Below are 144,179 nucleotides of genomic sequence, written 5' to 3'. Positions count from 1 at the left end.
ATACCTTTGGATATAGTAAAACTCAAACAGAACAATAAAATAGAAACAATAAAAACAAAAAAATGATTGCAACATTAAACTTCAAAACAAGACATAGTAAATTCAAAATGGCTACCATAATATGTCTTGCTATCTTTGAAATAACTACTCACACCATTGGATATAGGAAAATCAAGCAAAATAAAAGATAATAAAACTCAAGCCAACAAAACAATGAAAAAGATACAGGACTTCAAAACAAGACCTTAGGGAATCAACAATGGCTACCACCCTTAGAAGGAGATCCCCCCTCCTTGCCACACCACATACCACTTCCTCTGAACAGATGATCAAACCACTGGTTCTAGACCTGCAAAGTCAGTGAAACACCAAAACACAACAAGAATCAAATTGCATTTACCTAAATAGCTATCATCGCAGCCTATGTTTCTCCAAATCAGCTATTCACCTACGAAGTGGTGGGAATGTGCCAGTCCTGGTATAGGAAAGGGCTGGGGTCTGACTGTTCCCACTGTGGCAGCGGCCTGTGCATGGCAGGGGGCGGGGGCTTGCTTCTCCACTCCCTACCATAGTCAAAAGTACTCTTTCTTGATTGTACATTCCTTCTCAACAGGGAGAACCAGAAAAGAGAGATGACTTAGGCAGGGAAGAAAAAGCTAAGAATAGCAGCAGATAATAGATTTATTTGTAAGATACTAGGTCCTTAGATATGTTTGGCTTTCTTGCCTTTTTCTTTTCTGACAAAAGAAATTCTAAATTCTCTTGATTCTTCTTAGGTTAAATATAAAAGTCTTATTAAACCAGTACAGTTAGACACACATAAATAAATAAATAAATGGCATCTAAATTGGAAAGAAAATAGTAGAACCATCTTGGAAGATGACAAAATCTTATATTTAGCAAATCCTCTAGAATCCATTAAAAACATGACTAGAACTAAAAATAATGTTCAGTAAAGTATCAGGATATGAGATCAATATTAGAAAATTAATCGCATTTCAAAATATTAGCAATAAACAATCTAAAAATAGAACTAGGAAAATAAGACATACACACAGAAAATTTTAAAATAATGTTGACAGAAACTGAACAAAACTTGAATCAATTTAAAAGTATCTCATTTTTTGAACCTAAAGATACAGTATTATTAAGATGGCAGTATTAACCTGATCTATAAATTTAATGTAATTCTTATCAAAATCCCAACTAGCCTCTTCAGGAGAAAATAACAAGCTGACCATAACATCCATATGGAAATAGAAGGACTCTAAATAATCAACCTTTAAAAATAAAGTTGGAAGAGTCATCATTCCCAGAGTTAAAACTTATTGCATTACAAAGTTTCAAAAGGAAGTATTGGGCTGGAGATTTATCTCGGTGTTTCAAGTGCTTGCCTGGATAGTGCAAGGTCATGAGTTTGGTCCCTAGTACCAAAAAAAGAGAAAGAAACTGTGGTACTGACATAAGGGTAGACATATGGTTCAATGGAATAGATGTAGAAGTCCCTTTATGGTCAGTATTTTTATAATGGCATCAGACAATGCAAGGAGAAGAGAATAATCTTTTAACACATGACACTGGGACAGCTATATGTTCACAAACAAGAATAAAATTGTGTCTTTACATCATACTGTATGGAAAAAAACTCAAAGTGGATCACAGACATAAATGGAACTGCTTAAATTATAAAACCCAGACAAAATAAGGAAGAAAATCGTTGTGATCTTAGATTAAGCAATGATGTCTCAGATATGACACCAAAAGTACAAGCAACAAAAGAAAAAAAAGTGGTAAAATGCGACTGTATCAAAATTAAAAGCAGTGCTTTCTTCATCAAAAAAGTAAACCCATGGAATCAATGAGAATATCAGATAGATATTCATATATAAAAAGTTGTATAAGCAACAGTAGAACTCAATTTAAAATGATCAAATAACTCATTCAGACATATCGTCAAATAAGATATTCAAATGGTCAGTAATCACTGAAGACTGCTTTATATCATTAGCCATTTCCAAAACACAAGTTAAAACCAAACAAGGAAGAAGAAAACAATGAACAGTCATTGTCTAATGGGCGTGGTGCTTCTGTATGGGACAGGGAAATTCTGAGAGTAAATAAAGGTGAACATTGTACAATATTGTGAATGGACTTGGTGCTCCATGTTGCACAATGAAATGGTTAAAGATAAATTTTGCCATATGTCTACTGTATTATGATGTCTTAATTTGGGTTCCTGTAATAGGCATACCATCACCTGTGTGATTCGAACACCCAACATTCACCGTCACAGTGTGGAGGCTGGGAGGTCTGAGATCAACATACTGTAAGATCAGGTTCTGGTGGAGTTTTCATACCTAATTTCCTCACATGGCAGGAGCTGAGTAGACACCAATATGTATCCCATAGCAGAAGACAAAAATTTAAAACAATGAGATGTTACTTAACACTCACTAGATGTCTGTATTCAAAATAAAGCAATAAATGTCAGTGGGTTTGTGCAGAAATTAGAACCTTCATATATTGTCATTAGGAAACAAAATGGTGCAAAAACTTTATTAAATAGCCTTGCAGTTTCTCAAACAACTAAAGAGAGCTGACACATAACTCAACAATATCTACCACAAGAGTTGAAAACACAAAACTTTGTACATAGATGTACATTGTAGCACCATTCATAACATTCAAAAAGTGGAAACAACTCAGATATCTATTAACTGATGCCCATAAAATGGAATAGCATTTGGCAATAAAAATGAATGGAGTACTGTACTGGTACATGCTCAACATGAGAGAGCCTTGAAAACATTGTGCTGTGTGAAAGAACCTACTTACAGAGGACCACATTTTGTGGCATTTCATTTAGATGAAATGGCCAGAATAGATAAGCCATGGAGATAAAAAGTGGTTAGTGGTTTCTGGGGTCTGGAAGAGGAGAGGGATTGAAAATGAAAGCTGATGGGCACAGAGCTTCTTACTGGGGCACTAAAATGTTTTGAAATTAGGTGGTAGTGCTGGTAGCAGAACCTTGTGAATATGTAAATTATATCTCAATAAAGCTGTTATTTTATTTTAAAGAATCATCAAGTGCAGTGCTGAGTATGCATGATACTTCCAAAAGTTGAACCTGCTGTAATTATAACCCTGCTAAATGCAGGGAAAGCAAATAATTTAGGTTTTAAAAAAACCCCACAATTTGACATATACGTTTCTTTACCTGAGGCCATCGTTCGTCATTTCCAAGTGATTCATACCCCGCTGCTGTGATCTCTTATGTAAGAAGAACCAATTAAAAGAAGGGAAACATGTGAGCGTCTGTGAGCTGTCTTGTAAAATGTGGAGAAAACAGCGATGATCACACCTGTGACTCATTGCTTCACTCATCCATGGGTTTGGCCAGTGTGGTGAGCCTCTCAGTTAAAGAACTAAGCCAGGTATGATGCAGATATAGGAAATCACACTTTGAATGGAGAAAAGCAGGGAACACTCAGACTTGCAGGGGAGTATGGCTTCTCAGCAGCCCCAGAACCAACTACAAAGAACTCCAGATAAAGGATCCCTTCTGAGGAAACCCAGCTCTACAGCGATTCCAGCTGCAAGCAATGGGGTGCTCTACAAAAGCCCTACCAAAGTCCAAATGTGGGGGCATAAGACAATAGAATTTAGCTTATTATAAATGGAAGTAATGAGTTAAGCCTCTTTCATAGAAACTATGATGTCTAAGCATTAAACCATCATCTGAGGCACTTTTTTTATTATTAATGTCTTAAAATAAATAGGTCCTAAAATAGTTTTAGATGGCAGGAGAAAGTAATAAAATATACTGATTAGATTCAAAGGTCCAAAACACTCTAGAACCTTTTTTTCCTATTAATTTGTAAAAATTATGTGAGCCTTCTAGGCCTCAGTTTCTCCACTTGCAATGTGTGTCTAGTAGTGTTGGTCTCAATGTGTAACTGAGGGCATTAAAGGACAGTTTGTGTAAAACGTTTGGCTGGCCATGGTGTCTGCCTTTCTCTCACTAGAATAGAGACTATGCAGGTTAAAGGAGGTACCACCCCTCAGGGTCCTTTGTTTAAAAAACTACAACAGTACAAATTTAAAAATTAGGAAAAATTACATAATTTCAAAAGCTGATAAACAGCAGCAGCACAGACTTTGCAACAGCTCATATTAGCAATATTGTTGTGTTATTATTGCTAGTGAGCTAACTGCTCGAACCACATTTATACTGTGCCTTCCACATTTTTAACCTCCCACTGTTTGTAGTATCATTTGTTATGGAGAGATTGGGGTGACAGCTCAGTCTTTATCTTGTCATGGGTAAGGAAAAAAACATGTTGGGGGATTGAACCCAGCGTCTTCGTACTGACTACTTTCCCAGCCCACTTTTTTTCATTTCATTTCAAGATAGAGCCTAAATCAGTAAGTGGCCCAGCGTAGGCCTTGAGATGCTTTTGCCTCAGCCTCCCAGAGTGCTGGACTTAGAGGCTTGCACCACCATGTCTGAATGGGTTTTCTAAAAACTTGTTTCATTTGTGATTGTTTTAGAAATTTCTTTTGACTACTTTGTTATGGGTTGCACCTCCATTTAGACAGTGCTTCTGGCCAAGGAAGTCCTAGGAGGACTGGACTGGGTGTGGAAACAGGAACCTGTGTTACAGTGAATCAAAGCAAGGACAGAGCAGCCTGAAGTTCAGATCTTCTGAGGGTCAAAGATAGGGTCAGCTGCCTATGGAGGCTGCCAGGGGCAGGTTGTCATTAAACTCTTAGAAGATGGGGAAATGTGTCAGCAGCCTGCCTGCCTGGCCCACAGCTTCAAGACTACTTCGTCAAGGTGTGATTATGCTCCCAGGCTTGGGCTCCTCATGAGCGTGCTGGGTCCTCCATGAGTCCTGGGGAACAGGCCCAGGCTTGGAAGGGGCACCTGAAAATGAGAGGCCCTGAAACACAAGCTTTGTGGTATCAACTGAAGATTTTGCTCTGTGCAAAGCAATTGTGTTCCAAATAAAAAGGAATGTTTAGGGAATGGTAAATTGTCCTGCAGTGCTGGGTGAAGATGAGCAGTTTGAACTTGATTCTGCAGGCCATGGGAAGCATCTAGAAGAGGTCAGCACGTGGTTGGGATTAAAAGTTGTAAAGTCTGTTCTGGAAAGATCATGATCAGGCCAGATTTGGTGGAGAAAGACAAAGAAATGGAGGAAGGGGAGGAAATTAAGGTTCATCAAGATGAATCAGCAAATATTTCCCCATTCTCTTGATTCTTATAAAAAATAATTTCTATTGTTCTATAGGTGCTTCACAGGTGAACATATTCTCAATGGACTATAAACTATCTAAGCACAGCATACGTTAGATTTTATTTAACGGTGTGTTTTATACTCAGTCCACAATTACAGGCATCTACTGTGAGCCAAACTCTGGGATAAAATCAGGAAATCAGAATAGAAAGATGAAGACCAGCTGCCTCCTCTGACCTTAGAGATTTACATCCTGGTAAGATTGATGAAGTTCATGTAATGTCATACCACAGCCATCCTGTTAGAAGTGCTATGACCAGGAAGCACAAGTGTGAAAACTCAGCTAGACCCAACTGAGAAAATCGTGAAAGAATGCAAAAGTAGTGATGCTTGAGCTAGGGATTATCATATCTGTAGTTCATTACATGGATAAATTATAGAATGACTTTGCAGCTGGAAGAAACTACATAAGCAGGGGACAGAAATGTTGGGTGTCTGGAATAAAAGACAAGAGTAGAACTGAATGATATCAGAGACAAGATAAGATTTAGGAAGAGCAGCCACCCTGTGGGGTATGGGAGGAGATAGGTAACTCATTCATTAACTTTAGCCATCACCTTGTAGTACTTAACTCATCTGGCTGGGAATAACTGCTCATGGGATGATTCAACACTTAGGTGGTATGGAAGCAACACATGGCTGCCTATGGTAGTTTAAGATTCCTTTTATGAACATCTTTCCCATAGTGACACAACTGTTCTTCCATCTTGAGGTGGAGTCTATTCGTCACTTTTGAGTCTGGGTTTGGTCATGTAACTGGCATTGTTAGCCAATGGGTCATTAACAAATGTGATGCAAGCAGAAACTTGAAAACTGATTGCAAATTGGGATTTCTCATTTCTTGCTGCTTGCTGGGAAACTTTTCTAGTAGCTTCTAAGGATAAAACACTCCCCAGCAGAGGCTCCATTCTTGCCTAAATCATCCAGACAAATTAGTGGTACTTACTTAAATTACTGGTCTCAAATAAGCTGGCCTATATTTTTTTTGGAATGCTCATAAAACTTACAGAATAGTGAAAAATGATGTTCATTTTCTTACATCACAAAATTTTAGGGTGGTTTGCTATACAGTGGAAGTTCACAGCTACATTGATCTTATTTATCCTCTTCAGATCATGAACATCAAATAGCAATTATTTCCTTGGATTCTTTCCTAAGAACTTTAGGAGGGTATATCAATGAGTGCCCATAGTTAGAAGAAAATAATCTTCCAAAGCTGGATGCCAAACTTCTTACCCTGTTAAACTTATTAATTTGGGGGTTTCAATCCCTTCATAATTTGTAAGTAGATGTTAACACTTCGTTGGACCAATTATCAGCTGACTCTAACCATACCTTCTTATGGAAAGAACAGTATTCAGGCTCAGTTATATAATAGCACAGAGGCCTCATGTTCTAACAATGGGGAGGAGCCAATTTGTTTTTTTCTCTCATCTTTATTCAGAAACTCTGGGGGAACCAGAACAGACTGATATTTCCAATTTAAGGGGAAACACTCTAGGTTGTTGCAAGTTTGTAAATCTTTATAGCACCAGATGTTCTACAAAGGATTTGGACCGTCTCTTAACTATGATCCCAACCAAGAACAGATTAAATTTGTTACTGTTTATTTTTTCTATATTGCTAAATCCATCTGCTATTTTCATTATTAGCTAATCTGAAAAATTTGGAAGGGTGTTGAAAGGGATTTCACAACATATAATTGTTCTAGAGGTAAAAGTCAGGAATGCTGGTAGATATAAAATAAATGTGACATGCCCTTTTCTATCTGTTCCACTCCCTGCCTTGCCACTTTAGAGGAGTGAACACAGACCAAAATGAAAGAGGATAATTTTTGAGCCTTAAAACTTCTATAATAAAGCTACAAGTTTAAAAACAAAAGTGTATATCTTAAATTTGTTCACTTAAATGCTGAGGGTAAATACAGTGAAAGGTACAGGAGGTACCTAATCTGTATACCTATCTCAGGGTTCTGAGACTTCAAGGAAAACCACCAAGAATCTGGTCTGCATGACACAAAATGACAGCATGGGCCTGAAGCCTTAAAGTCCAGGCCTAGACATGACTATTAAGCCCCTGCCCCAGAGAGAGGAAATAGAGGTGAAAGCCCCAGTATTTACTCTCTTAGAACACTGTTCTCAAACTTACACAATAAGAAGCCCATTCATATCTCAAAATTTAACTCAACCCTCACTTTTTATAAAAGACTTCCTGACCACTACACTCTATAAATGAATTTGTGATTAATTTAGAGTTAATTTGTGCTACTGTTTTTGCACATATCAACCTGCACTATCATGTATTTTCTCACCTGTCTGCTTCACCCAGTAAATTGAGAGTGGCTTTCAGATGGGAAGGAATGGATAGGAGAGAGGCTGTGTCTTATTTACCTATGTCTGCTTCACCCAGTAAATTAAGAATGGCTTTCAGATTGCAAGGAATGGATAGGAGAGAGGCTATGTCTTATTTATCTATCAAATGGACTGCTACACAACAATTTATTAGAGATATTTAAAATTAATATATTAATAAATGACAGATCAGTTAATAGAAAGTGGTATTTTTTGAATAAGAAAGAACAAAGCTACCCAAATGTCCTTGTTATAGACATTAAGTAACTTGTTCCTAGTTTCTCAGCAGATGGAATAAACAGAAGGCACCCAGTAATCTAAGTTCTTGTTCTTCAAAGTGTGGTCCATAAGCCAGCAGCTTCTGCACGAACTTGGAGCTCATTGCAAAAGCAGAATTCAAGATGATATTCAAGACCTACAGAATCAGAATCTTGATTTTAACATGATTCCCAGATGATTCATGTGTACATTAAAGGTTGGCAATCACTGATCTAAGACAGTGAATTTTGTGATTGGCTGTATATTTACATCACCAAAAATGTTTTACAAACTATTTATGTCTGGGTCTCACCTTTGGAAATACTAAGTAGAATGAACCAAGACTTCTTTCTCATCAAGACAGAGTAACAAACATTTAATTTAGCCTCCTGTCTTAAAATCAGGAACAAAAACAGATAATACATAAAAACAAAGATTTTCAGATTGTTTTCTTATCCTTCATTGAGGGATAAGTAACTCTGAAAACTTAGTGGTTTAAGAGGACAGCACATTTATTAGTTTGCAATTTTTGTGGTTTAGAGATCTAACATGGTCTAACTGAGTCCACTGGGTCCTAGGACTGAATCAACATGTTCCCAATGCTGCGACCTCATCTGAATGTTCAGTTAAAGAAAAGACTCACTTCTCAGCTCCCTCACAGGATACAATTGCTGGAGGGCCACTGGCAGGCCTTGGTTACTCACTAGCTGTCACCACAGACTACTTTCAGTTCCTTCCATATAGAGTTCTAGAGCATGGTAGCTTGTTTTACTATGGCCAGAGCTAGAGAGAATCTGCTAGCAAGTTAGAAGTCATAGTTTTCTATAATGTAATATCTATCACACCTGTTCTGTCCTATAAAGTGTGGATTCCAGAAGGCAGGTGTTGAGGTTTGCATATTGTTCATCCCCTGAAGGTTCATGTGTTAAGAGGTGGGTCCTCTATTATAATGGAGGCAGGCTAACAGTCAAAATATGATGCCTAGAGGGAGGCGTTCAGGTCACTGACAGGATGACCTCAGAAGGAACTGGTACAAAAATACTCAGTCCAAAAGGGGTGGTAGATGTACCCTCCAAAGGACAGTGACCTCCAACTTATGCCAAAAGAGCAAGAAAAGAAATGAAAGACTGACAATTTGGAAAGGAAAAGTAAAAACTACAATATGGAGTTGAAAGAAATAAAGTCATATATATTAGGAAGAAGTAAAACAGTCAATGTGGAGAATTCTAAAGAATCTAAAGAAAATCTACTTCTAAAAATAAGTGACTATAACAGGTTTAAAGAATGCAAATCCAGTATATTAAAACCAATTATACTCAAATACAGTAGCACAGTGCTATAATCCCAGCTACTCTGGAGGCTTGGACAGAAGGATCACAAGTTTGAGGCCAACAAGACATTGTCTTGAAATAAAAAAATTAAAGTAAAATAAAAAGGATGGGGGTAGCAAGGCCCTGGGTTTAATCCCTAGCACTTCAATTTATTAATTACCAGCTAATTAATTTTTAAAATAAAATGAAGTATAATTTTTTGTGATCTCATGTACTGTTAGGAATAACTGAAAATTAAACAGAAGCACCAATATGGCAGAATAGTATGCAACAGAGAAAACTTCTCTGAGAGTTTCTGTCTAGATGCTGGAATATAACAACATGAAGCAGGGGAGAAGAAGGGAAATGGGGCCTGTGGACCCAGGAAAGACCTGAAACACAAATTGAAGCCCACAGAGGGAGTGAAGAGAGAAACTTCAAAGAACAAGAAGGAGATAGGTGGTGGCATCTTCTCCTTGAGATGGGACTCACTACATGAAAGGTGCATTTCAAACCTGGGGACACATGGTAACTGCTGGCAACCCCAGAGGCCTCCATGGAGAGGAGAGACACAGCAGTGGGGGTAAGCAGTGGGCATGAAGGACTGTACTTCCTGATTGTGAGTGCAGAGAGCTCAGTAGTGCTGAGCAAGAGAGAGATTGGCTGGGAGCCATTTTGGAGAGGAGCTAACTGAGCTCAGAACTCAGAGTGGCTGCCCGCTCCATCCTGAGCTCAGGCCTGTGGAAGGTGCACTAACAGCTGTAGAGTGAATGAATCTGGTCTTGGCCAGAAGGCGCAGGCTCACTGAGATTATCCACTACACACCCAAAGCTACTGCTGGCCTACTGGGATAGATCAGCACAGATTGAGACTCTGTCTCCACATGTCGTCTACCAGTGACAGCAGACACAAAGTTGGAAGCAAACCACTCTCTCTCTCTCTCATTTGCTTTTTGTGGTTGTGGTTGTCGGATGGTTTTTTGTTTATTTTGTTTGTTTTCTCCTTCATTGTTTGGTCTTGTTTTTATATGAATATGAATGGGGTTTCTAGCCTCTCTGTGGTTTTGCTCTGTTCTGTTCTTTTTACCTCTTCTTTCTCTCTTTCCCTCCAGTCTTCTGTATCAGTTTTCCAAAGTTAGCATGATTCCTCTTTGTCCTCCAGCTTTACTTCTAATCTCTTCCTCTTCTTATGCCTCTCTATTTTTCCCCAACCCCTTTTAAATTGCAACCCTTGAAGATAAGATTAACATATTAAGGAGTTATATACTGCGTATAATTTTCTTGTCTTAGATTTTGTTATATAACCACAAACCTAATTCATATAGTTAAAGGTGGCAAATTAATGATTACATCAGTTTGTCATTTTTTAGGCTGTGATTGATGCTACTATTATTAATGATGATACTACTTTAGCCAAAACTGGCATAATTATTCTAAACAGCTATTCTTCCTGGTATTCCAAGACTGAGATTTGCTAAGGGTCACAGCAAATACTGTAGAACAGTCCAAAGAACCATGAGCTTAGCCAAACAGCCAGCAAATTCTCATCCCCGACAAATTGAAGAGATAGGATCCTTACAACAGACTCAAAACTCAAAAAATAGTTATACCTGGAAGGTACCACAGAGACATAGTCATTACCTAAGGGTTCTAAATACTAGCAATAAATCAGCCCATGATAGGCAATTTAGAAGCATCACCCTAAGAATTAAACTAAAAAAAAGAAAAACAAATGAGGACACTTAAACAAGTTAACATTCACAAAAAGGCCAACCCAGGGAGCAATGACATGAGACAATCTGAATTTGCTGTCACTCACCTGGCCTTTCTGAAGTGGTGACAGCAAAACAATTCAATGAGGCTCTAGAAAAAATATCAAATCAGAAATAATTTCTCAGATAACTACAGAGATTGCAACCATCACGAAAACCATGTTTAGTGACTCTAGAGAAGATATAGGCAAAAAATAGAGAGGTTTAGGAAAATTATGGAAGCCATGGATGCTCAGCATAGGAAAGAAATAGAATCCATAAGGCAGATTCAGGCAGATATCCAGAAGAATGACAATTCCATGGAAAGCATTCACAGCAGATTAAGCCAATATGAGGACAGGATCTCAGGTAGAGAAGATAGCAATCATGAAAAGAAAGATTTCTTAAAATAGCAAGGAACAATGGGAAATCAATCCAACAGCTTCTAGATGAGCCAAAGAAAAATAATTTAAGATTGACTGGAGTCAATGAAAAAGCAGGAGGTGATATTATAAATGATATAATGATATTATAAAACTGTTCACAGATTTCATGGCAGAAAACTTCCCTGCCAGAGAAAAGGAATTTAACATACAAATAAGTGAGGCATATAGAACTGCAGTTAAACAAGTTTTTTAAAAAAATCTATAGCCATGCATATAATAATCAATATTCCAGAAATTCAACACATAAATAGAACCTTGAAAGCCATTAGAGAAAAAAAAATCACCTATAAAAGAAAACTCATCAGAATCACAGCTGATTTCTCACCAAAAACCTTCAAGTCAAGGAGAGCTTGAAGTGAAGTAGTTCAAATTCTTAAGGAAAACAAACTTCAACCCAGATTTATGTACTCTGAAAAACTATCTTTTAAAATTAATGGAGAAATAAGATACTTTCATGAAAAAGAACATCTGAGAAAATTTATGACCACCAAACCAGCACTCCAAAATGTGTTGAAGGACATTCTACAAAGAGATTATACGGACTAAAACTTCATGAACTCCAACAGAAGGAATTCACCAGGCAAGGCATGCTATGTAACAGAGGGTGGGGGAAAAAAGGAGAGGAGCAAACAACAGGAAAATAACAGGAGGAGGATAAGTTGACACTTATCAGTTATAACCAAAAGTGTTAATGGTCTCAATTTACCAATCAAAAGACACAGACTGGAAGAATGGATCAAAAAGCAAGATCCAACAATATGCTGCATACAGGAAACACATTTAATTCAAAAATAAATTCATAGACTGAAAGTCAAAGGATGGAAAGCAATGCTCCATGGGACAAGAAATCAGAAAAAGCAGGGGTAGCTATTCTATTTTCAGGCAAAGTGAATTTCAAGCCAAGACTGATTAAGAGCGATAAAGAAAGTCACTACATCCTCATAAAGGGAACAGTCCAAGAGGAAGTGATAAAAATGATAAATATATATGCAACAAATACCAGTGTACTCAACTATAGAAAGCAACTACTAATAGACATGAAAAATTAAATAAACCCTAATTTTCATATTAACATGATACTCTACATAGAAAATCCCAAAAACCCTACCAAAAGACTATTAGATTTAATAAGTAAATTCAGTAGTATAGCTAGATACACTGTCAACACTTAGAAATCAATAGCCTTCCTGTACATGAATAACAAACTCACTAAGAGAGAAATCAGGGAAACAACATCTTTCACAATAGCATGCAGAAAATTAAATACTTAGGAATCAATCTAACAAAGGATGTGAAAGAACTCTGCAATGAAAACTACAGTAGCCTGAAAAAGATTGAAGGGGATATCAGAAAATGGAAAGATATTGCTTGCTCTTGACTAGGAAGAACCGATGTAGTGAAAATGGCCATACTTCCAAAACTGTTATACATATTTAATGCAATTCTGATAAAAATTACAATAGCATATCTCACAGCATTGGAGAACACAATCCTAAAATTCATTTGCAACCAGGAGAGACCTAGAATAGCAAAGGCAATCCCGGGAGAAAAGGCAAGGCAGGAGGCACCAAAATTCCCGACTCAAAATTATACTATACATGCCAAAGATTAAAATTGGGCCCATATCTTTCACCATGCACTAAACTGAATTTAAAATGATCAAAAATCTAAATATTAAAAGACTAACATTAAATCTGCTGGAAGAGAGAAGGGTAAAACCCTTGAAGATATTGGCGTAGGCAAAGACTATGAATAAAATCTTGATTGCACAGGAGTTATCACAAAGAATTGACAACTGTGATTTTGTATTGTTAAAAATCTTTTGTACAGTAAGAGAAACCACCAATAAAATGAAAAGACAGTGCACAACATGGGAAAAAATGTCTGCCAGCTGTTCCTCAAACAAAGAATTACTATCAAGAACATATAAAGAACTTAAAAAAATAAGACCTCCTGAATTTAAAGACCCAATCTAAAAAAGGACACCTGATATGAATATACACTTCGTAGATGAAGAGATACAAGTGGCAAATAATATATGAAAAAATGTTCAAGATCACTGGTCATTCAAAAGATGCAAATTAAAACAACATTTGAGACCCCACCCCAGAAAGAATGACTATTATCAAGAAATAAAGAAGGATTAACTGGAGACTTTTATAGGTAAATGAATGTAACTTGAGACTATACTCCTAAGTGAAATAAACCAGATGCACGTGTGTAAACATCATGTTGTCTCCCTCATGTGAGAAGCTGAAATGGTAAACAAGAACCAAAATGTACAATAGATATTGCACAATGGGAAGAAACTATTCAAAAGGAAAGAGAAACTGGGGTGGGGGAAAGCAGAAAAGGAAGGAGAGAAAAGCCAAAATGAAAAATACATATATATATATACATATACACACATATACAAGACAGTTAAGATAGCTATACTACTAATTTCTCTTAGTTCATTGAAAAGAAAAAGAATGATTTGTGCTAACATTGTTTGGACAATTAAATGCCTGTGTCTTGTACTCTGAGTAACTAATTTAAAGATAACAATATGTAATGTACTGTTATGGTTTGATAACTAGTGGTCAACTTAACGCCAGCTGGATTACATCAGCATGCATTGAGAGAAGATGCTCCACCTGAGGAGGGTTGCCAGGATAAATAGGTGGAGAAGAAGAGAGGTTTGGGGAGGGATTGAGGCGTTATGGAGGCATTGTTGGTTCTCCTACAAGTTGCTGTCTGAGATGTTGGTTCTCCTGGAGAAGCTTTGGTCTTCACATCGAGCATTGCTTCCTGGCTCCGGAGGGGAAGACATGTGCTGCCTGGTCTCCAGGGTGAACTCCTCACGCTGCTTCCTGGCACGTTCCCAACTGTGCTTGTCGTCGGAGGAGCTCGGGGCCTCCGTGTCGCTGAGGACAGCTGTGGTGCCTTTCAGGACAGCCCCACTCTTTGTTGTGAGTGTGACTTCTCGGCTCCAGTGTAGAACCCTCATCCCACTAGCACAGCTCCTTCATCCTGCTGGCATGGACTTTCTGGCTTCCACCGCTGACCCTTGGGTCTTCCCGGCACGAATCCGTAAAAGAGACTGGCGTGAGTCCTTGTGGGCCCTGGACTTCCAGTTGGACTCGTGGAGGCATTGTCCTGAGCTCTGGGTTTTTATCTGGACTCATGTGGGACATTGCCATGGGGTGTAGACTCTTGACTAAATAATCTATGTCGTTGGTATTGTGGATGGATTTCCTGCATCTTCCTGTGTTAACTTTCAGTGACCATTATAAAAATATTATAAACTTCATGTCCTGATCTGAATTGTTCTCTGTGTAATAACCCCGGACTACAACAGAAATTGGTACCGGGAGTGGGGCCATTGCTGTTATGTTGCCTGGTCATGTGACTTGAGAGCCTTAGAAATTAATTTAAAAATATTTGAGAGACTGGCCAAAGAGACAGCCCCTGTGTGCTGTATTATTTTGGAGACTCTGGTCAGAACCTGGAAGATCGGAGTACTGATGGAAATGCTGCCAATTAAGATGAAGCTTGGGAGGCTTCTTTTGAGAAAGACTGCAATGTCTGCTGAAGTCCAGGTAGTATATTCTGCTTTAGATGAAAGTTGGTCTTCTTGTTTGTATTTAGAGATATTACCTGGGTGGCAGAAGAATTTCAGTTCAGTCTACTTTTGGGATGGTAGCATGGTTATTTTAGAGAACTTTCGACCAGATGTATTTTGAAATTTAGAGCAAAGGGCCAGTAGAGTAATTTAAAACACTTGGCCAAGAAGAAGGCTCCATTGGAACTGTGGGTTGTAAAGATAAAACGGAGAACATGGTTGTTTAGAAGAATAGGATAATGGAAAAATCAAGAGTACATTTGAATTGCAGGAGATTCTTATATTTGAGTCTTGTCATGCCATGTTAAAGTTAATGGGAAGCAAGGACTGTGATTGTAATTGTTCTTTTAGTGTGATTTTAATGTTTTATATGTTTGTAACCCAGTTGATTTGTCAAAGTACTGTGTTTTAATGTTGAACGTTGGTCACCCCTTTAAATGTTTTGTTTTTGATGCAGGAATTAAGTGTAAAAAATTGTGAATATATGTAATTGTTTTATTAATGTAACAAATCTGCCACTAAGGACTATAGTTAAGGTAATGCGTGTGGTTATTAAGTTGACCAGGGGTGGATTGTTATGGTTTGATAACTAGTGGTCAACTTAACGCCAGCTGGATTACATCAGCATGCAATGAGAGAAGATGCTCCACCTGAGGAGGGTTGCCAGGATAAATAGGTGGAGAAGAAGAGAGGTGTGGAGAGGGATTGGGGCGTTATGGAGGCATTGTTAGTTCTACAAGTTGCTGTCTGAGCTGTTGGTTCTCCTGGAGAAGCTTTGGTCTTCACATCGAGCATTGCTTCCTGGCTCCGGAGGGGAAGACATGTGCTGCCTGGTCTCCAGGGTGAACTCCTCACGCTGCTTCCTGGCACGTTCCCAACTGTGCTTGTCGTCGGAGGAGCTCGGGGCCTCCGTGTCGCTGAGGACAGCTGTGGTGCCTTTCAGGACAGCCCCACTCTTTGTTGTGAGTGTGACTTCTCGGCTCCAGTGTAGAGCCCTCATCCCACTAGCACAGCTCCTTCATCCTGCTGGCATAGACTTTCTGGCTTCCACCGCTGACCCTTGGGTCTTCCCGGCACGAATCCGTAAAAGAGACTGGCGTGAGTCCTTGTGGGCCCTGGACTTCCAGTTGGACTCGTGGAGGCATTGTCCTGAGCTCTGGGTTTTTATCTGGACTCATGTGGGACATTGCCATGGGGTGTAGACTCTGACTAAATAATCTATGTCGTTGGTGTTGTGGATGGATTTCCTGCATCTTCCTGTGTTAACTTTCAGTGACCATTATAAAAATATTATAAACTCCATGTCCTGATCTGAATTGTTCTCTGTGTAATAACCCCGGACTACAACATGTACTAACCATTGTTACTCTTCTATAATCTTGTTATGAAATTTGTTTTATTTTTTTCCCTATCAAGTAAAAATGAAAAAAACTAAAAGAAAAATTAAATTTTAAAAAGCTCATGCAATTTACAGTAGCACTAAAATAAAATATATAGATATAAACTTGACAAATATGTATTTTATTTGTACACTAAAAACTATAAAATATTTCACAAAGAAATTCTAGAATATGTAAAATGGAGAGATATACCATGTTCATGTACTATAATATTCAATTTTCTTCCGCAATTGTTTATAGATTCAATGCAATTTCAGCAGTATGTTTATAAAACACTCAGGAACATTTTCTAAAATTTATAAAGAAGTGTAAGTGATCCAAAAAAGATAAAACATTTTGTAATAGATTGAAGTTAGCTGAGTTTAAGACATATTATAAAGTCATGATAATCAAACATATTTATGTAAGAATAAACATTTAAATCAATGAACCAGAACAGAATCTATAAACACACTTGCTCGTATATGGTTAACTGATTTTCAATAAAAGTACCAAGGTAACTCAGTGGTGAAATAAGCACCTGAAGCAATTGAATATTCATTATCAAATAAATGAACCTTTACCCTCACCGCACATCACTCATAAAAATGAGCTCACAGTGGATCATAGCCCTACCTTCATGCAAGAGCTAAAACAATAGAATTTCACAAAGAAAACAGGATAAATTACTTATAAACTCAGATTAGCAAAACATTTTTTCAAACACAGAAGACACAAAACTTGAAAGAAAAAAACATGGTAGGTTGAACATTAAAATTTAAATGTGTTCTTTGAAATGTGTTACTAAGCAAATGAAAAGGCAGTCAAAAATTTGGAGAGCATAGTTGCAATACATCCATTTGCTAAATGCCTCATATCTTTATTACCAAGAACTCTTATAACTTCATATCAGGAAGACAAATACTCAAAATGTTTAAAAAGTGAAGCAACTTTAGTTTCTATTCAGATTGTAAAAATCTTTTGCCTTAAAGAATGGGTAAAATACTCAAATATGAATTCCACCAAAAAAGGTACAAGCACTATAAGACAAAGGACATGAAAAGATGCTCAATATCATCAGCCATTAAAGAAATGCAGATTAAAACCACAGTGAGATACCACTGCATACTCCTAAGAATGACTGACATGAAAGTCAGTCATAACATAACAAGGGTATGGGTCAACTGGAGCTCACAACACATGGATAGTCAGAACACAAAGTACTAAAATCATTTTGGAAACAAGCTTATGATTGTGAGTAAAGTTAAACAGACACTTGCCACAAGATGCCACAATTACCCTTAGGTATTTGTTCAAAAGAAAGGAAAATGTATATTCACATAAAGACTTGTACTCATAGCAACTTCATAGCAGAACAAACTAGCAATACCTGTTATAACATGGATGAATCTCAAAAGCACTCTGCTGAATAAGAAACAAACACAAAAGACCATATACCATATACTATAGGGTTCTATTTAGATTAAATTTTAGCAAATGCAAAGCTGTAGTGACTAAAAGTAGAGTAATGCTTTATCAGGGGCTAGAACAAGAAAGCAGGATGATTACAAAAGAACCTAAAATAACTTTTTGAGTTATTGAAACTATCCTATAATATGATTGCAGTGTTAAACAACTGTATATTTTTGTTATTATATATGTTATACTTCATTCACTGATAAAATGAATTTAAATATCCTGCAGGATAACATGGTCATCAGGAAATTTAGGATTTCCAGTAGGCAGCGGTGATAAAACCCCAGGGAGCCCCATCTCTGATTATTCTAGCTCTTGTATAATCCTGTCTTTGATTGCGGGCTGGACTTAGCGACTTGCTCCTAACAAAGAGAAACCAGAAAAAAAATTGGGTGGCACTTGTGTATTTACATGATTACATGTGTAGAACACCACATCTGGCATCAAACTCCTGCTCTTACCCTGTTGCTTGTCAGCTCATGAAGCAACTTGCCAGGTGGTAAAAATCCTAATTAGAGAGGTTATGTACCAAGGAACTATGGGGACTGCCACCCTAAAGATCAGGAGGAACTGAGACCTCAGGTCAACAACCCACAAGGAATTAAGTCCTGACAGCAATCACAGGAGAAGGCATCCTTCCCAAAGAGCTGATAAGACTGTGTCGAGAGATCCCAAGATAAAGGATCCAGGCAACCTGCAGTTAGATTCTTGATCCCAAAACCTGGGAGATAACAAATGGTGTTTAAAGCTACCAAATTTCAGGGAAATTCACTTCACGACAATTAATAACTAATAGCAGGCAATAACTGCTAGCAGGCAATAACAGGTGAATAACTGCCGAAACAAGAATAATTTATGAGAAGAGACTTTCATCCTATTCTATCATAACTGGGAGAATGAGTGTTGAAAAATGATAACAGCTGTCCAAGTGTTGAAGCTGCATAGACTTCATTGGAAGACAGGACACAACAGGGCCCTCAGCCTGAGCAACTCAGCAACTAGGTGAGGGTTGGGATGAAGGACATTGCTATTGTTATCTGTCACTTGATTTTTCTAGGACAATAGATTTCTTACAATTAAAGAAATAATTGTTATTTTTATCATATAGCCATAGGAGCTACATGATTTTCTGTGTGTAAAAACTCACCTTAACTAAACCCAAGTAAACTCCAAATGAAATGAACCATTGTTCCATTCACTCATTAAATCTAAGATGCATTTTACTTAACTCTGAACTAAATCAATTTGCATGTCCTGAGATTCACATATTTTTAAAAATTAATTACTAAAAACAAAACCTGTAACATCCCCATGTTCATCCAACCCAGTGAGATGTAGATGTCATGTTTTGCTGCCTTTCAGGTTGGAGACTTAGCAGAAAGTGGCTGGGCATCTAAGTAACACAGATGTGCTTTGCTGACCTCTGATAGGAAGCTCACCCTGCTCAGGACTCATGAGAGTAACTGATTCACAGTTTGTATATGAACATTTAAAGAAGGGCCTGGGGGAACCAGCGCTATGTTCCGCCTGTTGCAGGAGTGGGGACAGCGGATCCAAGCCTCTCTCTATGAGTCACACCATTCCCAGACTGGGGAGGGAGAGAACAAGGCCTCACCAGGAAGCAATCCCAGCCTGGAAGCCGTATTTTTTTTTTGTTGGGTTGGGTTTTATTCGCTTTTGTTTTGTTGATTATGTTAAATATGATGGCCTGAACAGCTATTTAAAAGATACCAAGACATATTATGGTAGCCATTTTGAATTTACTATTTTCTTGTTTTGAAGTTCTTTATTGCATTCATTGTTTTGCTTTTATTGTTTCTATTCTAGTCTGTTCTGTTTGATATTTACTGTGTCCAAAGTTATCTGCAGCTATTTTGGAGATATGAGGCATTATGGTTACTATGGTCAATTTCATAATGTTTTGAAGTTCTGGATTACACTCATTTGTTTTGATTGGTTTTATTCTGTTTTACTTTCCTTAGTTTTATCCTCTTTAAAATAAAATAAAATAAAGGAAGGGCCTAGAAGAAATAAGGCCTGGAGCACTGTTATGGACAAATTAGAGGGATTGGAATTAGGATCCATGAGGGAATCTTTAAAAGGGTTGGAGGTAATTTTCCATGTAAAAGAATAAGATAAAGAGTGACTAGCTGTCTTCAGATAAATTAGAATAATTACCGATAGATAATTAACAGTATTTCTCATTCCCTAAACACAAGGTAGAAACAAGAAGAAAGGAGTTTAAATTGCCACAGTGTCATTTGGTGACACTGAAATGGAATTTATTGACTGGGAGAGTGATTAAGCACAGAGAAAACTCCAGGTCCCCAAAACATTTCAAGTGAAGCTCTGTCTTGCTGACAATAAAACATTTGGTGAGAGGGAACATTTCATCCAGCTGACTGTTCAGAGTTATGTGGATAAAACATCTGTATGATAAGTGGATTTTTAAATGGATTAATTGAACTGAGTAAATGTTTTGTGGCTTTGGGGAAATTTCACCTCAGTAACAAAAAGCAAAGGAGTTATATTCTGTCTTGCATTGTTTTGGAGTGATTTATATAATATAATTAGAATAACAATCTCCATCTGACAGTGGACCCCTTGCTCTGGGCTCATAGAGCAGTCAGAGCCCCATCTAATTAGTTGTCTTTACAGTGAGATTATGGCAAGATTTACATAAAATTACTCAATGTATTGACTCCTCAGTGAATCACTGCTTTCAAGGACCTGTTCACCAAGCTGTGAAAGAGTTTATAGAAACCTGAAACAACCTGTTTTTTTTAGAACTGAAAATTAAGGTATTGAGGGTCTTCCTATTTCAAACTTGTTGACTTCTTGGATTCAAGCAAAAAAGGCTTTACCCACTGATGTGATGTTAAAACTAAGATAAAATGAACTTGGAGGACTTTCATACATCTGAAAGCTATTTTCCCAGAAAGCTAGTTACCAGATGATCGCAGCGATGGTTCTCCAAGTGTGTTTCTCAGGCCTGTATCAGCATCCCCCTGGGAACTTGCTTGAAAGGCAAATTCTTGGCTTCCATCCAAGACCCAAAACTAAATCAGAAACTCTGGAGGTGGGGCCAACAATCTGTGTTTTGGCAAGTCCTCCAGGTGATTCCGATGCACACAAAGACTGGACAGCCCCTGGATTAGAGGATAGACATAATTATTCCCAGCTGAGTTTCAGTATCTGCTTGTTTTGTAACTGGAGGTTCTTATGATTCTCTAGCTCCATGAACTGAGACGCACAGGACAGTTAGTCAAGTTGTCAAGATGAAGGAAAGAGGCTTGGCAGATGGGGGTGTGGCACTATGGTGTGTATTCAATATCCACTGATTGAAAAATGAGAATTATAGGCTGTAAAAGTATTTGTTGATATTTAATTTAATCTTCTCTTTCTACCTGATGAACGGGTTTTGATCCTCAAAGAAGGGAGTCAAGCCAGAAGCAAAAAGTTTCTGGGTTCACTAAAACAAAATGAAATGCAATGCAACAAAACCCTGTAATGAGACTTGGAACACAAGCAGCAGCTTTAGGACCTAGTAAGCAAAATGGAGCTTACTGCTGGGGTGGAGCTGTTCTTTCCCAGGCTTATTAAAGGCCACATGGAAGCCTGGGCCCTCCCAGGGGAAGTGGCAGTGAAAATAACAGTAAGAACTCTAGAGACTGACAGACCTGCTGTGATTTTAAATATGACCTTATCCCCTTCGCTACAGGGCAAGGCTTGGGACAATCAGGTTACAAATACAAAATAAACCGCTGATAAGCTAACGGCAGAAATGAAAAAGCCTGTTACCCAACCTCTGTTCCAAATGTTGTGGAGAGAATAATTTAGCTTTAGCAAGCCTGCTTTAGGTACTTTCATATTCAAAGCACTCTAGTGATTGTCATGCCTAATACTGAGCTGTCTATTAATGTTGATGGTTTGGGAATTATGCACTCCTAGAAAATCAATTCCTATAAAGTTTTTCACACAGAGAAAACTTCAGTATCTTCTGTCATTAGAATTAGAGACGGGCCAAGCACTCTAGAGTTGCTCTGCTCAAGGCAGTAGGCAGTAGCCACATGGAGCCATTTCAGTCTTATCACAGCACATTTCAAGTGGCCAGTGGCTGCCTCATGGGACAGCACAGGCGTAAGACATAAGAATAAAGGTGTTAGGTTTAGATCTAAACTACCCCCCCCATTGCCATGTGTATGGAAGATAACAGTCATGGGTGTACCATTCTCTGCAAGGATTCATCCATTAATGAGTTCAGTAGCCAAATGTGCCATTAAGAAGTAGAGTCTGAATTACTGGAGGCAAAGGTATGTCTCCTTCTCCTCTCTCTGCCTCTTGGCTGCTGTGGGCTGAGCATCTTTTCCTTTGCCAGGCCCCTCTGCCATCCTGTTTCTGCTTCAATGTCTGCCCACCATGTACTAAGACCCTGAGCCAAAATACACTTCACCTCCTTCAAAGTGCAGGTGTTTTGAATATTTTTCCAGATGATGAGAAAGTAACTAAAGTAGAAAGTTTCACCTAAATCTTAGAGTGAGTCTTTTTCTTTCCTGAACCAGTCTCCCCTAGAGCAAGAAACCATTCCTCTTAGTGATGTCACATGTGCCCCGGACCAAAGCATTACCAAGAGTATCTATGTGAATCTTTTGGAGATTTCAGAAAAATCTTGAGACCAGTGCAGGCCTTCTTGGGCAGACTGGACTATGGATAATATGCACTTTCCAGGGAGGACATTTTTTTTTTCTCCAGATGCATTTTTATGGCATAAACACAGGGTATGGTACAAAACTTCCAAGCTTTCCCTTTTAATTCTTGAACACTCTCTTTGGGGATTTTAAAAAGAAAAATGAAGAGAAATGGCAATTTCTTATTTGTCTGTTCTTCCTATTTTTCTGTTTAAGGCAATGTGAATTCCTCTGCCTGAGAGAGAGAAAATCATTTACAAGGACGAGAAGAAAACAAAAGCACAAAGACTGATACTTCAAAATATTATCTTGCTACATCAAAATAGTAGAAAACATGATTCCTGCCTCCAAGCTGCCTATAGAACTGGGAAAACATGTAAAACAGGAAAATTCATGAAAAGTTAATAACTGTAGAGAGTGAAGCAACAACATCAAACAGAAATGGAACATGCCATCTAGTCCTATGTGATGAAATCGTGGCTGTTCATGGAAAAGTGAGGTGGAATTTCAGGTGGGAAAACCTGACAAGTACACTTAGGGATGTGCTTAAAGTATAAAGAATTAGACTGTCACAAAGGATGAGAGGAACTTAGGAGGAGTTTGCTAACCAGTAGAAGGATGGAGGTTATCCTTGAATTATCTGAATAAGGAAGTGTTTTAGTCAGTTTTGTGTTACTGTAATGAAATATCTGGGATAATTAATTTACGAAGAAAATGGTAGTAGAGGTTTCCAATCCAAGATCGGGTGGACCTATTGCCTTGGACCTGTGATACAGATGTTGAATACAACAGTGGAGAATGAGAGGTGGAGCAAACTGCCTACTTCACAGCAAAAAAGCACAAAAGAGAAAGAGGAAGAGGTGGAGGTCCCATGATCCCTTCAAAGGAATAGTCCCAGTGCCTTAAGGATGGCTATAATACCCCTACCTCCTAAAATGCAATAATGCCTCCATGAGAACTGTCTTTAATACATCAGGAGACATTCAACAATCAAACTATAGCAGGAAATGCCATAGCTAAAGCCATTTCATTTGACAAGGAATCTAGCGTTGAATTCTAGCAACAATATTTGAATATCTCAATATATTGAAACCAAGGCAAGTTGATAATAGGATAATATGATTAAGGGGTCATTGGACACGGGCATAGGATAGGTATCTATGGAGATTAAAAGAAAGATCTGAGTAGCATGTGGAAGGGACAGTCAATGGGACTTTGACGCTGTGGAGCTCAGGGAGAAAAAGAACTCAAGCTATTAACTTTGGCAAATTACTTAGCATTTATAAAATGCTGATAATAGCTATGTTTTACAGATTTGTAATGCAAATTAATAAAAAGACCTTTGTAAAATGCAAAAAGTTTCTGAATAAAAAAGTAATTTAAATCCGTTGTTTGGAACCACGATGCCCTAAAGTTGCTCTCATCTTTCCGGTGGTTGGGGGCCCAGGGACATACGTTTTACTGGAAGGGCAAGAGAAATACACCCTCAGCCCTTACGATCTAGGAAATTCTGCACTTCGTCTCACCTCCAGTGTGAGCTTAGGCAAGAACCCACTGAATAGTGTAGAACTTGCCAAAACATCCTGGGGGCTTCTGTTGTATTTTTCTAGCACATTAAGGTTTTGTTCTCTCTCAAAGATACCTGAGGCTCCTCCTCTAACAAATAAAGAACTGTACCTTAAGAGTCTGGTACACTTGTGTCTTTTATTGCATTTATAGAATGAGACCTCGTCTCATTCAAAAGATTGCCTCACCACCTGATTTCACTAGTTCCTGTCATTCCTAACAAAATAGTGCTTACAGTCTCAAAAGTTTCACAAATTGTTATTTAATCCATCATGTATACTGCCATGTATGCCTTAGATTTATAAAGAATAGAAAAGCATCCTACCACAATGTCAGCTGTATTGTGTTTTAGAAAAATAAAAAATAAAACAAGAAAAAATGTGTAGAAAATTATTTTTTTACTATTTATTTTTTAATACTTGGGCTTCAGGAAAAACTGGGTAAATTAGCAGAGGAAAAGGGCAGATGGAAATTTTGGTAAAACTTGTGAAAGAAATTCAAACACTTTCAAATTCTCTAGAAACTGAGGATCCTGAAATTTTAATGTGCTTCCTTTAAATTGAAATCCCTGCCTCTCCATTTTACTCAAAGCAGGTATATATAAGCATGCAGCAAGGGTAGAGACATAGATGCGTATATGTACATATACACTCACACAAATGAATTTGTATTCTTGCTAAAGAAACACAGACAGTGAAAGAGGATAATAGGACAAAAGAAAGATATTTATTATGAAATAACTGGAAAATAAAGTGGAAAAGGAGAAAGCTATCTCTAAAAATGTATGTATAGAAAAGGGAACAAACTGGTCTGTGAATAACCAAAACAAAAGGAAAGGAGAATAAAGACATAAATCTGCTTCCAGGAGCTGTTTCCAACCCTGCAGAGCTTAGTGATTGTCTAATAAATGAGACCAAAATACTGGGGCAATGTGACTGCCCGACGCCAAGAGGAAAACTGTGTCCAACATTTGTATCTGGTGCATGTTCATAGTTGAAGGTGATAAATGGAGTACCTCTATTCTGGAACCTAAAAAGGAGTCAGCACAAAGAATGAGTTGGATTATAAATGATTGGTGCCTTTCTACTCTCTCTTACTACCCTGGCTTACTATCCAGGGTCTCCTACTATCCAGGGTCTCTTACTATCCTGGCTGAGCAAAAGGTACCATGGAGGTACCTACAGAGCATCACCACCAGACACTTACTGCCCTGAGCCATCCTAGTCATCCTGTCTGCCCGAGCACCACTCTAACTGATGGTTTGGTGTATGTATCCATGGTGAATGAAATATTAATAAGTTGATATGTAATAGCACTTACACTTAAAGATGGTTTTCTAGAAATACTCATGGAAGCTCCAAGTCTGGGGCAAGCTAACTGGTCAACAGGAAGGACAAGTCTGACTAAAAGAATTCTTTATGAATAGCCTCTTGGATCCCATGTAGAATTTTGATTCAGCCAGAATAGGGGGGACAAGGAGAAAAACTCCCCTTTAGCCTCATTGAATATTGCCATGGGGTATGGTCAGATGGCTGAGAGAGGTCCAGGCAGCTGGGGCTATTTTAATTCTCAGAGGATCCAGTCAAGACAGCTGGCAGCTCCTGGATTGTGCAACTAGTTGTCCTAATTGGCCCACAACTGAGGATCTCCTGAGACATGAACATTTCAGTATTGAAAGTAGAAAAGTCACAGGCAAATTTAGATCGTTGTTCATCACATCTTTGCCACGAGGTCAAAATATTCAACACCTCCAATTTAAAGGAGGAGAGATACATTTTGGTTCATGATTTAGAAGTTTCAGACTTTGCATGGTCAGCAGCATAGCAGAAGGACCGAGGCAGAGAACAACTGCTCACCTTATGGCAGACAGGAAGCAGAGAGAGAAAGAGGAGCCAAGGAGGGAGATAAATCCTGCCAGGTCACGCCTACAGCCACGCCTCTTCCCACTATAACCCACCTCACAATACCAAATGTTACGGTTTATATTTAGATGGCCCACCAAAACCTCATGTGCTCATAGATGGGGGATTTGGGGAAGTGATTGGACCACAGAAGTGTGATATTCATGAGTGGACTAGTCCAGTGGTAAGTTTAATAGATAAATATGATGTTAGGAGGTGATTTCTGGTCCAAGGACATAGGTCACCAGGGATATGACCTGGAAGGATACACCTGTATCTCTTGGCCTCTCTTTGTTTCCTGTCTACAGTGCCATGAGCAATTCTGCCATGCCACCTATGGACTGAAACCTCTATAAACTGTGAAGACAAATAAACCTTTTCTTTAGTAACTTTTCTTTAGTAACTAGTATCAAGTATTGTGTCTTAAATTGAAAGTAAGTCACCAGCTCAAGTATAGCATCCCATAATCCAATCACCTTCCACAAACTGCAGGTAGGAATTCATGAAACTCTCAGGGGGCCATAAAAAAACCTACAAAATCTGCCATCTGTACTTTGCTATTCTATTACCAAGAAAGAAACAGAATTTAATATATAGCAATTCCTCCACATCCAACTTTGGGTCAAAAAAAATTGCATCTGCATACTGAACATGTGCAGACATTTTTCTTGTCATTCTTCTTCAAACAATATAGTATTATAACATAGTATAGTATAGGTATTTACACAATGTTTACACTGTATTATTACCAGTAATCTAGAGAGGATTTCAAGTACACAGGTGGATTATGTAGGTTACATGCCATTTTATATAAATGACTGAGCATCAGCAGATTTTAATGTCTGTAGGGATTAGGGGAGATCCTATAGCAACATCAAAGACCACTTCTATTATTTGGTAATATCAGCCCAAGTTAAACAGGCCAGGTAAAAACTATTGCAAGCTACAAAATTATCCTGTACATTTTATAGTGCAGGATCTATGGTTCCTACAAGTTGTAAGTCTCTGGTTAGTTGTAGTATTAATAGTCTAGTCTGGACTGAAAAGTACAAAAGTGGCCCTAGGCAAAATCACGACGTTCCCATTTTAAGTGTCTTAAGCCATCACTTTAATTCTCTCAAACGGAACCGCAGTGCTTCCCACATTCTCTTTCTCTTAGTAAGATCTGTTCCCAGGGAAATAACTAAAACCAGCAATTCACTCATTAGTGTGAATGAAGTAGTATCTCCCCCAGGCTGATTTAAATTGTTGAGTCTTATTTTAATTATATTCTTTCATTCCTTTTACTAATAAATATTCACTGAGAGCTGCCAATGGCTAAGTTGGGAATAGAGTAAATGAAAGAACCACATAGGCTGCCCCCAAAGAAATTACAAAATTGGGCCTCCATAAATTGCAGGAGTCCACTAGCTAACAAGAAAGGAGTGTTTGGACAGGGATGGTATTCCTAACTGCTTCTGAAACAGGAGCACTCAGGCCGGCAACTTTAGAGGTAGTTGTGTGAGGGAGACACAGACATGAACTCCTTGGAGAACTGATAAAATCTCAGGATATTGTTTTAAGTGCAAGATGATGTTAAGAGTAAAGGAGGAGTGAATTAGAGAAGTGGTCCAAAGAAGTCTGGACCAGAAATAAAACTAAAAATGGAAAAAATTTTAAACAGAAAAATGAAAATCTCAATTTTGGCCACAAGAAAATCATTTTATTTCAAAGACTATATCAAAATCCCCCAAGAGAAACATTTCATATGTATGGTGACGAAACAACTTCAGTCTCCGAGGCAGGAATTTGTTGAGTAAACATAGTGTATTTTATTGGGGAATTTAATGCAGTTATGTTAAAGTGCAATTATAAAATATAATGTAGTAGTTTTGGAAAATACTAACCTACTGGTCTAGGTTATGATGAAGACTATAAAATTTATACAAGCTTATGAGCAAGGACTAGAAGGGAACATGGTCAGTTAATATTGCTGATACTGAAACAGTAAAAAGTTTGGGTTTACTTGTTATTTATATTTGTGCAACAAACATTAGAGTAAATCAAAAGGACAGGTAAGATGGGGGATAAATGCTTGTTGACAAAGACCATGGTGATTTGACTAACTGTGAGCTCATGATAAGCCAAGTGACAGTTACATGACTACTTCTAAACAGAACTTGTGAAATCAGACTTCATCAGTGGACATATATTGCAGATCCAATAAAAACAGAAGTCCTAAATATAGACAAAAGCCCCACCATATCTGGAGTACCCTGTGTAGCTCTTGTAAAAGATATGGATAAACTACAAGACAGTAATACAGTACAAGGAAAACTAGAATCCTGGAAAAGATCTGAAAAGAACAGCAAGTTCTTTTGAAAAGTTTGAAATTTTAACTTAGAGAAGAAAAGACTCAGGTTGTGTGCATTTGTATAACTGTCAATAAAAAGTGAGTTTGGTCTTTGTAAATTGTGGGGGCAGAATATGAACAAAAGGACAGGAACTTTAGGAAAGGTTTTCTGACTAAATATAAGGAAGGACTTTCCAATAAGAATGGACAATATTGCAACAAACTCTTTTGAAAGACAGTGAACTTTCCAGTGAACTTTCTTAAGAGTGTTAACATTTGTTGGGAAGACACATTGAACCCTTAATGTGTGTTTCTTTCAAATTTGGGAATATGAGAAATTCTATTTGGTTCCTACAATTCTTCAGGCATTGGCATGGCACAGGTCAGGTCTTCTTTTACATATCTGCATTTTGCTTAGAGACAGAAAATACAACTAGACTAAAGCCAGATGATAAGAAATAGATTTTGTCATTTCCCATTAGATGGTGTAGGTATAGTGTCTGAGGTTAGCTTAAAATTCCATTGCTCAGCATCAGTTTGATTACTCTCAACCTAATTACTTTTGGCTACTCTGTGATTGCTTCCTTGACCTTTTGTCTAATCACTAAAGAAAGAGGCAAAAGAATTAACTTTTGTGAAGCATTGACTATGGACTAGGCACCATACTAGGCATGATATATGCATAATATTATTTAACTCTATAGCCTTATGATGGAAGAATCACTATTCCCATTTAATTGTTAGACAGAGCTTTGAATATGATTGAGCAAACATACTCAAGGTCTGGCAAGTACCAAAGCTGGGCTTCAGACATGAGGCTGGTTTCCCTGGAAGCTCCTCTTGACCATCCCACTGCCTCCACTCTCTCTAAATCAAATTATTATTATGCTGACATTCAATCAGAAGTAACTATAATCCTGTATCTATGCAAGGCCCTTCCTATGTATTTATTAATTTTGCTTTTAGAAACTGGGTTCATTCCCATTAGATGACCTAAGTCTGCTTGTTCTTTGAATGAGCATTTTCTAACCAATAACTTGTTTCTGGGATCACTGACTTCATAACTGTCATAGAAGAATAATGTCTCCCAGAGGTGTCCATGTGGTTGTGGTGAAAGAGAGTTTTTTGATGTGACTGAGTTCAGAAGTTTGAGATGGGGATATTATTCTGGCTTATCCAGATGGATCTTATGTGATAACAATGACTCATAGAAGTAGGAAGGAGTATCAACCAGAGATGTGATGATAGAAGAGAGGTTGAGAGTGAAAGAGGTTTGAAGATGCTGTACTACTGACTTTGAACGAGAATGAAGAAATATCCAGCCAAGGAATACAGGTGACTTCTAGAACCTGCAAAGGGAAGGAGTTTCCTCAGATGAACTCAGCCCTTTAGATACCTGTACTGTGTACTGTCCTTTTAAGTCTTCCAATTTGCAGAAATAAGATAGTGGGGGTTTTTTTGGTACATGCTTGTAATTTATGCAGTTCACAATCATCTTGGGCAGTGGTTGCATATACATTTTACAGCTTGTTTTTTCTTTTATCCCCCTTTGCCTCTCCATCTCCCTTCCCCTCCTCCACGTTCTAGTTCCTCAATCCCCTTTTTCTTATCTGTGGATACCCTTTGTCTTAGCACATGTCATGGCTTATAATGTTTACACTGATCGGGGTTACTAGGTTCCTGTATGTAGCATATCTTTATTCCTTTCATTTCCAATTCCTCTCCCACAATAGTGTCTTAAGCCATCCAATTTGTGGTGATTTGTTGCAGTAGCAACAGGAAACTAACACAAAAGCTATGAATATTCTCTCCACTTGAACAAATTACCTATTGAAATATTTTAAGATCTGCTAATGGAGCGGCCAGGGACTTCCTTCAACCCTGCCTGCTGATGACAGAAATAAGCAATGACTGTGAGTATTTCTAGCAAAGCTAGGGCTCAATTGGAAAGAAAGAAAAAATAGAGGAAGGAATGATGAAGGAAAACAGAAAAGAAGGGAAGTAGAATCAAAGGAAAAAGGCAGATAAAAAAGTAAACCTGGAGAAGACACAGACTATTTAGAAGACAATGAGCAGTACCTTACTACTAACTGCTATCACACTAAGAATAACTTATTTGTAGAAAGTCTGTTCTTCATCCAACTCACAGGGTCAATAATACTTCAAGGCAGCACCCATACAGAGTATTAACTTGATTCAAATTGTTGGAAGGGGGAATTTAATTTGTTTCTAAACCAGTTGGATTCACTCGAGCCTTTTTTCTGATCACATGCACAGCCCAAGAGCGAAGTCAGAAAGCCATGCTAATGGCAGGGATGACCTTGAGGTCCCAAGAGAGAAAAGCATCACTATTCAAGCAGACATCTGCAAAGTGCATGGCCTTTCTCCCCGCTCTTTATCAATAGTGGCACTCAAGCTGTAAGCCTGCAAGCACCTGATTCTATCCTGATCAGGTTCTTCAAAGAGCATCTCAGAGCCAGGCCCTGAAGATCACGCCTGCGTGGGGATTATTCATGCTATCTCTGGCCATAGGCAGCTCTAAGCATGTGCTGAAACAAATTGATTTCTACTTGGGTGCTCTGTAAGATTAGAAACTATTGTCTTTCCGTAGGGTTTGCTTACTTATCTAAGCCAAGGTATAACTTGCTTTGAACTGATACCACTACCAGCTGTGCAAAATGCTGCACCACATTCTACATGATCAATGCATATGTCAAACTGGCTAAAACAATTTTTGCATTCTGAGACATCACAGAAGCATGCTGCGTGTAAAATCCCAATAGACTTATTTTTTAAAAACATTTTAAAGATTATTTATTAAACTACATTGACTGGAAGTCAGCTCAGATATTGTATTGTCTAGTTGTATAGCTTTAAGTAAATTACTTCACCTTTCTGCACCTTGCCAGGAGCATCCCTTAGCAATTGCCTGGGCTGAGGATCTTTAAGCCTAAGGAAATACAGTTGCCTTTTCTCCATTAGAATTTCACTTGTGCCCTCCTCTATCCTCTAGATTAGGTGATATGGTTTTCTGAGTTATTTGATGTGAAAGCTTTCTTCAATGTCAACAGACATGTCTTCTCCGACTTTGAAATACAGTTGATTTTTTTCTGTACACCCTTTCATTTAATCTCTATTTATAATGGGCTCATAGTTGCTGTAAAGCTAGAAGTCATCAACTGTGATCTCCCCCCTCCCCCGCTTGATCACTCTGATAAAGCAAGGAGGAGAGGAGAGGAAAGAAGGGGAGAGGAAGAAGGGGAGAGAATAGGAGGGGAGGGGATGGGAGGGGAGAGGACAGATGTAGGGGATTAACTATTGGTCAGTTTGTAACAACCAGCCAAACTGAATCAGTGTGATGCTGAGTGTAGAAGGCCTGAGGATTGTGGCCAACAGCATAAAAGGAGAACTGGAGGGTTAGATGGTGTACTATTGATTCTCCTCGAGAAGCTTGTGACACTGCTTTTCCTGATATGAACTCAGCTGTTTTCATGAAAAGAGCTCAGGTCCCTGCTGTCTCTGAGGATGGCTGTGGCTCTTGTCCTTGCCTGGAGAGTAACTTCCTGCCTTCCTGGCAGATCCCTCAGCCTGCTGGTGCAGATCCTTCCCCCTGCTGGCACAGACTTTCCACCACTGGCCTTTGGGCCTTCTCAGTGCAAATCCTTAATACAGACTTGTATAAAACATTATTATGGTTCTAAAACTCCAGCTGGACTCATGCAGGCTGTTGCTACGGGCTCTAGGTCTTCAGCTGAACTTGTGCGGGACATTGCCATGGGATCCAGGCCTTCAGATGCATTCTTTGGGTCTATAGTGCACGGGCAGATCACCTGTGCTCTTCTACATTTCACTTTTTGGGTGAATTTTATAAAATAATCCTATAAATTGTGTCGTGCATTAAATCTATTCCCTTACAAGCCCTGACTACAACTGGAGGGGAAGAGGGGAATAAAAAAAAAGTCAAGGCAAGGAAGGGGTTAGAGCAGGATAGCTGGAGGACCAGCTCCCAACAATCACTAACAACAAAAGGATCCACCTGTGATTTCTGATTCCTCCTTTAAGCATTAGTACTTTCCTTCAGTGCATGTGTACTGAAAGTCTCCCATGTGCCAGGCCTTATTCTAGGCATAAACACACAGCAATGAACAAAACAGAGAATGTTCCTGCTTTATGGATGTCACATTCTAGTGGGGCAATAATACAAGTGCCAAGTGAAGGGGTAGTGTCCAAGATAGGAGGAGGAGGATGTGTGGCTAGCATGCAGGCAGGTCCAGAAGTTGTAAGATCCCATCCCTGTGTTTTAAATAATTTGGAAGAAGGGATTGACTACAAGTCAATGGTTATAGGACCAAACGAAATAATTTATATTGGTTAAATGCAAAAGGAATTTGGGGATGCACTGAGGAGTTAAAGAAACCTGGGTGTGGGGGAAAATAGAATGGTAGTCCTACCAGGAGGTGCATAGAGACAAGGTACACTGAAATAGAGAGACTGCTTCCATGACAGTTTCCTGGGCTCAGGATATTTCTGTGCATCCAAGATGAATTCTAAGAGGAAGCTCCATTTCAGCTTCTTCTTCCCTAATATGCCTGACCTCATGTATCTCAAAGGCCATGGAAGGACTGATGAGAAAATGTCTGTACCAGGGGATAGTGTTCCACAGAACACTCTTGTAAAATACAAAGTATAACCAGGGGAAGACACATGGAATGGAAATCCTGGCGATACAATGTTGTGGGGCAACTACTCAGATTGCTTCAAAGCTCAGGGTGTCCAAGGACACCTGAGGATGTGGCCTTGCTTGTCTAGTGCAGGTGCACAGTGGGATACAGTTATGTGACCATGACTTAGTACAGGTAAACACACATTCATTGGTTATGGCACTATATAATAGTGTGAATACAAGAGAACAACCTGTATAGGAATTATACAATAAAGACACAGGTGGCTCTTGCACTTGCACTCTTATGGTTCTGTGCACTTGTGCCCTGCTCTGCTCCATGCCTGCTGTTGTCGCTCATGTGGTACACACATGTATTCTTTAACCTTGGGACCTCATTCATGAAAATCTCCCTTTGGCCCCCAATCAGGCTGATAACTGGCATAGTCAATGGGACATTGAAGTGAGTGGTCCCATGACAGCCATGGAAACAGCACCCAAAGGCAAGGGAGAACCTCAGGGAATGGCTGACAAGCAATCCTTCAGCCTCACCATGGCTGTAGCCACCTTCTTGGAAGTGTGGAAGGCCCCGGAAGATGTGAAACAGTCTGTTTGGAGCCCAGGAATGTCTTTCAAGCCTTAGAAGTATACAATTCCTTGCCTTCGTTGTGAAATTGGGGGGCAGCTGTCTTAGCTATTCTTAACTCTCTTCTGCTGCATAAATCAAGAAGTGGACAGTCTTTTCCAACAAGTAGACCAGCTGCAGCAGATAGAGGAGGACCTTGAGCAATCGCTGACTGCTGTAGAGCTCAGGTTGTAAGGTGTGGGAAGCACTGCCTCCTCCAGAAATGTCTCCAGAAATATAAATCCTCATGTCTGAGAAAATCCCTGGGAAAACTCTTTGGTTTTGCATGCTAGGCTGACTATTTGTCAAAAAGTAAAGATAGAAGAATCCCCTAGTCCAGGAAGAAAGACTGGGAAGGCCACCTACCCCTAACTAGCACACAGAGTATACGACCTATACAGCCATGGAAGTGTGATAACTGGCAAAGCAATTAAAGCAGAAGGTGGGTGAAAGTGCCTGTGTGACTGCTATGGCTATGGGACACTAGGGCTGATAACAGTTAAGCCTGCAGGAGCTGTCCCAAATAGCCAACATAGCCAGCATCCCCTCTGTGAGATGGTTCTTCATAATGTGCCCAGGACAACCACAGAAGCAGGTAATAAGACTGTGATAAATTGGTTGATGACAGCAGCTTACCTAGTTTGGGAGAATCCAGGTGACCTGCTGGAACAAGTCACCAAATGGACAACCTATCTAGACTTGATAACTGTGCTAGAGAATGGGCATGCAACAAATGATGTTCACACTGCAGTATGGTAGCCCAGATGAAGAACTGTTGACAGCACACATGAAGGATATGATCCTTGCAAGTGAACCAACTGGCACATTCCAGTCAGTGGCAGCCCTTCTAGCTCCCTTTACAGATTGTGCAATCCATTTTGCTGTGGATGCATTAGCCAGGCTGGGAGCTATGGAAGTGGAGCACCAAATTAAGGGGAGATCTGTAAAATCTGTACCAGAAAAGGAGAAAAAGAAGGGGGGCTCCTAGAGATCAGGACAAGGACAAGCTGTGAGGTCCCTGAAGGTTGGTCAGCACCAGATCTAGGCAGACCTGCTGGCTGCTGGCCAGTGGGGAGAGTCATGGAAAATATGACTGCTTGATGCAGACAACCTACATTATGGTGGGCCACCTTTAGGGAGCTGATGCTCTTGTTGCTGGCTTGGGAAACTCAGTGTGACAACTCCCTTGATAGTTGCTGACCTATGATGAGACATGTAGAAGTATGGCCATATTGGCTGTCATGGTTCAGTGCATAAGCTCCTCCTCTCTCTGGAAAATGGTCAAGAGATACCTTGACTATGACCTAGTCAAGGTCAAGAGATACCTTGACTAGGCGTTGCAATGATTCATCACTAGGAATAGCATTTGAGCAAAAATATTGACATGTGTATGGGGTGTTGCTAGGAATAGCATCTGAGCAGGGAAAAGGAAAGGACCATAAACTTAACCCTGCAGGTTGAAACTGTTGCTCAAATATGACCCAGGCCTTGAATATTATACATCAGTCTTTGATGTGGCTTATGGATGAGATGTTTCAAATGAAAAAAGTGGTTTTGCAAAACCACATGGTTCTTGATTTATCAACTACAGTACAAGAGGGTGTTTGTGCTCAGTTACAAACAGAATGTTACATTTATACATTTCTGATCTTTGAAGGGGTGCAATGTGGGGAACCACTCACTGCTTCAAAGCTCAAGGCTTTAAGAACACCTGAGAATGTGATCCTGCTTGTCTAGTGCAGTGCACAGTGGGATACAGTTATGTAACCATGACTGAGCACAGGTAAACACACATGTGCTGGTTTTAGCACTATGTAAAAATGTAAATATGAGATAACAAGCTGCATGCAAATTACACAATAGAGATGCAGGTGGCTCTTGCTCTGGCGCTCTTGTACTCTTGTGCTCATTTGTACATCTCTGCTCCGTGCTGTCTGCTGTTGTTACTGGTGTGTTACACACATGTGTTCTTTAACCTTGGAACCTCACTTTGAAAATTTCCCTTTAAATCCCCTCCCAGCAGGATGACAAACTTTCCAAATGTAACCCAAAATCCATTATCTTCCCCAGATCAGGTAACTCTATATACAAATGATGTGGTTCTCTTGTCTTTCCTTACCAACTGTGACACCCTAACCTTTGGTCATGGTTTGTGGCTTTTGAAAAGTAGCATGGAAAAAGTACAACTGACTTTTTGTGAACCATGGAGTGGTGCTCTAAAGTAAGTCAAGACATACATATATCAGGCAAACTCATTTCTTTGGCTCTGAATTTGGCCAGGTGATGTCAATATTTAAGTTTGTTGTAAGGTGGTTCCAGCTGGCGTGTGGTATCTGTGCAAGTACGGGATGTCAGTGACCAAAAGGAGGAGTAGAACCAGGAGATGAAGTACAGAAGAGAAGACGAAACCTTCACTTCCAAAAGTGATTCAACAAGACACAACACACACACACACACACACACACACACACACGCACACACACACACACACACACACACACACACACACACACACACACAATCACATTCATCTTCTCCCTGAGAGCCTTTTGTAAAGTTATGGGAAGTTAAATAAAACTACTTGGTGCTTTTAAAACATCTCTCCAATATGAAATTCTAGGATGATATTGAATACTCAGATTTCAAGCCCTAACTCCTCTCTGAAGGGTTGCCCAGTGAATTTGAGGCCCCACATGGTTTTGTTGAAAGCAGCAGTTTTAACATGGAAAACTGATGCCTCTCCCCAAAGGAATGCTTTTTTTTTAATACTAAATCTTCCTTTTTGAATATTTAGAAAATGTTACAAAACATTACCATCCATAATTGCAATGTCCTAAGGTAGCATCAGGTAATTCAATAGTCTCCCATGTTTTTGACAGCACATGTGTTTAGGTTTTAGCAAATTTAAGATTCTATTTATTGTAACCAGCTTTCTTTCCCCCTATAATTTCAATGACATAGAAGTTATATGTGAGGTGACTGGTTCTTGCAAAGGTCAACTTGGAATGAAAGTCCTGACACCATCAGACTTCAGCTTTGATGGGACAGTGCCAGCGTTAGTGTTGTTAAGCTTTTGGATGCTTCCTTTAAGCCTTCTATACAAGCACCAGTGATAAGATGACATTGGTTTGGAATGATCTGTGACCATTATACCCAACAGAGGATATTTAAAAAGTTGATGATTGCCCTTATTTCCTGTTAAACTACACAGTGTGGATTTCATTTAATTAACTCATCATTAAAATTAACAGAAAAGGATATAAAAGAAAAAATAATTAAAATAAAAGGAAAAAAGTCTTTAAAATTAGTTTTAATGGTACATTTTAGATATATATAATGATTACATTCATCATAGGGAATTTATACCTATACATAATATAACTTGATTCTTCTATTTTTCCCAACCCTCTCCCCTCCCTTCAACTTTTTCCTTCCTTATTTATTTTAATTTTTCCCCTTCTATTCTTTTTTACTTTTCCCTTTCTTTCTTTTTCCCTTCCCATACTCTTGTTCCTCTTCTTAGTTGAGCATTTTCCTCCTGTTTCCCAATATCTGCTACACGTTTTGGTCCTTATTTATCCTTTCAGTTTCTCAACCAGAGAAACAATATGATATTTAAATGCATGTGTCCAATTTCAGAAATAGAAATTTTTTTTAAAAAGTTGATTTCCCCTACATCCACGTTCCTCTCTCCAAGCCTGAACATTTTCATCAGTAACACTGAGAGAATTCAGTACAATACAAAGATGCCATGACATTGGCTTATTTAATAGCTCTCATATTTCTTTTCCATACCTTTATAAATTGTAAAATAAGAGAAAAAAATAGCTTTCAGCCATCCCCCCTGCTCACAAGTTCTATAGCTTGTTAGGATAATATGTTAGGCTGAAATAGAAAGGGATGATCAGAGACTGATGGCTTCCTTCAGCCGAACTGTGTTCTCCTCTCTAGTCCAGGCCTGGATTTACACAGAGGGAGATTCTATATTACCGCCAGGACCTATGCAACTCTTATTTTCTTTAGCCACCTCAGTTTCTCTCGCTTCTCATGGGCATCATTAAATTAACACTTGCCCTTATTTCTTGTTTAACTACACAGTGTGGATTTCATTTAAGTAACTCATCATTAAAATTAACAGAAAAGGATATAAAAGAAAAAACAATTAAAATAAAACTAGACTTTCCTCCCAACTTCCCAAAAGTTTCCACCTGTGCTGCTTAAGCCACTGAAGTGCTCTATAGTAGTTTTCCTACTGAACACTCTAGTCAGAGTTGTGTGCTGGTACAGTAGTCTCTGAATGAGTAAGGAGCTCCAAATTGTAGCATTTGCCAATTTGGGTCATGTAAATACTATCACTATCACCCCAGATTTTAATTGCTTTTCAAGCTACCAATATGATGTCACTAACATGGCGTTGGAATGAGATGCATGTAGGCAGCTCCTGTTGAGCTTAACACAGGCAGTATTAACACTGTACATGCTACAGTGGAACTCTTTGGAGGAATACACTGTACTCTTCTTTCACCAGGGAAATGCAGGTATAAGCCCTATAATATCATATATCTAAGTGGTTCATAAACAATCTTTTGCTAAATGTGCGTAAGAACTGCAATTGTTCCAGGCACAGGATGACATTTCAGGTACCTTAAGAATAATGCATTTTATAAGGTGTTCCTAGGGAGCCTTGGAACTTAAGTTGTGGTCTGAGGACCTATGGTGTTGACAACATCTAGCAGCTTGTCAGAGATGCAGAGTCTCAAATCCTCCCCAGACTCATTGAACCAAAATCTGCATTTTAACAAGTTTCTAGCTGGAGAAGCTCTGCTATAGTAAATCCCACCCAATCTCAAAGCTAGGGTGCAAGTTAAGGTCCAGGAGCAGCACTAGATATTCTATAATTACCCATAGCAGATACTAAACAGAACCTGATACTGATCTGAATTGTACATGAAAATGTACCTTCTGAGATTTAAGAAAGTGTAAACAAACTGATTGGGACAGGGGAGGTTTAGGATCCCAAAATTGCTAAAGAAAGAAGTTTATATTTGAGTTGGGAGATGTCGTCTTCCCAGTAAGAGCCGCAGACTCAGAGGAAATATTGTATTTATCAGAGAAGTACTTTGATTGTACTACTTTGATTGATCTACTTGCTTTTATATAATAAACTTTTAAAGTTTTTACAAGTATTTTAAAGCTTTTAAAGTATTTTAAAATATTCTATTGATTAATTTTAATTAGAAAAATGAATTAAATGCCTTTCCACATCGCTATACATAGTTCATTATATCTACTTACAGAATAATATTCCATTGCATGCATGTGCTGTAATTATTATTGTGCTCTGCTTCTCTTTTAAAGGGCACAGAGAGTATTTCTTATTTTCCGCTACCTCCAACAATACTTCCATGGACATCTGCATATATTTCCTCTCTTGGATCAACTTGAGAGTTGGTCTGGGTGAAACTCCAGAAGCGGGATCCCACAGGTTATAGATTACATACATGTAATTTTATTGAATACTTTCAGATGATCCTTCAGAATGGCTATACCAGCATATATTCCCACCAGGGGATTCCATTTCCCCACTTCTGTTTCTATTATCTGGCTTTTGAATTTTTGACAGTCTGTTGAGTGTAAAATGCTATCTCATGCTTCTTTCCATTCACATATTTTCTAATGGAGATTAGCATATTCTCATATTATCCATTAAGATTGTCCTTTTTGTGAAGTACCTACACATCATGTTCATTGATGTTTTCCTACTGGATTCTGCTCTTTCTAATGGGGATTTTCTTATTCATTCATTCATTTAACAAATTTTTATTGTGCACCTACCATGTATTAGTTATCATTCTAGATACTAATTTGGTAAAATGAATAAAACAAACAAAAAGCACTGATCTCACAGATTTTGAACTTATTAGGAGAAAGAACATGAACAAATAATTATATAATATAATGTTGGGTTTTGGCAAGTGCTATGAGTAAAAATAAAGTTAAAGGGATAGAGAATACGAAGTGGGTGTTGTTTTGGATAAAGTGAGAGAAGTCCTCTATAAAGTGGGAATATTTGAGTAAAGACTCGAATAACACATGGCTTGTATATAATATAGTCATTTGTCCTTTCTAATTGCTATAAATATCTCTTTCCAAAAGGTTGATCATCTGTCAACTTTATCTATAGTTTACCTTTCTTCATTGTTCAGAAATCTTCAATATTGATGTAAGCACATTTTTAAATGATTTATGCATTTTGAGTCTTCTTTAATAAATCATTATACAAAATCACAAAGATGTTCTCCCCCATTTTCCCCGCAAACTTTACATTTTATTTTTTAATTCAATTTTTTACTGCACTCTATGTGGAATATCAATTTTATTTTTTCATGTGAAAGCCATTTTGTACCAGCATAAATTACTTACCTATCTGTGCTTCTACATTGATTTGGGATGAAATCTCACAATATACCACATTTTCAAGTATTTATGAGTCTTCCAGTGGGTTTTTGTTATTATTCTTGTTGCTTCCTTGGTTCATACTGCTTGTCTCTAACGAACTCCACACTTTTCTCTTGTACTATGGTCTTGTACTCTGGTTTGAGTAACAGATAAATTATTTCTGGAAAACTAAGTTATATATGGGAAAAACTATGACTCACTCATAGTCATGTTGCCCACAGAAGTAAATATACCATTGTTAAGTTTACATATAAACATGACCCCAAAGTATGATGTATTCAGAAGTGAGACTTTGGGAAGGTGATTGGACTATGGGTGTGCCATAGCAAGCTTGCTGTTAGGAGGCGGGGCTTGCTTGAAGGTAGTTCACTGGGGAACTATTCTAGAAGGGTGTGTTCTTTTAATGAGCTCCTTCCTTCTCTCTCTGTCTCCTTACTGCCATGGGTTGAACCCCTGTTCCTTGGCCACATTCATCTGCCATCCTTTTTCTGACCTGAAGCCAGCCACCTGTGGACTAAAACTTTGAGTCAAAACAAACCTCTAAATTGTGAGTATTGAATATTTTGTCTTAGTGACTGGATATTGAGACAATAATTTTTAAAGCACATCAAGGTAAACTGTGTTCTTCAAACATAGCTAATTACTTGACTGTCAGCATCATAAATAGTCTTTTTCTTTGTAATAATTAGTTTGAATACTTTGAAAGTAGAACATTTGCCTCTGTTAATGGTAGGCTGGCTGATGTGGTACATCTCTCAGACTGAGGAATATTGAAAGCACAAGGGAACTATCAAGACAGTGAAAAATTGTGGAACAAAAATATAGAAAAAAGAAAGACCAGAAAGATAAGCCTAGCACATAAATATTATTTTCCCATAATAGCATTGGTAATTAAAGGAAGTCATTTGAGAGACTGACAGATTAAACACTGACTGCCAACTTCATCAGAGGAATAAAAATAAGAGTCCAGGATCCACTACAAAGGATAAATGACCATAGTTTTGATAAGAACCCCTAAGAGGTACACTTAAGGTATAAAGGTGGGTTAAAACAATCTGACCATCTCTTGGATTGAATGCTATCTTTAAATAATCTCAATCTTGATATTAAAATTAAAGTGATCTGGATAATCATGTCCCTTGCTGTTTACCAAAAATAAATGTAAATCCTTTTATGCTTCAAATTATTCTATATCTTTACATACATACTGATGAGTAGATAGTTTTTTTTAAAAGGCACATGAATTGACAGGACCATTTAATTTAACACCAAGAACAGCAACAGACATTACAAGCAGATCCACTTGGAACTGAACACTACATTTTATAAAAGCAAATCATAAAGTATAGTATTATGAAAAAATAATTAAAATAAAAATTCATTGCGTTTAGATAAGATGAAAGAATTCATGAACTAGAAGAAGAATATAATCAAAATGAAATACAGAAACAAAAAAGGAAAATATAAAGAAAGATTATAGCAGAAATGGATGTTCAATGGAAAAAGTCTAACATACGTGTAATGGAAGTACTAGAAGAAGAGAATGAGCAATATTTAAAGAGATCATGAAATTTTTCCAAAAAACAATGAAAATTATCAAGTTTTCTTTTTAAGAGACCTTAGAGATGTCAAGCAAAACAGTCCAATAGAAAGTCACAAGGCATATCATAATAAAGCTGTTAAGGCAAACAAGAAAACAAAATAATCATGAAAGCACCCAAAGGATCTTCAAAGAAGCAATCACTAAGTTCACATCAGTTAACTCCAGCCACAAGAGAGTCAAAAAACAAGAGAATAATATCTTCAAAGAAAATATCTACACAAGAGCAATCTACATTCAGAAAAATCTTTCAATAATACAAGTTATAAGTATATATACATACCTTTATATGTATGTGTGTATATGTATATATACATACATACCTTGGATTATAACTTGTTCTGTGCGTGATCTGAAAGACAAGCAAGTATTTCCAATAAATTTGACCTGACAAGCAAGTGATGCTTTGCAATACAAGTAGTATGTGACGCTGAACATCATATGATGACCATTAGCCAGCGGTTCACTTCTTTCGGCCTCTCCTCATCTTTTCATCTTTCTCCTTCCCTGTTGCTGCAGGAATGTGGGTGACTGTCTCCCAACAGCAAGGGTTGTGGAGGAGATCTCATCTATAGAGGAAGAATTAAAAAAAAAAAAAAAAAACAGAGAAGCCTCTCACTTCAAATGAGATTATGGAGGTATGTAAAATGTGAGAAACAATGCAATATTTTGTAGAAAATCACCACCTAAATAAGACTGTAGCAGGGTTAGTGATAAATCTCTTTAACAAAAATGCACTAATTTCCACAAAATCCTCAAAGGAGGCCTAAGCAAATGCCCCTGGATTGTCCTACACAATAACCCTTTTCTCTCTTGGCTCCCTCACACCATCCACGAAAGTTTTCAAAGGCAAATACAGGTTAATTGGCTTATTTTTCTGTACATTTTATATTTTATTTATTATCTTACATAATAGTATTGCAATCATATCTATATTACTATTTGGGGGTTGTAGAATGAATAATGTGAGTTTTCATTACTTCTTATGGGGAAATTTGTTTTGATATGCAAGTACTTTGGATTGCAAGCATGTTTCCAGAACAAATTATGCTCTCAAGTCAAGGTTTTACTGTATATGAAATAGGGATATATAAAAAAACAGATTTTGTTACCAGTGGACACATATTATAAAACATACTAAAGATCACAAAATAAAATAATCTCAATTGAAAAACCAAAGATATGGGAAAAATTGAAATACAATCCAGGGTAAATATTAAAAAATCTAAATGAATACTAACTATATAAAACAATTTATGATGTGATTTACATGTAGAATTAAATATATGAAAACAACAGTATATATGTAAGAATGGAAAGTCTCTATGTTTTTCTTGTTGGCCAGAAAGAGGCAAAATTATTCATGTCTACTAAAACATGATAAGTCTATGTACATGTTTTCCTCATGTGCAATCACCAAAACAACTGAACAAACAAAAACAGCAAAGAAATATAGAACTTTACACATGAATAATCTGTGGCAGATTGTGTTTTTCAAAGAGAACCATGGCAATATCTATTTTCCCACACACTTTTAGGAAATTTAACCTTGCTCCTCTCCTGACAAAGAGATAGAATCTATTTCTCCACTAACTTGAATTTGGATGACCCCACTTCTTTGACTAGTAGAATATGACAGAAGTATGAGATCCAGGATAGCCTCGAGCTGGCTTAACAGTTTCTACTTCTGCCTCATGGATATTAATGTTCAAGTAAGAAATATTGCAGCAGCCAACAGAAACACCAAAATTTCACTCAAGATTTGGGGGTAGATCTATTTAACATTGATGAGCACTGACCTCTAAAAACATGTCAGGCCCTGAGCTATGATGAGCTAGCATTTTAACAGGGTATGTAAGTACAAAAGCAGAGTACTTGACTATCTTTGATTGGTTCTTACAATATGTATTATAGTGACCAGCCATTTCTGAGAACAGAAGTAACAGGAACTGTAATAGGAACTAAAGTAAATTGCAGGTTACCTGGGCAACTATACCGGTATACTGAAGTATACTGGTGCAAGGAGAGGCAATTTTCTGCTATAGTTCAACTCCCTCAAACAACAACAAATGGAGAGACTGTTCAGGATGAGATAACATATGGAGGAGGGTGGGGGCAGGAGGCAGGAAGAGCAGGAGGGGAAGAGATAGGAAAAGGGAGAGAGAGAGAGGACGTCTAGAAAGATGGCAAAGCAGTAAGCAATAACAAATGAACCTTTCAAAGAACTGGAATCTAAACGTTGGAAAATAACAACTTGGGAATGAAAAGAAGAATGGAGATGGATCCCTGGGACCCAGGAAAGATCTGGAAGGAAATTTAAGAGAAATTAAAGAGACAGATCACAACACAGATAAAAGAAGAGGCAATCTTCACTTTCTCCCCAGCTCCTGGCTTATAGTGAGAAAAAGGAAGATCAAATCTACAGCAACACAATCAAAGCAGGCAACTCCAGAGGTCCTTACGGTCCACCAGTGTACTTACAACAGCTAGTGAGTGACTCCAGTCCAAGCATCTGCCATATCATTTGGAGAGAGTGCCTGAGAGAGAGACCAATTGAACCTGAGACTCTCAGTGACAGAGAGTTGACTCCATCTCTGAGGTCCCAGTGTCAGACTCCCAGTGACTGGGTGAGCGACAACTACCAGGGAAATCTATGATCAGGGAGCTATGGTCAAGCCTGCAAGAGACATTAGAGTGTTACAAGCTAAATGACTCTGAATTCACCCCATGAGCAGAGGCCAGGTTCAACCTGAATTTCTGTGAAACTGAAGGTCTCAGAACCTGCCCTCCACCCTAATCGTATAGTCAGCATTTGGGGGTATCCAGCACAAATCAGGGTTCTGCCTGTCTCCCTTATCTACCATCAAGAACACAGTCATGCTGTAAATTGGGCACTGCCCCAAAGCTGTAGATCTCAAAAGAAGAAGCACAGGTTTGAACACAGGGGAGCTTTCTTGGTTGTTTTGTTTTGCATTTTGCTTTTGCTTTGCATTTGGACTTTAAAATATTTTTCTTTGGTTTTATGTTTGCTTGTTCTTGATTTGTATGTGTATGTGTGTGTGAACACTATTTTTAGGGGTTTTCTTGTCTTGATTTGATTTTGTTCTTGTTTTTATTTTCTCCTTCTTTATTTCTTTCTTGTTTTCTTCAACAGTTTCCTGAGGCTTGAGTAACATTTCTTTGTCCTTCATCTTTATTTCTAGTCTTTCTTTTCTTTTCTGTTCTTTTTTTTTTTTTTTTGTACTGGGGATCAAACTTAAGACCTTGCACTTGCCAGGCAGGCACTTATATCACTAAATCCCCAGCCAAGTCTTTTTCTTTTCAATTCTCGATTTTATCCTCTTTTCCCCCTTAAATTTTTCCCCTTGGGGTAAAATTGCCCTATTGATTGGGCATTGACCATATAAAATTTTATAATTTGCCTTATATCTTGTTTATAACTATAAATTTTGTATGTAGGGTTAAAGATAGCAATCATTAGTCATCACAATTTGCCATTTTCCAGCCTATGTTTGATGCTATTGCTATTACTGATTGTACCACATTTGTCCAATTGTGATGAGTTGATCTTCCTTCTATTCTCTTGTGGTTTCTGTCTGGATGTCCCCCCAAAGCTTCATGGGTCATAGGATGGGCTTTTCAGAGGTCCCTAATCTAGAGTTTGTGATTGGATCATTATCTAGTGCTAAGTGTCTAGGCAGTGAGAGTGCTACACTTGCCTAGGGTGGTAGCCTGCATACAGTATGATGAGAAGAGGAGGCTTGCTGCTTTTATCTTATCGTTGTTTTTACTGTTTTCCCTGTCATGAATGGTTTCCATGTGCCACACTGCTCTGCCTTGGAGCTAACTGACTGTGGACTGAAACCTCTAAAGTAGTGAGTTAAATAAACCTTTCCTTCTTTAATTTGGCATCAGATGTTTTGTTCCAACTATGAGAGAAAAGGAACTAAGACATGCCAATATGTAGGCTGTCTAGGGATCATAAACAACGCTCTATCCCAGTAGCAAAGAACTGGGAGTTAGACCAAACAGCTGCACCTAATAAACAGAAAAGATAGGATCCAGAAACAGGTCCAAAGGCCAAAAGCCAGCTACACCTAGAAGATATCTCTGAAAAGCAGTCATTTCCTTAAATGGTCACAATAGTGGTAATAAAGCTAGTGCCCCATAAGCATTTTACTAGCCTTGATGCAGGAAACAAATTTAAAAAAATAGAAAATGAGGAAACATGAAATCAAGATGTAACCCAACACTCTCAACTCCCAAGGCAAATCCAAGTGGCATTGAAGTGGAAGAAATCAAAAGCAATGATTACTGCTTGTATCTAGATGTTCCCACAAAGCCTCATGCAGTGGTAGGTGGGGTGTTTCAGAGGTACCTGAATCTGACCTCCACAGAGCTGTACCAGTCTACACTCCCACCAACAGTGCAGGAGAGTTCCTTTTTCCCCACAGCCTCTCCAGCATTTCTTGTTGGTAGTTTTATTTATCCTGGCCATTCTTTCTGGAGTGAGATGGAATCTCAGTGTGGTTTTAATTTGCATTTCTCTAATGACCAATGATGCAGAACATTTTTTCATGTATTTATTTGCCATTAGTATTTTTTCATCTGAGAACTGTGTGTTCATGTCAGGTGCCCATTTTTGGATTGAGTCTTTGAATTTTGGGGTAGATCACCAAAATTTAAAGATTCAACCCCAAAATGGGCATCTCAAATGAATAGACACTTCCCAGATGAAAAATACAAAGCAGCAAATAAATATATGAAAAATTTTTCACTATCACTGCTCATACATGAAATGCAAATCATTTCCATCTCACTCCAGAAAGAAGGGCTATTATCAGGAAATCAACCAGTAATAAATGCTGAAGGTATGTAGGGGGAAAGGAACCCTTCTCCACTGTTAATGGGAATATATAAGTTTTTTATCTAAATAAAAGCAAAACAGAAAAATGGGTAGAAATGATACAGAATTTTAAAAATTACATTAAGAAATCATCTCTAGTTGATATATTACATATAATCTTAGAAGTAGTTGTTCAAGTTACAAAATCAAAGCACAAAAACTGAACGGACAATGACAGCACAAACTATTTTGTTTGATGAACTATAAAAACAGTATTATGGTTATCTATCTTGCACACTTAAAGATGCATACAGTTATATGTGTATACCTACAAGTTGTTCTTTCCTTTGAGGACCGTTTCCTCTTTTTATTATTATAATATCTATTATATTCTTTAGATCTTATTATTCTTTCAGTTTATTATTATTATTATTTATTTTTTACATTAGAGAGACAATATAATATTTACAAATGTGAGTCTGATGTATTTCACTTATGAGGATAATCTCAAGTTGCCTCTATTTACCTATAAAAGCCCCAAGATCATCCTTTATTATAGCTGACTAACATTCCATTATATAAAAATATCACATCTTTTTTATCTATTCTGCAATTGGTGGGTATTTTGGTTGTTTCCAAGATTTAGCTATTACAAATTGTGCTGTTATAAACATGGGCGCACATATATCACTGTAACATGACATTTTCAATTTTTCTGGGAAAATACCTAGGAGAGGAATAGCTGGATTGAATGGAACTTCCAATCTTAGTTTTCTGAGGAATCTCCATACTGATTTCCACAGAGACTGCACCAGTCTACACTCCCACAAACAGTAGAAAAATGTTGCTTTTTCCCCATAGCTTCATCAACATTTGTCATCAGTTGATTTCTTGATGGCAGCCATTCTTGGTGGAGTGAGATGAAATCTCATTGTTGTTTTATTAGCATTTCTTGAATGACCAGTGATGGTGAACATCTCTTCATGTATTTATTTGCCATTGGTATATCTTCATCTGAGAAATGTGTGCTCATCTTAGATGCCCATTTTTGAAGTGGGTCTGTGAATTTGGGGGGCTTGATTTTTTTTAATTCTTTGGGTTCTGGATATAAGTCCTTTGTCGTAGGGACTGCTGGCCAAAACTCTTTCCCATTCTGTGAGTTTTCTTTTCATTTCAATGGTGATTTCTCTTGAAGTGCAAAAACTTTTTAATATGATGAGATCTCAGTTGTTGATTCTTTAAAGTACTTCCCGTGTTCATGAAATCTCTGCCTACCCCTATGTCTCCAAGATTTCTACATACCTTGTATTCCATTAGATTTAATGTTTCTATTTTAATAGGTTTTTGACATATTTTGCCTTTAGTTTAGTGCATGGTAATATACATGGGTCTAATTTCAATTTTGGCATGTGGAAAGCCAGTTTTTCCAACATCTTTTATTAAAAAGGCTATCCTTCTTCCAGTGATCATGTTTAGCCTATCTATCAAATATAAGGTCTGAGTGTCTTTGTAATTGTGTTGCTTCTTCTAATCTGTTCCACTGATCCTCAGGTTTATTTCTTTGACAGTACCATGCTGATTTTATTACTGTGGTTTTGAGGTATAGTTTCAAGTCAGGAATTGAGATGTTCCCGCCTTGCCTTTGTTGCCCAGAATTGCCTTTGCTATTCTAGGTTTCTTTTGTTTCCAAATGAATTTTAAGAGTGTTTTCTCTAGATCTGTGAGGTATTTCACTGCTATTTTGATTGAGATTGCATTAAACCTGTATAACAGTTTTGGGAATATGGTCATTTTCATAATATTGGCTCTTTCTAGCCAAGAGCAAGGAATATCCTTCCATTTTCTAATATCCTCTTCAATCTCCTTTTTTAGTGCAACATAATTTTCAGCACGTAAGTCTTTTACATTCTTAGTTGGGTTGATTCCTAAGTACTTCATGTTTTTAGATGCTATTGTGGAGGGTGAATTTTCCATAATTTCTCTCTTGGTGAGTTTGTTGTTTGTGTACAGGAATGCTATTGATTTTTGAGCATTGACTTTGTATCCAGCTACACTGCTGAATTTGTTTTATTACTTCCAGTAGTCTTTTAATGGAGTGTTTGGGTCTTCTATGTAGAGTATCATGTCATCAGCAAATAGTGATAGTTTAACTTCTTCCTTTCCTATCTTTATTTCACTTTTTTGTCTGATTGCTCTGGCTAATGTTTCCAGAAGTATATTGAATAGGAGTGGTGATAGTGGATATCTTTGTCTTGTTCCTGATTTAAGAGTGAAAGCTTTTGATTTTTGTCCATTTAGTATAATGTTGATTATTGTTTTGTCATAGATGGCCTTTATCAGATTGAGGTAGACAGCATCTATTCCAAGTTTCTGTAGGGTATTTATCATGAACAAGTGTTGGACTTTATCAAAAGCTTTTTCTGCATCTATTGAGATGATCATGTGATTTTTATCTTTGGCTCTGTTGATGTGGTGTATTACATTTATTGATTTGCATATGTAACTATCCCTGCATTACTGGGAGAAATCCCACTTCATTTTGATGTATAATCTTCTTGATGATTTTCTTCTTCCCGATTTGCCAGTATTTCATTGAAAATTTTTTGCATCTATGTTCATTAGTGAGATTGGCCTATAGTTCTCCTTTTTGGTTGAGTCTTTTTCTGGTTTTGGCATCAGAGTAATACTTGCCTCCAGGAATGAGTAGGGAGGATTGCTTCCCTTTCAATTTCATTGAAAAGTTTGAGGAGTACTGGTGTTAAAATTTCTCGTAGAATTTAGCTGTGAATTCATCAGGACCTGGGCTTTTCTTTGTTGGTAAGTTTTTAACCACACTGTCAATTTCAGTAGCTAATATTGGGTTATTCAAAATTGTTATATCTTCTTGATTGAGCTTTTGTAGTTCATACATTTCTATAAATCTGTCCATTTTCTCTGTTTTCTACCCTATGTGAGTAAAGATTTTCAAAGTAGCTATTCATGATTTTTCCCATGGGATCTGTAATAATTTCTCTCTTTTCAGTCCTTATTGCGTGAATTTGACATTTTTCTTTCTTTTTCTTGATAAGGTTGGCTAAAGGTTTATCAATGTTTTTATTCTCTCAAAAAACAGATCTTTGATTTATTCTTTGTACTTTTTGTCTCAATTGCATTAATTTCTGTGCTGATCATTATAATTTCCTCTCTTTTATGAGCTTTGTGTTTGACTTGCTCTTCTTTTACTAAAAGCTTGAGATGTAGCAATAGAATATTTATTTGTGCTTATTCTGTTTTCCTGATGTGACAACTTATTTCTATATATTTCCCTCTTAGCACCACTTTCATTGCATTCCACAGGGTACAGTATGTTGTATCTACATTCTCACTGAATTGTAGGTATTGCTTAATTTCTTCTTTAATTTCACCTGTAACCCATTGTTCGTTGAGGAGGTTGTTTTTTAATTTCCATGTATTCATGCAGGTTTTACAATTTCCTTTTGCCATTATTTTTCAATTGCAGGGCACTATGGTCAGATAATATGCATGGGGTAATTTCAATCCCTTTACATTTACCTAAGAATGTTCTATGGGGTAATATATGGTCTATTTTGGAGAATGTCCCATATGTAGCTGAGAACAATTTGTATTCTGATGTGGTTAGGTGGAACACTGTAAACCTTTACCAAGTCCATTTTTCACAGTTTTGATTCAGTTTTTTATGTCTGTGCTGACCTTTTGTCTAGTTGTTCTATCTCTTTGCAACAGTGGGGTATTAAGGTCCACTACTACAACTGTATTGTTGCTTGTTTGGCTTTTTGTATCTATTAGTATTTGTCCTGTATAATTGTATGCTTCTGTATTTGGTGCATATATGTTTATGATTGTTAGATCTTCTTGAATTGTTCCCCTGACTAGCATGTGGTAACCTTCTTTATCTTTTTGATCATTTTTGGTTTGAACTCCACATTTTCTGCAAGTAGAGCTACCTCTGCTATTTTCTGGGTTCTTCCTGTCACATGAAATATTGTTTTCCATCTTTGACTTTTAGTCTATGATTTTCCTCTTAAGTCACATGTGCTTCTTGTATTCACCATGTTGTTGGATCCTGTTTCTTGATCCATTCTGTCAATCAATTTCTTTTAGTAGGGGAATTTAGGTCATTCACATTGATAGATAATATCGATATGTACTGGCTTAACTTTGTCATGTTCTTTTCCTGCTGTTAGTTTCCTGCTATTCCCCCTTGTTTAATTGCTTTCCATGCCTGCTGGTTGTTCTGTTGTTGTTCTGGAAGTTGTAGTCATTTTTATCTCTATCTAGTATTCCCTTCAGTACTCTTTCTAGGGTTGATGTGGTACACATGAATTTCTTCCATTGTTCTTTGTCATGGAAGTATCTTATTTCTTCATTACATTTCAAAGAAAGTTTTTCAGGGTACATCAATCTGGGTTGAAAGTTGTTTTCTATAAGGGCCTGAAATACTTCACTCCAAGCTCATCTTAACTTGAGGTTTTGTGCTGAAAAGTATGCCATGATTCTAACGGGCTTTCCTTGATAGATGAGCTGTATCTTTTCCTAAAAGCTTTAGTATTCTGTTTTTATGCTGTATATCTTGGATCTTAATTATTATACGTCTGGGTGTAGATTTATGTTGGTTGTGACAATTTACCTTTCTATATGTTTCCCTTATCTGTATATTAGATTTTTTTCTCCATGTTTGGGAAATTTTCTGCTATTACTTCTGTGAATAGTTTACCGATGTCATCTCACTGACTCCCACATCTTCACTGATGCCTATTAGTCTTATATTGTTTTTGTTGATATCATCTTGAAGCTGTTCAATTGTCATTTCACACTGCCTTGTTTCTTTTAAAAGTTCTACCCCTTCTTGATCACTAGTTGCAATGCTGTCCTCAAGGTCCGAAATTCTATCCTCAACTTCCTGTAAATGGTTTTGCCAGATTTCAATAAATGTTTTTATTTCTTTGATATCGCTTTAAATTTGTTTCATGCATTCTACTTGTTTTCTATATTGTTCATTCAACATTTCCTTCATTTCTCCATGCTCCTGTACTTTTTTATCTATGTGTTCTGTAGCTGTGCTGAACAACTCCTTTATTAAGGTTGTCATTTCTGCCTTTATGTGAGAGATTATTTCTAATCTGATTTTTCCTATAGCTTCATGAATTTTTTTTCTTTATTTCACTTTGTGTCTTTTCAGAAATTTCAGGTGTATGACTTTTAATGTCCTCTATTTTAATGTCTCCTGTACTTGTTCCTGATGGACTAAATGTTTAAGATTGCATTTTGCTTTTTCATTTTGTCATTTTCACATTTTGGGCTAATATTTGATCTTACAATCTTACTAGTCTCAACTGTTGATAGTGTATATTTTAGGGTCCTAAAATGTGGTTACTGTTTGTCCAATTGCTGGGTACCACAATAAAAAGGAGAGCCTCACCTGAAGGACCTTTTGGGTGATTTTATTTTGTTCTGGTCTGTCTACTCATACTAGATTTGAGGGCACAGACAGCTATCCCCAAAATAGCAGAATGTACTACTAACTATCCTTAATTTCCTTTAACTTAAACTGAAGCCCTGTATTACTTACATTGTCTTACTATGACTGATCTTATTTGAAGCTGGTTTGTTAGATCACTGTTTTGCCTTGACTAATTTTATTTGAATTTGGTATGCTTGATAGTATCAAGTCTAAGAGTAGAGGCAATCACTCTGAAGATGACAAGATGCAATAAGATACCCATTCTGGTTTAATTATTAACTGCTTTTGAAGTCCTACAATGTCTCCAAAGTTGTGTTTTTACTAAAATTGCTATGTAATGCTACATTCAATTATATTATGTCTGATGATGTAAACATTTCTATTGAAAATAACAAGAGAAAGCATAGTAACTACTGTAGATCACCTAATGTTGTGGTTTTATATGTCTTTTTCATTTCATGTTTTTCTAGGAATTTGTTTTGTTGTCTTATTTTGATCTGTTTCTCCCTATAATACAGAAAGGATAGATATACATGTAAAGAGTCACATATGTGGAGAATTTCTAAACAGTTTACGGGAACATATTATATAATGCACAATGTAATGAACAGATACTCTGAAGAAGAGACACTAAGAAACTCAGTACTAATTCTGTAGCATTATGATATAAAATCTAGCAATACTATTATTCACTGTTCAGAGTGATATTAGTCTAGTCTCTTATGTTTAATTTCAGCATATGTAAAGATAAGGACAGCTACTTCGAAGAGAATAAGAAACATTATGGCAGTCATTGTTGACTTCCCCAATGTCACGTCTTGAAGTCCTAAAAAGCCTTCATCATCCTGCTATGACTAGATTAGTTCTGTAATGTTCAGTATATATTCAATACATGTGAAGATATGGACAACTTTTTGGAAGAAAACAAGAGACAATATGATAGACAGTGAAGATCTCCAGTGGACTTGCTTTGAAATCCATGTTTCTTAAAATTGTTTCCTTATGATCTGTTTTGTTCCATTTTGTTATGCTTAATCTTACTCTCCTTAAATAAAAAAAGAAAAAGAGAGTAGAAAAAAATGGAAACAAAGCTTTTGTAAATAAGGAGGGAAAGAAGGGTTGAAGGAAGAGGAGAGTAAAGGGAAAAATTGTTACAGTATAACAGGTACAAATTTCCTATGATGAATATGATCATGTTGTGTGACAAAATGTATTAATAAAAAAAGGTAGAGATAGAAGAGAGAAAGAGCATCATGGCTCAGATATATAAATAAACACCTCATTGTGGGGAGTGGTGGAACCATGGCTGAGCCTGAGGATGGCAATTTCCTTGAGAGGAGATTAGAGCAAAGCCAATCCTAAGGACATAGAATGCCAGAGGCAGACTCTATAAACAAGTTGACCTCCAGCTCAGTTGCATATCAACAGGTGTCTGGCCTTGTAATCTTCCTTGTAAACTATAGTACAGATAACTTTGGGAAGGTTTGCTTTCAGTGTTCTCAGCAAATGCTAAGACCTTGCATCCTGGGCTTTCTCCTGCACTTCTTTTTCCTTTTCTTTCTTTCTTCCTTCCTTTCTTTCTTTCTTTCTTTCTTTCTTTCTTTCTTTCTTTTTTTCTTTCTTTCTTTCTTTCTTTCTTTCTTTCTTTCTTTCTTTCTTTCCTTTGTATAAATAAAGAAACATACTGGGACATTTTTGCTGCCTCTCCATCAGACAGATCAAGTCTCACTCAGTCCTAGTATCCCTTTAATATGTGTCTAAAGTTTCTTCTTAATCTTCCGTCACCCCTCTCTAAGGATTCCACTCTCTGAGAAGGTCACAGCATCTCATCATAGAAACTGACCCTGCTGGGTGAGGTAGCATATGCCTGTGATCCCAGCATTCAAGTGGCTGAGGCAGGAGGATTGCTGTGAGTTTGAGGCCAGTATGAACTAACAGTGAGATGCTATCTCAAACAGACACACAAACAAAAGAAGTTGACCCTGTATCTCCTGTGAATCTGAAATCAACTGACCAGCCAAATCCTTCATGAATTTCTGAGTTACAAAATCATGACAAAACTAAAATGATTGTAATAAACTATTAAATTTGAGGGTGGTTTATTATGAAACAATGATAACCAGAAGAACCACTAAGCTAGGGGGCAGAGAGGTGAATAGAAGAATAAAAATTAATCAGCCCTAAGTCCCAATATACTAGCAATTATATTAAGTGTACCAAAGGTCTGAATTAAAAGAAAAAAACCACCAGCTAGGATTTCTAGAAATTAAGTACATAAGGCTTAGCCAATGGGTCCTGGAGAAATTGAGCTCCATCCACCAGAGCACAAAGCTCCAGCACCATAGTTTGGGGATGGGCCCCAATTAGCCACGTGGGTCTCAAAGGTTCTGAACTCCACCCAGCCAGGCACAAGGCCTCAGCACCATACCCCAGGGATGCATCCCTGCTAGCTACATGGAGAATCTAAGCTCTTTCAGCACAGTACCCCAGTGCAACCCAGCACCATCCATCAGGGGAATGCCAGGCCAGCCTCACAGGTCACAGAGCACAAAGCTCCCGTGCCATAGTTCATGGGTGTGCCCCAGCTAGCCACAGGAACATTGGAGGATTGAAGCTGTGCCCAGCACAGCATTCCAGTGCAATCAACTGGGAAGGGGCTGGCCAGCTACATGGGTCCCAGAGGAAAATGACCAAGTGAAAGAGCAAGAGCAGTCCCAGTCCTCCAGCCAACCGAGAACAAATGCAGGAGACACTGAAATGGACCACAACTGAACTTCTGAAGTAAAGAAACAATTCTATGAAGTTATAGAGGAAATTCGATCAGAAATAATCTCCTAGGTAAAAAAAAAAAGAAAAAAAAAAGAAATGACAAACATTATGAAAGAAATGTTGAGTGTATCTAAAGAAGATCTAAATTTTAAAAAATAATGGAACATAAGAAAATGATAGAAACCTTGAATGAACATTATAGAACAGAATTAGTATGCATGAAACAGATTCAAAAGGATATTCAGGGAATTAAAAATTCCATTGAGAGCCAGAGGCATGCGTGGCACTGGCCGAGACCCAGGCTCCTCCTGTGACTCCTGCCGTCTCTGCAGACCCTCTCGTTGGACCCAGAACTCTAGCCAGAGGCATGCACTGCGTCGGGCTAGACTCGGGCTATCTCTGCAGACCACCCCCCGGGACCGGGAACTCCAGCCAGAGGTGGACATGAGGTGGGGCCAGAAGTGGGCCCCTCCGATGTCCCATAGTCCTGGCTACCCACCGCAGGACCTAGGAACTCCAACCCATGATGCATGCCTCCAGAGTCCCACTGCTGTCTTTGGGACCCTCCTCCCCCACTCCAGGAACTAGCATGACTGTTGATCTTGGGCTCCTTACCTTCCCCCAGAACCTTGGACTGCAGTGGATTAACCATGCAGTATGGAAGGGAGATTCAGCAAGAAGAACTCAGCAGCTTCCATCAGTGAAGTGAACTTGCCCCTAATGTAGGATAGAGTCTTCCAACTTTAGTGGGTAAACAGGAGCAGCAGAAAGAGCAGACCAAAAGTAGGCCATAGGTGAGCTTGGCAAGCGGTTGGGTGAGTCCTTCCTCCACACAAAGAATATCAGGTAGGTTGAGGAGGGTTGCAGCAAGGCCTCCGCCAACCTGGAGAAAATTAAGGGGGCCTGTGGGACACCAGAGACACAGTAGAGTCCCAGACAAGACAAATACTATAAACAGGGAGATCTGGTGACTCTGAATAACCTGAAGATATAATAACAGCAGGAACTAAGGGTTGATATTCATCAGCACTCCTAGGCTTCTAAGCCTAGGAAAAATATAGGATTCACCCAACAGGCCCTGCAGGGGGAATTCAGATGACTGGCCCACCTCTTCATTGTAGAACCCAACAATTGGACAAACATCAACCTTACAGTAGGTCCCCAAGATACACACTACCAACACCTGACACCAGTGGGACTGAAGAACCAAATATTAACCCAGTAGGGGAAAATTGCAAAGTGAAACAGCAAAATACAATCTCAAACATCTAGTCCACCAGGAGCAAGTACAGGAGACATTGAAATAGAAGACTTCAAAAGTAATGCAATGAAAATCTCTGAAAAGATAGCACGTGAAATAAAAAACTCCATGAGGCTATAGAGGAAATCAAATTAGAAGTAATCTCTCATGTAAAAGAAATATCACCCTTAGTAAAGGAGTTACTCAGAGCAGCTAGCGAAGAAATAGATAAAAATGTACAGGAGCATGGGAAACTGATTGAAACCTTCAATGAACAATATATAAAACAAACAGAATTCATGAAACAAACTCAGAGAGACATCCAAGAAACAAAACATTCTACTGAAAGCTGGCAAAACTGTTTAAATGAAGCTGAGGATAAGACTTCAGACCTTGAGGACAGGATTGCAATTAGTGGTCATGAAAGGATAGACCTTTTAAAAATAACATAGCAGCATGAAATGACAATCCAGCATCTCTAACATGATGCCAAAAGAAGCAATATAAAATTAATAGGCATTAGTGAAGATGCAGGAATCAATACAAATGACATAACTAAAATATTCACAGAAGTAATAGCAGAAAATTTCCCAAATATAGAAAAATATCCGATATGCAGATGAGGCATATAGAACACCAAATAATCACAATCAACATACATCTACACTGACATATAATAATTAAGATCCCAGATATGCAGCATAAAAACAGAATACTAAAAGCTGTTAGAGAAAATGCATGACTCATCTATCAAGGAAAGCCCTTTAGAATCACAGCAGACTTTTCAGCACAAACCCTCAAGTCGAGAAAAGCCAGGAGTGAGGTACTTCAAGCCCTTAAAGAAAACAGCTTTCAACCCAGACTGATGTACTCAGAAAAACTTTCATTCAAATTTAATGGAGAAACAAGATACTTCCATGACAAAGAATAACTGAAAAAATTCATGTCTGCCAACCCAACCCTAGAAATAGTACTGAAAGACATACTGGATATAGATTAAAATGACCACAATCCCCAGAACAACAACAGAAAGAAACCACCAGGTAGGACAAGCAATTAAACAATGGGGAAAAGCAGAAAGGAAACAACTGGAACATACATAACATGGCAAAGTTGAGCTAGTATATATCAGTTATATCCACAAATGTAAATGGCCTCAATTCACCTATCGAAAGGAATAGGTTGACATGATGGATAAAGAAACATGAACCCACAATATGCTGTATACAAGAGACACATCTGACCCAAAATGAAGCTCACAGATTAAATGTCAAAAGATGGAAAACAGTATTCCATGCAACAGGAACCCAGAAAATAGCAGGGGTAACTATTCTATTTGCAGACAACATGCACTTCAAACCTAAAAGGATTAAAAGAAATAAAGATCACTACATAGTTGTTAGTGGAAAAATTCAAGAGAAAGAACTAACAATTATAAATATATTTACACCAAATACAGGTGCACCCAACTATATCAGACAGATATTAATGGACCTGAAAAACCAAATGCATAAGAACGCAATAATAACAGGGGATCTTAACAGCCCATTGTCACAAAGAGATAGATCAACTAGACAAAAAGTCAGCAAAGAAATAATAGAACTGAATCATACCTGTGAGCAATTGGACTTAGTAGATATTTACAAAGTATTGCACCCAACCACATCAGAATACAATTCTTCTCAGCTGCACATGAGACATTCTCCAAAATAGACCATATATTATCCCATAAAACATTCTTAAGTAGATGCAAAGGTATTGAAATTTTTCCATGTGTAATATCTGACCATAGCACACTGAAGAGGAAAATTAATGGCAAAACCTTCATAAATACATGGAAATTAAATAACAACCTTTTGAACAACCAGTGGGCTACAGATGAAATTAAAGATAAAATAAAGCAATACCTACAATTCAATGAACATGCAGAAGAAACACACTGCAATTTGTGGGATGCAATGAAAGCAGTCTTAAGAGGGAAATATATAGCAATAAATTGCCATATCAAGAAAACAGAGTGAGCACAAATAAATAACCTAATGTTTCATTTCAAGCTTCTAGAAAAAGAAGAGCAAGTTAAACCCAAAGCTCATAAAAGAGAGGAAGTTGTAAACATTAGAGCATGAATCAATGCAATTGAAACAAAAAAATACAAAGAATTAATGAATCATAGAGCTGGTTTTTTGAGAGAATAAATAAAATTGACATACCTATAGGTAACCTTATAAATAAAAAAAAAAGAAAAAAACCCAAATTTAAGGACTGAAAAGGGGGAAATTACTGCAGATCCCATGGAAATTCAGAAGATCATGAATACCTACCTTGAAAATCTCTACTGACACAGAGTGGGAAACACAGTGGAAATGGACAGATTTCTAGAAACATATGAACTACCAAAGCTCAACTAAGAAGATATAACAATTTTGAATAACCCAATATCAGCTACTGAAATTGAAAATATAATTAAAAACTTACCAACTAAGAAAAGCCCATGTCCTGATGGATTCACAGTTGAAATTTAGAGAACATTTGATGCCAATATTCTTTAAACTCTTCAACGAAATTGAAAAGGAAGCAATCCTCCCTAAATCATTCCTGGAGGCAAGTATTACTCTCATATCAAAACCAGAGAAAGACCCAACCAAAAAGAAGAACTATAGGCCAAAATCACTATGAACATTGATGTGAAGATTCTCAATAAAATACTGGCAAATAGAATGCAGCAAATCATGAAGAATATTATACATCACGACCAAGTGGGATTCATACCAGGAATGCAGGGATGGTTTAACATATGAAAATCAATAAATGTAATATACCACATCAACGTAGCCAAAAACAAAAGCCATATGGTCATCTCAATAGATGCAGAAAAAGCTTTCAATAAAGTCCAACACATATTCATGATTAAAAACCCTTCAGAAACTCAGAATACACGGTGTCTACCTCAATCTTATGAAGGCCATCTATGACAAACCAACAGTCAATATTATACTAAATGGACAAAAACTGAAAGCTTTCACTTTAAAATCAGGAACAAGACAACAATGTCCACTATCACCACTCCTATTCAATATATATCTGGAAACATTAGCCAGAGCAATCAGGCAAGAAAGAAAAGTAAAAATAATAAAGACAGGAAAAGAAGAAATTAAATTATCACTATTTGCTGATGACATGATACTCTACAAAGAAGACCCAAAAAATTCCATTAAAAGACTACTAGAAGTAATAGGCAAATTCAGCAGTGTAGCTGGATACAAAGTCAGTGCTCAAAAATCAATAGGATTTCTGTACACAAACAACAAACTCATCGAGAGAGAAATTATGGAAAATTCACCCTTCACAACAGTATCTAAAAGCATGAAGTACTTAGGAATCAATCTAAGAATGTAAAAGACCTATATGCTGAAAATTACGTTGTGCTAGAAAAGGAGATTGAAGAGAATATCAAAAAATGGAGGGGTATTCCTTGCTCTTGGCTAGGAAGAACCAACATTGTGAAATGGTCATATTCCCGAAACTGTTATACAGATTTAACACAATCCCAATCAAAATAGCATTGAAATATCTCAAAGATCTAGAGAAAACATTTCTAAAATTCATTTGGAAACAGAAGAAATCTAGAATAGCAAAGGCAATTCTGGGCAACAAAGGCAAAGCAAGAGGCATCTCAATTCCTGGCTTGAAACTATACTACAAAGCCACAGTGATAAAAATCAGCATAGTACTGTCAAAAAAATAGACCTGCAGATCAATGGAACAGATTAGAAGATGCAAGCACAACTACAAAGACACTCAGCCACCTGATATTTGACAAAGAGGCTAATCATGTTCACTGGAAGAAGGATGGCCTCTTTAATCAACGGTGTTGGAAAAACTGGCTCTCCACATGCCGAAGACCGAAACTAGACCCATGCATATCACCATGCACAAAACTAAAGTCTAAATGGATCAAAGATCTAAATGTTAAAACAGAAACACTAATCTACTGGAAGATAAGATAGGTAGAAGTCTTGGAAACATAGGGGGAGGCAGAGAATTCATAAAAAACACAAACTGCAAGGAAAACACTTCAAAGAATCAATAACTGGGATCTCATATTATTGAAAATTTTGTGCATTTCAAATGAAATCACCAACAGAGTGAAAAGGAAACCCACAGAATGGGAAAGAATTATAGCCAGCAACCTCTCAGACAAAGGACTTCAATCCAGAACATACAAAGAATTGAAAAACATCAAGCCCCCAAATTCAAATACCCTCTCCAAAAATGGACATCTGAGATGAACACACATTTCTCAGATGAAGATATACAAATGGCAAATAAATTCATGAGGAAATGTTCAGCATCACTGGTAATTTGAGAAATGCAAATTAAAACAGTGTTGAGATTTCATCTCACTCCAGAAAGAATAGCTGCAATCAAGAAAACAACTGATAACAAATGTTGGCGAGGCTGCGGGGGAAAAAGGAACACTGCTCCATTGTTGGTGGGAGTGTAGACTGGTGCAGCCACTATGGAAATCACTATGGAGATTTCTCAAAAAACTAGGATTGGAAGTTCCATTCAACCCAGCTATTCCCCTTCTGTGTATTTCCCCAGAAAACCTGAAAAGGTCATGTCACAGTGATATATGTGCACCTATGTTCATAGCAGCATAATTTGTAATAGCTAAATCTTGGAAACAACCAAAATGCCCATTAATTGCAGAGTGGAGAAAAAGATGTAGTATTTTTATACAATTCTATAAAAAGGATGACCTTCAGGCCTTCATATTGAAATGGAGACAACTTGAGACTATTCTCATAAATAAAATAAATAAGAATCATATTTATAAATATCACATTGTGCCTGTAGTGTAAAAAGTAATAAGAACTGTAGGAGTAATAAAATCCAAAATGTGTAATTGCTATTGTAAAAATGAGAGGAAAAGAAAGTGCTCTAAAGGATATAACTGCATGTATGTTTAAGTGTGTAAAATAGATGACCATATTACTAAGTTTTTGTTGAATTATTTAGCAGAATTGTTTGCAGTCTCACTGAATGTCCACTTTGTATGCTTTAATTTTGTAACTTGAACAACTATTTCTAAGATGACAGTATGTAATTTACCAACTAGTAATTTCTTAGTGTTTATTTATTTATTTGGAATTCTGTATTGTTGCTATCCTTTTTTCTGTTTTACTGTTTTCTCACTTTAAATAAAATTTAAATAAAAATTCCATTGAAAGTTGCAAAGTCACTTGAATGAAGCTGAATATCTTCAGACCTTGAAGACAGAATGGAAGCTTATGATCATGAAAGAAAAGATCTCTTAAAAATAACAAGGAACCTGGAAGCACAATTCAACAGCTACAAGACGATGCAAAGAGAAACAATATAAAATTGATAGGTGTCAACAAAAAAGCAGGGGTCAACACAAATGACATAAAAAGACTACAGAAATAATAGCAGAAAATATTGCAAGCATAGAAAAAGAATCTGATATTCAGATAAGTGAGGCATGTAGAATCTCAATTAACCATAATCAAAATAAATCTTCACCAAGATATATAATAATTAAGATAGCAGAAATTCAATACAAGACTAGAATCCTAAAAGTTGTTAGAGAAAAGAAACAGATCACCTATAAAGGAAAGCCTATCAGAATCACAGAAGACTTCTCAACACAAACTCTCAAGTCAAGGGGAGCTTGGAGTGAAGTACTCCAAGTTCTATAGGAAAACAACTTTCAACCCAGATTGATGTACCCCACAAAACTATCTTTCAAAATTGTTGGGGAAATGAGATATTTTCATAACAAAGAACATCTGGGGAAATTTATGGCCACTAAAGTAGCACTCCAAAATGTTCTGAAGGACATTCTAGAGAGTGATAATAAGCTCTACATTTAGAATCCCTCAAGGAAGGCAAACATTTAGAGGGAGGGGAAAAAAGGGGCACCAACATGAAAAAAGCATAAGGATAAGTCCATACATATCAGTTATAACCATTAATGTTAACGCCTCAGTTCACCAATCAAAAGACACTGACTGGAAGAATGGATCAAGAAACAAAATCCAACAATATTCTGCATAGAAGAAACACATTTGATTCAAAAATAATTTCATAGACTGAAAGTCAAAGGATGAAAAACAGTAATCCTTGGGACAAGAAGTCAGGAAAAAGCAGGAGCAGTTATTCTATTTTCAGACAAAGTGAATTTCAAGCCAAGACTGATTAAGAGAGATAAAGAAGGTCACTACATCCTCATAGAAGGAACAATTCAGCAGGAAGAGATTACAATCATAAATATATGCAACAAATACCAGTGCACCCAACTATATAAAGCAATTTCTAACAGACATGAAAAATTAAATAAGCCTTAATATAACTGTATTGGGAGACCTCAATACCCCACTGCCAAGAAAGACAGATCAATTAGACACAAAATCAGTAATGAACTAGTGAAACTAAATAGAACTTTTGAGCAAATAGGCTTCGTAGATGTCTATAGAGTGTTCTACCCCACAACATCAGAATATACATTCTTCTCAATTGTGCATGGGACATTCCCCCAAATTAGACCACACTAGCTCATAGGACATGCTTACATAAATGCAAGCAAATTGAAATCATCCCATGCATGCTACCAAATCACAGTGCAATGAAGTTGGAAATCCATGGCAAACGAAATCAGACAAACTTCTTTAACACATGGAAATTAAATAGCACTTCTACTCAACAATCAATGGGTCACAGATGAAATTAAAGAAGAAATTAGACAGTTTTTGCCAGTGAATGATAATGACAATACAACATATTGGAACTTGTGGGACACAATGAAAACAGTCTTAAGAGGAAAATTTATAGCAGGAAATACCCATATCAGGAAAACAGAGAAAATACACATATACAATTTTATATTGAACCTCAAACATACAGAAAAGGGGAGGCTAAGCCAAAAGCTTGTATAAGGGAAGAAATTATAAAAATCAGAGCAGAAGTTAACACACTGAAGACTAAAAAAAATACAATCAGTGAATCAAAGAGTTGATTATTTGAAAGATTAAATAAAATTGATAAACTTTTATCCAACCTTATCAAAATAAAAAGACTCAAATCCATGCAATTAAAATGAAAAGAGTGAAATCACAACTGACCCTGCAGAAATCCAGAGGATTATCTATACCTACTTTGAAAACTTGTATTCTAATAAGATGGAAAATACAGAGGAAATGGATATGTATGAATTACCAAAGCTGAATCAAGATGATATAAAATTCTAAATAAACCAATGTCATATCAATCAATGAAATCAAAAATGTAATTAAAAACCTACCAACAAAGAAAAGCCCAGGCCCTGATCAATTCACTGCTGAATTCTACAAGAAATCTAGAGAAGTCCTAACATTACTACTTCTCAAAGTCTTTAATGAAATTGAAAGGGAAACAATATTTCCAAATTCATTCCTGGAAGCAAGAGTTACCCTGATACCAAAACCAGAGAAGGACCCAAATAAGAAAGAATATTGTGGCAAAAATTCTCAGTAAGATACTGGCAAACAGATTGCAGCAAACCATCAAGAAGATTACACACCATGATCAAGTGAGATTCAGCTCAGGGATAGTTCAACACACATAAAACCATAAATGTAATATATTAACAGAGCCAAGAACAAAAATCATATGATCATCTCAATAGATGCAAAAACAGCTTTTGATAAAGTCCAGCACTCATTCATGATAAAAACCTTACAGAAAAATGGAAGAGATTGTATTTATCTCAATCTGATAAAAGCCATCTATGACAAACCAACAATCAACATCACACTAAATGGACAAAAATGCTCTCTCTCTAAAATCAAGAACAAGACAAAGATGTCCATTGTTTCCACTCTTATTCAACATACTCCTGGAAACTTTAGCTGGAGCAATTAGACAAGAGAAAGAAATAAAGAGAAACAGATAAGAAACAAAGAAATTACACTATCCTTATTTGCAGATGACATGATACTCTACTTAGAAGACCCCAAAAATTCCACCTCAAGACTACTAGATTTAATAAGTAAGTTCAGTAACAGAGCTGAATACAAAGTTGATGCTTGAAAATCAACAGCCTTCCTGTACATGAATAACAAATTCAATGAGAGAGAAATCAGGGAAATAACACCTTTTACAATAGCATCCAAACAAATGAAATATCTAGGAATTGATCTAACAAAGGATGTACAGTACTCCAAAAAAGAAGATTGAGGTGGATATTAGAAAATAGTGAGATATCCCATGCTCTTGGGTGGGAAGAACCAAACTAGTGAAAATGGCCATACTATCAAAACTGTTATACAGATTCAATGCAATCCCAATCAAAATTCCAAAGCAATCTTAAAACTCATGTGGAATGAGAAGAGACCTAGAATAGCAAAGGCAATCCTGGTTCAACAAAGACAAGACAGAGGGTGTCACAAACTCTGATTCGAAATTATTCTATAAAGCTACTGTAATAAAAACATCATGGTACTGGAAAAACAAAAAGCAGACCTGAAGGTTAATGGAACACACTAAGAGATGCAGAAACAACTCCAAACATCCTTATCCACCTTATCTTTTACAAAGGTGCAAAACACATTCACTGAAAGAAAGATAACCAGTTAATAAATGATGCTGGAAAAACCAGCTCTACAGATGACATAGATCAAAACTGGACCCATATCTTTCACTGTGTACTTAGATAAAATCATAATGGATCAAATACCTTAATATTAAAACAGAAACATTAAATCTGCTGGAAAATATAGTAGATGAAATTCTTAAAGACATAGGTATAGGCAAAGATTTTATGAACAAAATCCCAATTGCACAGAAACTATTACAAAAGCCAGCACTGGGGTTGCACCCTATTGAAAGTCTTTTGCACAGCAAGAGAAAAATCACCATCAGAGTGAAGAGACAACCCACATCATGGGAGAAAAGTTTTGCCAGCTGTACCTCAGACAAAGGATTAGCATTGAGAACATATAAAGAACTAAAAAAAAAAAAAAAAAACCACAGGTCAATCCTTCCAGATTTAAAGACCCAATCCAAAAATGGACATCTGAGATGAACATATACTTCTCAGATGAAGAAATATAAATAGCAAATAAATATGTGAAAAATATTCAACATTACTGGTCATTTGAGGGATGAAAATTGAAACAACACAGATTCTACCTTGCCCCAGAAAGAATGGCTACTATCAAGAAATCAAGCAACAACAAATGCTGGAGGGGTTGTGGGGAAAAAGGAACCCTTCTCCACTGTTGGTGGAAATGCAGACTGGTGCCACCATTGTGGAAATCGGTGTGGAGATTTCTCAAAAAACTAGGACTAAATGTCCCATTTGGCCCAGCTATTCTCCTTTTGGGAATCTTCCCAAAATAATTAAAAACATCATACCACAGTGATATATGCATGTGCCCATGTTTATAGCAGCACATTTTGTAATAGCCAGATCTTGGAAACAATTTAAATGCCCATTAACTCAGGAATGGATAAAAAAGATGTAGCACTTCTGTATAATGAAGTACTACTCATCCATAAAGAAGTATAAGCTTGAGACTTACAGATAAATGGATTCAACTTGAGACCATAATCATTAGTGAAATACATAAGACACACTTATGTATACATCACATTGTCTCACTAGTAAAAGAAGCTGAAAGTAACAACATATGTATATATATTTATATATCTGTATGTTTAAAAAAGTTAAGATAGTTATACTACTTATTTCTTTGAGTTCAATGAAGAAGAAGATTTGTGCTGATATTGTTTGGACAATTGTAAGTAGACATCTGTGCATTGGGGATAACAGTGTGCCATGTATGTATGTACCATTGTTGCTCTCTGTTTGGTGTGTTTTGAAAATTTCTTTTAGTGTTTTCCTTTTTCTTTTATTTCCTTGAGATAAAAATGGATTTAAAAAAAGAAATGATTGATTAAAACTTCTACAAACATATACTCTTTTCCCCCTTGTACTAAACAGTCATCTTGTAGAAAGAAACACCAATCACCCATATTTGAAACCGAAGCACATAGTACTTTTTTAAAAAAGTCATTTAAAGCAACTAATTAAAATGCCATTTAAGCAATTACAATGGGTAACAAGATCATAAAATCGTTAGCAGAGTAGAAGCTTGTCACTGAAGCTTAAGTACAATCTTATAGACAAGAAGTGGACTGTCAGGCTTCATAGACATCAGATAAGTGAAGGCACCAAACTCTATTAAGTCCTTAAATTTCAGTGTCTTAGGGTTTTTTTTTCTCCTCTGCTGGGGAGAACCACAGAAAAAAAGAGAGAGCAATGATAAGAGAAATATACCCAACACATGCTATGGGCTAGTTTGAAGTTCTAGGCCTAAACACTTAGTGTTGGCTTTGTATATACAATCTGTCCAAGTCATGTATTTATTGAATATATACATACAAATGTTTTGCTGAGGAAGGACAAAAGAGATATTAAATGCTATGAGATGCTTTAGCCTAGTTAAAAAGAGAAGACTTGGCCATTTCACAGGTAATGCAACAGGACAAAACAGGAAATTGCAAATTACAAAGCTATATCATGAGATACCAAATATTAAGGAACATCTTAACATCAGAGGCTGGTTTACTGGGAGAGGCAGTGATTAATGTAGAGCTCAGGGACTCCCATCCCTTATAGATACAAGGATGGAACTCATATCCAGAAATAAATGATGTATTTTGCTTCTGACTTTGATAATCTTTTTATAGCTATCACCTAGTCATTTGTATTGCCTGGAGCCTTCCATGGAGACTTAGCAACTCTGGTTCAGTAATAAGTTCTGTGCCCGACGAGGCACTTACTACCTTTCTTCAGTACATCTGTAAGATCTGGGCCAGGCACACTCAAGCAGGTGGTATAAAATGTGAAGGGGCAGGAAAGTGACCAGTGTCTGGCCTGGAAGCAGCACACCCCGTGTGCTCTCCATCCAGCTCTCAGCCCCCTAGGCCTGTATCTAGATGCTTCAGCTGCTGTGATGCGTTCTGCAGGTCCTGTCCTGTGCATGCAACTTGCCTGCCTTCTAAGTCATCCTCTTGCTTCCAATTCCTTTTTTATTCTTCTTTCTTCTTTCTCTTTTATTTCTGTTTTCTTCTTCTACTTCTTCCTCTTCTTGCTTCCAATTCTGTCAACTTCCCTCAGAGTCCTTCATGGCATCTCTGATGAGCGATACCAACACATTTCTCATTTTAGTGAAACTCAAAATCCTATGCAGCCATTCTGACACCTAAATCCACTGTTCTCTGGATTACTTCATGTTGTTGCTTTGGACTAGAAATCTAATCCTTTGATTATTACCAAAGCACAGAGTTGGCATTTAAATGGTTGCTCCTCAGCTCTTGTCCTTAGCTCACTTTTATACTCAACCTCCAGGACGATCTTATTCATCTCTATGGTTTTACCTTCAGTCTCCGCACTAATGTATCTCAGGCCTTCTTCCAGGCTTTGGAGTGCCTGAGCTGGTGAGGGTTATAAGCTGCAAGCCACAAAGGCTAATTTAAACAGAAAAGTAAATTGATTATCAAAGAGATATTTGTAACTCTCAGAGTTGCTGTAAAAATCAAGGACACAACATAGGCTGGAAGAAAGGAAGGTCAAGCTAAGCCATATTTGTCCAGCAAGATCCTTGCTGCCCTAATCATTGGTCTTTGCTGTTTGTTCTGTCAGTGTTTCTCCTCAGAAAGTGGGTGTTATTCACCACCTCTACCATTAATTCTCCACTGAGCTTGCTGTAATGAGTCTCTTGTTCTTGATACAAGGTCTCAGATGGATGCCTCTGGTTGGCCAACCATGGGTCACATGTACATACCCTTGCTTTAAGGGGGCTGGGAAAAGAAAGAACCTGCATGTTCAAATTTCATATTGAGATGTGGGCTATTGCTCACCAGAACTCATTCTGTGAGGAATTTCCCACCTAAACAGGGGAGGAGATGCTGGGCTATAGAAATGATTGTGGAAGAAAAGAAAAGCAAAGAAGGAAAAGAGGAACTGAATCTCTACTACAGAAATTTATCCAGCTGGGCATGGCAGCACATGTCTGTTATCCCAGCACTTGGGAGGTTAGATAGGACGATCACTGCAAGTTTGATGCCAGCCTGGACTACATAGTGAGTCAAAGGCTAGCTGGGGCTGCATAATGAAACTATGTCTCAAAAAGATAAAAAATAATTACCCAATAACTTAATGTAAAATGTCATCTCCTATAAGCAGCTCAAACTCTACCTAGAAGTGAATGTTATTCCATTTACTCCAAACTTATTCTTTCTTTTCTCTTCCTTTCTTGGAATGTGGTGGGATCCTCAGTCATCTTCATGCAAGCCCCTAGCCTCATAGTGTTCCTTCCCACATTGAACCTGGGCTAGACATGTAATTCTATTCCACAAGTAGAACCTGGGAGAATTCTAGGTTAGCACTGGGATTAAACTTCAAGGAGACCTGGAAACATGCACTTCTGTATTTTGGGAATCTTGACCTGCCATGTCAGAAGTATGGCTATGCAACAAGAGAGGCCATGTGGAGATTCCTCGTGGGGAGGCTACATGGAAATGGAGAGAACTTGAGTTTACATAGAGACAGAGGGGCTCAACTGTCCCAGTGTTCCAACTGTAGCCTGTCTTCCATCTGTTTTAGATACAGGAAAGAGCCAGGTTGGCCCTCCCGGTCCAGTTGGAACGCTCAGATGACTGCCACCCCAGCTGCAGTCAATTCAGTGAATTATGAGGATAGTAAAGTAGTTTTCCTTTAAAGCTGCTTTTTTGAAGTAGTTTCTTACATGGTAACAGATAACTGAAACAGGGGTCATTGATTATGTGTGTGCTCTTGTTTAATTATTCATTTAACTGAACTCCACTTCCAGGCATTTAGTATGTTTTTTTCTGTGCACCGATATTAGCCATTCAATGCAAAGCCCCTCTATCAGCACAGAGTTTTTTTTTTTCAAAGATGAACTCATTTGATTGTCCTTATCAATATTTGAAGCCCAGAAAAGCACACACATAACAAAACCACCAGCTTCAGGCTATTGAATTGGCTGGATTCCTCCCATTCTTTTCTCTGTCAGACTTAGCATAGCACAACTATGTGGGCTTATGAGATAGTTGTTTTGGGCCTTGAAATAGATTGATCTGAAATTCCCTTGTCATGGAATAAGGACAATAACAGGTAGATGAGGGATGAGATTTTAATAGGAGAAACTGATGAAACGAAAGGGTAAACAAAAGAAAACCGTCAAATTGAACAATGTCAGTCACATATTAAGATGTTATCATTTTACCCACAGGCAGCAGGAAATGAACCCTCTACTATGGCGACATTGTCCTCTCTTTTCTATACAGTAGAACTTTCACTGTGAAGCAGCTGTCTGCCTAGAGACTATCCCTCCCAGGACCCTCTGTGTCTAGGTATGGCCATGTGACCAGCTCATACAATGGGATGTCAGTACAAGTGATGGGCTACTCGGAGCCAACACTTTATCGAAGTCATTATGCCCATTTTATGCTTCCCCTTGTACTAGCTGTATATAAAAAATTCCAAGGCCTGAAGGAATGATAGAAGTCCCGGATGGGAGAAATTTGGGAGGCCTGGTATGGAGGAGAGCCATTTGCCAACTTGGAACACTCACCTTGAAATGTCACATGAGAGACATAACATTCTGTTGTTTGAGCCTTTGAAAACTTGTGCCTTGTTTGTTACAGCAGCTGGGATTGCCCTAATGGGTGTAGTTGTTATTTTATTTGAAAACTCAATTTTTTCATAGATGAGCTCATTACCAGTTTGGAAATTGTGAAGAACTGATTTTCCTTAGCCTCTATTCTCATATGTGCAAAATAGGGGTAATACTAAAGTGTTTTATAAGGTTGTTGTCATACTGAGATATGGGAGCTTATTTATTGAATGTTGCCAATTTCTCTACCCTGTACTAACCATTTGACAAACCTTGTGTCATTGAATCATCCCAATAATCTGTGCAATGAGTTCTATTATGATAGTAAGCACATTTCACAGCCGAGAGAACAGAAGCTGAGGAAGGTTACACAGCAAGTCATGGCAGAACAAGCATTTGAACTTATGAAAGCCGGCTTCAAGGACAGAGGCCCAACACTAGGCTTCTCTGATTGGAACATTACAGAGCACCCAGCACAGTGCCTGACACAAAATAAATGTACAATAAACATGAATTTAATTCTTATTCTGCTTTAAAAAAAGGAACAGTATAAAACTTGAGTATAAACGTGCATTTTTGGGATAAATGCACAAAACACACACATATATAAATATACACAATCTTAAACTTTATCCACATTCAAATTCAGCTTGGGCGTGTAAACCAGATGTAAACTAGAATGAAGTTGTGTTTATTGCCAGCCCTGCTCACTACATACTTACATAGGTTATTTCAACTGTGAATGTTACCATTTTGTGCTTGACAGCAAATGGCAACTACATGATCAAAAGGAGCCTAGAACACAAAAGAAATGAATTTGAAATAACTAATACATTTTAAAGTTGCTTGTGAAACATTCATGCTATCGACCTCTTGTAGAGAATTGCAGAAAACATAGCACAGGATGGATCTTAGATTAGGAAGTGCAGGAATTCTGGACCCCTAAAATCTTTCTTATTTCACTGAATACAGCACATATTTCTTGATGAAAACTAGTTTAAATATCTCATCTGAGGCATATCATAGAACAGGCTGGTCTCTACAGTTTTGGTCACGCAGCACTTTATGTACCTGAAGTACCTTTTTAAAAATTACGAAACTATAATGAAAATGCCAGTGCTTTCACTAAAGTCATATCAGTTACTATTAGATTATCTAAAGATCTGATCTTGGAAAGCTTTTTTTTTTTTTTTGAAGTTGCAGAAATTTTCCTCATTCTAATTGCTACACCAAGAGTAATTTGTCTTCTGAGTTTCACAGCAGCTGAACCACTATCTTCTTTCACCTGAAGTTCTATCAAGGCAATATGCTTAATCAATGTTTGCTGATGTTTATGGTCTAGTGCTTACTGACAGCAGGTACCAAAAAAAATCAGTTCCCATCTGCATAAAAATCTTCCTTAAATTCACCGACATGCTGTTCTGCTGTAATTTTAGTAGACAGGCGATTTTTCACAGCACCTCCATGAGTAGTTTTCTCCCCGATAGCTGGCTCCGTTTTCCTACCTGCTGTTCCCAGAAGCTGTGGTTTTATTTCTGCCACATTCGAGACTACCTTTCAGACTACCCACTCGGCTCATGGATCAACTCTTCTTAGTGCTCAGTTTTGACATTGTGGTCCAGGAGACAGGCCCTCGGTAATTTAGAAGCTGTTGCTAACCTGCCAAGTAGAGCTATGAGATTGTCCCTTGTTGATAACAGAAGAGACCTTAAAATAGCTTCACTGAACCCAAGGATCTCTTCCCAGTGCTACGCAATGAAAGAGTTTAACCTAGGGAAGTCCATTAGCCTTAATGATAATTTCTTGGCTAATTACCCATCAAGACCTGGGAAATACACATCTATCTGCAGCCTTCTCATCATTATTTGTCTAGTGAAGCAATTGAGGGGCTCACCTTTCTGTTCCCCATTAGGGGAGGGTAGTTTATAAACTCAAGATAGTGCACAGTGCTGCAGGAAGGCACTTTTTCACTCTGACTACTTCATTTCAGTTGGCCTTGGATTCTTCAAGCCAAAGGGCACATTTTGCCATCCATTTCTTTTGAGGGGCCTCCTAGAAATACCCCTCCTGTCTCCTGAGGGCACCAGGGTTTGCATGCTTATTCTGTGCTGCCAAAATGCAAGGCTGCCCTGAAAGTCACGAGTAAGGTACATTACAAAGTGAAGTTTCTGTGTTACCATGTAGAACTCCTAAGATTTTTAGTAGTGCCATGTATTAACAACAATCTTTGAATCTCAGGGAGCTACAGTGAAGGCCACAGCGCTAAACCACAACATTAAATGGCTGCTTAGTTTTCTCAGTCTTAAGATGTGGAAAATACACAACCACTTGAAACAGAAGCACTCCACAGACTCCCTGAGGATACGAGGCACAGTTTTAAACATAACTGAGTTTGTAAATATGCTACTGATTCTTTACCAATGTGGCTTTTCCCTCTCCCACAAATTATTCCTAGAACACTACAGATCTGGCTAAATCAGCTTTGGGAAATAATCAAAAAAGAGATAAAGGGATGGAGGTAGAAAATCTAGCCCCTCCGGGAGTTCAAAGGCCAGACATAAAAAGAGAAGCAAGAGAGAATTTAACAAAGATGTGCGAGAGAAATCTCAAAACAAGATGCATCAGAACCAATAGAAATTCTAATCAGTTGAGTCCCAGATAAAAGCCAAGACCTAGCATAGTAAAGAGTATTAACTATCAGCAGGGTCTCGAGAGGCATCCTGCTTAGGGGAGTAAAGCAGACAACTTTGCCCTTCTATGGCGCTTAGACTGGCTTTTGTGTATAGATCGACCAAACTGACAAAGCAGATACATTTACCCATAAGACTATGGTTAAGAAAGAAAGAAAAGGTAAATGACCTTTATAAAAGGCTTTTAGACTGCTTAGGTACTAGACAGGTTCAACTCACTTCTTAGAGGAGCTATTTTACCTAAATAGATTCTATACCTCATTGGCAAGTATTTTGTAGGAAGACTTCCCCCGGGCTTCAGTGAGTCTCCCTTGCTGTGTACCTAGTACGTAAATTAAAAAAAAATTTTTTTTAAAAAGCTGTTCCTCGATTTTAATTTAGCAGACTTAGATAAATGTATTGTTGGCAGAGAATCAGAACCATGGTGTGATGGCAACAGTGCTGGTGGAAAGACTTGGCAGCAGTTACTGTACAGAGTTGTCCACACTCTAGGGACCTGCATGAGATGGAGGGTGACAGACTGCCGAGACTCTGTCTAGTTACCAGGAATCTATATTCATCTCAGTTCCCGAATGCTTAAAACAGTATTCAAAATGTACCACACTGTTCATGCGTGGTGAATGATATGTGTACCGAGAAAAAAGAAGTTTTCGGAGTATGGTTGTAAAATCCAAATCTGAATGTTTATATTTTTTGGTTAAGATAGAAAGTATGTTCTCTTACCAAAATAAGACAAGGGCTCACATTCCTCATGGTTCATGGTTCATGGTTCATAGTCAATAGAAAAATAATTCTCAATTCTTAGGAGCAGATGGTATGAACAGAGCTAAAGTATCATGAATAAGTGTGATTAGTAGATAACTGTTATGTAAGAGTTATCAACTTTGACATATGCTGATATATCAGTTGATATGTATCAATTATCAACTCTATGAGTATCAGTGTTGATAACTATTATGCAGGAATTCAGTTGTAGTTTCCAATACAGGAAGGTAGAAAAATGGGGCAGTCTGGCTGTTAATTGAATATTTGTATCAGATTGGTGACTATTGTTAGAAAGTAAATTATTTTCTGCCTTGAGGTCCATGAGAAATTGGTCACAGAGAAGTCTATTCAGCTGATCTGCTAAGGACTGAAAGTTGTGTCTTGAATGATAGTCCAGTCTTTCTGGTTGCCTCATTTTAACACAATGCCTTCCCACTTCTAAATCCATGTCTCCTCTTCTCTCTCTCTCTTCCTCCGTCACTCTCTCATCTATCTCTCTACTCCCCTGTTCTTTCTTTTCTTCCTCTGTTCTCTTTCTTTCCCTCCTTCCTTTCTCCCTTCTTGACTCCTCTCCTTTTCTCCTTTTCTCAGAGAATTTACCAAAAGTCTACAAATAGGTCAAGAGGGAAATTATCCCTGTAAAACTCTAGACGTCTTGTTTTTCCTCAGACCCTCTAGAAATCTTCCAGTTGATAGGGTTTAGGTCAAAGATGAGTGATAAATCTTAAGATTTTGGATTAAATGTGGGCTTTACCTTAATTTCTTTGCCTTGAATTAGCATTTGATATGATTTCTCCCATAGAGTTTTGTGTCACTTACAGCAAAGTATCTAGTACACTTCTTACTTGGGCAATGGAAACACACAGAATACATGAACAAATAAGCTATTAATTCTGAAAGCATTTTTAAAAAATTTCCTGGTCTTGGCTGGGGATTTAGCTCAGTGGCATAAATGCTTGCCTGGCAAGCATGAGGTCATGGTTTTGATCCCTGGTATCAATAAAATTAAATTAAATTAAAACTCCTCAGTCAGAGTGTGGACCCATATTTCACCTCTTGAAGTACTGTGGAATTTTGCCTTATATATTTTAAGACTATAATTTTGTATGAACACAGGTTTAGGGAGCCTGTGCCTCTGGACTGTGAATGAATGCTTCCCAGTTCCCTCCTAGTCCACTTAGGTGGAACAGGATGGCTAATTCATGAAGGGATTGACTATTTCGCACCCTCCAAGTCATTTAGATGCTAATTAAAAGGCAGATTAGGCCCTGGTTAACCATTTCTCCTGAGGGTAGGACTTATTCTGGTATATTTGGAAATGGTGAAATGGGTCCTTGCTTGCTGCCTCTGCCAAAAGCACAAAAGGGTCTTTCTCTAACACTTACTGTGAGATTCAGGTCAAGTCCCTTGAGGTAAAATGAAAATATTGGCACCCCATGATAACTGTGACCATACTGACCCTACTTGCTAATTACAGCTCAGGTTTTCCTGTACTGGTGCTGGTTTCTGGGGTGGTTTTTTTCCTCTGAAGTCTTTGCTTTAGTGAGTCATGATTTAGATTTTTAAATCTAAATTTGAATCTGAATTTTATAAAAATTAGATTTTTTTGCTTCGGGTATATCGAGTTTATTATTACAGAGAGGACTTTCTGGTCCTTGTCTAGGTCCAGGAAGTTTATATTTGTAATCCCATGGAAAAGTTAATGGAACTCTAATAGGTTAATTCCAATCTACTACATCCAGAGCAACCCACAGGAAGAATAAAGACACTAAGACATATTTATAGTTATGGAAAGCCAAGGGAGTCCTAAGTCCAGCCAAAAAGGTGATTCACCAGAATAAAGGCTTTGACTCAAGGCCCAACATAGATTTTATTTATTTATTTAATAGGAAAAAAAGATACAGAAAAGAAAAACAAAAAGCAAAAGAGACAGAGACAACAATAATAACAACCCAAAACATTAACATTATAAGTTTACAAAACAAGATGATAGGAATTTAACAATGGTTGTAACATTGCATGTTGATAATCTAAGCACCTTCAAGAGGTGCTTAGATTACTAGATATAGGCATGTAAAATTGATCTAATCATATGAATATTAACTGTTCTTTTCCAATAAATAATACAATTAGTAGTATAGTCATTTTAGCTATCTTATGTATTTATATACAAATTTATGTCTTTTTCCTTTTCCCTTCCTTCTTTCCTCCTTTCTCCTGTCCCAGTTACTTTTCCTCTTTGAACAGTTTCTTATTCTGACACAGTCTTTATTGTAGATTTTAGATCATATATACTCTCAGTTTCTTACACTAGGTAGACAATATGGCATTTCCACATGTGAGTTTGATTTATTTCACTTATGAATATGATTTCAAATCGTGTCCATTTTTTGGATGCTATAGTGAAGTGCATGGTTTCCCTTATTTCTCTCTCAGTGAGCTTATGTTTGTGTACAGAAATGCTATTGATTTTTGAGTGTTGTCTTTGTATCCAGCTACATTACTGAATTTGGTTATTACATTTAGAAGGCTTTCAATGGTATTCTGGTGATCTCTATGTAGAATATCATAACATCTGCAAATAATGATAATTTAACTTCTTCCTTTCCTGTCCTTATTCCTTTTATTTCTCTCTCTCTCTCATCTAATTGCTCTGGCTAGTGTTTCCAGAACTATACTGAAGAGGAGTGGTAATAATGGACATCTTTGTCATGTTCCTGATTTTAGGTTGAAAGTCTTCAACTTTTGTCCATTTAGTAAGATGTTGGCTGTTGGTTTATCATACATGGCTTTTATAAGATTGAGGTAAAGACCATTTATTCTGATTTTCCATGGGGTTTTCATCATGAATGAGTGTTCGATTTTGTCAAAAGCTTTTTCTGCATCTATTGAGATGATAGCATGATTCCTGTCTTTGGCTCTGTTGTATTATGTTTATTGATTTTCATATGTTGAACCACCCCTGCATTCCTGGAATGAATACCATTTGATCATGGTGTATAATCTTCGTGATGACTTGTTGCATTCCATTTGCCAGTATTTTATTGAGGATTTTTGCATCTGTGTTCATTAGGGAGATTGGCCTGTAATTCTCTTTCTTGGCTGGATCTTCCTCTGGTTTTAGTATTAGGGTAATAGTTGCTTCCAGGAATGAGTTAGGGAGTCTTGCTTCCCCTTCTATTTCACTGAAGAGTTCAGGAATGTTGGTATTAAGTCTTACCTATATTTCTGGTAGAATTCTGCAGTGAATTCATCAGGACTTGGGTTTTTCTTTGTTGGTAAGGTTCTAATTATATTTTCAATTTCATTAACTCAAATTGTGCTATTCAGCAGTTTTACATCTTCTTGATTCAGCTTTGATAATTCATATGTCTCTAGGAATCTGTCTATTTCTTCTGTGTTATTGAATCTGTGAGAGAGTAAAGGTTTTCAAAGTAGGTATTGATGATCATCTGTATTTCCACAGGATCTGTAGTGATTTCACCCTTTTCATTTTTTATTGTGTGGATTTGAGATTTTTCTTTTCTCTTTTGATAAGGTTGGCTAGGGATTTATCATTTTTATTTATTCTTTCAAAGAACCAACTCTTCAATTCATTAATTCTTTGTATTGTTTTCTTACTTTAATTGCATTAATTTCTGCTCTGATCTTTATAATTTCCTGCTCTCTTTGGGCATTGGGCTTGACTTGATCTTCTTTTTCTAGAAGTCTGAGGTGCAGCATTAGGTGTTCATTCAATTTTCCTGATGTGGGAGTTTATCGCTATAAATTTCCCTCTGAGGACTGCTTTCATTGTGTCCTACAGATTCCAGTAAGTTGCATTTACATTTTCATTCAATTGTAGATACTGTTTAACTTCTTCTGTTACCCACTGGTTGTTTAGGAGAGTGCTATTTAATTTCCATGTGTTTATGGAGTTCTTGTGGGGTTTTGTCATTAATTTCCATTTTATTTTGCTGTGGTCAGATAATATGCATGGGATTATTTCACTTCTTTTGCATTTACTTAAGCATATTCTGTGAGATGGTATAGGATCTATTTTGGAGAATGACCCATGTACAATTGAGAATGTGTATTCAGATGTTCTTGGGTGGAACACTCAGTACACATCTACTAAGTCCATTTCTTAACAAGTTTGGTTCAGTCCTGTTATTTCTTTGATGATTTTTTGTTTGGTTGATCTATCTGTATGTGACAGTGGGGTGTTCAGTTCCCCCACTATAGCTGTATTATTTCTTATTTGATTTTTCATGTCTATTAAGATTTGTCTTACATAGTTGGGTGCTCCCATATTTGGTGGAAAAATATTTATGATGTAATCCTGTTCCTCTTCAAGTTTTCTCCTAATGAGTATTTAGTGACCTTCTTTATCTCTTTTGATCATTCTTGGTTTAAAGTTTACATTGTCTGCAAACAGAATAGCTATCCCTGCTTTTTGTCTGGGTTCCTGTCATGTGTAGTATTGTTTTCTCTCCTTTGACTTTTAGTCTATGAATTTACTTTTGAGTTAAATGTATTTTTTGTACACAGCATATTGTTGGATTTTGTTTCTTAATCCACTCTGCCAGTCTATTTCATTTTTCTTTTCTTTCTTTTTTTTTGTGAGTTGACACCATTTACATTGATGGATATAACTGATATGTACTAACTTACCCCTGTCACATTATCTTTCTTTCTGTTGTTGGTTTTCTACTTTTTCTGTTTAATTGTTTGCCTTGCTTAATGATTACCTCCTGCTGTTGTTCTTGGGATTGTAGTATCTTTGTCTCTTTCTAGAGTATATTTCAGTACTCTTTGAAGTGTTGGTTTAGTGGTCATGAATTTCTGCAGTTATTCTTTGTTGTGGAAGTATCTTATTTCTCCATCTATTTTCAAAGATAGTTTTGCAGGGTACATCAATCTGGTTTGAAAGTTGTTTTCTTTCAGTACCTGAAATACTTCACTCAAAGCTCTTCTTGACTTGAAGGTTTGTATTGAGAAGTCTGCCGATTCTGATAGGCTTTCCTTCATAGGTGATCTGTTTCTTTTCTCTGACAGCTTTTAATATTCTGTTTTTGTGCTGAATTTCTGATAATTATTATATGCCTAGATAAAGATTTATTTTGGTTATGGATAATTAAGGTTCAGCTCATCTATTTTTTTGTCTGTGTCTGCTCTAACATCACTAAGCATGGTGTGTATTTAGGTAATCTGTAGTTATCTGAGAGATTATTTCTAATTTCAGTTTTTCCAGAGCCTCATGTCAGAGAGGCCATGGTGGGGGCTTTTCAGATTGTCTCACTTTATTGCCCACTGGATTTGCCCTTGGTGAACTAGATGTCTTGGGTTGCATTATACTTAAGTGTCTTCTCATTTTATTTTCTCTCTTTTTTTTTTAGCTTAATTCCTGGAATGATGCTTGTAAGTTGCCTATGAAGGGCTGCTTTATTGGTAGGTTAGGACACTTAGCTGATGCCTACTTCTCTGAGATATCTTCCAGGTATAGCTGGTTTTTCAATTTTGAATTAGTTGGAAGATCTTAACTCTTCAGTTTGTTGGGGGTGAAAAGTTGTTGCTTGTTTGACCTAGTCCCTGGTTCTTTGGCATTGTGCTATAGTATTTTCTGTGACTCTTAGTCAATCTCAGTCATAGAAGAAAGAACCAATAGCTGTTTAGAATGATTATGTCAATTTTGGCTATAGTGCTACCAATAGCATCAAACAGTCTATAAAATGACAAACTGAGCTAACCCTTAATTTGCAACTTTTAACTGTATAAACTAGATTTGTGATTATATAACAAAATGTAAAATAAACCAGATAATTATATGCAATACGTAATTGCTTAATGTGCCAGTTTTGCCCTCTGGGGTTAAACTTTAAAATGTATTGAGAAGAAAATAGAGAAGTGGAAGAAGAAAAAGAGATTAAAAGTAAGATTGGAGGACAAAGGGAGAATCACACCATCTTTGGGAAACTGGTGCAGAAGACTGAAAGAAAAGAGAGATGGAAAAGATGAAAGGAAGAACAGAAGAGAACCATACCCACAGAAGGGTTAGGAGCCACTTTCACACTCATTAAAACAATGAAGGAGAGAGAAAAAGAAAAAGAAAAATTAAAAACAAAACAAACAAAAAAAATGTCCACTTACAGATTTCAAACCACTTTCTGGTTTCATTAGAGTTCCAAATTATTCCAATCTATTCCAGAAGGCCAGCACTACCTTTTGGCAGAGTAGTAGATAATCTCAGTAGTCCTGCCCCTAGGCCAGACTTATTGGTCTTGCTGGAGGCCAAGAAATTTCCTCAGAGCTGAGCCCAGCTAGGAGCTGCTAGATGAGGCCCAGGAATTTAGCTCAACAGCACAAGCACTTGTCTGCGAAGCTAGCAGCAGTTCAGGGTCCCAAGCTCAGTCAGCCAGCTCCAAGATGGCTCCTAGCCAATTGCTCTCTCCCCATAGGAGGACTGAGTCCTCTGTACTCATCTCCGGCCATTGTAGTCCTCCACACCCATTGCTCCTCTCCACCACCCGTGTCTCTCTGCAGAGGCCTCTGGTGTTGCCAGCCATCATCACCATCTTGACCTTGGTGTGAACAGCCCCTCTCGCACAGTGAGTCCTGTCTCAGGGCAAAGGCTCTGTGGGCTACCAGCTTCTTCTTCATTGAAGTTTTTCTTTTCATTCTCTCCTTGGGCTTCAGTTTACAACCTCAGATTCTTCCTGGGTCAGGGGACCCAATTTCTTCCTGCTTGTCTTCTCCACAATGCTATATTCCAGCATCTGGACGGTGTCTCTCAGAGAGGTTGTTTTCCCTGCTGCTTACCACTCTACCTCTTCCTGGAAGTCCTAATTAATATTTCTGTAGCTCAGATTGATTTTTTGTGTGTGGAAATTTCAGTTTTTATTTAAATAGAAAAAAATAAAAATGATGATACAGAATTTCAAAACAAAATAATAGGAGATTAACGAAGGTTAATAAATTGTTTATCACTATCTTCAAAGTAGTTGTTCCGAATACAAGATATAGGCCTGAAAAAATGATCAAATAATCAAACAATGAAAGCACAAGCCATTATTTCTTATGAAGTAACAGAGATTAGTATTATAGTTATCTCTCTTCATATATATATATATATATATATATATATATATAATCTTTTTCCTTCTTTCTCTTATGCTTTCTCCATCTCAGTTGTTCTTTCATTTTGAGCAGTTTCTTTCTTTTTCACTTTCACAATATCTATTGTACATTTTGGACCTTATTTACTCTTTCAGTTAAAATATGAATGTCTCAATATTTCTGTGGATTCAATACTATTATATAAAGGTTTGGTGCTTTTGAATTGGTCTTTAAATACTGTTAATTCTTCCATGGGATTTCCAGGAATTAAAAAGTGGAATGGTTGTATCCCTAGTATCCCATCAGCAAAATTTTGTTTCTTAAACGTGATACATTATTCTCCACTGATCTAAAAGTCTTATTTCAGGTAAGAAACAACAGTGATTCTATTGAACTAAAAATTAACACTGCCACTCAGTCATTTGGAACTCCTTATGCCTCTCAATCAACAAATACAAAAGGGAATTGTGTGGTTGATCCTGCTTACAAAAGAGAAATTGGACAATATTTCCACAATAGTGATAACTAGCAGTGTGCCTGAAATATGGGAGATTCCTTAGGGCACCTCTTAATATTATCATTGTCTTATTATTAAAGTCATTGGAAAATTACAGCAAGCAAATCTGATCAGACTTACAAATGGCCCAAAGGAACGAAGATTTGAATGCTGTTCTATCAACTAAAGACCTGTGACCAGCTGAAGTGTGCAGTGAGGGCAAAGGGCATATGGCACAGGTAGTAAAGCAGGCAGATATAAATGCCAGCTTCACCTCATGACCAGTTATAGAAGTGAGGGCTGTGACCGTCATGATTGCTTTGTCATGAATACATAATGTGTTCAAGCATCATTTTCTTACATTTCTAATTCCCTTATCATGTAACATAAAATACATTGATTTATATAATAGTATTCAGCTAATATTAAGTTTATTTCAAAGTATTTAAATTGTAAGAAGAGTAAGCATCACCAAAGACTTTGGATTCTTTTGGGGGGAAAGGTTAATCCAATTTCTATTATATGCAGGATAGTTGGATCATGTTAGGGGAAACTATAACCCTATATTTGCTTAATTTGGAGATTATAGTTTAAGAAGATGCATGTGGGTGTCAAATAGACAAGAGGTAGGCTTGTGATACTTTTGTTTTGTTTTGTTTGCAGTACTGGAAATTGAAGCCAAGGCCTCACACTAAGCTTTATCTCAAGTCCTTTTTGTGTTTTATTTTGAAACAGGGTCTTAAAATTGCTCAGGCAGGACTTGAATTTATAGGATTATAGAATGTAGCATGCAAAGATAAAATTATAGAAAATTTGAACTAGAGATTAACAGACACAAGATGTAGAATAAGAGATTCACTTACATCTAATAGAAGATCCAGAAGGAGAGCCACAGCAGAAATTGGCAAACTTTTTCTACAAAAAAAAAAAAAAAAAAAAAAAGTAGTGTCTTAGACTTTGTGGGTCATATCATCTTTTTCACAACTGTTACAGAGTTTGCATTTATAATATAGCAGCTGTCGTAGAGACCTAGTACATAAATGGATATGATTGTGTTCCAGTAAAACTCTATTTGCAAAACTTTATTTGCAGTGGCCAGTGATTCCATTTCCAGTGGTTCATGATTTACTGACTCCAAAGGTAACAGGTAAAGTCACATTTGACAAAACGGCAGAGAATTTTTCTGAAACTTAAAATTCTTAACCTTTAGGTTGAAGAGGCATACTGGGCCCAAGATAAATATCAAGAGATCTATATTTAGTCATAGTGTAGTGAAACGTCAAAGGGCAGGGATCAAGAGGCAAATTTTATAAGCAACCAGTGAAAATAGAAGATCTATAGAGAAATGATTAGTCATATATTTCTCATTAACTATAAATAGGAAAAAATAGAATCAAATCTTTATAGATCTGAGGGAAAATAACAGGCAGCCTCCAATTTTATGACTTGTAAACTTGCCACTTAAGAATAAAGCTAAAATAAAGATATTTTGAGGTAAATAGTAGAAGGATTTAAAACTCACATACCTTCAGCTGTAAGAACTGATGTTACATATGCTCCAGAAAGAAGGCAAATGAATCTGGAAGGCAAGAGTTGGGTACAATGCTAGGCAAAAGAACATAACTTCTTTAGGGAAATTAAATTAGCTTTAATCATAACAACTGATGTTGAAGGTTTTAAAAGTAAGATGGAACTAACATACCATACAACAATAATTTAGATTTTCCTGAGTAATCTGTTTTAAAGTTATTTATTTATTTATTTATTGTACTGGGGATCAAACTTGACCTTGTGCATGCCAGGCAGGTGCGTATGCCACCGAGCTATATACTCAGCTCATATTTTAAAATTTTAAACAACAATAATCCAATAGAATAGAAATGAAATGTGTAATTTTCAAAGTAATAAAACTGTTTCATTATTTTTACATTTTAAATCCAGTGGAAGTCATAAAAGAAGACAAAAGAAAAAGCACTGGGAAAAAACACAGCATAAAAGATAGAATAAATCAAATACATCAGACATTAAATGAAATATAGATGGGTTAAACTTACCCTTTAAAAGATGAGACTCTCATGTTTTATTGTTTTCAAAAACCAAATTTCTGCTGCTTTGACAAAATATCTGTGAATCACTGTATAAAGTAGGAAAAGTTCCTTTTGGCTCATGGTTTCAGACGTTTTAGTTCCTAGTAAACTGGCTTCATTGCTTTTGGGCCTATGGCAAGGCAGAACATCTTAGTGAGAGAGCACGTGGCAGAAGACACTGCATGGCAGCTGGGAAGAAAGGAGGAAAGGGGAAGGTTCTCAAACACCCCTGAGAGGTCTGTCCCAGTGACCCAACTTCTGAAAAGCCCCTTTCCTCTTACAGTTTTTACTACCTCTCAATATCCACAGACTCGTGACCAAAGCTCCATATGAACCTTGGATGACATTCAAATTCAAATTACAGCACCAATTATAAGCTATTTATAAGAGTTACTCCTAATGCACTACAAAATATCTAAAAGTTAAGAAATACTATTCCAAGAAAATACTAATTCAAAAGATCAGAAGGGCTCATTATTGTCCTGTGGTTTGCTTCCTTTTGCAGACTAATAAAACTGTATTCCTGTTCTCCTAAAATCAATGTATAAAAATATTATTGCCAGATAAAATAAATTTTAAGATGATAATAGTACTAGGTATAAAACAGCTATTGCGTGCTGATAAGTTTTAAATATAATTTTGGACTTGTGTACATCTAACACAGTCTCAAGTACAAATGTATGAGCTTAGTCAGAATTTTTGTACCAGGAGAGCTAATTATTTCAAAAGAGTTTACCTGTTGATAGGGGATTTGTGGGATCACTATTTGTGAGAGTTTACTTTTTTCAAGTCAAGGAGGAGAAGAGGCACCGATTAACTAACAGCATGTAAGAATGAATAAAATGAATTAATGAGCTGCACTATGAATAGGTGTGTTTGCTTTTCATGCAGTTCCCACCTGCAGTGCCTTACTTGCTTTATAATACCACCTAAAGACTGAACTGTATGAGGCCGTTGCTTATATTTGGATCACACAAGTACAGAAAAATAAGCTACTAAAGTGAAGAAACTAGATAGTAAAGTGATATATTGGGTGAGAAAATTCCATGAGGAGTTAAGTGTGTGTGGAAAATATCTCAGGTTACAAGACAATGTGTGGAGGGATAGCTGCTTCAATTGACAAAGACTTAGGGGAGTTTGGGGAATGCACAGAAGTTTGTTTGCAAGCAGCGAGGGCCAGTTGATAGGAGATCCGCTTGTTAACTTGCATTTGATTGTGAGTGTTCAGAGAGTATAAACTCTAAGGAGGCAGATGCTTGTTGCTCTCTTCCACCATATATTCTTACAGGGCCTGGTACATGTAAGTACACAGTTACTATTTCTTAAACAGTAATGGGCTTTTGAATACTGTGATGTGGTGGAGGTGGGAGACAGTAAATTGGAGAGCTTGAGGAAGCAAGTATTAAACAATGAGGATAAGAGCTCTGCAAATGACCTGTACACTGAATTCTTTTTTTTTTTTTTTTTTTTGGTCTTTTTCATTTTTCTCGGTACCAGGGATCGAACTCACGACCGCCTGCTTGCAAGACAGGTGCTTATGCCGCTGAGCTAAATCCCCAGCCCCTTGTACACTGAATTCTTCTCTCTAAACAAACTTTGGTGTCGGGGCGTTATGATTTATGTCTAGATGCTCCCCCGAAGCCTCAAGTGGTCAGATAGCTTTTTTGAAAGTGACTGAATCTAGAGTGTGCAATGTTGGGATTAAGAGATGGATGATTGCTGGATCAGTACACAGGTTAGATTGGCAATCCTGTAGACTGGCTATAAGCAACAGAAGGAGCCTTTTTCCTCTTGTTGCTTTTAGTGTCTTCTGTCTCCATACACTGTTGCCCCTCTGCCATGTGCCACCCTATCTGGAAGCCAGCCAATGATGAACTGAAAGAAACCTCTCCAAACTGTGAGCTAAATAAACAAAACTTTCCCATTTAGACTTTGTGTATCAAGTATTTTGTCTCGGTGAGAGAAAGCTAACTAAGACACAGGGTGAGTAGTGGGGGATAACTATGTTCAATAAGAATCATAATCTTTGAAACAAAAAGTTCTGGAGCCATTTTCATAGACCTTTTCAGGCATAGCATCTAGAACCAATGGGAAAGATGCAGCACTCTGTCCGTAGGTGGGGCCACCACTAGACAATGTTAGTGGTTTCTGACGCTAATGAAAGTGCAGTTTGGGAGAGCCTGAAGAAGTATGTAAAGTCAGTTGCTGGATCTCACATATCTTTACTCTTCTGGAATAACCTCAACAACCTTTCTTTTTAGAATCATTAAGATTTATCCTTATATCTATGATTTACAAAATTATAGAATTTCTGTGGATTATAATATTTACATTTAAGTCAGTGACTTTCTTAGAAGGAAGAACCATTTTTGAAACATTAGAAAACACCTCTGTTTTAAGCACACTATACAAGTAATTTCTTTGTCAAGTAACCTGTCTTTAATGAACAATTTCAAAGAGTAGCATACTTTCATATTAGAAAGAAGCACATCTCTTTAGGCTATATGGTAATAGAGATTTCATTTCCAAGATATGTTCATTTTTATCTTTTTTTCAGACACAGAGGAATCCAGTTCAGGTTTGCTATCAGTGGTTAATTGTCATATTTTAGTTATTTACCTGTAATGTTCAACTGTTTACAAAATTTTACCATTTCCCTTACAAAATATTTTAACTCTACTATGCCAAAGTAAGATATTAATGGAACTTAGCAAATCTAAATGAATTTGTTCTTTCCTATTCACATACAAATTTGTAACTGATTGTTTGTTAACAAACTTTGAGTAAGAAGTGTTAGGCCATCCTTATTATCAACAGATGTCTTTAATTTAAAAAATAAAATTAGTATTTCATAAGCAGCTGAACAGTTTTCCAACACAGTAACATTTTTATAATCAGAACCAATTTAGACAACTGCTACTGTCAAAATACACATAGACAGTAAGTGGAATCAAGGAGCTACCCAAATAGCTCGAAGAAACAAAGAGTATGTTTTTTTCTTCACATATCTATCTAAAATGTCCTCAAATTATATCATTATGATGGCTTGCTTCATCCACAGACATATTTTCTTCAAATGGTGGGGAAAATGTCCTAGGAACACCAGATTTACAGCATCTCTTGTCTTCCAGCTCTCACCATGCAATCCCTGAAAGTACACTAACTGGTTTTCTTGGGTCAGATACTCTTCATAAACCCTCACTAAGTCAGGAGAGCTGATTGATCTGATTGGCCAGCTCCTATGCCTCACACCATGTCCCCCATCTCCCATTATGGGAAAGGCACACCTATGTGACAGCCAGCCTGTCCCAAAGGCAAAAGATGCCAAGCAGATTAAAACAAGCAATGCTTATCTTATTCTTTCCAGAGACAGCCCAGTACAGGAGAGCTATAGTCAAACACACACTCACTATTACTAGGTACAGCAAGTATCTCATTTGGATCTTGTTTCCTCTTATTTCTATCTAACTTGGCAGAGTTATTGTAAGGTTGGAGAATATTTGTGTCAAAAATTATTCAGCTAGTTCTCTGCCTCCTTTATGTCAGTCTCTGTCCCCGCATGAATGCTCTCTGGCTTTGTCCTCAGCCCACAGTGAAGGAGACAGTGTTACTCTGCACTCCTCTTTGCTCTACAACCCCAGCCCTTGGAAGTGTCCTTGGTTGTCTAGGAATCTCCTAAAATGTGTCTTCACAATTTATTTCACTCTATTTAAACTCTTTAAACTTTTTCCCCATTCTCAGTCCCTGACTCACTGGTCTACACTGTGTTCATGCTTCCTCCACACCCCTGCTGACGTGTGTTCCAGTCAGTGCCAGGAAGCAGACAGATGCTGAGACAGAGTTGGGTGTACAGAAGGTTTGTTAGGTTTGTTAACACTATTAAAGGGGAAAGAAAGAAACAAGATTGGTCAAGGAAACATCAGACCTTGACGCAGACACAACCAACCCTTTTCTGCTCCAGAGGGAGTCACTTGCCAGCAGAAGGCTCCTACTAGGGGCGAAGACAGGCAGGCTCTAGCTCCACCATGTTTCTTAGTTACTGGCTAAAAACAATGTGGAAAATGTATACCTCCGGTCACCATCCCCTTACTCAGACAGTGGCTGAGTGATATTCCAAGGAGAGTGTGACGATGGCTCAAAAGCTGAGGCCAGCTTGAAGGAATAGTTGGAGACTGCAGCTAATTTTACTCAAGACTGGGCAGAGTATCCCTCCTTAAATAGAGATCTATGTGTTGCCATGCCATGTCTTCCATATCCTCTAAGACTATAGAACAGGAAATTTCTAGAGAATTAATGCCTGACCCCCAGTGAGGGTATCATGATTATGGCAGGTTCTTTGGTGGGGGAAACTTAGATATCAAACTGTTATCATATGGGCAGATGCTACACACTGAGATCTCGAGCCAGCCCTATTCAAACTACTCAGTTCTTGTAGAAGCCCTCAAACTATGAATCCTTCTAATTTTATGAAGTATATTCTTCTATCTATTTTGTAACTTCCCAGGTAAAATCTTATTCTTTTCTCAGATCATGGCTATCTAAAATATGGAAGGTTGGAACCAGGCAAGAGGCTTCAAATAAGATAGTAATGAGGACAACTTGCTATGTGAAACTATTAATGATACTGGACTTACCGAATATACTATAGTGTGTAATTATGCCTTTTTACAGCTAAATAAACTGAGACTCGGTAAGGATGATTAACTTAACCAAGACCCTTTAGTCAGTAAATTAGGCTGTGTGTATCACAGCTCTCGTAGCTTCCATAGTCTGTAATACGTCTACTGATTTCTCAGGAGAGTGTGTCAAAGACTTTCCAAAAAGTTTTTCACCTAATATAGTTCTTACAATATTTTGTGCTTAATCAGATCAGTTTCTGGCTAATCTTTATGCTTGGCTACCTGGAATGACACATTCCAAAAGGATACTGAGAAGCTGAGGTTTTAGTCTACCACAAAATATGTTCAAAAATCAGTGCAAAAGTGAACTCTCTTTTGTAAGAACTGTGTAGATGTGCAGCCTAATTTTTGCTAATCTCTTCCCTCTAGACTGCAAAGCCCCCACCCTTTTTTTAAATCTCTTCTCCCCTTACTCAGTGGTATTGCAGTTTCAACCAGACCATTGAGCTTTTATGAATGCCCTGTTGACCTGAAGCTGCTGATCCTTGATTTGCTATTCACACCATACCCTCCCTGCCTTTGTGTGAGGAGTTAATATACGTACGAGACAAGCAGGTCCAAACCTTTCTCATTAAAACAAACAAGCCAAAATTACTACAGGGACCAGTACTAAAAGCATGACATGCACACACAAACAGTCCTTAGTTACTTTTACTTGTTTTTATTTAAGAAAGACTGACAGTCTTCTATGTGCGAAAGCTCTCTTTAAGACATGCCAGGGGAAAAGCAGATGAAAAACAAAGCACTTAGCTAATAAGAACAGAGACATGTGCATTACATATTTATAGAAGTAAAAGGGAATTGGGAACATATTTGCTTAAGCATAGTACTTATTTTTTTATTACGATCCTGTCTTATGTCTGGCTATGCTCATGTATACTCAGCGCTGAAACTCCCAACCTGAGATGCTTAACTCCTTTACTTCAAAACAATATGTCTTAGCAACTGGGAGATGTGATCTGAAAGCCAACACCAGACCTTCACAATGCCTAGATTACTGGTAACACAGAAAGTCACAGCAATATTTTTTTTCTGCCCTAGACCTTCATTGATTGCCATCTTAAAAGACAAACTGAAGAGTTAATGAATATGCTTTCAGCCAAAGTCACCTAATATTAAAAGTTATCCCATCAGAGTAGGAGGCAGAGGTCTGAGACTTTCTAGCAAGGAGAACCTGAGTGATGGGCATGGAATGTGATTAGATTGTTTTCTAGTACAAAGGTGGATTGTGGGGGCAACAGCTCATGAGGCAGATCACACTGAATCTTGAACTCTGGACTCTGAGCTGCTAGAATGAGACAGAGATGATCTCTGTCCTCTCAGCATCACCAGCTCAGGAGAGTGATCCTGGGTTCAACTCCCCCAAGATCTCTGTCCATGTTTAAATCCCAGCTCTATGTAAAACTCATTTTACTGTTGGAAAGAATTACTCAAAGTTTAATTTGGAAATTTTTATACAAACTAAGTACAGTGGCACATCCTTATAATCCCAGCCACTCCAAAAATTGGGGCAGGAAAATCATATGTTCAATGCCAGCTAGGCAACTCTGTAAGACAACACCTCAAAGTAATATTTTTAAAAGGCTGGGGATATCGTTCAGTGGTAAAATGCTTGCCTAGTAATCTTGGATTCAATTCCTGGGACAAGGGTGGAAGGGGTGATTTTTGTACAGAAAACCTTACAAAGAAAATGTATAGCTATAAGAAAAGCCAGGGGCAAAAGTATATCTTCCAGGTCACATCCCCATGACCCAACCCCCACCAAGTTCCACCTCTAACAGTACATTCAACTACTGCACCGTCCATGGATGGAGTCCAGTCATAAGAATAGCACTCCCATAGACAAGTAACTTTCCAAACACATGAAATTTGGGGGGAGGGGGCATTTTAGATCTATCCCATAACATACCAGTTGACTTTTTACAAATCTGGCAACAAAAACATCTTCCTTCTTTCCCTCCTATGTGGAAGTAGGATGTTTCCCCCCAAGACTGCTGCTTTAGTCTCTGCAGACACATTACTCCTTCCATGCTTCTGTATTTTATCACCAGCTTTCTCCACTTCCTGAAGTGACTAAAAGTCAAGTGTCACTCTGTGCAGTTTTCACACACACTCTAGGCAGAATATGATTGTGTTCTCACTCACCCCAGATCACACCTGCTGCCCTGAATCAGAATTGCTTAAATTGATCTATGATCCCGCCATTCACAACCCTCACCCCAGCTCTTCTAGAAGAATCCTAGCAGAATCTGAGCCTTATCTGAACAGAAACAGCTTTGGTACCTGACATGTGCATTTTACCCACCTTGCAAAGAACTCAGATTCCTTTTAACCCACTCCCCAGGGGTTCACATGGTGGGTCTTCCCTAAGGACCCTTCTTCCATGGCACCTCCAATGGCAGAAGCTCTTTAGTTTCAAAATGTGACAGCATTTTAAGTATTTGTACTCTTACCTAACTGCGGTTGGGGGATCTTTTCCAGGAATTTGGCACTCAAAGAAGAAAATCATCAAATCAAATTCCACCCTGTCCCTTCCTGCCTTGTGGGGCATGATGTATTAATATCATTTCTAGTGTAATTGTGCCTTGCTTCACCGTCCCATTAACCAACAGCACAAATGACATTGGGTAAACAGGCTCCAAATTACCCCACCATTAACCTGGGCCAACAATGAGGGATGGATTCTCTCACTCCATTCCATTAAACCCTCACTCATCTTTCACATCGAGCTTCTAAATGACTCAATAAGAACGTCCCCTGATTAATCTAACCCAGTTCCCTCAAATCCACTGCTCAGTGATCCTTCTTTAATAATGCACTTAGATATTTATTCTATTCATAAACTCTTGCAAAGTTATTCTTTCTATGAACCTTTTTTTTGATCCTTTTCATGCACCATTCCTTGAGAGGAAACTCTGGCCTTTCAATTCTTTTGAACCCTTCTCACTAAGGCAGTTCATATTTCTGTACAGACAGACCAAATACATGTCACTGGTGCTGCCAAATGTGATGACACACACCTGTAATCCCAGCACTAAGGAGGCTGAGGCAGGAGGATTGTTACAAGGTAAAGGTCAGGCTAGGCTACATAGTGAGTTCAAGGCCAGCCTAAAGTACATAGTGAGAATTTGTCTCAAAAAATGAAAACACACAAAAAATTCACTGGTAGACAAACACATGAAGGTTACCTGAACTTTGTAATTTTCTAGTGTAAGAACTAAAGAAGCTGAAGATGAGATGGTGCTAAAATTTCTAGCCTATTTGAAGAATATTTTCCCCAGAATATTCCTATATCCTGAATGGTACTCTGTGCGTCCTTCCTAATATGTTGAAATTTACAAACTTTTCAATCTTGTGAGCTCTTTAAAGTCTTATTTAGCAAGTTGTGACTTCTGAAAGAAGGGTTTAAGTATCCAATTTAAAGTTCTAAATATAGTGAAATGTATCACTGAGTAATAAGTACATCTGTTTATATTTGTTGCCAACAAACAGCCACTGAATCCATTTTTTTCACCTATCTGTAACACTCACATCCCCATGACCCAACCCCCGCCAAGTTCTCCTATAGTTCTCACTATCTCCTACCCTATGATATCTTAATGGTTTCTCTAAGGCAGTGAGCTCTAGTAAAAATGTTGTGAAGTGTTTAATTTTTCATTATTTTTTATTTTGGCAAGGATCTATTTCTGAGCTCCTAAATGTGCATCTATATGATAATTTAGAGCAAATTGTGATATTTTTCTGAAGACTAAAACACTGGGCTAAATCTGACCCTGAAGAAATCTAATACTTCTGCGAGAAAGCAAGCACTAGATGATTTGATCATCTATTCATTTATCCAAAGGTTTACAGGAAAATTAAGTACTACAGGATATGTGTGTGTGTGTGTGTGTGTGTGTGTGTGTGTGTGTGTGTTTATGTGAGTGTGTGTGCATAAAAATATTTGATCTTTACATAGCGAGTTAGGGTCCATCACTGCCAAATTAGAGGAAGGATGTTATACATTCTAGAGAAATGATACAAAGTTCCCTGGGTATCTTTGGTCATGTTTTTTTTTTTCAGTCAATGAATTAATGATTTAGATAACTACAGGAAAAGAAGCTGAGATTATTGGCATGTGTGCACATGTGCCTGACACTCTTGTCTTGTCCTGTAGTCGAAGAGTAAACACCTACCTTAGGCTTCATCTGTTAATTCTAAGGGAGCAATCACTGGTTATGCTAGCCAATGGAAAACACATTTCCTTTTATGAAAGAGTTTCACCCTAGAATAAATTATAGTACATTATGGTGGTAGTTCAACATGGTGGAAGACCAAATCAGGGATGCTTACCCTGACAGTAACTTCTTCCTTCTTCCCCAATTAAAACTTTCTCCTTCCTTTCCTCATGTGCACGAAGAAAATTCCAATCAGCCCCTTGTGCACCATCAATGCCCTCCCCAAGTGCCCCATCTGGTTCAAAGGCACATATACCCTACACTCCCATATCCAGTCAGAGAGAAAACCAAACCATTGCTGGTTGTGGGCTCTACTCCCTGACCTATAAATAAAAAGGCCACATTCACTTTTTCTTATGTTATGCTTCTCTATTGCACCAGAAAACTCTAACAATTTATAGTAATTTAAGAGTTAAAATTGTATAATATTGCTTAAAATAAATCAGTAATTTGAGGCAGGAGATTAGGGTGTGGCAAACTGGCAGGGAAGTGGATGCAACCTTTGATCACAGAGTTGCAGGACACATGAACAGAACTTTTCCCAAAGCCATACACTTGGAACCAATCCGAGAGTTCTGTCTTCCATTCTATCTACCTCTAGAGCAGGTTTTTGGTAGGACAGCCTAGACCTGACATCAGCCTGAGGAGGAGGGGATACAAAAGACAGCCACCATCAAACCACCGTTATACCTTTTCAGGTGCCTACACTGTGATTGGTGGGACACATCTCTTTTCTTACCTTTAGTTGGCCTATACTTGCTCTTTTTTTTTTTCATACTTTAACAAATGTAACAATTCTAGCTTTTGTATTTGTCTTAATCAATTCTGTGTTCAGAACAGAAAGAACTTAGAAACCACCTCTAGAAGGCGACTCCAGCACCCCAAAATCAGGTAACACTGACTTTGGAAACAAAAAATAGAATTGAATTTCTTACCCTACCTTAATCTTGCACTATTTAACCTGTTAAATTTATCCCCTCCTCTCCACCCCCATTGTGTTTATCTTTGAGATCAGAGGTTCCTCCTCAGGAGGGCAAGCTAAACTGCTGGATCTAAGGGGCTGACAGAGAGACCACCTTTATAATCCCATCTGTATGCTAAGTGACACACATTCTCGGTGTCAGGACAGTGGACAGTTGCCATGAGGATGACTAGAAAGAACCATATACGGAGCAAAAAGACATAACATCAAATTCCCAGAAAGTCTCCACTCATTCCCAGGAAAGACATGACTATTCTGCCCCTTTATCAGTCTACCCCTCTCCCTCATTTCCTTTATTCATATTTAAAACCTCCCCACTCACAACAGGTCAAGTTAATTTGTGAGTTTATCTCCCACTTCTTGGCCAAGAATGAGTGTCTCTCTTGTTCAATCCACTGATTGAATCTACCCTATTATTGGAAATAACCCTATTTGGAGAAACTGACCTAATTTGGGATTAAAAATTGGTAACAGGTTCACACCAGTTGTAGTATTATCACTCAGGGAAGCTTGTAGACCCAACATCAGTCATTCAACCCCAGTGTGTCATCTAAGCTTGCTTCCTCCATCCTTCCCCTCCCCTGTCACTCCTGCTCCCAAAGACCTTCTTGCCTTTTTGTGCTTAGCTGCTACCACTCCCTCCATCCATGCCTGTCTCCACTTCTTCCTCTTCATATTCTCTCTACAGAAATCACTCAGCCCCTTGGAATCAGCTCCTTGGAAGGTTTTTAGTATTAGCCCCTGAAGAGGAGGTTCCAGACTTCTACAAGGCCAGATAGTAACATACTGAACTACTGACAATGTCCTTCTTAGACAGACATGCATTTTCTAGAATGCTTGTAAGTCTATTTAGATATAAATTTAAGTAAATTAAAATCTCATTTCTTCAATCCCATTAAAACACATCAGAAATCATCAAGAACCACACGTTGCTAAGGAATTAAATAGCACAGAACATTTCCATCAACACAGAAGCTCTGTCACGTACAAAACTAGTCTAGATTCCATTCTCTGACAGAGAGGCCTAAGGTAATTAGGTTATCCCATTTCCTTCTGGGAAAAGCCCTTCTGTCTTGTGAAGAGGTCTTCCTCTTCAGGCCTCAGCAGACCTCCTTCCAGTGCTATGTGACAGTGGAATAGTCATCTGTCTCTGAATGCAGTGCATCATATGATAAGAGCTCCACAAAACAATGGATCTTACAGGAACCACAGTCCTCCCAAGGAAATGGACAAGCCCAGGGGAGCTAAGTCTTCTGCCAAGAGATAAAGACGGAGTAGTGAGGGGGAAAGATAAAGCAATTCTGGGAGCATATTTAAGATTCAAACATGTAACACTTGCCCTTTTGTCAGGAAAGGAATTCTATACTACAGCAGTGCCTCTCTTTAACACTTAATGTGTCTAAATAAATACTGAGTGCATAAAATGAAAAGAACCCTGCAGCAAAACCATTGCTGAGGTAAGAATCCTTTTTCAAGTGTAAATTGCCATCCACTTAAAGGATCAGAGCTTTCAGAAGGGAACAGGGCACATCTGTAACCAAGGCCTCAGGGAATTTGCTGGAAGCATCTTATTAACACAGATTACTTTTCAATCTCTCCCTCAGATGGTACAGTGGCTATCTTCACCTTACTATCTGCAGCCACCCCTAAACTAGACTCACAGAGGAGGCCAGCAAACTTTTGTTGAATGCATTTTTTACAGTCTCAAGCCTCCACTGTCAGCTTTCCAACACCATTAAACTGCAAGTTTTGGTTAAATATTAAGGTCCATACAATTATGGTGTATAAATGGTATAAGTTGCTGAGATAATCAAATCTTAGGATTTCCTTTCATTGATCTCATTGTCACCAGCTGCTGAGGTCCACACTTCTAGCCACTTAACCAAAAAATGCAGGAGGAAATTCATTTATTTTGGTGAAAGGAAAGAGGATTTAGTCAGAGGTAGCTTCCAAGGTGATGGAGGAGCAGCTCATGGTCTCCAATCACCATCTCAGAATGTCCAGGTGTGCAGGGGCTTTGACAGCAAGAAAGACAGGAAAGGGCTAAGGTGAGGAATTATTAACTAAGGAAATTCCTGCACTGTTTTAGCTCCCAGCCATTTGGGGCTTTTTCCTTTTCTGTGGAGAAGAAACTAACTCCACACACCTGGGACCCATCCATCTGAGCTGAGGAGAGGAGGATGGCAGGGTTACATACTCAGCATGAGGGAGTTTGGAGAAAGAGTTTCTCTCTCAAGGGAAAACATCCTAACTTTTAAAGATCCACTTGGCCCTCTCGGTTCCTATTTGCTGTGTTTTCTTATATATCATTCACCAATTTTTCCTATAGTTCCAACAACTCTGGAAAGGACAACTCTGGAAAATGTCCAGAAGGACACTGCTCCTTAGGTGAGACTTGTCATACACACCATTTCTGCATCCTAGAAACCCTCTCCTGGCATTCCTTGTTCTTCTGCTCCCCCAAAGCTAATTCAGACCAAGCCTGCTGCACCCCATCAGCCAGAGGCTTCTCTTTCCTTCACTTGAATTCCATCTTCTAGATCTCCCTTCTTCCTTGATTTACTCTTCTGTCTTGCTAAATAACATCCTCTAGTTGCTCTTTAGAAAAAGGTGGCTGGGATCTAAGTGTCTGAAATTTTTATTCCTCCTTCACCTTGATTCATAGTCTGGCTGGTGTTATAGCTTGTACTAGATGTCCCCTTCCTCCCCTGCCTCATGAGGTCATTGTTGGAGATTTCTGGAGGTGGTGGGATCTAGGATATTTGACTATGGACTAACGGTGTGTGGTGAATTAGTCCCCTGGTCCGAATTAGTATATTTCTGGGTGTGACCACATGCATTTACTAAGGACAGAGGACAGCCTTGATGCGAGTGGCATCACCAAAAGGTTTGTAGCCTGGATGGGATAAAAAGGACCAGCAGGCTTGCTGGTTGCTGCTTTCTGTCTGCCATGCCATAGACTGATCCCCCCTGCCATGCAGCCCTGCTTTGGAGTCAATCGACTGTCAACTAAAACCTCTGCAAACTGTGAACTAAAATAAACCTCTCCTCCTTTAACTTGTCGGTATCGAGTATTGAGTGTCAGTAAATGAAAAGTAACTAAGACAGCCTGGTTAAGAATTTATTGTTAGAAGTAAATTTTTCTTAGATTTTGAGGGCTCTGCTTCATTGCTTCCTAGCTTTCTGTGACACCTATGAGAAATCACTTTGATTCCTGATCTTTTGCATGTGACCTACTTTTCCATTAATAGAGATCTTTTTGCAATTATTATTTGTGCAGAGAACTTTGTAGACCCTATGTGTCCAGAGATGTGAATTCTTCAGTCATAGCAATTCTTATATAATTTCTTTAATAATCTCCTTGCATTTTCTCTGTGTTATCATTCTAAAGGTCTTAGATCCTCAGTCCATTTTTAATGTTCTTATTTTCCATTCCCTTTTTACCTATAACTTTCTAGATTTTCTCAACTTTATTTTTCAAATGGTTTCCCCTACAGTTTTATTTTTCAATTCCCATCATATCTCTGGCTCCTTTTGTTTCATGGATGGGGTTTTTCTCTGAGGGTTTTAATTAAGACTTACTTTAAGGCTTGCAGTTTCTCATCATCTCTGTTTCCTCTGGTCCCTTTCTTCAGTTTGTTTATATTGGCCTTTGGCTTTCACAGGGGAATTATCCTTCAAACCCCTGGCAATGTGCTGGTTGTCACAGGAAGAAAAACACTAAAACTGATGGAAAACTCCGAATCTGCTCCAGGATTTGACAGTGCAAGGGTCTCACTGTCAGGATTTGTAGGCTTTTTCTCTGCAGTTCCTTCACTCCCCAGAGCAGACTCCTCCACTCTTCAGCTTCGGCAGGTATAAAGAGTCTGACAGTCAGGCAGGTGGGTGGAGGAAGGGGCCTGAGACCATCAGAATGCAGTGTTTTCAGGAGTGGCCCTCAGGGTAGTAGAGCACTAGGGGTGGGGGGTGGTCTTTGCAAGGGCACCGCTGTGAGACACTTCAGGCTGATGCACAAAGGCAGCCATTGTCGGGAACCAACAACTTCTCTGCATATCAATCCCTGCTTGACTGGATGCCATGCTTGGGACAGCTGAGGGAAGAGTCTCCCCGACCATTCTCTGCAAGTTTTAGTCCTCTTGCGGCATCCCAGGTCAGGGATGTGCTGGTTGTGAGGACTGCCCAGCCTGTGTCACTCTCCTGGTGCGCAGCCCCACCTTTGCCCATGTTTTCCGGCCGCTTCACAGATGCTCCAGGCGCAGCCTCCTGACTCTGCAGTCTCTCGGTTACCGCCACCCAGTTGCCTTCTCTGCTACATTTGCATCTTCCAGTATTTTCTGTTTACTCTGTGCTTCTGCTCTTTGGCTTTATAGACTTAAAGCATTTTATTTCCTCACGGCCACTTTGGTGGAATTTATACACAAGATTATTAAGTATATCAATACATCTGATCTCCCCGAAGAAAAGGTAGTCTACATAAAGGATAAATAACTAGACTAGAATGTGACTAGAATTACGTGATTTATTATCCAAAACAGGGTATCACTGGGCGTGAGTCACTAAGAATGACTACAATTACCTACTTTTTATGTTTTAAGAAAAAACTAACAAATTGATATCATATTAGTGAGCTACATAAAAAATTTTATCGAAACTATTTTCAAATATAAAAACTTTCTAGATAATTTAAATGAATATGTTCACAAAAGTATGCATCCACCCAGGAGTTGTGGTTGATACCTGTAATCCCAGCACTCTAGGAGACTAAGGTAGAAGGATCACTAGTTCAAGTCCAACCTGGATAATTTAGCAACTCAGCAAGACCTTGTCTCAAAATAAAACAAGCTAGAGATGTAGCTCCCTGCTCTCCTTGATACTCCACCCCATATCTCAAACACACACAGACACACTCATACTATTTCACACATACTATTTGTACTAACTTGCTTGTGTTTCTGAGATAGATAGCAGGCATTAATTATCTGTTTGTAAATTTTTTCCTCTGCTAATGGAGCCCATACAATGGCAGTAATTACACAAACAAGAGATTTTATACATTCACAAGAGAACTTGGGAGAAACATAAGAGAAATTAATTTAGAAAAATACTCTTTTTATGAAGAGTCTACTTCAGAGTGTGATAAGGTAAACACTATCTGTATCTGTACATGTTACATTGACTCATTATGTGTGTGTGTATTTACTACAAGGAATTGAACACAGGACCTTCACACTATGCTATTTTGTTAGCCATTTTAAAATTTTTGTACTGAGGCAGTGTTCTTGCTAAGTTACTAAATTGCCAGTGCTGGGCTCAAATTTGGGATCATCCTGACTCAGCCTCCCAGAGTGCTGGGATTATAGGCATGCACCACCAAATCAGTAGAATAACTATTTTTAAAGTAGATGTTCAAAAATGTTTAAAGTAAATGTTGATAGTTCTTCAGCAAATTTGTATCTTTTGAGTTTAAATGGTCAGGGATATTACTATCTCCATGGCAATTGGAAAATTTATTCTTTCTTTTTCTGAGATTACACATTCTTGAGAAATTAAAATTCTGTTCTTGAGATTTCATTAAACATGGGCTCTTTAAAACCTCATCACTGAGAGAAAATGACAAGTGAAGGAGAAATTACAAAAACCCATCTCTTCATAAAAAGTAATGGAAAAAACTGTCACCATCAGGATCAACTTTTTTTGAATTCTCAAAATTAATCAACATCTTGTAGTAACCCAGGAACATCTATTCAAGTGAAGAGCCAGATTTTAGTAGGAACACTGAGTTTGTAACATTTTAACTTATCCTAGTGCCACCTTACAGGTCAGTGGCAATGATAATAATGATGACAAAGTTCATTCTGGTAACAAGATTTTTCTTTTTTGCAAATAAAAAAATGTGTCACCAAACAGTAAAATAATCTTAGTGTGTACTATATGATAAATGAAAGGACAGTTCCAGCAGAAGCATACCAACAACCTTTCCATGGCCTGTGGCAGCACACTTTAACCTGTTTTCCAGAGATAGCCCATGGTGAAACCTATTGTTTTCCAAATTCCCTACCGACCTTCATGCCAGGAGTTGTGCTTGCCAGGCAGACACTGTGCTGCTGAGGTACATCCCCAGCCCTGGGCTGGAGGTCTTGCTCCTTGCTTTTGTAGACACTGGTGTGACCGGCTAGTTGTCCAAATGTGTCTGTACCTTCCACCACCACCTGAGCTGACAGGAACAATCTACCTTCCTTTACTACTTGTGTGTGCAAGCACTTGATTTTACCAGTGAGTGCCCTGCCCACTGCCCTCAGAAGAGATACGTTAGATGAGCCTTCACTATAAAAGAGGTCAAGGAAAGAGACTGCTTACTGCTGGTGATCCTCATACAACTGGGTGCTCTGCTGAGAATTCTATCCTGTGCACAAGTGTCCCTGACATGGTAGAAGAAAAGAATGCAAAGCAGTGTAGGGAGCAGCTGAGGCTGGAGATCAATCACATGTTTGGGGCTAAAGCAAGACCAACACTGAGAACACAGAGAACCCAAAACACATCATGTAAACAAGAGGTTACAGCTCAGAGAAGGCAAGATGCGCAGGCCAGACAGTTGCTAGGCAGAAAGGTTGAAATTGACATAATCTTCCTGAGTGTATAAATAAGTGTGTTTCAGTGGTTGAGCAGTTCCTTTTTTCCCATCAGGGGAGCAGGCTCTGCCTGACCTCAATCTTTCTGTCTTCTTTATTTTCCCGTCCTGTCATCATCCTCCCCACACCCTTCTCCCACGGGAACATCTAGAGCTGCCCTGATACGTGGTAAAGTAGAGATTTACCAAATCCTTCTTGGATCCTATTAATGCCAATAATAATAATAATAAGACTTGAGGTTTTTATTTAGCTGAACAAATAAATGCTAAACAAGAATGGATGCCAGGGATCCTGTGGGGTTCATCTGTTACCAAATATTTACATAAGTTATATTTCAAATTAATTTCAGGTCTTTCCCATATGACTCAGGAACATGCTGAGCCAATGTTACAATATCTAACTTCTTTTTTTCATTGGTACATTTAGATATACACAGACAACATTTATCATAGGGAATTTGTACCTGTCCCTGGTGTATTTTACTTCTTCTGTACCTGTATTTGTACCTGTATTTTACTTCTTCTGTCCTTCCCATCTCCCTTCCCTCCCTTCAGCCCTTCTTCCCCTCTTTACAAAAGCTTTGTTTTCCATTTTCCTTTCTATTCTTTGCTCTTGTCCCTTCTCCACCCCACCTCCACTTTTCTTCTTCTCATTTGAACATTTTCTTTCCATTTCACACTATCTATTATAAATTTTGGTCCTTATTTATACTTTTGGTTGCTAAACACCAGAAAAAACACGTGATATTAACACATGTGAGTCTGATTTATTTCTCTTAAGAGTATGGCTTCAAGGTATATGCATTTGCCTAGAAATGTCTCCAGTTTATCCTTCACTATGGGTGAGTAGTACTCTATTGCACTAAAAAACAAAGCCCACATCAACCTCCAGGAGAATGGCAGAGTGGTGAGCAGCAGAGAAAAGTCCTCTCCGAGCTTTGGTGTCCAGACCCTGGAATACAGCAACGTGAGGAAGAGAAGAAGGAGAGGGGCGGGTTTCATGGACACAGGAAGGATCTGAACTGACACGTGAAGCCGATGGACAGAGATAATTCACGAATTCAGGAAAAATAAGAAAACCAGAGGTGAGGGTCCTGCCAGATGGGGAGAAACATCAAGCAAGCAATGCAGCCCCAACCCTGTGCACCATCAGAGGCCCTACTGGCCAGAGAGAAGCAGCTAGGAAGCCATGTGGCTTCCCTGTGTGCCAGTGGAGGCCCTGTAGCCAGAGGAGAGGCAGCAAGGAGGAGTGCAGCCTGCCTGTGTGCTGGCGCTGTCCCTGTCAGCCAGAGAGGAGGTTACCTCCGCCTCCACTATGTGCCCCCCATCCTCACCTGTAAGCAACTAGACACGACACAGGCTGAGATGATAATAACTAAAGTAGGAAAGTAACCTGACATTTATGTTCTTTGATTGACTTTGCAGGACTGGGGCCGGTACTCTGGGCAACTATTTAGAGGATAAAAATATGCCTATAGTAATGATTATGGATTTTCTACAGTCCTATCACTGTTTTGTTTTGTTTCATTTTACTGTGCTGTTTTACTCCAAGTTAATTTTTAAAACCCATATCTTTATCCATTCATAAGTTGATGGGCATTTGAGTTGTTTCCAAGATTTAGCTATTACAAAGTATGCTGCTATAAACACAGGTGTGCATATACTGCTGTGGTATGATGCTTTTAATTCTTTCAGGAAGTTACCAAAAGAGGAATAGTTGGGTAGAGTGGAACCTCTAGTTTTAGTTTTTTGAGAAAACTTCACACTGATTTCCTCAACGTTTGAGCCAGTCTATACTCCCACCAATAGTGGAAAAAGGTTCCTTTGCCCCTCCCCCGGCAGCCTGGATAGAATTTATCAGTTGATTTCTTGATAACACTCATTCTAAAGTGAAATAGAATCCCAGCATTGTTTTAATTTGCATCTCTTTATTCATCTGAGAAGTATCTATTCATTTCAGGCACCCATTTGTGGATTGGCTCTTTAAATTTGGGTGGTTTGATTTTTTTATTTCTTTAATAAGATATTAGTCCTTTGTCTGAGGAATAGCTGTCAAAAATATTTTTCCTAGTCTATACATTGTTTCTTCACTCTGTTCTTAGTTTCTCTTAATGTGTAAAAGCTTTTTAATTAGATGAGTTCTCAGTTGATTCTATGTGATCATTTCTGTGTGAAGGCTTTGTTTATAAAGTCTTTGCCTACACTAATATAATCTATTCTAGATCCCAGAAGATTTAGTATTTCTGTATTAATATTTATATCTTTCATTCATTTTGATTTTAGTTTAGTACAGGGAGTAGTTTTAATTTTTGGTACATGGAAAGTCAGTTTTTTCCACACCATTTATTAAAATATCTAGCTGTTTTCCAGTGAAGGTGTTTGGCACCTTTGTCGAAAGTAATGTGGTTGAGTCTAGAGTTGTTTCTGTATGTTTATTCAGTTACACTGATCCTCAGGTCTATTTTTTTTTTTTTTTTGCCAGTAACATGCTGTTTTAACACAGTAGCTTTATAGTGTAATTTCAAATCAGGAATTGTGATGCCTCCTGCCTTGCTTTGGTTGCCCAGAATTGTTTTTGCTTTCTAGGTTTTTTCTGGTTCCAAGCGAATTTTATGATTGTTTTCTCTAATTTCTATGAGATATGCTGTTGTGCTTTGTGTTTGCATTAAGTATGTATAGTAATCTTGGAAGTGTGGATATTTTTACTATATTGGTTTTCCTGCCCAAGAACAAGGGATATCCTTCCACTTTCTGATACCCACTTTAATCTCATTTTTCTGAATACTGTGGTTTTCTTTTATTGAAGACAGGGTCTCACTTTATAGTTCAGACAGCCTTTGAATTTACTACATAGCTCTGGCTAGCCTTAAACTCATGGTGATTTTTCTGCCTCAGGCTCCCCAGTGCTGGGATTACAGACATGTACCACCACAACTGGCTCAGAGTAATATAATTTTCAATGTAGAGTTCTTTTACTTCCTTTATCAGATTGATTTCCTATGTATTTATTTTTTCCTTTTAGTTTTTGATGCTATTGTGAAAAATACTGTTTTCCTAATTTTTCTCTCAGTGAGTTTGCTAGTTGTCTACAAGAATGCTATTGAGTTTTGAGCATCAACTTTTTATCCAGCTACCACTGAATTTGGTTATTAAATCTAGAAATATTTTGGTGGAGTGTTTGGAGTCTTATATGTAGAATATCATGCAAATAATGATAATTTAACTTCTTCCTTTCATATCATTATTCCTTTTATTTCTTTCCCTTCTCTAATTACTCTGGCTAAAGTTTCCACACATATTTTATACAAAAGTGACAGTGAACATCCTTGTCCTATGCCTGGTTTCAGAGTCAAAGCCTTCAGTGTTTGACCATTTGCAGTATATGAGTACTTGGCTGTTGGTTTGTCATAGATGACTTTTATCAGTCTGAGATAAAGACTACCTATTCCAATTTCCTGTAGAATTTTTATCCCCTATGTGGGTGTTAGACTTTGTCAAATGCCTTTTCTACATTTATTGAGATGATCATGTGATTGTTGTTTCTGGGTCTGTTAATATGGTGTATTACATTTGTTGATTTGTATATACTGAATCATCACTGCATCCTTGGGATGAATCCTACTTGGTCATGGTGTATAATATTCTTGATGATTTGCTGCATTATATTTTCCAGGATCTTACTGAGGATTTTGCATTTATGTTCATTAGAGTGATTGATCTGTAGTTCTCTTTCTTAGTTGGATCCTCTGGTTTTGGTTATCAGGGCAGTACTTTCTTCCAGGACTGACTCTAAGTGTATTACATCCATTTCAGTTTCATTAAAGAGTTCAAAAAGTAGCAACACTAGATTTTCTCTAAATTTTTTGTAGAATTCAGCAGTAAATCCATCAGGACCTGGGCTTTTATGTATTGGTAGGGTTTTTTAAATTACATATTCAATTTTATTGACTAATGTTGGTTTACTTAGAATTTTTATATCTTCTTGATTTAGCTTTCATATTTCATATGTATCTAAGAATTTATCTATTTCTTCTGTGTTTTCTATCTTACCAGAAAACAAATTCTCAAAGTAAGTATACATGACTTGAGTTTCTGCTGGCTGTGTTGTAATTTCAATCTTTTCATTACTAATTGCTTGGATCTGAGTCTTTCCTTTTTTTGATAAGGTTAGCTAAGTTTCATTAATTTTATTTAATTTTTCAAAGAACCAACTCTTTGAGTCATTAATTCTTTGTATTGTTTTGTTAGTCTCCATTGCATTAATTTTTGCTCTGATCTTTATAATTTACTTCCTCATACAAGTTTTGGTATTGACTTGGTCTTCTTTTTCTAGAAACTTGAGGTTTGACATTAGATTATTTGAGCTTGTCTGATGCAGATATTCAGTGCTATTCCATCATAGGACTGCTTTCATTGATCCATAAGTTCCAGCATGCTGTATTGGCATTATCATTTAATTGTAGAAACTGTGTAATTTCCCCTTTAATTTTATCTGTGGCCCATAGGTTGTTCAGGAGAGTGTAATTTCATTTCCATGTTTTTATGAAGTTCTTATGGTTTCTTTTGCCATTGATTTCCAATTTCTTTGCACTATGTTCCTATAATACTCATGGAATATTTTCAATCCCTTTGCATTCACTTAAGTGTGTTTTATGAGCTAATATATGGTCTATTTTTTGAAGACTGTCCTATGTGAAATTAAGAAAAATGTGTGCTCTGATGTCCTGGGATAGAACACTCTTTAAACATCTACTAAGTCCATTTGTTCAAAAGTTTGGTTCAGTTCTAATATTTCATGGTTGATTTTTTTGTGTAGTTTATCTATTCATAACAAGGTAGTATTGAAGTCCCCCAATACAATTGTGTTCACACTATTTGATTTTTCATGTCTGTTAATATTTGTTTTATACAGCTGGGTGCACTGGTATTTGTTGCATGTATGTTTGTTGTATCTTCCTCTTGGACATTTCCCTTTACAAAGTTGTAGTACTTTCTTGTCTCTCTTGCTCAGCCTTGGTTTGAGGTCACCAAAAGGTTCCTTCCTGTGGGCCACTGGCATGGACAGAGAGAGCTAGAAGACCTGCCTCCACCTGTGAGCTGCAGATAGTAGAAGATTTGCTTCCTGCTAACAGCCAGTGGAAACAGGAACACACAGCCAGGTAAGCCCCATACACCCCACCCACAGGCCATCATTAGAGACCCTTGCTTCCTTCAGGCAGCCATTACCCACTGGGAGAATCAGACAAACCTGTGTGCCTGCGTGTCTGCCACCATCATGGGAGTCCCAGTGCAGACACAGGGTGAGAGAAACAGCCTCCACACCATGCATCCTTGGCCTTTGGGAGAGCCCCAGTGTAGCTGCACAGGTTTGGAGAAATCCACCCCACATCCTGCTTCCTGTAAACCTGGGGTCAGAGGAACACAGGTGCCTATCCCATTCCCCTGGAGGGACAGCCAACATGGGAAGTGTCTGGGATGCCACAACCAGCTTACTGGGAGGAACCCAGGAGAATGTCAAGACAAAGGAACAAAAGGCAATCTCAGACCTCCAGCCCACACGGAACAAGTCTAGGAGATACAGTCATGAAGAAAATGGAAGTCATACCTGAAACCTCTGAGAGGATAACAACTGAAGTAAAAAAACAACTTCATGAGACTGTAAAATTAATCATATCAGAAATAATGTCCAAGTAAAAGAAGAAATGAAAAACATAAAGAATAGTTCAGCATATCTAAAGAAGACAGATAAAAAAAATGAGGAGCACAGCTAAATGATGGAAACCTTGAATGAACAATATAGAAAGAAATTATAATGCATTAAACAAATTTTAAAAAGATATCCCGGAAATTAAAAAGTTGATCAAAAGCTGGCAAAACCACTTGAAAGAGACTGAAGAAAGACCTTCAGACCTTGAAGACAGGATTGCAGCTAGTAATTGTAAAAGGAAAAATCTTTTAAAAATGACAAGGCACCAGGAAATAACAATTCAATGGCTGCAAGATGATGCAAAGAGAAATAATTTGAGTGATAGCTATCATTAAATAAGCAGGGGTCAAGACAAATGACCTAAAAGTGCTATTTGCAGAAGTAATCACAGAAAACTTCCCAAATGTTGGAAGCAAGGCATCTAAGACTCTAATTAGCCATAGCCAAAGTAAATTTACACCTAGCCATATAATAATCAGGATCCCAGAAATTCAGCACAGGAATAGAATCCTAAAAGCTGTTAGAGAAAAGAGACAGATCACCTATAAAAGAAAAACAATCAGAATCATGGCAGACTTGTCAACACAAACCATCAAGCCAAGAAGAGTTTGGAGTGAAGTATTTCAAATCCTGAAAGAAAACAACTTCCAATTCAGATCAATGTACCCAGCAAAACTATCTTTCAAAACTGATGGAAAAATAAGATGCTTCCATGATAATGAACAACTGAAGAAATTCATGACCACCAAACCAACCCTACTAGAACGTGCTAAAGCATCTGCTAGAAATAATAAAGATGACCAGGGTTCCAGGAACAGCAGCAGAGGATTATGACCAAACACAGCAGGCAATTGAATGAAAGGGAAAAGTAGAGGGCCAATAGTAGGAGGATAGCATGGCAGAGACAAAGTATGCTGGTTGTAATCATTAATGTAGATGGCCTCGATTCAGCAATAAAAAGAAACGGAGGGAGAGTGGGTCAAGAAACAGGATCCACCAATGTACTGCATACAAGAAACACATTTAACTTGAAAGGAAATGCATAGACTGAAAATCAAAGGGGAAAAAACAATTGTTCCGTGTGACAGGAGACCAGAAAAAAAAAAAGGGAAACTTGCCCATCAACCACAGAATGGCTAAGAAAGATATGGTATTTTCTTTTCTTTTTTTTATTTAAAGAAAAGGAAACAAAAAAATACATGGAGATTTAAAAAAGGGTAGAAATAGTACAAAATTACAGAAAAACAAATGGTAAGAAATTGCTGGTTGATAAGTTACATATTGTCATCTTAGAAATAGCTGTTCAGGTTACAATATTAAAGTCTTTAGAATGACATTCAAAAAGTGATACTACAAACAGTTCTGCTCAATGATCGAACAAAAACTCAGTAATATGGTTATCAGTCCTACACACTTGTTTTACATCTCAAAGAGGGTAAGATTAAACATATCAAAACAGAACAAAACCGTTAAAAAAACAATTTAAAGAAATACAGATTTCAAAGCAAGTCCACTCGAGATCTTCACTGTCTGTCTCTAGTTTCTTACAAATAGTTGTCCCCATCTTCACCCACTTTATATACTTACTGCATATTATAGAACTAATCAAATCATTACAGGATGATGAAGGCTTTTTAGGTCTTCAAGATCCAACATTAGGGAAGACAATAATAACTACCATCGCATCTCTCATTCTCTTCATGGTAGCCATCCCTATATCTACATATGCTGAAATTGAACTCAAGAGCCAGACCAATGTCATTCTAATCAGCGAACAATAGCGTTGCTAGAATTTATATCATAATGCTACAAAATTAGCATCGGGTTTCTTAGTGTTTCTTCTTCAGAGTATCTGTTCATTACATCTTGCCTTATATAATCTGTTATTGTAAATAATTTTTAAGAAACTCGTGTGAATTTCTACATATATATCTATCCTCTCTGTATTATAGGGAAAACCAAGTCATAACAAGACAGCAAAACAAATTCCTAGAAAAACATGCAATAGATAAGACATATAAGACCACAATATAGATGATCTTCCATAGTTACTATGTTTTCTCTTGTTATTTTCAATAGATTTGTCCACAACACCGGCTTAATATAGTTAAACATAGTATTACCTATTTTTATAAAAACACAACTTTGAAAGCATTGTAGGATTTGAGAGCTGTTAATAGTTAATACCAGTATGGATATCCTTTACATCTTGTCATCATCATAGTAGTTGCCTCTACTTTTAGGGTTGATACTAACAAGCATACCAAATTCAAATAAAATCAGCCATGGCCAACCCATAGTCTTATGATTCAGATTCAATTAAGATCAGTCACAGTAAGACAATGTAAGTAATACAGGATTTCAGTTTAAATTAATAGGAAAGTAAGCATAGTTACCATGGTATAACCTGCTATTTTTGGGTCAGATGTCTGTGCCCTCAAATCTGACATGAGTGGACAGACCAGAACAAATTAAATTCAAACTAAATATGGTGATAAGACTACTGTGTCTTTTAAATCCTGATACACTATTAACAATGACCTCTGCCTTTTTTATAGTGTTTCAGAGCTGTCTATACTAAAGACTATAGCTTACCGTCTCTGCCTCATATCTGCTACTCCACTTTTCTGCTATAATTTGTCCACCTTATTCCCTCATTCCACTGTCTGCCCCGTTCATTGAGGCCTCTCTGCCACTGTTGCTGGAATCCTGGTATCCCTTCCTCTCTTTCTCTGTAATGTTGTTTAGCACTCTCTGTAGGGTTGGATTGGTGGCCACGAACTCCCACAGTTCCTCCTTGTCTTGGAAGCATCTTATTTCTCCATTAATTTTGAGAGAGAGTTTTGACGGGTATATGAGCCTTGGTTGCATATTATTTTCTTTCAGGACTTGGAATATTTCTCCCCATTTCCTTCTTGACTTAAGAGTTTGTGTTGATAAGTCTGTTGTTATTTTGATAATTTTCCCAATGTAGGTAATCTGCTTCTTTTCTCTGGCTGCTTTTAATATTCTGTTCTTTTGGTGGATTTCTGGAATCTTGATTATTATATGTCTAGGCGTAGATCTGTTTTGGTTGTAGGTAGCTGGTGTTCTGTATGCCTCTTTTATCTGGATATCATTTCTTTTTGTTATACATGGGAAATTTTGCTTTAATATATCAGTGAATATTCTTTGTATTTCATTTTTGGTTGCTCCTGCTTCCTCACTCACATTCTTTATTCTTAAGTTATGTATCTTTTTGTCATCTTCTAGCCTTTGAATTGTTTCTTTCTGGTTCCTTGTTATTTTTAAGAGGCTTTTTCTTTCACAATCATATGCCATAAATCTCTCTTCAAGTTTCAGAAGGCTGTCTTTAGTTTCTGTGAAGGCATTTTGCCAGTGTTCAATGGAGATTTTAGTTTCCTGGTAATCTCTTTGGATCTGTTTCATGCATTCTAAGTTATGTTTAAATTCTTCTTCAGAAGTTTCTCTTTCTTTTCTGATTTCCTCAGTTCTTCCATCTGTGTTCTCTTGGACGGGGCTTGTCATTTCTTTAATTAATCTCTTTATATCTTACCTCACTTGGATCAGGAGTACAGCTTTAAATTCATCTATGAGGTCATGGAGGTATTTTTTAATTTCGGCTGATGCTGTGTCGAGTAGTGGATGGTTACTGTGCTTGTTCTCTTCAGTGTTTGCTTCTCCTGGGCTTATTTTCTCATGTTGGGCAGCTGGAGATTTTTTTTTTTTATCTCTTATCATGTTTCTGGATTCTTTCAGACTGGAGTGTCCTGGGGGTCTCTGGCCCTCTCCATATTGCTTAGGGCCTTTCAGAAGCGTGCTGACTTGAGTTTTTGCTGTCCTCCCCAATTTGCTGTTATCTGGGGTAGGCTGGGATGCAGGGGCAGTACAGGCTAGCCTCCAGCCTCTGTGCCAGTCAATCCGTAAATTAGGCTATACTTTCTGGATGTCACTGAGTTGTGACTATTTTGTATCTGCTTGTTGGGCCCCAAGCAGAGGCTTGGTTCAGCCCCAGCAGATCCTACCAGTTCTCTCTGTGCCAGAAGCAGCTGACTAATGTCACCGTGGCACAGGGTTCTGCCCAAATCCCAGCTGTTCTCTTCTAGACCTCTCTGTGATAGGAGCACCAGGACAGCATGTCTGCCCAATTCCAAGATGTCTTCCACTAGTTCTCTGTATGATGCTGAAGCCAGCACGGTGTCACGCTCTGCCCAATTTCAAGATGTCCTCCACCAGACCTCCCTACAGGGCGACTCGGGGTTCTGCCCAACTCTAAGATGTCTTCCTTCAGACTCTCTGTGTTATTGATGTCCCCGTGGTGGCGGGCTCTGCCCAGTTCCAAGATGTTCTCTGGCCAACCCCAGCGGCCACAGGACCCAGTCCCCAGTACTCACCAGGGCTTGGTGCAGGTCTTCCTCTTGGGTCTACTGCACACCATGCCGCTTGCCCTCACTGCGCTCTGGGCACAGCCTGGAATGGTCAGAAAACTGCACAGTGTTCAGCTTCAGAGCTCTAGAGCCTTTCACAATCTCCTCTGGTGCAGCGGGGCAGTCCTGGCTGCTTCTCGGGGTCCCAGGTCTCAGTTTTCAGCAGTCACCAAAAGCCAACACAGCTTTTCCTGTTGGGACCACGGGTCAGTTTGCTGATTTAAAGGCACGGGATTTGCAGCCTCCCGTTATCAGCCTTTGCAGTCTCAGCATGACTTTAAATCCTCCAGCTGCGCTGTCTTGGTTAATAAGAATCATTATCCATTTGTCTGGCCCTCTCCATGTTGTCATATTCTAGCATCTAATATGATTTCTCTGGAGAGACTATCCACCCGATCCCCTAGCAAGCTGCCATTTTAGGCAAGTTCAAGATATGGTATTTTCATACAATGGAAAGCTACCTAGCTATAAAATAGGATAATCTCAAGGTTTCTGTAGGTAAATGAATGCAAGTAGAAGTTGTGTTCAAGGGCAAAACAATTTGAACTCATACAGGTAAACACTAGCATTTAAAAAAAGGAGTTAGCGGGATCCCAGAACACAATGGATATTATAAAAGTGACAGGGAAGGAAACACCTAGGAGGAGAAGGTGGTAAGCAATGTTAATTTCTTATTGCCTTGTCTTGAACACTTGTAATATTTTCACAGTTTTGTTAAGTTTGGTTCTGTTCTGTCTTGTTTTGTAAGATTTTACTATGTCTAATGGTAAGGGCAGCTATTTTGAACATAATGGGATTTATTATGGTAATTATGTTTAGTTTCCTATTAGCTTGCTTTGAAGTCCCATAATGTTTTTATTTAGTTGGTTTTATTCTGTTTGATTTTATTTCATGTGATGGTATGAACAGCTATTATAAAGAAAGCAAGACATTATAGTAATCATTGTTGATTTCTTATTATCTCATTCTGAAGTCCTGTAATGTCTCCATTCTTTTGTTTGATTGGTTTTAGTTTGTTTTCTATTATTTTATTTCATTGTGTATGAGGTATAGACAGCTGTTTTGAATAGAACAAAAGACAATATGGTAGCCATTGTTGATTTCCTATGTCTTGTTTTGAAGTCCCATAATGCTTTCATTCTTTTGTTTTGATTGATTTTATACTATTTTGTTTTGTCTTATTATGTTGTGTGAGAAGATGTGGACAACTATTTTGAAGAAAACAAGAGACATTATGGTAGCCACTGTTGATTTCCTGTTGTCTTTTTATGAAATCATGTGTTGCCTGTATTGTTCCATTCTGATTTGCTTTGCTCTGTTTTGTTTTGCTTTATTCTTTTTAAAATAAAAGAAATTCTTGGTTAGAAATCCACTTTTTCTACAAATAGAATAACTACTCATGCTTTTTTCTGGGTTCCTGTTGTATGGAGTATTGTTTTCCAACACTTGACTTTCAGCCTATAAATTTCTTTTTTGAATTAAGTGTGTTTGTTGCATGTAGCATTTTGTTGGATCTTGCTTCTTGATCTATTATTCCAGTCTATTTCTTTTGATTGTTGAATTGAGACATTTGTATTGGTGGTTATTACAGGTAGGTATTGACTGATCATTGTCATATTTTCCTCTTATCAGTTTACCTTTTTTCCCTCTGTTTAATTGCTTGCCTTGCCTGGTGAATTCATTCTGTTGGGGTTCATGGAAATGTAGTCCTTGTTATCTCTTTCTAGAATGCCCTTTAGAATTTTGGAGTGCTGGTTTGGTGGTCATGAATTTCTTGAGTGTTCTTTATCATGAAAGTATCTTATTTCTCTATTCATTTTGAAAGATAGCTTTTCAGGGTACAGCAATCTGGGTTGGAGGTTGTTTTCTTTTAGAGCTTGAAATACATTATTCCAGGTGTCCTTGACTTGAGAAATCTACTATGATTCTAATTGGCTTCCTTTATAGATGATTTGTTTTTCTTCCCTAGCAGTTTTTAATATTCTATTCTTGTACTGAATTTCTGAAATCTTCACTATTATATGTTTTAGTATGGATTTTTCAAATTATGGCTAATTGGCATTCTATATGCCTCATTTATCTGTATGTCAAAATTTTTCCCTACTTAGGAAATTTTCTACCATTAGTTTTGTGAATAGTTTTTTAAAATTTCATTTCCTCTAGCTCCTGCTTTTTCATTAACTCTAATCAATCTTATGTTATTGTTCTTTGCATCATCTAGCACCAGTTGGATTGATGTGTGTGTATGTGTGTGTGTGTGTGTGTGTTTCCTTGTTATTTTTAAGAAATCTTTTCACTGAATGAAATCCTGTCTTCTATATCTAATACTCTGTCCTCATACTGGATCATTCTGCTGCATATACTTTCAACGGGATTCTTAATCTCCTGGATATCTGTTCAACTCTTTCATAAATTTTATTTTTTCCTATGTTGCGTGTTTATAGTTTCCATCATTTTCCTAAGCTCTATTTTTTGTTTGCTTATTATCTGATTCTGCTCTATAGTCACTATGCATTCTTTCATTTTCGTTACCATCTCTGTAGTTAGCTGAGAAATTATTTCTGATTTGATTTTTTCCTAGGGTTCTATTCATCTTCCTCATTACTTCTGCTGTTACCACTTCAGAGAGTGCAGGTGTCTGGCCTTCTAATTGTTTTACTTCTTTGCCCCTAGATTTGCCTTTGGTGAGCTGGAAGTCTGGGTTTGGATCCTGTTTAAGTGTCTTCTCATTTTCTATTGATTTTTTAAAATTTTATTTCTGGTTGATCTTGTAAATTTTATTTCTGGTTGATCTTGTAAATTGATCTTGTAAATTATGGTGAATGGCTGTATTGCTAGTATTTATAAACCTTAGGAGATGAGCACTTTTCAGAGATATCTTCCAGGTATAGCTGGCTGTTAGGTTTTGAGTCTGTTGCAAGATCCTGCCTCTTAGCCAGAAAGAGTGGTGTACCTCTGTAATCCACTCAAAAGGCTGAGGCAAAAAAATCACTGTGAGCTCAAGGCCATCTGGGACTACACAGTAAGACTATGTCTCAAAAAATATCTTGCCTCTTCAAATTATTAGATTGAGAAGTTGCTTCCTACTTCAGCTAATCCCTGGTTCTTTGACACTGAGCTACAGTATTATGACCCTTAAGTAAACTCAGCCTTGGTATACAAGAAAGTACAATTGATTATAATAATTATGTCATCTTGGTTACAATGGTACAAACAGCAATAACAATAGCATGAAACACAATCTAGAAAATGACAAAATGTGGTAATTAGTAATTTGTCACTTTTAACTATATGAACAAGTTTGTGGTCATATAACAAAATCTAAAATGAATCAGAAAATTTTATACAGGAAATAACTCCTCAATATGGCCATTTTACCCTCAGGGGAAAAATTTAAAAGGGGTTAGGCGTATAAATATAGAAATGAAAGAAGAAGAAGAGATTAGAAGCAAGGCTGGAGGACAAGATAATATTACACAAACTTTGGGAAAGTGGTGAAGACAGGAGAGAAAGAGAAAGAAGAAATAAAACCAAGAAAAGAAAAACAATAAAAGATCTAGAAACCATGTTCACACTCACATAAAAACAACAAACAATCAAGAAAAACACAAAAACAAGAAAATAAAGGAAAAAATTTCCACTTCAAAGCATACCTATGCTGTCACTGGTGTACAATGTGGGCAGTCAGAGTCCAGATCTGAGTTGATTAATCCTAGCAAGCCATCAGTAGCTTTATGGATAGGAGTGGGGGTAGGCAATAACCCCAGCAAGCCTGAACCTTCAGCTTGACTTTCAAATTGGTTTCTGACTGTGAAGCTGGAAACCAGTTTGTTCAGCCTGTAACACTTCATGTACCTGCTGCCAATTTGAACTTGGCAGCCTCACCCTGTCACTGGGAGCCACTAGATGCAGCTGGCCCACTACTGTTCTTGAGTTCTGAGCTCAGCTGGCCCTTCTCCAAAATAGCTCCCAGCCAGTTGCCTTCTCCTCTGTAATCTGCTCCACCCACTGTTCCATTACACTGATGTGTTTCTCCACAGAGGCCTCTAGAGTTGCCAGTAGTCACCATACATCTGCAGGTTTAAACCACCACTCCCACCTCTGGGCTGAGGGTAAAAGTTCCACCTGCTACCTACTTCTTCACTGAAGTCTCTCTCTTCACTCTTTGCATGGGCTTCAATTCTTGTCTCAGATCCTTCCTGAGTCCTGAGCAGATCCCTCAGCCTACTGGCACAGATCCTTCATCCCACTGGCATGACTTTCTAGCTTCCACTGCTGACCTTTGTAGTTTCCCAATGTACATTCATGAAACAGATTTACATAGATATTGTCTTGGGCTCTACATGTTTAGCTGTCACACAGGACATTGCTATAGGATCCAACCTCCCAGCTGAATTCTTTGGGTCTTTAGTGTGTGGACAGATATCCTGTACACTTTTGTATTTGGCTCTTTGGGTGACTATTATAAAATAATACTATAAATTATGTGTTCTGTATTAAATTGCTTCCTTTGCAAACCCTGACTATGACATCTTTTAAACATGTAAAATTCCTCTAAATGTTCACATGAATTGACAATCATCAGTATGGATAGTTTTTATAACTCACTTATCAATTATATTATATATAATAAAAATAATTTAGCAATGTAATGGCAGAAATGAGAGAAACTCACAGAGAAATGATATTAAGCACCTTTCCGCCCTGTTCATGCTGACAGCTGCTTTTGGCTTTATAAACTATCATAGACTCATGTTATTATCTAGAATATTCTCCCAAACTGTTATGTGTCTGTAAGATGATTTGGATCATGGGTGGACTCTGGAGTCATTACATTCCTCAGTACATTTATCTATCAAAGAGTTCAGTAGCTAAATCTGCTGTTCCTGTGTTCCCCCAAAATAAGGCCTACCCAGAAGTTTAGCCCTAGGTGATCATTACCATGGTGATGGCTAATATCATTCAGAAGATTATACCTCACTATTCTCTTGTTCAGTGGGTATTCTGTAATGGAAGGTGAAGCAAAGATCAGCTGATTGGGACTGACATTTTTATCTCTGACTTTCAAGGCTGATTGTGATTGACATTTTTATCTCTTTCAAGGCTGATTGTTTTCTGCTTAGGTCTTATTTGGAGGCAAACATGGTCAGAGGTGGGTCAATGAGGAATAACCTAAAAGAATGTATCCTTGTTCCCAGATCCTCCCCTCTGTCTCTCTCCCATGAGTTGAACAGCTTTGCTCCACTCATGCCTTTTCACTATATCATTTATGCCTTAGAGCCAACCAACCACAGACTGAAACTATAACCCAAAATAAGCCTCTTTTCCTTTGAGTTGTGGGTGTCAGCTATTGTGTCTCAGCAATGAGAAAGTGACCAACACAGATATTGGTACCACAGAAATGGAGTCATTGCTGAGCATACTTGATTCAGAAGACTTTGGAACTGGTTTGTAAGAGGAGTTTAGAAAGGTTTGAAGATGCAGGCTGTGAGAGTCAAGTCAAAAGTGCAGTAGAGACTGCAGGAAATGCCAGAAACATAGGATATCTGCAGAAGAAGCCTCAGGCAGAGAGCAGAGCCACCCCAAGAGAGAATCCATGAGAACTGCATCTGGAAATGCCATAGAAATGGAACTGTCCATGCCCCTTGGAGCTCATATCTCATCCTAACTTGTCTAGGCTGTTGAACATGGAATGGATTTAATGTTCACCCTGATTTTCAGTCTTAATCCAGTCCCAACTGCTTGCTATACCTCAGGTCCTTTTTGAAGTGGGAATGATGATTCATGCTAGGGATATAGCTCAGAGGCATAAGGCAAACACAAGGTCCTGAGTTTGATTCCCAGTATCAAAAGACAAAAGAAAAGAGAAAAAGAAATGGAGATGTTTGTCCTGTGTTAGAAGTGTTTAACTTTCTTTTTGATTTTTATAAGGCTTATAGCTAAGAGTTTGTCTTGAGTCTCAAAAATGCTGGACTTGGACTTTTCAGCAATGCTGAAACTGTTTTAAAAAGATGGTGACACTTGGGAGAATTTTCCATTGTGCCTTCTGGGAGCAAGTGTAGCATGTTACAGTTTAGCTTTAAATTTTCCCCCAAAATTTTAAAGTGCCTAGAAGGTGATTGGGAGAACACAGATGGAAGAACTGAGGAAATCAGAAAAGGAAGAGAAACTTCTGAAGAAGAATTTAAACATAACTTAGAATGCATGAAACAGATCCAAAGAGAATACCAGGAAACTAAAAACTCCATTGAACACTGGCAAAATGCCTTCACAGAAACTAGAGACAGCCTTCTGAAACTTGAAGAGAGATTTATGGCATATGATCGTGAAAGAAAAAGCCTCTTAAAAATAACAAGGAACCAGAAAGAAACAATTCAAAAACTAGAAGATGACAAAAAGATACATAACTTAAGAATAAAGAATGTGAGTGAGGAAGCAGGAGCAACCAAAAATGAAATACAAAGAATATTCACAGATATATTAAAGCAAAATTTCCCATGTATAACAAAAAGAAATGATATCCAGATAAAAGAGGGATATAGAACACCAGCTACCTACAACCAAAACAGATCTATGCCTAGACATATAATAATCAAGATTCCAGAAATCCCCCAAAAGAACAGAATATTAAAAGCAGCCAAAGAAAAGAAGCAGATTACCTACAACGGGAAAACTATCAAAATAACAGCAGACTTATAAACTCTTAAGTCAAGAAGGGAGTGGGGAGAAATATTCCAAGTCCTGAAAGAAAATGATATGCAACCAAGGCTCATATACCCGTCAAAACTCTCTCTCAAAATTAATGGAGAAATAAGATATTTTCAAGACAAGGAGGAACTGAGTGAACAGGGCAGCCAGTGGAAAGAGGGAATAAGGTGGACAAATTATAGCAGAAAAGTGGAGTAGCAGACATGAGGCAGAGACAGTAAGCGATAGTCTTTAGTATAGACAGAGCTGAAACTCTATAAAAAAAAAGAAAAAGGCAGAGGTCATTGTTAATGGTATATAAGGATTTAAAAGACATAGTAGTCTTATTGACATATTTAGTTTGAATTTAATATATACTGGGCTGTCCACTCATGTCAGATTTGAGGGCATAGACATCTGACCCAAAAATAGCAGGTTATACCATGGTAACTATCTTTACTTTCCTATGAACTTAAACTGAAATCCTACAATACTTACATTGTCTTACTGTGACTGATCTTAATTGAATCTGAATCATAAGACTATGGGTTGGCCATGGCTGATTTTATTTGAAATTGGTATGCTTGTTAGTATCAACTCTAAAAGTAGAGGCAACTACTCTGAGGATGACAAGATGTAAAGGATATCCATACTGGTATTAATTAGTAACAGCTCTCAAATCCTACAATGCTGTCAAAGTTAAGTGTTTATAAAAATAGGTGATACTATATTTAATGATAATAAGCCAGTGTGGTAGTCAAATCTATTGAAAATAACAAGAGAAAACATAGTAACTACGGAAGATCATCTATACTGTGGTCTTATATGTCTTATCCATTGCATGTTTTGCTAGGAAATTGTTTTGCTGTCTTGCTATGACTTGGTATTCCCTATAATACAGAGAGGATAGATATATATGTAGAAATTCACACATGGGGTTTTTTTTCTTCTTTTTAATTATTTACGGGAACAGATTATATAATGAAAGATGTAATGAACAGATACTCTGAGAAGAGACGCTAAGAAACCCGAGGCTAATTTTGTAGCATTATGATAGAAATTCTAGCAATACTATTGTTCGCTGATTAGAATGACATTGGACTGGTTTCTTGAGTTCAGTTTCAGCATAGGTAGAGATGGGGACAGCTATCACAAAGAGAATGAGAGATGGGATGGTAGTTACTATTGTCTTCCCTAATTTGGAACTTGAGGACCTAAAAAGCCTCCAATGATTTGATTAGTTCTATAATATACAATAAGTATATAAGGTGGGTGAAGATGGGGACAACTATTTGTAAGAAACTAGAGACAATTAGATAGACAATGAAGATGTCCAGTGGGCTTTCTGCGAAATCTGTATTTCTTTAAATTGTTTTTTTAACTGCTTTGTTCTGTTTTGATATGTTTAATCTTACCCTCTTTGAGATGTAAAACAAATGTGTAGGACTGATAACCATATCACTGAGCTCTTGTTCGATCATAGAGCAGAAGGGTTTGTAGTGTCACTTTATGAATGTCATTCTAAATACTTTAATTCTATAACATGAACAGCTATTTCTAAGATGACAATGTGTAACTTATCAACCAGCAATTTCTTATCGTTTGTTTTTCTGTAAGTTTGTATTATTTCTACCCTTTTTTATCTCCATGTATTCTTTTGTTTCCTTTTCTTTAAATAAAAAAAAAATGTGTAACTTGGCATTTCCAAAGTTTTGTCAGAAATAAGTGCAAACAATCCATTTTCCTAAATTGGACCAATATAATTTAGTTTCGAGTATGAGAACAGTTATACAGAGTTTAACACAGATACATCACAACTCATCCTTGCTCCTTGGATTAGTTAGCTTTCTGTTACTGTAACAAAATTCTTGAAATAATAAATGTATAACAAGAAAATATTTATTTTGGCTCACAAATTTTGGAGGTTTCAGTCTATTATACACACTGTTTTGGGCCTATGGTGAGGCAATATTTCATGGGGAAGATTACGCGGTAGAACAAAGCAGATCACCTCATGGTGGCTAGGAAGCAGAAAGGAGATGACTGTTTGATCAATTTTTCATGCCTATAGTTTGAGCGACTATTTTGAAAATAACTATATACAATGTATGAAAAATTGTTACTGTCCTACAATCTTATTTTTAAATATTTTACCATTGTTTTTATTTTTTCTTTAGTCTCTGCTAGTTCATCAAAAAGGATAGTTTGTGCTTTCACTGTTCAATTGTTTGATCATTTTTATGCCTATATTTTGTAATCTGAACAACTTCTTTGAAGATGGCAATACTCAATATAGTAACCAGTGTTATTCTATTTTGTTTTTTTGTTTGTTTGTTTGTTTTGTTTTGTCTTTTTCCTTTTTATCGGTACCAGGGATCGAACTCACGACTGCCTGCTTGCAAGGCAGGCGCTTATGCCGCTGAGCTAAATCCCCAGCCCCCCAATCTATTTTGTTTTGAAATTCGTATCTTTTTAATTTTTTTTGTTTTTAAAATTAAAACCAAAAAAGAGAAAACCGTGCCTTCCCGTAAGCCAGGAATAGCCACCATGGCGAACAGAAAGAGAATCAAGAAGCCAAACCATGCCTTCCTGTGAGCCACCCAGTGCACAAGCTGGGAGACTAGAAGAACAACACCCAAACATGCTCCCCCAGCCCATAACAATGGGCTGATTCATAGGAAGTCAGGCTGAGATGATAGCAACTGAAGTAAAAAAAAATACTAATCATCATTAAATGCTTGTACTGTTTGATTGACTTTGCAAGCCTAAAGCTGGTAGTCTGAGTATCTATTTGGAGGATAATAATATGCAATACAGCAACTATGGGGGGATTTCCTTCTGTCTTGTTTTTGAAATCCGTTTTATTCCATTTTACTGTTTTGTTTTATGCCTGTATCTGGTAACCTGAGCAACTATTTTGAAGATAACAATGTGCAATATAATAAAACCATTGTTAAATTCCTATCATCTTGTTTTGGAAACCTATATAGCTATTGTTCTTTGTTGTTGTTGTTGTTTCACTTTTGTTATTGTTGTTTTTATTTGTTTCTTGGTTTTCCTGTTATTTCTTTTTTCTCTTTAAAATAAAAGAAAGAAAAAAAAGAAAAATACTCCAGTGTAAAATAAAATAAAGAAAAAAAAAGGATAACAAAAAATGTAGGGACAATCAACAAATGCCCAATGTTGCCTAGAAGACAGGCAAAGTCAGGGCTAGAATATGTCCCTTCAAGTTTTATTCTTTAAAAAAATAAGAGGACATGAGAAAGGGGCTGAAGTCCCAGTATCCCCTTTAAGGATATGCCCCAATGAGCTAAGAACCCCAAGTAAGGTCCACTTCTAGACTCCGCCATCTCCTACGGGCCTTTGGAGGACATGCCACATTCAATCTACGGCAGTCCTCTGAATTATTCCCTATCACAGTCTATTCTGATATTGCTCTCTGAGAGACGTTGTCTCCCGGAGAAATGAAATTGTTTTAGTTAGCAGTCTTCATCTTTACAGAGAAACGTGCTAATTCCATTATAACATCCATGGGCACCAAAGTGTTGTCTGTTTGTATTTTGGTTGATTGCATTCCCTGTAGCAGGGGAGTGTTTACGGGCCCAAAACTGATATTTCACCAGTTATCTAGAAGATAGATTTTTGTGGAGATTATAAATCTTTGGGAAGATATCCTTAGAATATGAGATGAACTTCCTAATTTGAAATTTTGAGCTAAAATCAGCCTTTTAAAATTCATTAGATATATCAACATGAGATTTTTCAAGTATGGATGAAGTGGAGGAGTTAGATTCTGTATTTACACTGTCTTGAAACACTATTTTCCATGAGCTGTTTCTGAGAAAGAAAAAAATTCACTAACTTATTTGCTTGTGTTTCTTGTGGTCAAAGCATGAGGTGGAACCCAGATATGGTGGCACGCTGTAACCCTAGCACTAGGGAAGCTGAGGCTAAAGGGTCACTGCAAGCTTAAAGCCAGTCAAGGCTACAGAGTGAGTTAAGGCTACAGAACTACATAGTGAGACCCTGTCTCCAAAAAACAAGCAAACAAATAAAAACAATGAAAACAACAACCAAATGTGATAGAGACTCTTGTCCTCAACAAACAGAGACGGGGAGTTTCACTGTCAGGAGCATTCAGATATGTTAGCAATGAAGATGAAACATGAAAAGACATCAGACTAATCTACATAAAACATCTTAAGGTTGGGAAGAGCTCATGTGGAGCCCTGGATGCTTAAACTCACCTGAGACTCTGCTCAGGTATGGAAGGCAGCTGGCAGGAAACTAGTCAGCATAGAGAGCCACTGTTTGTTTTACTTTATGAAAAATTTAATTTAAAAATGAGACTCATGAGGAAGGGTCATGAAAAGTTGAGCAGTTTTTCTTGTAAGAAGACAGGATGGCTGTTCATGAAAATAGGACTGATTCTCCAAGAACTGCAAGGTCTTTGAGAAATTATGCAAGTCATGGGCTGAGTTACCAAGCTAACCATCAGTGTCAGACCCAGAGTGAAGCATTCAGGATTATTCCATGGGAAAGAACCCTTTTCTCAAAAAACCGAAGGAAGACAGATTTCAATGTGGCATATTCTGAAAGCAGGAGGAGCCACATGCCCAATACACACAGGAAACATGTCTATTACCTCAGGTCTCCTGGACATCTGTAGTTCTCTCTGCAGATGTATATTTTCCTGGTTTCTTATTGTGAGTTGACAGGAGTGGAGTGCAGAGCCCAGAGTCCAGGCTCCAGGTAACTACTGAGTGCTGAGTAAATCTCAATCAGATATACACCTCACGGTGTGCATCTGGGAATAGACAGCCAGAATGACACTTTTGCAACTCTCCTTTAAGCGTCACCAATGAAAGAAATATTCATTTGATGCCACAAACTTGGAAGTGAATGCTTGGTCTTCTGTGGTTTTGCTATAGCTAAACAGTCTTAATTCCTTTTGGTGTGGAGTTTCAGACTTAAGAAAACCTTGTTTTTTTGTGCTTTGTAAAAGCTAGATTTTCAGCTTTGCATTAGAAATGGAGTAAACTTAAACCTTTGAAATGTTTCTGCCTCAATGCTTTTAGTCCAATTTCTAATCAAAGCCACTAGACTTAAAACCATCTTATTCTTGGTTTTGCAATTGTGATTGTAGATGATTTGGGGCCAGAGACAAACACCTGGGACACGGCATGCACTAATACAGAACATTTCCTCCTCACAGAGAGAGACCAGGAAGATACTGACTCTCCCCCGTTCTACCTGATTCCCGCCGACACCTCAGGCAGCTCATCCTGAGAAAGACACAGCAGTTTGAAAGGTGGGATCACAGAGGCATAAACTCAAATTAGTGCCATATGTTGAAGAGCCTTTGTTATTTATGCCTGAACCAGATGCTTCTATCCCCTACATTATATTTGCAATCAATCATTTTTAAGTTCTTTTTCCTGATGCAATGCCAATTTAATGAAAGAATTGTGCTTCATGTTTTTTTTTTTCCTTCATGACTACTCTCATGACCAAATAACCTCACTATTTCATGTCAGAAAAGTTCCCCTTGGAATTAATTACTTTGAAATCAAAGCATTCCAGGGCTCACAACTCTTTTAAAAACATCATTGGCATTTCTTCTCAACAGATTATCTTCCATAATTGAATGCAATTTTTATGTGATGTCACAGGGAAGAGCACGGCAATAAAAATATATGGTAAACTAATAGAAGTTAACCTGGACAATTACTTCATGCATGCCAGTTCCCAAATGATGTTATTATTTTACATTGTAAATGGATAAAAATGTCCTACTGAAGAGTTAAATCAGAGATTTAAACATGGATGTACGGGATCATTAAATTCTGCCTTGAGCATAATATGTGACATCAACACTTCACACATGTATTATTCTCATTTAAGGAAAAATAATGCTACATAAAGTAAACACATGTATGTGCTTGCTTTCTTGAAAGATTAAAGATAAGTGACTTTCATATAATGAAACCCATTTCAAAGCTTCTCAAAAACATCTCTTCCATTTGTCTTTCTTCAGTCTCTTAATTCTTCCATTCTCCCTATCTTACCAAGCACCACCATTTCCTAATGAAAACCTACCTCTTAGATTTTCTCTGCTTTTTAACAATGTGATAAAAATATATAACATATAATTTACCATTGTTGAGTGTACAGTTCTGTGGCACTTAGTATATTATTATGTAAGCATTACTGTCATGTATCTCCAGAACTTACCGTCCCTCTACTGGGGATTGAATTTCAGCTGCTCTGCCACTGGGTTCCATCCTCACCCCTTTCTATTTTTTTTACTTTGAGACAAAGTCATACTAAGTTTCACAGGTGAGACTCAAAGTTCTGCCTCAGACTCCTTCAGTGCTGGGATTACAAATGTGTGCCAGGCCAGAACTCTTTCCTCTTCTCTAACTGAGACTCTGTGCCTGTTATATAGCAGTTCTCACTCTCTCCCCCAGTTTCTTGATAACCATTCTACTTTCGACTTCTATGAATTTGACTATCCTATTTTTAAAATTTTTAAAATTTTAAACATTTAAACATTTAAAATTTAAACATTTTCTAAACATTTTTAAAATGTTTCTGTGGAAAACAATACATCAGTTAAAAGTTAAAAACAAATTATCATAACCCAGCAATTCCACTTCAGGAATTCTACTTTCTGCCCCTATTTTGACTATTGCAGTTACTTCATAAAAGTGGAACAACATATTATTTATCCTTTGTGAGTACTTATTTCACCTAGCAGAATGTCTACAAAATTCATCTATGTTGTAGCATGAGTGAGAATTTATCATTAAGTCTCAATACTATTGCATGGTGTGTCCATACCACATTTTGTTTATCATTTCATTAATAAACACTGGAGTTGTTTCTACTTTTGGCTATTATGAATAATGCTGCTACAAACCTGGATCTAAAAATACCTGTTTGAGTTCCTGCTTTTATTTCTTTTACATATACCCAACAGTGGAACTTTAACTGATTGGATAATATCTATTTTAAAATCTTTTAGTAACTGCCATACAATTTTCTACAGAGTCAGCACCATTATATATTCCTATTAATAGTGCACAAGTGTTCAATAGCTCCATGACCTCACCAACATTTGTTATTTCTGATTCCTTGTTTTATAACTATTCATTTCGATGGAAATGAAATGATATATCATTATGGCTTAATTTGCATTTATCTAATGAATTAGTGATGTTGAACATCTTTTATGTGCTTGTAAGATATTTGTGAATCTTCATTGGAGAAATTATTATTCAAGTACTTCACCTATTTTTTAACCTTGTGTGTCGAATTTTAATCCTTTATATATACTGGATATTAATCCCTTATCCCATATTATTTGAAGGTATTTTCTCCTATCCTATAGACTTTCATTTCACTCTTTTGATATTTAATCCTTGGATGCATGTCTTGCCTTGTGTCTAGATTTTCCACAAGGCCTCTTGTGGACATAAGTGAGACTTTTTCAGAGGTGGCTGAATGTAGTGTGTGATGCTGAGATTAAGGGTGTGTGATTACCAAATCAGTCCACTGACAGGTTTGGCATAATTCTAGGTAGAATTAAGGGTACACAACGGTCTTAATTACTGTTCTCTTGTTGCTGGGACAAAATGTCTGACAACAAAAATTGAGAAAGGAAAAGTTTATTTAGCTCACAGTTCGTGGAAATTTCCGTCCATCATCAGCTGGCTCCAGAGCATGGCACAGAGTCAATACTTCAAGGCAGCAGAAGACAGCAAGAGCAAAAAAGGGGAGAACAAGCCTTTTTTCCTCTCTTATATTCTAAGCAGGTTACTCCCCTTGGGTGACTGTAGCACTCACACAACTCTGTGCCCTCCTCTTGCACAGGCTGAGGATATTTACAAAGTAAATTCAGCCCCCCTGCTGAATCACTCCAGTTAAACTTCTGACCTTCTCAAGCTGATATAATGTATCAACCATTTCAACAACCCTGAGGGGTAAGATATAAGGGCCAGGAAGAGTCCCTGCTCATTGCTTGTTATTGTTGCTCATTACTTGCTTGTCACCTTGGTGGTTTCTGACTTGGCTTGCTGCTTACTACCTTCTGCCTGCCATGAACTGTTTCTCTATTGTGATGCCCCTTTGCCATACCACCTTCCATTGGAACCAGAAAACTATGGACTGAAACTTCTAAAAACTGTAAGCTAAATAAATCTTTCCTTCTTTAACTTCAAATGTCAGGCGTTTTGTCTCAGAAATGAGAGAAGTAAAGACAGTAGACAAGATTGCAATTTTGATAATGCCCAATGTATCTATTTTTTTGTTGACTATGCTTTCAGTTTCCAAACTTACAAAATTTTTCCCCTAATTTCTTTTTTCTTCTTGGTTGTGGGTATCCTAGTTTAATTACTTCTCTTTGCATCATTAATTTTGGGTGTTCAACCCTGTAACTTTTTATTCTACTTTCTCCATATCTGTCCTCCACCCTGTGATCTGTACATATTTCAACTATGCTCTACTTCCTTGATAAATATGGATTTATCTGCTCTTTGTCTTACAGTGTAAGCTCATCAAAGGAAGGAAAATAGTTCTGTTTCTCTCTGTACAGTATTAAAAACTAGAGCCTTTTTGGTGATGATTTTCTCAATAAGGTTCAGTGGGAGAAAACAAAAACAACTTATATTAATCAGCCTTCCCTTTGCTAGACACAATAACCAACATGCATAATGTAATGGTTGACACATTATGTCAACTTGAAAAGTTTAGAAGTTTAACTCAACAGGAAGAGGGACTTCATTTTGTAAACATCCTCATCCTGTGCAAGAAGAGGGCATGGAGACTGTGAATGCTACATCCCCACGCACACCCTTATTACTTTAGCTGCTTTTCCTGTTTCCTCCCCCCTTGAAGTGTTGCCCCGGTGCCATCTCTCACTGCTTTAGAGCCAGCTGATTATGAACCAAACCTCCACAAATTGAGAGCTAAATAAAACTTTCCTTCCTTCATTTTGAGTGTCAGGCATTTTGTCCCAGCAAAGAGAGAAAACATGACAGAATTTGGTACCAAGAATGAGGTTATTTGCTCTGACTTTACCTGATCATGTGGTTTGAGAGCCTTTGGGAATGGCTTGCGGGAAGAGGTTGTAAAAGTTTGGAGATGACTCTCCTCAAAGAGTCATCCTGGAATTCCTTAGGCTATCCTGTATGGGAGATTCTGGTCAGACCTCAGAAGATCAAGAGGCTGGTAAAAATCCTGCTTAGTAAAACCAGACTCAGGAGGTTCCTGCTGGGAAGAAGGACTGCATTGCCTGTTGAATTCCAGATTATGTGTGTTTTTATAACTTGGCAGAAAGTGTGTCTTCATTTTACTCCTGTCCAGAGACTTTGCCTGAGACTGAGAATAAGGGTGGCAGACTAATTAATTTGGCAGAAGAAATTTCAAGGCATCTGAATGTTGAGGTAGTGGCATGGCTATTGTTGGGAGCTTTTAGCTAGATTTGTGTTGAAAATCAAGAGCAAAGAATCCAGCAGGATGATTTAAATTATGAGTTTGGGCAAAAAGGAAGCTCCAGTAAAGCTTTAGTCTATCAAGGTAGAGCAGAGGATATCTTGATTGCTGAGAAGGAACAAGAGAATAGAAAGGATGGCCTGAGGGCATTACAAGAAGCAGCAAGTCCCAACATTTGCAGCCCCAAAACTGCAAAAGTGAAAGATTTTGCTTTGAAGAGAAACCTGCAGAGCACCATGTTCCAGAACAGTGGCAGCATAGCAAATTGGATTCAGAATGCTCAGTGGTCCAGACACTTGACCCCTACAGCCAAGTGAGAGGAATACACAGTTACTGCTCCATATAGCAGCAGATTTTAACAGCATACACATGGCACTGACTTTAGATACATTCAGAATGCAAGAGGTGTGGGGTTAAGGTGGTTTCCACCCTGATTTCAAAAGACTTGGGAGGCCAGGCCTGGGAAGGCAATGTATGGAGCTATAGGGATGATGCCAAAGGTGCAGTGGAGACCCCAGAAGTTTGGAAAAGCCAGGAAGGTGGATCATCTAAAGAAAGCTGCAAGGAGGGAGCAAAGAAGGCCTAAGAGAGAAGCCATGGGAGCTACAACAACCAGCAGTACCATAGGACTGGAGTCACTCGAGTCCTTTAGATCTCAGTTTGCCACAGATTGCTACAGATGCCAGACATGGAACTACAGGACTTGCTGTTTACCCTGCTGGATTTTGAACTTGCTTCAGTCCTCTTCTTTTGTAGTCCCTTGTTTGTATATAATGTATATAATGTTATATAATGATAACTTAATACTGGTTCTTAAGGATTATTAAACCTGTGTTGTAACATTCAAGTTAGAAAATGATCAGAATAAGCATATCTGCATCTGGAGACCAATTTAAAGAAATGTGTCCGGTTGCCAATTGTATTATAGTGATTGATACATTGTATCAACTAGAAAAGTCCAGAAGTTTAATTCAACAGGGAGCCAAGGGCCTCACTTTGTAAATATCCTCATCCTATGCAAGAGGGGCACATGGAGATTGTGAGTTCTATATCACATTTTTGCTCTTGCTGCTTTTTCTGTTTTCTACCCCCTTGAAGTGTTACCCCTGTGCCATGCCACCCTGCTTAGAAGCCAGCTGATTATGCATTGAAACCTCCACAAACTGTGAGCTAAATAAACCTTTCCTTTCTTAATTTTGGGTGTCAGACATTTTGTCCCAGCAACAAGAGAAATTTATTCAAGACACACAGCTTAAAGGAGAAATGATTTATTTTGGTTCATGTGTTAAGGGATTGAATCCATGGTCAGCTGTCTTTAGGATAGAAACATTGTGGTGGAATAAAATGGTAAAGCAGAGCTGCAACAAAGTCTGTGACAAATGGGAAGCAGAGCAAAGGAATAGTGCCAGAGAGGAAAGAGCAAGGTATCAGACCTAGACCTCAAGGCCGCACCTGCTTGACTCAGGACTGGAGACACTCAGGTGTGTGTTCCACCAATCTCCTGAGAGGTCCCAAAGCCAATTGAAGTGGACACTCTATCCTAATCACAATACCATTCTAGCTACCTCAAGTAGAAGCAGATCAAAAAAAGGGGCCTAGAGATTCTTATAAATTCATTAAGAAGGAATAGGAGGACAAAGGCTAGGCCTCCAAATCCAACCCTGCAGGACTGGCCATCAGGGGAACTGCTTTCTCAGCCTTTTTTCAGGAAAGTAGGGATTTACAAGGTTCCCATCATAATGCCAGTTTCCCATACAGCACCCTCGTCATAATCCAGGGAGAGATCAGGAAGACATTGCTTCCACAACAGGAAGCTATAAGTTCCATGCCTGCTAGATCTGCTCTGGTAAAAGTGGATGCTCCACACCTCACCTCCTGATATACATGAAGCCAATAATCTGACACTGAAATCCTTAAAATAAAATAAAACCACTGCATCTACAAGTGTGATTGCCTGAAAAACAATGCAAACAACCAAAAAGATGTCACTTGTGCCTTTCAAACTTCATTTGTTCTTCTAGCTGAAGAAAACTAAATCTCATTAAGATTTTTAGTTGCAAAAGAGTTTAACAAGTGCCTATTTTAGCTTTCCAGTCACTGAAGAACAGGAAGTCAGGAGAGACAGACGTTAAATGTCAGTCCCCCCACTTCTCCCCATGTCTACCATCATGTTGAGGACAATAATGAGGAGATTAAAATGTTTCAGGTGTAATAAAAATTTGGTGAATATTTAAATTTTAACAATTTATTACAGTAAGCTGGGCATGGTTGTGAACCTGTAATTCCAGCACTTGGAAGGCTAAGGCAGGAGTAACACCATGAGTTCAATGCTAGCCTGAGCTACACAATAAAATCCTGTCTCAGAGTAAAACAAAACAAAAAATTTATTATAGTAAAAGGCATATTGCCATTAATTCCCCTCAAAATACTTCCATCACTTCAAACACACACCAATTGTCCTTGGATGTCTTTTTCTATAGCAATTCTGGAAGTCTTTTTTCATGAATGTCTTTAGTTGTGCTGTCATAATTGCCTCAATGTTCTCAATCAATTTAAAACTTTCATGGCCATTTTGACTTTTGGGGAGAGGCAGAAGTTGCATGGTACCAGACATGGTGAATAAGATGGATGAGGACACACAGTAATGTTTTTATAAGCCTGTCTTTCTGCTGGATGGCAATTGTCAGCAATATTCACCGTATCTCTATAGCTTAGCATAGTGTCTGGCATAACACAAATTGTCTTAATGAAAGAATAAATTGTTGTACATAAGTTTTATTCCACTCTAAACATTTTTCCTTGCATCAGTACAACTTTTGCAATGCAAAATACATGTAATGAATTCTTATGTGACATCCAATAAACATTCATTTAAACACATGTCCTTCATTTTTCATATAACTAAGGTCTCCTGAGAAGGTGAGTCAGCTGAACTACTCAGAGACAGTTCAGTTTTTCCTGAAAAAATCAGATGGAATTGAATTGCTTGTTGATATTTTCAGGGTCAGTTGAATAGTGTTTGATAGTGGTTAGGAGAGACTCAGCTGCATTTGAAAACTTCTCACTATTCAGTTGGGCTTAAAAATTATTCTGGCACAAGTCTGTGGCATGAAATAATTCTCTTTGCCATAAAAGTTAACCTTTTATAAAATTTTGACCAGTAATATTAACCTAGTTTTTAGTCACCATAACAAATCTGAATGTTCTTCTAATGGCTATAAAGAAAGCTAGAAAGAATTTTTCTATAGGAATAGCTATATACATGGATAGTAGCATCAAAAAAAGTAAATATAACTGGGGTAAAATCATATTCAGAAGGTTAAAGAAAAAGGCCCAGCAGGAAAGGAAGTATGCTAAAGAAAGAAGACATCTTGTGGGAAGCTGTTTCCTCAACATCAAACTATGAGGAAGGAATGTGCCATCGACATTCTGCCCTCAAATGTAGGTCAACACAGAGAACTTTACACAGGCTGTCATGAAGCAGAAAGTGAACTTAATACACACAAGTTAAATAAATTCACAAGTAGCTTTTTAACACTTTGGTCTCACCTACTCACTTCAGAGTCTCATATATATGAGTTTCACTCTGACTTTTATCATTTTTGACTCCTTCAAGATTTGCAACAAATAGCTGAATCCAGATAAGGAGCAGAACATTAGAGAGAAGGGATTATGATCCTATTTAGTTATTATTAGGACTGGTCCTCAGCATACTATGCAAACCTCCTCTTTAGCAGGTCAACATCTCCAGCTTCATCTCTCAGAATCTGCCATTCTTTGGGTAAATTTTCATTGCACAATTCCCTAAATAGTCCATGTTCTTCCTCATATCTATAAAATTATACATTTAAATCACACATTTAAGTATCCATACTGATGACAACTACAAATGCTACTCACACATTTGAATTTTAATAAGGATTGGGTCTTTCATGTCATTAAATATAATCATGGAATGTCAGCCCCCAAGTCACTGAGGAGGCTACACTTTGATGGAACTCAGGGGACATAGTACTTCTTGATGTGGTGTTGGGCACATGGTTGTGTTCAATTGTATACTAATGACTTGTGCATCTTTCTGTACACACTAAGACTTCAAATGAACATTGTTTTAAGTATAAGAGATAAATACAAAGGTTAGAGTATGGGTGAGAAGGAGAGGTCAGGTTCGACATATTTCAGTGGTGAAATCAATAGGACTTGACAATAAAAGAATGTGAACCAGGGAGCCTTAGTGTTTGGGATGCCAGGTTCATAGCATTAATCGGGACAAGTTTCATGAAGGAAGATTATTGGAGGAAATGTATATTTAGTATGGGAAAGTAAGGGGCTTTACCTTTGTATGAATTTTGAGGTAGACAATTTGAAATAAAAATTGAATCTTAGGAAAGAAGAGTAGCCTGAAAATAGGTATAAATCACTGGTGTGTTAGTGGTAAAGAAAGTGATGTAAGCTGAAAGCCTGAACAACGTAACTGAATTATTTTAAATAGAGGTGAGGTATTCATACATTTGGGGAGTATTAATATACAGTGGGAGGAGGGCCTCAGGAACGAAGCAACACAGGAGACCAGCGAAAAGTGATTGGTGGGACCAGGTAGGACAGTTCCACGGAAATCAGCCACTTGGGCAATTTCTTAAAATGATTTGACGGAGCTGGGTCCTTCCAGTACGTCCCGGTGCAGCTGCAAGGGGAGGCGCCCTGGGGCTTCACCCTTAAGGGAGGTCTGGAACACTGCGAGCCGCTCACAGTGTCTAAGGGAACTCAGCGCAATAAATTTTCCTCTGAGGACGGGTTTCATTGCATCCCACAGATTCTGGTGACCACTCCCTCAGATGAAAGTATTTCTAGTTGACTCTGCTTCCTGGCTGTCAGGAGGAGCAGCTGTCCTCTCCATGCCTTTCTTGCCCTGGAACCAGGAAACCTTAGACTGAACCCACCAGAAACTGTGAGCTAAATCAGCTTCTCTTTCACGTCATCTGCACACCTTGAGCCTTTCGGATGCTTTTTAAGAGAGAGCAATCTGGTCTGAAGGACTGAATACTTCTGCAAGCAGAGAGGCATCGCAGCTTCCTGAGGCACCTCAGCCTGTGGTGAGTGCCCAGCACAGTCTGCCCAAATCTCAGACTGTTCCGGACCCCCCAGGCTTCTGGGTGCAGAGAAGTGGAACAGTGGGTTAGAGGCCACTACAGCTGCCCCCCCCCCCCCCCCCCGGCTACACTTGGAAGTCTGCTGAGCTCCTGACGGATGGGCGGGCCTACACTAACCCCCGAGCCCAGCCGCACCTAGCCATCTCCTGCAGAGGAGGAGCTGGGTGGATCTGGAGTGCCTGCAGAAGTCCCTTCCTTTGCCTAGAGGACTGTGGATATCTCTGCAAGCAGGGAGGGATCACAGGCTCCTGAGGCACTGTGGCCTGTGGAGAGCACCCTAACCCGGCTGCAATTGAAGAGCTGTGGATCTTCCAAGGGACAGGTGGGCGCACAGTGTCCCTGAGGCCCAGCTTGTCTGGAACTGCGGAGTTCTGAGCAGGCAGAGGAGGGACACTGGTTCTGCAGGCCCAATGGCTTGGGGTAGTGCGGTGTCAGAGGCTCAGTAGCTCCAAGCATAGAAGGGGATTTTCAACAGATCCTGAGGAAGCTTTCAAATAACACTTGAAACACAGAAATATACAAAATGACAAAACGAAAGACCAAATTACAACCTCAAACCTCCAGCCCATCTCAGGAAACCCTAGGAGCAATGTATATAGAAGAAAATATATCCCATCCACCTCATATATCGGACATAATAGCTACTGAAGTTGACAAACAACTCCAGGAAGCTTTAAAGAAATTCAAACTCGAAATAATCTCCCAGATAAAAGAAGAAATGATAAAAGAAATGAAAGAGATTCTAAATATATCTAAAGAAAACACAGATAAAAAATTGGAGGAACTAAACAAAAAGATAGAATCCCTAGACGAGCAATATAAGAAACAAACAGAATACATAATGCAGATGCACAGAGATATACAGGAAATAAAAAACTCCACTGAAAGTTGTAAAAACCTCCTTAATGAAAGTGAAGATAGAATTTCAGACCTTGAAGACATGATTGCAGCTAGTGAACAGGAAAGGAAAGATCTTTTGAAAATAACAAGGAATCAGGAAACAACAATTCAACAACTGCAAGACGATGCAAAGAAGAATAACATAAGAATGATAGGGATTAATGAAAGAGAGGGAGACAACATAAAGGATGTCAAGCGGATATTTAGAGAAGTAATAGCTGAAAATTTCCCAAGCATGAGATCAGAAACTGACATCAAGATCAGTGAAGCATATAGAACTCCAAACACTCATAACCAAAATAAAACTACACCCAGACATATAATAATCACCATACCAGAAATCCAACACAAGAATAGATTACTAAAAGCTGTCAGAGAGAAAAGACAGATCACTTATAAAGGAAAACCTATCAGAATCACAGCAGACTTCTCAGCACAAACGATAAAGTCAAGAAGAGCATGGAGTGAAATATTCCAGATCCTAAAGCAAAATGATTTCCAACCAAGACTGATATATCCTGCAAAACTATCATTCAGAATAGATGGTGCAATACGATACTTCCATGACAAAGAACAGCTGAAGAACTTCATGAACACCAAACCGACCCTGCAAAAAATATTGAAAGACAGTTTAGATACACAAAGGAAAAAACCACTAAGCAAAGCAAATAATTAAACAGAACAGAAAGATAAAGATGCAACAGCAGAGAGATAACATTCCTAAAATTAACCAGCATTTAACAGTAATAACCATTAATGTAAATGGTCTCAATGCACCAATCAAAAGAAACAGACTAGCAGAATGGATCAAGAAACAAAATCCAACCATATGCTGTTTACAGGAAACCCATCTAACCCAGAAGGATACTCACAGACTGAAAGTCAAAGGATGGAAAACAATTCTTCATGCAGCAGGAATCCAGAAAAAGGCAGGAGTAGCCATTCTGTTTGCAGACAACGTGAACTTTAAACCAACAATGACCATAAAGGACAAAGAAGGTCACTACATACTTGTAAGGGGAAAACTCCAAGAGGAAGAGATAACTATCTTAAATATATACGCACCAAACTCCAGAGCACCAAGTTATATAAAACAATTATTAACAGAAATGAAAACTCAAATTATCAGTAACACAATTGTAACAGGAGACCTTAATACGCCATTGACACCAAGGGACAGATCAACCAGACAGAAAATGAGCAAAGAAATAACAGAACTGAATCATACCTGTGAACAAATGGGTTTGATAGACATATACAGGATGTTCCACCCAACAACATCAGAATACACATTCTTCTCAGCAGTACATGGATCATTTTCTAAAATAGACCATATATTAGCTCACAGAACATATTTAAACAAGTGCAAAAGAGCTGAAATCATCCCTTGCATGTTATCGGATCATAGCGCTCTGAAATTAGAAATTAATGATAAAAGATACTGCAAAAATCCCACAAACACATGGAAACTGAATAACACACTCTTGAGTAATCAGTGGGTCACAGAGGAAATTAAAGAAGAAATCAAACAATACCTAAAAGAAAATGAAAATACAGATACAACTTACCGGAACCTGTGGGATGCAATGAAAGCCGTCCTGAGAGGAAAATTTATTGCACTGAGTTCCCACATCAGGAAAACAGAACGAATACAAATAAATAACTTGATGCTACACCTCAAACAGCTAGAAAAAGAAGAGCAAGTCAAGCCCAAAGCCAAAAGAAGAGAGGAAATTATAAAAATCAGAGCAGAAATCAATGCAATAGAGACTAAGAAAACAATCCAAAGAATCAACAAATCAAAGAGTTGGTTCTTTGAAAGAATAAATAAAATCGATAAGCCCCTAGCCAACCTTATTAAAAAAAGGGAAGAAAAAGCTCAAATTCATGCAATAAGAAATGAAAAAGGAGAAATCACTACAGACCCAATAGAAATACAGAAGATCATCAACACCTACTTCGAAAATCTCTACTCTCAAAAGTTTGACAACACAGAAGAAATAGACAGATTCTTAGAAGCATATGAAGTGCCAAAGCTAGATCAAGAGGATGTAAAACTGTTGAATAACCCAATCTCTGTTACTGAAATTGAAAATGTAATTAAGTCCTTACCCACCAAGAAGAGCCCAGGCCCAGATGGATTCACTGCAGAATTCTACAAGAAATACAAAGAAGACCTAATGCCGACACTCCTCAAACTGTTCAATGAAATTGAAAGGGAAGCAATCCTTCCTAAGTCGTTCCTGGAAGCAAATATTACTCTAGTACCAAAACCTGAGAAAGACCCAACTAAAAAAGAGAACTATAGACCGATCTCCCTAATGAACACAGATGCAAAAATCCTCAATAAAATATTGGCAAATAGGATCCAGCAAATCATCAAGAAGATTATACACCATGACCAAGTGGGATTCATCCCAGGAATGCAAGGATGGTTCAACATACGCAAATCAATAAATGTAATCCACCATATCAATAAAGCCAAAAATAAGAATCACATGATCATTTCTATAGATGCAGAAAAAGCCTTCGATAAGGTCCAACATTTATTCATGATAAAAACTCTACAGAAAATTGGAATAGATGGTCTTTACCTCAATATAATAAAGGCCATTTATGACAAACCAACAGCCAGCATCATTCTAAATGGCCAAAAATTGAAAGCCTTTACTTTAAAATCAGGCACAAGACAAGGATGTCCTTTATCACCACTCCTATTTAATATAGTACTGGAAGTACTAGCCAGAGCAATTAGGCAAGAAAGAGAAATAAAAGGGGTAAAGATAGGAAAAGAAGAAGTTAAGTTATCATTGTTTGCAGATGACATAATACTCTACATAGAAGACCCCCTAAACTCCATTGAAATACTCTTAGATACAATAAATAAATTCAGTAATGTGGCTGGATACAAAATCAATACTCAGAAATCAATAGCATTCCTATACACGAACAACAAAATTACAGAGAGGGAAATAAGAGAAACTGGACTATTCACATTAGCAAGCAAAAAAATGAAATATTTAGGAATTACTCTTACGAAAGAAGTGAAAGACTTATACAGTGAAAACTATAATACACTGAAAAAGGAAATTGAAGATGATCTCAGAAAATGGAAAGACATCCCTTGCTCATGGATAGGAAGAACAAACATTGTGAAGATGGCCATTCTCCCAAAACTCTTATACAGATTCAATGCAATCCCAATAGAAATACCATCAACATACCTTATAGATCTAGAGAAATCACTCCTAAATTTCATCTGGAACCAGAAGAGACCTAGAATCGCAAAGGCAATTCTAAGCAGCAAAGGCAAAGCAGGAGGCATCACAATCCCTGACTTGAAATTATACTACAAAGCAACAGTAGTAAAATCAACATGGTATTGGAATCAAAACAGAGGCGAAGATCAATGGAATAGATTAGAAGATACAACCACAACTACAAACACACTCAACCACCTTATCTTTGATAAAGGAGCCAAGCAGGTTCACTGGAAGAACGACAGTCTCTTTAATAAATGGTGCTGGAAAAACTGGCTCTCCATTTGCCGAAAACTAAAGCTAGACCCATGTCTATCACCATGTACTAAATTAAAATCTAAATGGGTCAAAGATCTGAATATTAAAACAGAAACACTAAATCTATTGGAAGACAAAGTGGGTAGAAACCTTGGAGACATAGGAGTAGGTAGAGAATTCATGAACAGGACTCAAACCGCACGGGAAACACTTCCCAGAATCAATAACTGGGACCACATCTTATTAAAAAGTTTCTGCATGTCAAAAGAAATCTCCAGCATAGTGAAAAGAAAACCCACAAACTGGGAAAAGATTTTAGTGAACTCTCTCTCAGACAAGGGACTCTTGTCTAAAACATATAAAGAATTAAAAAAACTCAGACCTCCAAAATTCAAAGATCCAATCCAAAAATGGGCATCTGAGATGAATACGCAATTCTCAGATGAAGAAATGCAAATGGCAAATAAATATATGAAAACATGCTCATCATCATTGGTCATCAGAGAAATGCAAATTAAAACCACACTGAGATTCCATCTCACTCCTGAAAGAATGGCCAGGATCAAGAAAACCAACAACAACAAATGCTGGAGAGGATGTGGGGAAAAAGGAACTCTCCTGCACTGTTGGTGGGAGTGTAGACTGGTACAACCTTTGTGGAGGTCTGTCTGGAGGTTTCTCAAAAAGTTGGGATTGGAAATCCCATTTATTCCAGCTATTCCACTTCTAGGCATATTCCCAGAAGAACTGAAAGCATCATACCACAGTGATTTATGTGCACCTATGTTTATAGCAGCACAATTTGTAATCGCCAGATCTTGGAAACAACCCAAGTGTCCATCAACTGAGGAATGGATAAAAAAGTTGTGGTATTTCTATACAATGGAATATTATTCAGCTATAAAGAAGGATCACATTGAGATATTTATCAATAAATGGGCGCAGCTTGTGACCATACTCATAAGTGAAATAAATCAATCTCGCATGTATGAATACCGAATAGTTTCCCTAATGTAAGTAATGATTCAAATATATGAAAATATGTGGCAATCATGATTCCCCATTATGTGGCCTTGAAGCCTTATAAAATTTTCACTTATTAATTAGAAAGGCTTTATTCCGGGCTTCTTGATATGGAAATATTTGAAGCTATAGTATATGAAGTTTTATCCAAATATCTCAAGGAAAAAGACAGACACTATGGTAACTATTATTCTTTAATATTTAGTTATTTCTTATGTTTATTTTAATTAAGGGAAAAATTTAAAAAATTAGGATATATAATAGTAACTCTTTTCGATTTCCTATTAACTTGTTTTGAAGTCCTGTAATGCTCCCACGATCTTGTTTTGACTGATTAGACTCTGTTCCATTCTGTGGGATAGTATCAGGTCCGAGGGTATAGGCAACTACTTTGAAGGCAGTAAGATTCACTAAGATGCCCATTCTGGTTTGACTATTGTCTCCTTTGGAAGTCCTGTATTGTTTACAATGTCTAAGTTTTATTGGTCTTGTTCTCTACTGTTTTGTCCAACTTTATAATATCTAATGAGATAGACAAATCTTTTTAAGGAAACAAGAGACAACGTTGATAACTATTGTTAATAACCGTATACTCTGTTCTACATCATGTGCTAAGTCTATCCTTGGTTTTCACTGACAGCTTTGTTCTGCCATATTTGACTTTATTCTCCCCCCCCCCCCAAAAAAGTAATAAGAACTAAGGAGTAATAAAATCTAAAATGTGTAAATTTTGTTGTAAAAAGAGAGGAAGGGGAAAAAAGAGCTCTAACGGATATAACAGCAAGTGTGTATAGGGATGTTGAATAGCTGACTATATTAATGTTTTTGGATCATTGAACACAGCTGTTTGTAGTCTCTCTGTTTGAATGTCTACTTTGTATTCTTTGATACTGTGATTTGAGCAACTATTTCCAAGATGATAATATGTAATCTATTATCAGGTGATTTCTTACTGTTATGTTTTTTTTTGTAGTTCTGTATTATATGTAACCTTACACTGCTTTGTTTTGTTTTGTGTTTTTCTCTTTTTCCTCTTAAATAAAAAAAAAATGATTTGACGGAATATGGCATAGTAAAAGTTTTACTTTGCTCTTTCTTTCCCCTACCAAGTTCTGCCAATACCTGTCTGCTTCCTGAAGCCACAGTCCATGCATGGAGTTGAGGAGAGGAAGTCATATACAGTAGGATGCCTGGTGTTCAGGAAACCTGAGTTACACACTAGGACTATCTGAGTATCTGGGGACTTCTCACTTTGTGAGCCTTACTTCCCTCATTTAATGAATGAATGGCTTGAAACAGGTAATTTTTATAGTACACCAAGAATGATTTCAGCTACTTTACATTTGCTGAGCAACTGAGCAACAACTAGGCAATAAAATCCTCACCCAGTTGTCCCTGCTGCAAAATGAGATATAGAAAATGGAGCCAAACCTCAGAGATGAGGTAAATGGAAAGCTACCAAGGAAGCCAAGTGTATAGCATAGGCTCTTACCAATCAGAATGGGCCAACAATCAACCAATTAGGACAGATGCCAGAGCATAAGCCACTTCTGATGTCAGATGTGTGCCTACTGCATAAATGTGTAGCTCCTAAAGCCCTTGTTGATTTACACTGAGTGACCATTGTAAAGTAGAGGTTAAGATGAGTTTCAGACTGCCCCCGCCCAAGCATCTGGTTAAAGATTTGGACCCCAGGGTGGTGCTGTTGTGAGGTGATGAAACCTTTATGAGCTGGGGACTAATGGGAGGTTCTTAGGTCATTGAGAGGGTGATCTCAAAGAGGATTGTGGGACCTCAGGCCTTTCCTCTTCCTCTACTACTTCCTGCTGATGAAGTGAGCAATGTTGTGCTGCAAACTCCCACCACAGTGTGCTGCCTCATCATAGGCCCAAGCCAAAGAGGCCAAGAAATCATGAGCCAGAACCTCTGTGAGCCAAACTAAACCTCTTCTCTTTTCAAATTCATTGTCTGAGGTAGCGAGGGTGAACCTATGGCAAACATGTTCATTTTTCTTTTAAGACAAAAGCTATTAATGTATGAGTTGTATTTTCTAAATTAAAACCTCAGTGTTCAGGTTTAATTGCAGTGTTGGCACTTTTACAATCGATAAGTGGGTTTGGGTTGCAGCTGGGGCTCTCATCTCTAAAAGGTTCCCTATCACTGATCTAAGGGATCCTAATGCAAAGATCCAGTCCACTTAGGTTCTATATCTGGCTCTGCTATATTTTAGTTGTATGACCTTAGGATCATTACTTCTCTATGACTGTTTCCTTTCCTATAAAATGATGATAACCACAGACCATGAAAAATAAGTTTTAGAACAATTCTTGGCATATGGATAACACTAATAAATGCTAGTTATTATTATTTCTGAAAAATGCCTTGCACCTGGATCAATATGTCTTCAGAAACACAGAACTGACTGCTCCTTCAGACAAGGTGAGTCATGGATAGGAAATGATGCATTCACACAACCATGATCTACCCTTGGAAAAACTCCTAAATTCAATTAGCATCTCGGACCAACTAGATAAACTATGGAAAAATCCCAACTGCCTCAGATATTTTATTTAGATAATTTCAAAAAGGCAGAGAAATCTCTGAAATGAAACCAAAATCTCACAACAAAGAGATAGTATGGTTGAAACTACAAAAATTTCAAAGGTATTCGGTTTTTTGGAGCAAGGTTTGGGAGATTTGACTGAAATAGGATTTGTGAAGAAGAGACACTTTATTAGTAGTAAAATTGTCTCATCTCAACATCTTGAAATGAAATTTTGCCTGAGTATTTGCCTAAGTTCTGTTTACAATAGCCATTATCTCTGTTAGGAAAAAAAAAACATTCTCTCAATCAAAAAGGAAAGAAAACACTAGAGCACATATGCCTGAGGGAACAAAGAAATCATAAAAAATTTTGTGGCTTTCAGAAAAACTTTGCTCATCTGTATAATCTTCTACAAACTGGAAGATCTGCAGAACTAAAAAATCTAGAAAGAACAGTGATATGTCAGTCTAGAAGTAATTTCCTGTAGACTATAGAGAAATTAATTAGAAACTAAAACTCTCCAAGCTTCCTCCCAGAAGAAAATAAGTGGACAAACAGAAGCATCAATATCTCACATTGACTGAAGTCCAGTGGGTGGTTTAAATGTCACCACCTCAGATTGACTGCCCTCCATCGTTCACTATAAAATGATTGTTCTCTGGTCTTTGTTTTCTTCTTTATTCAGCATTTGTCTCAGGTACAATTTCTGAATGGATTATTCGCTTTCTTGCTTATTGTTTACTTCTACACTAGAATGTAAACTTCTTAGAGCAGAAAGTCTTTTATTCCTTACTGTGGCCCTGGTTTCCGGAAAACCCAGAACACACTGGATGCTCAATAAACATATGAGTGAAGAAGTGCATAAGGGGATGAATGCTGTTGCCCTCATGACCATTTTGAATAAACTGTTGAGTAAATTCAGTGCCATGTATGTGTTATCAGCAAATTGGTCACCTGAGCAAATTAATAAGGATCTTGACCAGATTAAGCAATCAAATCAAACACAATCAACCCCAAAATTTCATTCAACTGAAACTCTAATTCTGATAGAAAGATTTAGAAGTGTCTTCCTGGTGTACTCAGTCAATAATTTTTTTTGTCTAAATGGCTGCTTCCACGGACATAACTAATAATAGGAATACAAAACAATGTGTATATAACTGCAGAACAATTATGTCATTGAAGCAAACTGGTCAATGTAAATCAAATCAACTCAAGAGCTTAGTGATTATAGAGTAATTGCCCTCTGTGTGGTCAGAATATTGACCACTGAAACAACTGAGCTAGAGCACAGAAAGGGCTCAGGACACTCACCCATAGTCTCTGCTTTCTTATTATAAATGACCAACAAGGACTTTCTAGGGTTATATAGGTGTTGAGTTGTACTGAATATTTGAAAGGCATATAAATAGTTATTAATTTGGGGAAAACAATAATAAAAAGAAGTAAATGAGGGAGGAAGAGGACACACTGGCTGACAGGCAGTAACACACACACACTCACACACACACACACACACAGATCTCCCACATTTAAACACATGAAAAGAAAACTGAGTTTCTAAAATCCAATGTACTTACAATAAAAATAAAATAGACTTCTAAAGTATATTATCGGCAGGAACTTATAAATGCAGGACTGGGACCATGTACTGAGAATTTTTACTAGGAAAATTTATAAACTATCTAGCAGTTGGCTGCACGACTGGAAAAATTTTCTCAAAACTGTATTTCACCAAATGTACTGAATTAGATGACAGCAGGTCTCTTCATCCGAAAAAATGTGAACATGTTGACATTAACACTTAGTAGTTCTTCAGGTAAAAGCATCACTCCAGAGACCCGTACACAAAGTCCACCCCAAAGTTATAAGAAAACTTTGTTCATATCAGCAATAGTGAGTGTTATGGTCCTTTCTGGGAAGAAAAACTTTGTTGTTGAAGTAAAAGAGATATTTTCTTTCAGGCTAGTTGTATAGATTCAATTCCAGGTTTACCTAAAGCTTTAGAAAATGTCAGCAACCAGGCCCAAAAACCAAAAGCCGGGGGTAGGGAAGGGAGAATTGATTTGCGAATTGATTAATTCAAATTATTCCACATGCATTGTTGATTTTCCTATTGTCTGGTTTTGAAGGCCTGTAATGCTTTCATTCTTTTGTTTTGATTGGTTTTATACTATTTTGTCTTGTTTGAATTCATTGTGTGTGAAGATATAGACAGCTATTTCAAAGAAAACAGCAAACATTATGGCAGCCATTAATGATTTCTTGTTGTCTTGTTTTGAAATCTTGTGTTCTTGCATTGGTTTGTTCTGATCTGCTTTGTTTTGTTCTGTTTTGTTTTGTTTTATTCTCTTTAAAATTAAAAAAACTAATTATTCCACATAGAATGATAAAAAGGGTGCATGTGTACCACAAGAAAAGGGCCAAAAGCATTTTCATGTCAAAAATGGAAGGTCTTTCCATGCCTTGTAGATATTTGATAAAGGTAAAAATTAATAAATTATCATTTCCATAATACATGCCAGACTCCATGCTAAACATTTTACATAAATTATTTCATTTTAACCTCACGACAATCCCATATGGTGTAAGTTATCCTGCCTATATTACACATGGGGATAACAAGCTCAAGGTCAAATATCCATTAGAAAGAGGAGCCAGTAAGCTCAAGGTCAAATATCCATTAGGAAGAGGAGCCAGTAACGGTGAAACCCATGACCCTAGGCAGTAGCCAGAAACTTGAGAATATCACAACAGTGAAAGTCAAGTTCTGGCCTACTATAAAGGATGGATTCACTTCAATTTTGGAATACTCCAGTTCCTCCCTGAACCCTCAAATCTCTTGATGTCTGGACAGGCAAAGAGGGAACAGGGTAGGAGAAGGTCCAATTACCAGAATACAATGTAGGTGGTGGAGATACTTGTGCCTTTCTAAGGCACTTGCCTTGTTCCCATAACCTCTGGAGGCATATGTATGTATTTGGGGCACTGTGATGAATTGAAGTCTGTCAAGAGGCAACAGTCAATCCTGAAATTTAAAGATATTTAATTGGAATCTAGAGGGGAGACAGAGATTGCGATGGTCAAGGGATGGTTGTATAGTGAATTGTATCTAATAGTTGGTCAGTTACTGGAAGAAAATAATGTGGAAATAAGAGTCTTAATTGGATGACAAGGATTGGGAGGCTGTCCTAGCTACAAAGTAAGGACTTAGAAGAGGAAAAAAGTAGGAAAAAGAGGAAATAGTGGAGTCCTGAAGGAGTCCTGAATGAACATGGTAAATAAGAAAAGTCCATCAGAGCCACCAGGCCTCCCAGCCTTTGGGACATACTGTAAGGCATGCCTGATTAAACTGAGGCATGTTTAGAAAACTCTGGGCCCCATGATTTCTTTTCATAAAAATGAAAGACAATTTCTTTGGCAGAAAAGCAATCAACCTACCCGCTTGGCCCCTTCATGTGTTTGGACCTGTGCAGCCCTGACCCAGCTGCTTATAAACAGTTTCTGAGTCCACAGCCTTGTCACCAGCAATGTGAACCCCTAACTTTGCAGTGCATGTGGCAGGGGAACAAATGAACATGAAATGGGAAAAGGCAGAGGAACTCCACGCTGTCTGTCAAGAGACAGGAAAGCGAAAACATAACCTGGTAATGAAGTGATGGAAAGATTGTTAAGACATCCCACGTACAAGATAAATCATCGTCTCCACACTGTGATTGCCTGATTCCCAGGCAGACAATACTCCAGGTGAACAGCTTCTTTTCTGAATAAAGCAATTGTGCCCTCAGACAAGAACAATTTCCCTGCATATTGCAGAAGAAGTGAGAAGTGGCACTTCGGATAAGGGGCTGAAAGTGCCTGTCACATGTACTCTGACAGCCTGCCATCCTTTCCAGGCTCTAGATGTGCACGGGTTGGGAGACTTCTCTCTTGCTGTTCCAACTAATCCCACCCTACAGACTGGCCATAGGAACACCCACCTGCCTGGAATTCACTGACTGGTTATTCTTAAGGCCACAAAGAAGCAAGTGTAGTTCCTCTGCAGCCCATGTGTTTCTACCATGGCCAGTGCACTGTCTTCCTTTTTGCTGTTTCTGTGCAGGACGCCGGCCACACAGCCTCCTGCAGCCTGTGTTGGTGATGTGTTTTCTCTCTAGAGATGCAATGTCCTGGTACCTAAGTGGGGTTTGACTGATGGTGAAATTGAGTGTGAATTTCAAGCAGGCCACTTCCTTTGACTACTCTAGGCAAATTCTGTAATGAGGAAAGAATTTTAACACCAAAGCAAAGGAGAGCTGGTCAATAAGCTTGATGAGTTCTCATAGACTTTGGCAATAATTACAGTATTATTTACATATTTCTATAATAAGACCTTATTTCCAAGGGGTTTGGGATTATTTTAAAAACAGAAATTACTACGTCACTGGAGTATTCTTAGGTTACACACTGGGGATTCATTTTTATTAGTTCCTTTTAGAGATAGGAATAAAGCAGGCAAAAAAAGGTTAAGCTCCTAACTTCTGGTCACTGGGCAAGTGAACATGTAAACTGGGGGCGGAACTCAAGGCCCTGCCTTCCACTCTAGGGCTGGTTCCATCACACTAGCATGAATGAGAGGTGCACAAAAACGTCTCCTTGTGGATGTAAGATGTGTTTTAAAATATTAGGACCGAGCCAGGGCAAGCGAAGTTGTAGGTCTGAAATCAACAGTTTTAGGCAGGGTGACTTTGACGTTCTTGCTACCACATGTCCAGCCCCTCGGGTCATGAAAACAGGAAGGTGTCAGCATGCAGGGCTGTGCGTACAAAGACCTTCTCAGTGTCCTGGAAATGAGTGGGGGAGCATCACTGTGATCATTCTGGAAATCCCAACCTCTGTTTCCTTCCTGAGATTGAGGAGCCAGGGCAGGGGTTTCAGGGTGCAATGTGAGGTGTGTGGACGGCTTGGGGACAGGGGGATAGGGCCTGGGCTCTTGGGCAGGTCATTTTACTCCTGCCTGGAAGTGACCAGAGACTGGAGCAGCCTGGCAGCACCAGGAAAGCTGTTAGAAATGCAGAATCATGGGCCTCACTTATGACCTAGAGAATTAGTTTCTGCTATTATCAAGTTCTCTAGGCAATTCCAATGCACATTAAAGTCTGCAATTCCTTCTTAATAGTGGTTAAGCATGAAGCCAGATTTATAGCACCTGAATTAGTCTCTGCTTCTCCACTTAAATGACCCATATGACCCCAGGCATATTACTTAACCTTCCTTCACTCGTCTGTTCAATGGTGAACCATAAGAATGTCTACACCAGAGGATTATTACAAGAGTATAATGAGAGAGTCCATTGTATTA

The 144,179-nt window shown here is 37.8% G+C and overlaps 1 long non-coding RNA gene across 1 annotated transcript; it reads left to right on the top strand.

Annotated features, from left to right (window-relative positions):
* The first annotated feature begins 40,516 nt into the window (after window positions 1-40,516).
* On the top strand, window positions 40,517-121,916 carry LOC134478005 (uncharacterized). Its single transcript, XR_010050347.1, has 4 exons — window positions 40,517-40,652; window positions 42,225-42,343; window positions 104,399-104,546; window positions 121,424-121,916. It is a non-coding gene; the product is annotated as an uncharacterized LOC134478005 (long non-coding RNA).
* The last annotated feature ends 22,263 nt before the right edge of the window (window positions 121,917-144,179 follow it).

This window comes from Cavia porcellus, unplaced genomic scaffold (assembly GCF_034190915.1).
Source record: "Cavia porcellus strain 051 isolate PalLab524CR breed Dunkin Hartley unplaced genomic scaffold, mCavPor4.1 scaffold_11, whole genome shotgun sequence".
Taxonomy (NCBI): domain Eukaryota; kingdom Metazoa; phylum Chordata; class Mammalia; order Rodentia; family Caviidae; genus Cavia; species Cavia porcellus.
Note: the sequence above shows the minus strand (reverse complement) of the source record. Positions and strands in the feature narration are given on the sequence as shown.